This window comes from Bubalus kerabau, chromosome 8 (assembly GCF_029407905.1).
Source record: "Bubalus kerabau isolate K-KA32 ecotype Philippines breed swamp buffalo chromosome 8, PCC_UOA_SB_1v2, whole genome shotgun sequence".
Lineage (NCBI taxonomy): Eukaryota > Metazoa > Chordata > Mammalia > Artiodactyla > Bovidae > Bubalus > Bubalus kerabau.
Genome location: NC_073631.1, coordinates 72744834 through 72858752, shown reverse-complemented (window position 1 = coordinate 72858752; position 113919 = coordinate 72744834). Strand labels below are relative to the sequence as shown.

Sequence of the window (113919 nt, the reverse complement as noted above, 5' to 3'; positions counted from 1 at the left end):
ATACAGCAAATCTATATTTCTCTGGCTAATTCTGAAAGGGTATGCTATTCACCTATTAAGCTAATTTATGTGTTCTGTTTCAGAACTGATTTTATGTATAATCCGAAAGTTTCAACAATGAAAATCAACAACCTGTTACTTAGGGCTTCTTTTAAAGTCTCACTTGGAAGATAGTGATTAAAGAAATTGAGTTAAAATTTCAAGTTTTAAAAATTACTAAGGAAAAACAGAAATGCTACTCTTGAGTTATGTACCTTAAGATATTAAATATCTTGCAGGAGCTTTTTAACTCTAGTTCACATTTTACTAAATAATTAAATACAAACAAGTGATATGCAATAACCTTACTATAGTAAGATTAAAAAAAATTCTTTTATGGCTCTTAAGAATTTAAACAAATTCATTTCTCTTAGCCACAATTACCATTATATCCCAACATTAAATTGAATGCTGTTTTGAATTCAAAACGTTTTTTGGTGCCTTGAGGATTCATCATTATTGAGCAGCTGTGGTACAGATAAGGTTTTCAATATTTCAGCCATAAAGGAAGACCCTTTTCCATGAAAGGCTTCTAAAATTTTAAGACAAAAATAGCAAAAGCTTATTCTATTTCTACGTAAGTTTTCTTCTTAATAATTTAAGTCACTTTGTGAATACAATGCAGCATCTTTTCAACAGAGGGACAATTTATTTCAATACTATTTTCTGCTTTTGTTTGGAATATAGACCTTTATTATATATATAACATATGTATATACACATTTTCAAATACAAAAAGCTGTCTGAAATTAGTTATTGTAATTAGACATTCAAAGCATAGGTACAATTTTCCTTTGCACATAAAGGTCATATGAAATTAATACATTTTAGTAGAATGGAATTCAAAAATTTTAGGATGTACATAAGCAACAATTTCTTTAAATTTGAAATATTTACAAAGGATTCTGGCTTTCTTCTTGCCATATGCAGCTCACAAACGAGTCACCATTGTTCCTTTAAGTCAAACACAATTGCTCTTCACTCTTGATGGAAACTTTTCTAGATCATTGTTAGGAACAGTGCACTGGACGCTAATTTATTTTAGCTGTGCAAACTGGTAGTTGACCCCTTTTCTCCAAAATTCCAAAGATTTCCTTTCAAAATACTAGGAAACGAGAAAAAAAAATTAAGCTACAATTTTTCTGCGGAATTTAAAGACACTACGCAGATGATTTATGCTAAACAGGAAAATACCCTTTCTCCCCCGACGAGAAGTGTAGATGCATCCAAAACCCCACACCGCTTGTCTTTGCTGCTAGAGGCACAGCACGGGCATAACTTGTGGTTGTGTTTTTGCTTGTTTCTTACCTCCGGGCCTTCTTTATAGCTCTGCCCCCCACCCCACCGGCGGCGGCGCTCCCGCTGCGGCACCCAGGCCGCCTGTTGGCTGCGGCGCCCGGCCGGCTCGCGCACACTCCCCGCGCCGCTGCCCGCACACGCGCGCTCCCGCTGCCTCCCACCCGGGCCGCTCCGCCGGCTGCGGCGACTGGGTGGCAGGTAGCGAGCCAGCCGGCCTCAGTCCGGTAACCCATGGCAACCGTCCTGGTAACCCATAGCAACTGCTAGGCGGAAAGAAAGAAAAAAAAAAACCAACCCGGGTGGAGGGGGGCGGCGGGTGGTGAGTGGGAACAACAACCGCAAAGAGACAGGATTTACAGCTCCGACCTGCAGTGCCCCCTCCCCTGCCCACCTGCCTCGAACGTGGGCACCGCGAGGCCCCCTTCCTAACTTTAGAATGACAGCTTGGCGGCTGGAAAAAAATAATATAAATAATAATGCAGAAGGGCTTGAGGTGACGGGTTTGGTGCGGGAGGGAGGTTTGAATATCGATGACCCCCGGGGACCAGTTTCAGTCGTTTCCGGGGCCCTGCTGGTTTGGGAGCGGGCGTGGAGCCGGCTGCCGCCAGTCGCTCGGGTGGGTTTCGGGCTTAGCCGGGTCAGGGCGGCCGGGCCGGAGCTGGGGAGGCGGCGGCGGCAGTTCTCACTCTAGGGCTGGACCCGTCTTTGTTCTGCGGAAGCTCGCGTGGCGCTGCGCCCTCGACCCCGCTGCCGGGCCCAAGAGAGGGCGAAGACGCGCCGCCGGCTAGGGTGTGGTTGCGGCCTTGTAGGGGCCCGGGAGCGCTCCGGGGTCGCGATGGAGCTGGGGCGAAGCCCACGCGTTCCAAATGTTTTATCTGCGCCCGCACCGCACACGTTGGTTGTCCCCTCTCCCCTGTAGTCTCCCCAGAGCCCTAAATAAACCCTGCGGTGGAGGCGCCTTCGCGTTAATGTGCCCCCTCCCTTGTGGGTAGGGAAGGGACGGGTGCGCTTGGTTGCGGGACTGGGTCTCCGAGGAAGCGCGTGCTTCGGGGTCCTGAAACAGCCCTGGGTCAACGTTTGATGTGTGCGTGTGTGTGGAGGGAGTGTGGAAGGAATGTATAGGGAAAGACAAGTACCTCACTCCACTAGGGCTGGGAGCCCAGAGGCCGAGCTTCCTTTACCCGAGAAAAAAGGGCGCGGCCGCTGGCAGACCCGGTGCAAGGCTGCAGGAGGACAGAGGGGGGCGCTGCCAGGCCAGCGTGGTGGCCCGGCGATCCGTGGGAGAACGCGCCGCCTGGGGTCTGGCTAGCCTCTGCGTGGTGGTGTGGTGGTGGGGCTTCCAAGTGGAAAGAACCCACGCCCTACCCAGGCTTCCCTCGGTACTTCGGAGCGTCATCTGTTCGTTTACTTATTCTCAGAACAGCCAGTTGTCAAAAGGATGACGCAGGAAATACAACCGGCACTGGTTCCATTGGATACAGAGTAACTTGGTGCATAAAGAGTCCACTCCACCAGAAGTGTAGTGCAGTGAAGAGAGATGGCACTCGGAATTTGGAACTTGGACCCCTTATAGTTCTAGGTCTAAATCTAACCAGTTGTAATTCCAGGTGCATTTTGATGTTTTAATAAGGATTAAAGTCTGGATAATTTTTTAAGTCTTTTGAGATCTTAATCCTCAATTATTCGCCCTCTGTAGGTGTGTGCCAGTTACAAATAGCAAAACCATCAGCAACATTCAACACAAAGACCTGAATAAGTATAACTCACATCTGTACAATATATAGTCCTGAAAAGGTGATTAGATCAAGTGTTTTATATATCTAATACTTGCACTGGTAAACAAAAGGGAAACTGGCTAAAGAATCCTATTTTAATCTTTTCATAAAAGAATCTTCTGAATATATGTTTCTGTTGCCATCGATCTTAGGGAAATTTGGTATATTTTTCATAAACGTGCATGTTCTGGGCTCTGCTGCCTACTGGGCACCAGGTAAAAAGGAGACTGTAAACTATCACACCTGTGTAAACCGTAAAAGATCACTTGCCTGCCCTGGGATCCATTCAGTACAACCCCAGCCCTCTGCGTAGTGGTGCACTGGGAGCCCTGTGCTGTAATTTAATTTTTTTTTTTTTAACAAAAGCAATTACAGAAAAGTGCAAATTTAACGGGTGACATTTAACATTTTGCCGTGGCAGGCAGCCTCCACTTAAATGGGGCCTTTCTGCAGAACAACAGGAGCCAAAAGGCCTGTGTCATGGAGTAATGTAAGACACAATCTGGGCTGCAAACGCACAATGAATCGGGAAGGATTTATGTAATTAATTGACCAGTCTTAACCTGTTATCGTGATGTAAGGAATTTGGAACTCATTAATTTGGGCTCTGACAGATTTCATATTAGAGCTGGCAAATATGGATTGAGCCTCTTATTCTTGTAGCAGCTGGAATTTCCATGACAGTGAGGATTAGTGAAGAAGACCTATTGCTGGAGTCAAACTGCCTCTTTGTAATCAGTAGCCCTGCTCTGCATTAAAAGGAAAATGAAAAAAAGAAAAAAAAAAAAAGGAAAAAGCATATTACCTGGCTGAAGGAACGAAAGGGGCTGATTCTCACCCTGCTGGTATGGGTGTTGAGCTCAAGCATCTGCAGTTGAATAAAAACATTAATTTTAGTCATAAAGTTAGGTGGTTTCTCAAGCACCTTGAGAGAATAAGAAGATAGAATGGTCTCAGGGTCAGGTTTACTATTGTCAAAGGTAAAAGGGATTAAAAGATGGAGCCTTTGAATTTCCTCTACGTGCACACAAATGTATGAAGAAGGACATAGACGTCTTAGAGGCAAATGGCAAGTTTTGAGTAACATATCCACAAATAAGAGATTTGGAGCCTTGAAAGAGAAACTGGCTTTCTTAGGAGCCATTGACTCTCTCCTAGTCAGAGCCTCTTTGTGGATCTCAGGAAACCCAGAATTCATATAATGAGCCATTCGTCGATAGTCTAATTTGTGTCCTTTTCACAGTATATGATGGTTAATGAGTCACCCATTTGGAAATGTCTAGTTTCTTCTTTGAGATTTTAAGAAAACCCAGTAAAAATCTAACTTTCATTTTCACCCTCCTTGACAATCAGAAAAATGCTCGATTAGAAAAAAAAGGTTCCAAGATTAAACTAAATGCTTTTTCTTTTTCTTCTTTTCACAATCGGTTTCCCCTATTGCTGTGCAATGTGATAAGGTTAATGTAACAACTGCCATAAGGATCATTAATACAGGAAGATAAGCAAAGTTGCACGTTTAAAACATTTTCAGGGTATCGTTTGGCTCCTTCTGCTGATAAAGAGGACTTTGGTAACAAATGCAGAATACAGGCACTGAATATTTAACTTTTTAGACAGAAAGCCCAATTGACCTTTTCTAGTATGTTATTATTCATAAATACTCTTCGAAGTTGAGTACTGACTGCTCTAGAAATATGTTTTTAAATTTGTACATTACTTTAAAGAATTTCCAGTCAAACAACTTTAATTTTAATATAAGAAATAGTGCTATAATGTGAATCTTTGCAAAACAAAAGGATTTCCAATCTCCTCTCCCACTTTTTTTTTTTTTTTTGCTGTCTTGATTCCAACCAGATTCCAAAGTATTTTTTTTTTTTTTTAGTTAGTGATAATGGAATTTGATCTAGTAATGAAGTACTTGGTACAAAGATTTGTTTTGTGATTATCTTGTTAAGAAGTGATTTCTTCAGCTTTGGTTCCATTTAAGTGCATGCATGAAGATAAACACTGGAAATTTGCATCAATATATTACTGTTATCCTTCACATTGAGAGCAAAAAAAGAGCTAGTAGTTGTTATTAGTATTATTATTTCAGTGGGAAGTCTGTGAAGATAAACAATTGATATCAGCAAGACTTGGATAACTAGTGTAAACCATGACAAGGGCGATTAATAGTGTGTATAAACACACTTCAAATTTGTATACACTATCTCAGCTCTCACCTAGGGATTTCTTTGTATTTTTTTTAAAAGAGTAATTTGTAAGTTGACAATTACAAGGTTATCAGCTCTTGTGCTGTGTGTATTGTTTATATATTGGAGGTATGGAATGGACACTTTGAAGTGTGATTTACCCAAGAGAGTGTTGACAGGAGGGAAGTCTGTTGAATTGGGTTCTGACTCTGCCATTAACACATACCCAAAGGCAGCTCCCACCCTCTGTAGACTGCAGTATTCTCATCAGTACAATAAAAAGACTAAATACAGAATGTCTTTAAAGGTGTTAATAAATGTTATTTTTAAAAAAGAAAGAAAGAAAGAAAGGGAAAAAAGGAGGTAGGGTGGAAGTTTTCATGGCCTATTATTTTCGCAGGACTTCCCAGTGCCTTTCATATGTTGATATACTCTGTGTGTGTGTGTGTAGGGGGATACTGTTTTACAAAACTGTATCCAAAAAAAATAATAAAAATTTCATGAACTTTTGAGTCTATAATACTTTGGATATTTTTCCCAGAATGATTAAGGGACACTTGTGTTCATCCTTGGGTTTCCTAGGTAGCTCAGTGGTAAGAATCTGCCTGCCAATGTAGAGAGATGCAGGAGATGAGGGTTCCATCCTTGGGTTGGGAAGATCCCCTGGAGGAGGAAATGGCAACTCATTTCAATATTCTTGCCTGAAGAATCCCATGGATAGAGGAGCCTGGGCAGCTATAGTCCATAAGGTTGCAAAGAGTCAGGCATGACTGAGCAACTGAGCACGCACATGATCATCCTAAGTGTTCTTGAGGATATGGTGTGAGAGATGGGTGCATGCATGCTCAGTCACTAAGTCATGTCTGACTCTTTGTGACGCTATGGACTGTAGCTCCCTAGGCTCCTCAGTCCATGGGATTTCCAGGCAATAATACTTGGATGGGTTGCCATTTCCTTCTCCAGGATATCTTCCCGCCCCAGGGCTTGAATCCATGTCCCCTTTACCACTGAGCCACCAGGGAAGTCAATGTGGATATCACTAAATGAGAAGGATTCCCTTTCAGTGACTAGGTTCTGTAAAGAGGTAGGGAGTATAGTGCTAAGTTTAAATCTTAGGTTCACTGCCTAAAGATGAGTGGCTTGGGGTAGGTCCCTCAACCTTTTGGAATTTGTTTCTTTATATACAACATGACGATAATAATACACCCTGAGGGCGAGTTGTGAGGTGCTGGTGAAATCAGAGCGAGTTTCCTCTTCTTGGAAGGCTCTTTGACTTTCCTTATTCATGCCTTCGGAGCAGTCTCTCAGAGTTATCTGAGATGTTGCCTCTCTGGCCGCAGTCCTCATTTTGCCCCAAATAAAACTTAACTCACAACTCTCAAGTTGTGCATCTTTTTTTAGTTGACAGTTATGGCGACCACGAAGGGATCCAGAATGCACTTCCTTTCTTCAACTGGACTCCACCAGAAACCAGAGCTTTGGTACCAGCAGCAGCCCCTTGCCCCCATCTGCTTCCTTGGGGAGTGCAGACGAATTTGGGGGTGGTGGCTGCATGGGCGCAGGAGGGCCTAGAGGAGCTATTCCACGTTCAAGGCCGGAGGGGTGGCAGTGAGGAGATACCCCTCGTCCAAGGTAAGGAGCAGCGGCTGCGCTTTGCTGGAGCAGCCGTGAAGAGATACCCGACGTCCAAGGTAAGAGAAACCCAAGTAAGACGGTAGGTGTTGCAAGAGGGCATCAGAGGGCAGACACACTGAAACCATACTCATAGAAAACTAGTCAATCTAATTACACTAGGACCACAGCCTTGTCTAACTCAATGAAACTAAGCCATCCCGTGGGGCCACCTAAGATGGGCGGGTCATGGTGGAGAGGTCTGATAGAATGTGGTCCACTGGAGAAGGGAATGGCAAACCACTTCAGTATTTTTGCCTTGAGAACCCCATGAACAGTATGCAAAATGATAGGATACTGAAAGAGGAACTCCTCAGGTCAGTAGGTGCCCAATATGCTACTGGAGATCAGTGGAGAAATAACTCCAGAAAGAATGAAGGGATGGAGCCAAAGTAAAAACAATACCCAGATGTAAATGTGACTGGTGATAGAAGCAAGGTCTGATGCTGTAAAGAGCAATATTTCATAGGAACCTGGAATGTCAGGTCCATGAATCAAGACAAATTGGGAGTAGTCAAACAAGAGATGGCAAGAGTGAATGTTGACATTCTAGGAATCAGTGAACTAAAATGGACTGGAATGGGTGAATTTAACTCAGGTGACCATTATATCTACTACTGCGGGCAGGAATCCCTTAGAAGAAATGGAGTAGCCATCATGGTCAACAAAAAGAGTCCGAAATGCAGTACTTGGATGCAATCTCAGAAACGACAGAATGATCTCTGTTCGTTTCTAAGGCAAACCATTCAATATCACAGTAATCCAAGTCTATGCCCTAACTAGTAACGCTGAAGAAGCTGAAGTTGAACGGTTCTATGAAGACCTACAAGACCTTTTAGAACTAACACCCCAAAAAGATGTCCTTTTCATTACAGGGGACTGGAATGCAAAAGTAAGAAGTCAAGAAACACCTGGAGTAACAGGCAAATTTGGCCTTGGAATATGGAATGAAGCAGGGCAAAGACTAATAGAGTTTTGCCAAGAAAATGCACTGGTCATAGCAAACACCCTCTTCCAGCAACACAAGAGAAGACTTTACACATGGACATCACCAGATGGTCAACACCGAAATCAGATTGATCATATTCTTTGCAGCCAAAGATGGAGAAGCTCTATACAGTCAGCAAAAACAAGACCAAGAGCTGACTGTGGCTCAGATCATGAACTCCTTATTGCCAAATTCAGACTTAAATTGAAGAAAGTAGGGAAAACCACTAGACCATTCAGGAATGACCTAAATCAAATCCCTTATGATTATACAGTGGAAGTGAGAAATAGATTTAAGGGCCTAGATCTGATAGATAGAGTGCCTGATGAACTATGGTCGGAGGTTCATGACATTGTACAGGAGACAGGGATCAAGACCATTCCCATGGAAAAGAAATGCAAAAAAGCAAAATGGCTGTCTGGGGAGGCCTTACAAATAGCTGTGAAGAGAAGAGAAGCGAAAAACAAGGAGAAAAGGAGAGATATAAGCATCTGAATGCAGAGTTCCAAAGAATAGCAAAAAGAGATAAGAAAGCCTTCCTCAGTGATCAATGCAAAGAAATAGAGGAAAACAACAGAATGGGAAAGACTAGAGATTTTCTAGTTTTCTCTTCAAGAGAGAGAGGTTTTCTCTTCAAGAAAATTAGAGATACCAAGGGAACATTTCATGCAAAGATGGGCTCCATAAAGGACAGAAATGGTATGGACCTAACAGAAGCAGAAGATATTAAGAAGAGGTGGCAAGAATACACAGAAGAACTGTACAAAAAAGATCTTCATGACCCAGATAATCACGATGGTGTGATCACTCACTTAGAGCCAGACATCCTGGAATGTGAAGTCAAGTGGGCCTTAGAAAGCATCACTACGAACAAAGCTAGTGGAGGTGATGGAATTCCAGTGGAGCTATTTCAAATCCTGAAAGATGATGCTGTGAAAGTGCTGTCCTCAATATGCCAGCAAATTTGGAAAACTCAGCAGTGGCCACGGGACTGGAAAAGGTCAGTTTTCATTCCAATCCCAAAGAAAGGCAATGCTAAAGAATGCTCAAACTACCGCACAATTGCACTCATCTCACACGCTAGTAAAGTAACGCTCAAAATTCTCCAAGGAAGGCTTCAGCAATATGTGAACCGTGAACTTCCAGATGTTCAAGCTGCTTTTAGAAAAGGCAGAGGAACCAGAGATCAAATTGCCAACATTCGCTGGATCATGGAAAAAGGAAGAGAGTTCCAGAAAAACATCTATTTCTGCTTTATTGACTATGGCAAAGCCTTTGACTGTGTGGATCACAATAAACTGTGGAAAATTGTGAAAGAGATGGGAATACCAGACCACCTGACCTGCCTTTTGAGAAACCTATATGCAGGTCAGGAAGCAACAGTTAGAACTGGACATGGAACAACAGACTGGTTCCAAATAGGAAAAGGAGTACGTCAAGGCTGTATATTGTCAACCCTGCTTATTTAACTTCTATGCAGAATACATCATGAGAAACACTGGACTGGAAGAGGTACAAGCTGGAATCAAGATTGCCGGGAGAAATATCAATAACCTCAGATATGCAGAAGACACCACCCTTATGGCAGAAAGTGAAGAGGAACTCAAAAGCCTCTTGATGAAAGTGAAAGTGGAGAGTGAAAAAGTTGGCTTAAAGCTCTACATTCAGAAAACGAAGATCATGGCATCTGGTCCTATCACTTCATGGGAAATAGATGGGGAAACAGTGGAAACAGTGTCAGACTTTATTTTTGGGGGCTCCAAAATCACTGCAGATGATGACTGCAGCCATGAAATTGAAAGACGCTTACTCCTTGGAAGGAAAGTTATGACCAACCTAGATAGCATAATTAAAAACAAAGACATTACTTTGCCAACAAAGGTTCATCTAGTCAAGGCTATGGTTTTTCCAGTGGTCATGTAAGGATGTGAGAGTTGGACTGTGAAGAAAGCTGAGTGCTGAAGAATTGATGCTTTTGAACTGTGGTGTTGGAGAAGATTCTTGAGAGTCCTTTGGACTGCAAGGAGATCCAACCAGTCCATTCTGAAGGAGATTAGCCCTGGGATTTCTTTGGAAGGAATGATGTTTAAGCTGAAACTCCAGTACTTTGGCCACCTCATGCAAAGAGTTGACTCACTGGAAAAGACTCTGATGCTGGGAGGGATTGGGGGCAAGAGGAGAAGGGGACGACAGAGGATGAGATGGCTGGATGGCATCACTGACTAGATGGACGTGAGTCTGGGTGAACTCCAGGAGTTGGTGATGGACAGGGAGGCCTGGTGTGCTGCGATTCATGGGGTTGCAAAGAGTCGGACACGACTGAGCGACTGAACTGAACTGAACTCACTCATGCCTTCTTGCCTGGTTCATGTCACCTAGTTGTTCAGGACTCTAATGAAATGTCTCCTGGTGCAGATGCCCACTCTGGCCACACCCCCTGCAGGGCAGGGACTCTTTTGCTGTTTCCACTCAGGACCTACTTCACATTGGCACCGCCTTCCTGGCAGCACCCACGCCCCTGTGCTGCATGGTTGGTCACCCATCTTCTCTTCAGGCAGAAGCCCCTGAAGGATGAAGAATGCATTTTATCTCTGGCCCGCCGCAGCCTCCCAGCACCAGCCATAGTTTAATACAGAGAGAGTTCCAGAGTCAGAGATGAGTTACACTCCTATGTAGGCAAAAGGTATACAGACCCTTCTTAAAGCCCCTTTCCTGTGGTAGAACTAGCAAAAGTAGCAGTAGATCAACTTCAGGAATGGTGGCAGGTGATTCAGAGAGATCTGCCTCCTGGAACTGGAAAGCATTGGTTGTCCAGAGGGTGTAGAAGAACCTGCTGTTACAGTGCCTCATGTTCCATTTTTCTGTGGCAGAAGTGTAATGTAGTTGTGCTTGACATGGTAATGTAGTTGTCCATTCATGAAATCTACATGGCAGTCAATCAAAGCTTTGCTTCAGATTCCTCTTTTCGGTTATCAAAGAAACCATTCAATGAAATATTTTGGTGAAATATTTCTTTTGGTTAATTTGTTTCTGAGACACTGTGCCTAGCTCAGTTTGTACATAATAGAGTAATTGATATTCAATAAATAGTGGATGATTAAGTTGGAATATTTGACTTGATGGACAGACTAATATTTTTTGCAAATGTAGTCTGCTATGTCATATAATCCCATTTAAAGCTGAAGCCCAGTCTGACTTTTAAAAAGCAATTGAAAAATAATTTAAAGCCTTACTGAATTCTCTTTTAAAAATACCAAAGGATTCTGATACTCACCTCCAAAACTTTCTTAAAAGCTTCAGTCCTCTTCTCTGTCTGTCTCTAGATAGATACACATAGATAGATACAGATATTCACATCTCACAAATCTTGTCACCTTTTTGTGAACTTGTGATAACTTTAGTCTCTTTCCAAACTTCCTGATCCCAGCCCACACTGGCTCTTGTCTTTTCCTTGTTCTCTAACCTTATTTACTCTTCTTAATATAAACCCAATTCTCTCGATTCCTGCCCACACTTAGTTCAACCTGGGAGCCGTAGCTCAGGAACTAGTCTGGCAAAGACAGCATTCTCCTGAAGGATGTGGACAGGAGGACTGGGAGAGGAGTGTGGAGTGTGAACAGTCCTGGGGGGCCGAGGGTGGAAACAGTCGGCTATACTTAGAGCTGATTATCTTTTCCCTGTGAGCAAAAGTGAGTAGAGTGAAACCTGCAGTCTAACCCTGAAAAGAGAACTTCCCCACACTCCTCCTTTTGTTTAGTTTCAACGAATAACAAACATTAGCTTGCATCCTGCTTTTGCTTTTCTCTTTGTTGGTTTACCTAAGTTCATCCTCTGACCTTCGTGGGACCTCCTCTAAAAAGTCATTCTGTGAAAATCTGCTTTATTTCTAAGGAGCTTTGGAGAAAGAGTCTGTGACCTTCTTTGGCAGTTCATCACAAGAATTAACAACTCCTTTTAGAAAATTGTTTTAACCCACGCACCTCATGCTATACATGTTAAGCCCAGTCTATGGCCAGGGTCTGTGTGGAAAAGGCTGGTGTGAGGCCACAGGGAAGGACAGAAACTTCTGGACTGAGGAGCATTTGCCTTGTACACACACTGAAATTCAAAAGTCCTGAAAGCACTGTGTTGGATTGTGCTGGACTGGGGAGGTGAGAGACAAACACTGGTAGGTCAGATGCAGCTACACAGTGGTTTAGAATGTGTGTGTGTGTGCACGCATGTTTAGTGTGTCCGATTCTTTGTGACCCCATGGACTGTAGCCTGCCAGGCTCTTCTGTCCATGGGATTTTCCAGGCAAGAATACTGGTTTAGAATACAAACATATTTTGTGTAAAGAAAATTAAATTTTTTTATTAACCTTTTATTATCTGATTGAGATGTTCTCAACATTACTACTTCATCCTAAGTTTTGCTGTAGTAATATATCAGATCAGATCAGATCAGTCGCTCAGTCGTGTCCGACTCTTTGCGACCCCATGAATTGCAGCACGCCAGGCCTCCCTGTCCAACACCAACTCCCAGAGTTCACTGAGACTCACGTCCAACGAGTCGGTGATGCCATCCAGCCATCTCATCCTCTGTCGTCCCCTTCTCCTCTTGCCCCCAATCCCTCCCAGCATCAGAGTCTTTTCCAATGAGTCAACTCTTCGCATGAGGTGGCCAAAGTACTGGAGTTTCAGCTTAAACATCATTCCTTCCAATGAACACCCAGGACTGGTCTCCTTTAGGATGGACTGGTTAGATCTCCTTGCAGTCCAAGGGACTCTCAAGAGTCTTCTCCAACATCACAGTTCAAAAGCATCAATTCTTCGGCACTCAGCTTTCTTCACAGTCCAACTCTCACATCCATACATGACCACTGGAAAAACAATAGCCTTGACTAGACGGACCTTTGTTGGCAAAGTGATGTCTCTGCTTTTCAATATGCTATCTAGGTTGGTCATAACTTTCCTTCCAAGGAGTAAGCGTCTTTTAATTTCATGGCTGCAGTCACCATCTGCAGTAATTTTGGAGCCCCCCAAAATAAAGTCTGACACTGTTTCCACTGTTTCCCCATCTATTTCCCATGAAGTGATGGGACCAGATGCCATGATCTTCGTTTTCTGAATGTAGAGCTTTAAGCCAACTTTTTCACTCTCCACTTTCACTTTCATCAAGAGGCTTTTGAGTTCCTCTTCACTTTCTGCCATAAGGGTGGTGTCTTCTGCATATCTGAGGTTATTGATATTTCTCCCGGCAATCTTGATTCCAGCTTGTGTTTCTTCCAATCCACCATTTCTCATGATGTACTCTGAATATAAGTTAAATAAACAGGGTGACAATATACAGCCTTGACATACTCCTTTTCCTATTTGGAACCAGTCTGTTGTTCCATGTCCAGTTCTAACTGTTGCTTCCTGACCTGCATACAAATTTCTCAAGAGGCAGATCAGGTGGTCTGGTATTCCCATCTCTTTCACAATTTTCCACAGTTTATTGTGATCCACACAGTCAAAGGCTTTGGCATAGTCAATAAAGCAGAAATAGATGTTTTTCTGGAACTCTCTTGCTTTTCCCATGATCCAGTGGATGTTGGCAATTTGATCTCTGGTTTCTCTGCCTTTTCTAAAACCAGCTTGAACATCTGGAAGTTCATGGTTCACATATTGCTGAAGCCTGGCTTGGAGAATTTTGAGCATTACTTTACTAGCGTGTGAAATGAGTGCAATTGTGTAGTAGCTTGAGCATTCTTTGGCATTGCCTTTCTTTGGGATTGGAATGAAAACTGACCTTTTCCAGTCCCATGGCCACTGCTGAGTTTTCCAAATTTGCTGGCATATTGAGTGCAGCACTTTCACAGCATCATCTTCCCGGATTTGAAATAGCTCAACTGGAATTCCATCACCTCCACTAGCTTTGTTCGTAGTGATGCTTTCTAAGGCCCACTTGACTTCACATTCCAGGATGTCTGGCTCTAAGTGAGTGATCACACCATCGTGATTATCTGGGTCATGAAGATCTTTTTTGTACAGTTCTTCTGTGTATTCTTGCCACCTCTTCTTAATATCTTCTGCTTCTGTTAGGTCCATACCATTTCTGTCCTTTATGGAGCCCATCTTTGCATGAAATGTTCCCTTGGTATCTCTAATTTTCTTGAAGAGGTCTAGTCTTTCCCATTCTGTTGTTTTCCTCTATTTCTTTGCATTGATCACTGAGGAAGGCTTTCTTGCTATTCTCCTTGCTATTCTTTGGAACTCTGCATTCAGGTGCTTATATCTCTCCTTTTCTCCTTTGCTTTTCGCTTCTCTTCTCTTCACAGCTATTTGTAAGGCCTCCCCAGACAGCCATTTTGCTTTTTTGCATTTCTTTTCCATGGGGATGGTCTTGATCCCTGTCTCCTGTACAGTGTCACGAACCTCATTCCATAGTTCATCAGGCACTCTATCTATCAGATCTAGTCCCTTAAATCTATTTCTCACTTCCACTGTATAATCATAAGGAATTTGATTTAGGTCATACCTGAATGGTCTAGTGGTTTTCCCTACTTTATTCAGTTTAAGTCTGAATTTGGCAATAAGGAGTTCATGGTCTGAGCCACAGTCAGCTCCTGGTCTTGTTTTTGCTGACTGTATAGAGCTTCTCCATCTAATATAATCAGTCTGATTTCAGTGTTGACCATCTGGTGATGTCCATGTGTAGAGTCTTTTCTTGTGACAGTGTTAGAAGGTATTTAACAGTGTTTGAGATTTTATGTATATCCATGAAATAAAAGGAACAAGACACCACAGAACTTAAAAAACCTGAAATGGTCTTTTAGTTTAAAAGACCAGTTTGGAAAATCGAATAGACGGAGGAGTATGGTAGGCCACAGTCCATGGGATCACAAAGAGTCGGATACGGCTGAGCGACTTTATTTTCACTTTCTTTAAACTAGTTTAATGAAATAGTAATGTCAAAAATACATTTATTGAGCATATCCTATATTCTAAGGATTGTCCTGAGTCCTTCAGGAGATACAATGATAACAGATACATAGTTCTCAGGGGCTGTCCATCCGAGAGCAGATACACATGAAAACATCTAATCATAATACCAGACAGAATGAATCAGGGGCCGTAGCTGAAGGACAGCTATTAGACATAGTAAACATCTATTGTTTCACCTACAAAACTGTCCCTTCTCTTCTCACAAGTCTCTTGATTTTCTTCAGGCCCACCCCTTTAGCTCTCTGTTCACAGTGGAACTGGTTCAACCTCCATGTCCTGGTTTCTTTACTTGTAAATTGGGTATAATGCTGACCTTACCTTGAAACATAATTTTGAGGATGAATGGAATCACTATATGTGAAAGGGATTTGCAGTGAGTAGAGTATACATATAAGAATGAAGTCATGAAATTTTCTATTACCAACAGTTTGAGAATAATTGATTTCAAGGCGAAACAAAATACATGATGATTTTTGCTGTCATTTTCAAACACCATGTGTATTCATTTGACAGCAAACACTTTGTATTTATGAATTTGGGGGCATTTTCTTCATCGTGTCTCTTTTTGGTTTCCCATACCCCTTCTTGCCCAGGAAGCTTATGCACACACACAACATTAAGCCTGGAGGCAAACCTTCAGTCCTCTGACAATTGGGCTAGACAGTCACTTGCATCGGATCCCTTCTCCCGCCCCCTCCCTGGGCATCTTTGTTTTTCTGCTCTCTGTGGCCAGGAGGTTGCATATCTCATGTCTTTCTAGAAAATCATTGATTATATTTATGCATTAGCCTTTTATGTAATAGTTTTTGAGTTAGATTTAGTCTCAGTGGCTGAAAGTTCAATGTTTCCTGAATTTTCCCCTCAAATCCACGACCATGTTTGGCAGTGAAGAGACTGAGGAATGAATAGGCTTCCATGTTGCTTGGTTATAGATAGGGAGATGCTGGCAGAAATTTGCAAGCATTTGCATATATACAATTGTCTGTCTGCTGTTTGCTTTCATGCTTGCTCTCCTCCTCTGCCCCCTGTTCTCTCTGTGCAGTGAATTACTAATACAAATACAGATAATGAAATTTCTGATCCCAGCCTGCAAAAGCGGACGCACAGTTTGGAAGGTATCTGGGGAAAATGGATAGGTTCTCTTGATCTCGTTGCTTTATCCAGACAAGGAAATGAAGGGGAGAAAGTAATTACAGGGACTTGTCTTTGAAGGTAGAATGAGTGGCACTGACAGCATTTCTTTTCAGAGAATCTTGTAGAGATGCTATTTTCTTGTTAATACCAATAGGTATTTCCCTTGAAATAGAGTTCACTTATTAAAATGTGTGTTCAGCAGATGGGACGCTGTCCACAGGAAGCAGAAGTTCTGTCCTTGTGGCTTCAGAACAGAGCAGGTCTAGGGGTAGATGAAATGTGCCCCCAGGATGGAGGCATTTGCCAGGAAAGCCACGATAGTGCAAATCCTAAAGGCAAGAGGAAAGCAAATCTGATCTTTTGGTAAACCACTGCTCCTGCATACTCAGGAATCACTAGTTCCTTAAAGCAAGAGCCTGACTGTCCTGGGCAGTTGGAGTTGGTAGCTCAGTGACCCGATTAGGTGGCAGTAATATCAAGAAATGTCCAGAGTATTACCAATTAGAAAGTTCTGTGGAGAAAAAGCTGAAAAGCAATTTTAATTGGAAACTTTTCAGGTAACAGTTTTCTTTCTTACACCTATCTATGCAGTGAACCAAAAGTTAATACTCTGATAAGTAAGCAACTAAAATTAAGCCTCACATTTTCTTAAACAAACAATGAATAAACAATGAAATTTTAATTGTCAATGTACTGTATGAGTTACGGCATAATGTGATCAACTTTGGTTCCACAAATGCATTTCAACACTTTATTTCTTTTTTGATAATCTTTGATTTTATGTATTGTTGACCTTTTACCATATGTTATGTGGTAAATGCCAATTCTGTTTGTCTAAACAGGTTTCTAAACAATGCAAGTTTGTGTTGACAGCTTGTATGAAAAGAACAAATATTTGCTTTATATTTCATGTAAATACGTGCATGCTGTCAAACAAGACGGGCTTAAAGAGGCTTAGATTTTGTCTTTCATGGTTTACGAAGGGACTACTAATCTATATCAGAAATAATTTTAGATGTTGAACTGCAGCATGGAAAATATAGATCTCCCACTGGTTGAAATGACATTAGTAGAAAAAAAATTCAGCTGAAAAGGGTTATGAAATGTTTATTTTGTCATATAACTTAAAATATGTTGGGATAGAATAAAAAAAGAGAGAAATGGTTTAGAAGAGTGTTCTCAAAGCTATTACTCTATTGGAAATAGTTTAGCGGTATTATACTATTTTAGACATACAGGAAATTATTTAACTTTACATTAGAACAGGGTTAAGTAAAAAAGTGATAGCATTATTTCAGATAAAGTAGATTGATTCCTTGAAATTACTTGTATTAAAGAAGTCATGGGGCAATAGTTAGGCTCTTGGCTTTCTTTCAGTTCTTGTGTGGCATAGCCTTTATAGTTTAATGAGGTTGGAAGAGTTACACTGTTTTAGCTGCAGTTTTCTAGTGGAGAATGAATGAAAGGAAATTTCTCTAAAAACAAAAACACTGTTTATCCTAGTGGTGCTATGGAGGTTTAACTGGTATATGAAATTTGTTTGCAGATATAATGGGTATCAATCTGAATATGAAATATTCATTATGTACCATATTGCTTTTGTTTAGATTCATGCTTTCTGCCATCTTAGGTGGGATTGCGGACTGATTTTCCCCTTTGATTCATCTCCTCTCTGACGATGGCCACCGTGCAATATTACTGGGATATGTCAGCCACATGCTACCTTCTTGGTATGACTGTTGTCCTCACTTTCCTTTATACAATGAAGAATGAACTGTTCGGGCACTGCCATCTGCCTTAAACAACACACTTCATAACACGGAAGGAGAATTTTAATAAGACCTCCAAGGGGTCTGCTGCCATTTTTAAAGGGAAGGTTTCCTACAAAGGAAGTGCATGGAAACTCCCAAGAGAAAGCTGTTGAAAACACCCCTGGTGAGAGGACCCAGTGTCAGCCCATTCTATTGTCTACCTGTCACCGCAGTCCTCGTGTGATTCTGACAGGCTGCTCTTTTCTCTTGTGGCCAGTGCTGCTTAATGTCATTTTCTTGGTTGAACATCTTTATTTCTGACTTGTTACAAACCATTAACTAGTTTCTAGGTTTCAGTGTCCTGGCTACTTTTGACTAGTAAATCAGTTAGCATAACAAGATTTCCCTTTATCTTCTTGCTACGGAAAATCTCTACATGAAATGATCAATGTTCCAATTTTTATATATGAGTCCTAGCAGATAGGAAGTGTCTGTCATCGGATGCAAGCTTCTTCTCTGAAAACATATTCTAGTTCACATAATAGAACCTGACACACTAGGTAACCATCACGCTGTTTGTAGAAGGCTTCAAACAGTTTAGGTGAAAAGCAGGAAATTTTATAAGTTTATGGTTTCAAATAAATATAACCTTGCTTTTAATTAGATTTCCTAGATGAAATGTTTTCACACATACAATTTTTTGAATATATTTTGAGAAGCATTCAGTGGTTTAACAGTTGTCAATCTCCATAAACATCCTTAGTTATGGGTAGCATTGCTTAAATGAAGACTGGCTGCTTTGGACATTGATGTTAAAAATAATATATACAGACATGTGACTTGATGACATATTGCTAAAACATTGGAAACAATATTGACTTTAGTCTGCTTTTGCAGAAAGCTACTCACATATGAAATTAATGTAGCTAAAACATAATCTTTTCCCAAAATTACTCCATACTCTTAAAGTTGTAAAAGTATGTTTTTAAAAAAATACACTTACATATTATAAGCGAATCTATTAATGAAATGTTATAGTATTTAAATCCTAAATAGTAATACTTATTGATTCTTACCTAATTGATGGGTTAAGGAGATTTAAAAGATTAGTTACTGACCTAACCATTTCACTTCTGGAACTCTGTCTTAGCGAAATAGTTAAGCAAGTACATAGTATATATGTTCAGTGTATGTGGCATTGTTTTTCAATTGTGAAAAATCTGAAGCTTAACAATCTATTAATAAGGGGATGGATAAATAAGCCATGGTATTCTATAAAATGGAACACTATGTTGTTGTTTAAAAAATGAACTACAGCTGGTGAGATGTTGCTATATAACACAGGGAGCCCAGGCTGGTGCTCTGTAATGACCAAGAGGAGTGGGATCCCGGGAGGGCAGGGAGGCTCAAGAGGGAGGGGATATATGTATAATTATAGCTGATTTGCATTATTGTTCAGCAGAAACCAATACAACATTGTAAAGCAATTTTCCTCCAATTAAAAAATAAATGAGAAAAAAAGTGGAAAAAAAAAAAAGAACTACAAACATATGTGCTGATCTGGGAAATGTATTCGATATGTTGTGTGAAAAAAACAAATCGCAGCACAGTGTGTAGAGTGTGATACCATTTTTGAGGGTAGGGGGGACTCTCTCTCCCCACCCCCACTATCTTTGTGTGAGCATAGAACACAGTCTGGAAGGATCCACTCAGAGAACCTCTGGATGTGAAGGAATGTGGGAAATAAGAAGACCTGAGCTTCTGCTTACTATACCTCCATATTTCTTGAGTGGAGACTCTCTATTGTTTATAGACACCATGAGTTCACTTGGCAAGCTGATTAAATAATTTAATAAGAAAATTTCATGGCATGGAAAGGATAGGATGAAAAGACATAAATATAGCTACTAGAGATTTGTAACAAAGAAGCGTGGCTTCTTTCCATTCAGTTAGCTCTGGCACTTAGAACGTTTGTGTGTCTCTACATATTTTAACAACAGGACCTCAAAATCTGGGTGCACATGCTGTCAACCCCAAGTATATGTCATTCCAGGCAGTGGCAGTGGTCCTCAGTTGGTTTCTTGATGCTGTATTTCAAGTCAGCTCATAAATTATTAATAGTACATGTGTAGGTCAGAGACACACTAACCCTGACAATCATTCCATAATATTCTCTCTTTAGCTTTAGAAGAGAAGAGAAGAGAGTAATCAATATGCAACATCAGAGGTACGTTTCACATAGATATGGTATATGCACTTAGAAAAAAAGAGTTAGATCTTTACAAAAACCTGTCAGCCTGGCATTAATCTTCTATTATGAATAATGTGGCTATCCATGAATCTTTAACATTTTTTAAATGATGAAATTGTATGGTATGCTCTACCAAAGCAAATTTGATAATATGTGAGAAAAGATTGATCAATGAAGATGTTGATATACACGAATTAAAAATTTTAAACCTAGCTCATTAAAAGCAGAAAAAGTAACAGCTACACATTTTAATCTCAGGGTAAAATTTCAGCCCCAATAAATGTAGTTCTTACCATTATCCACAATGCCTAGAAATTATTTTTTAAACAAGTTATGTAATTATTGTTTGGTTAAACCCATCAACTCATAAGACAAGCAGCTCTGTTAATATGCTACTAAGAACCAAGATGGTGCTGGTTCCTAGTTCATAATAAAAACTATATTTGAAAATTCCCAACAAACACAAAGACTAATGTTCCACATATAAGATGCAACAGTGCTTGAGAAAGATTATGAATACAATGACTTGTTAGAAATACTGCTATATTTATTTTTTTCCATGAAGTAATTCTGGAATAATTTGGCCCAGGTTTAATTTTTAGAGAAGGTAAGAAATGTAGACCAAGAACTTTGCTTATGAAATCTGCCTAATGAAGACATTTTAATCAGTGCTTGTTGAACTGAAGATAAAAATATAGTTTGTTTCTACAGATTTGAGGAGAATTAATATGTATCTGATTGTTAATATTTGATTCTTATTTAATTATTTATGATATCAAGGAATGAATCTGTCAAGTAAATAATGAAATGCATACATGCAGCATATGTAATTAGGTTAGGTGCATAAATCCTAAGTGTTCACTTTATAGTTGTCAGTGTAAAATTTATTAATAATGAGAAATGTTAAGTGAAGAAAATTCTTAGCACAGTCTACCTCATTAGTGTGGATTATAGCAGTTGTTGGTCAAAGAGGAAGAAGAGGAGGAAGAGAAGGTGGAGGAAGAGGGGAATGAAGAGGCTTCATTTTCTTAGTTGTGCTTTAGTTGTTAAAAAAATATTAGAGAGTTAGAGTACATTTTCCTTCCTCCTGTTTATAAGTGTATGAATTGAACAGATGAGTTGTGGATTTAAATAAATGAAGCAAATGGAATAATTTCATATTGAAAAAAATATAGACCCTGGGATTTCTAAATCCAGATAATTATTTAAGGGGGAAAATTCAACTAGCATTTGAGAACAAAAAAACCTACTTATATGATTGAGCTGTCAGATTCTAATCTTAAAATTTGGCTTTAAATTCACTGTAATGGCGAGGAGATGGCAAGAAATACACTATCAATTGCATTCTTCCTTTCCCCCTTCTCCTCACTAACTAAAAAACAAGCATGGAAGAGAGAAGCACCTTATCAAGCACGTTCCTCGTACCCTGGTTTTTCCTGGGCTGCTAGGACATGTAACAAAACAGGAGTCTGAGGAGATCTTAGGTATCTGTGAGTGGGGCTTGACGGTATACATAGTGCTAGGTGGGCTCTCTGGGTATGATGGGCTGGAGGTTAGAGGATAAGCTCTCGGCCCCTGAGGATAGAACGGAAACCCTGCCCCCTGCAGGAACATGACTGAGTGGGCGCCACCAACTCCACATTAAAGAATCTGATTTGATAACCTGGTTAAACTTAGCTTTGTCCTTAATGTTAAGGGGGCTTCCCTTGTAGCTGTTGGTAAAGAATCTGCCTGCAGTGCAGGAGACCCAGGTTCTATCCCTGGGTTGGGAAGATCCCCTGGAGAAGGAAATGGCAACCCACTCCAGTATCCTTGGACAGAGGAGCCTGATGGACTGCAGTCCATGGGGTCGCAAAGAGTTGGGCACGACTGATCGACTAACTAACTAATGTTAATCATTAAAAGTATTATGCAGTGTAAAGAGCAGTCAACCAGAAAACAAGATAATGAGATCTCACACTACCACTAATTAGCCTGGAAACTTCCAGAAAATTCTTTAAGTTCTTTCTTCACTTATCAAATGAGAGAGCTGATTCTGGGGCTGATTTCGGCTTTAATGGTCTATGATTCACAAAGATGATGTTGAAATACATTCAATTTTGTTCCAGTGCTGCCATGAGTTTCTTGGGCAAAAAAAAAGGGAGAGAGGTAGCATTAATATATGAACATTCATCATCTGACTGGGTATTGTTATAGCGGCAGTTATACATTTATAAGAAGATGGAAGATATAGTCACAAAAGGAATACCATGTATTATTTTAGTAAATGATATGAATCTAACTATAGTAACCACTTAAGAACTTTTTTTTTTGCCTCAGGTATATAAAGTTACAAGAGAACTAGAAGGCACATTTAGGATAACATGACATTACAAAACAAAGACTATGTTGCAATTTTCCTACCGGCCCTGTAAAAGAGGGGAATGATTACTTAATTATTATGTCTTCAAAAGCTTCTGTGATTTACTGATTTTCAAAAGGGTAATATTCCCATGGTCAGTAATTGCATTAACAAATTATTTGCTAAATCAAAATAATTACTTGCTATCCTCCTGATCTTAATTCTTAGATATCTGCAAGCTAAAGATTTTGGGCAAAAATTACTTCATTCATTTAAGCATTATTATTGAAAGGAAAACTTAAGATGTGGAGTCCATTATGTAGCTAGTTTTTAGGAAAAAACAAAGGAAAAGAGTAAAAATGGTTTTACCACCCTCTAAGAAAATTGCCGGTTGAGTTTAGCCAACTTACTATTGACTAAATCAATATACACAATTTTTGTGTGTATATTTTCAAAATATACAAAATGTATACCATATTTTGTGGAAAAGACCAATATAAGAATAATTTGGGGGCTTCCCAGATGGCTCAGTGGTAAAGAATCCGCAGGAAGATGCAGGAGATGTGAGTTAAATCCCTGGGTAGGGAAGATCCCTGGAGAAGGAAATGGCAACCCACTCCAGTACTCTTGCCTGGGAAATCTCGTGGACAGAGGAGCCTGGTGCACTACAGTTCATGGGGTTGCAAAGAGTCAGGCACAACTCAGCATAGACACACATACATACTCACAAGAATAATTTAAATATGAGGATATTTGATTTTCAAATCATATACCATAATAAATTGCAGAGAAATACTTTTAGATACCTACCAAATAATCTTCCCTTCTTCCCTGGGAATCACTCCTTTCTCCCCAGCCCAGATTCTTCAGGAAAACAGATTTTTTTTTAAAGCCAGTAAGCTTTGTGATAGTTTGTGTACTTTGTGTACTTTGATACTTTGTGATAGTTTGTATGCAGGAATAGATGACTGAGATACTGACTAAAGTTCAGCTTTTGTTTTGATATTGCCTGTCTTAATACTTGCCTTTCCTGCACTCCCTCCTCACCAATATAACTCAAAGGTAAATCCTGATTTGTTATTAGTGATGATTATCTCATCTCCTTTGCTAGTGAAATTGTGCAGAGAGGCATGTGGTCCTGTTCTGGCCAAATAAATAGGAAGAAAGATCTTCTGAGGGGTCTGCTGGTATAACTGACTCATTCCTAAGAAGAAATTTAAAGGAAGACTACTGCAAGGAGATCCAACCAGTCCATTCTGAAGGAGATTAGCCCTGGGTGTTCTTTGGAAGGAATAATGCTAAAGCTGAAACTCCAGTACTTTGGCCACCTCATGCGAAGAGTTGACTCATTGGAAAAGACTCTGATGCTGGGAGAGATTGGGGGCAGGAGGAGAAAGGGACGACAGAAGATGAGATGGCTGGATGGCATCACCAACTCGATGGACGTGAGTCTGAGTGAACTCCGGGAGTTGGTGATGGACAGGGAGGCCTGGCGTGCTGCGGTTCATGGGGTCGCAAAGAGTCGGACATGACTGAGCGACTGAACTGAACTGAAATGAGTCTCATTTTTGGGGCTGGACTTTACATATCTTCAAGTGATGCCTGGAACTATGGCAGCCATTTTGGGACCCTGAGGAGAACTACCTAATGACAATGTCAGAAAGCTGAAGATGGAGTGGTGGAAAGATGAGAACAATCTGGGTCCTTGACAATATTAAACATGAATTAATTAACCTCAGCACCTGCTATCTTGAGCCTTCCTACAGGAAATACTACATTTTGTTTGCTGTTTAAGCTAGTAGAGACAGGTTTTTTATTACCTGCATCAAAGTTTTTCTAACACAAACAAGGTGAAAGAAGCTTTAATGCCTTTATGAGAACAGCTCATCCTTAAATTGGGAATGAGCTTTATTATACAGTCTGCTATAATATTTATAACCCACTTTTTATTTTTTTTTATTAACATGGCAATATCAAAACAAAAGCTGAATTTCATCAGGCTCGCCTGTCCCTGGGATTCTCCAGGCAAGAACACTGGAGTGGGTTGCCATTTCCTTCTCCAATGCATGAAAGTGAAAAGTGAGAGTGAAGTTGCTCAGTCGTGTCCGACTCTTTGTGACCCCATGGACTGCAGCCTTTCAGGTTCCTGGGTCCATGGGATTTTCCAGGCAAGAGTACTGGAGTGGGGCGCCATCGCCTTCTCCAATTTGAAGGCTAGTAAACAACATTTTAAAGGCAGTCAAGCTCAGACACCTGGATGTGCGCTTGCAGCACAGTTAGATGGAGGGTCTGATGCCCTGGGAGGGAAGGGATGACTTGCCTGTGTAGGCAAAGAGAAGTCCTGATAGAAAAGGGAGCAGGGGAAAAGCTGTTGAGAGCCTTGAGACTGAATGAGGTTGGATGTGCGTGCCCAGGAGGAGAAGTTGGGATTGTGAGGTTCCATTTGAAGCACCCAGGAGCAGAAGTTCTTGCATCATTTTACAGATGAAGAAACAGAAACAGAGTGGGAAATAGACACAGCCAAATTTCTCGAGTTTTCATTTGTTAACTTCTTTATATTATCTCTTGTTCCAAAAAGGAATTAACTTTAAATAAAATCCTGAATAAACATGAAGCAGGAGAAGGCAATGGCAGCCCACTCCAGTACTCTTGCCTGGAAAATCCCAAGGGCAGAGGAGCCTGGTAGGCTGCAGTCCACGGGGTCTCGAAGAGTCGGACACGAATGAGCAACTTCACTCTCACTTTTCACTTTCACGCATTGGAGAAGTAAATGGCAACCCACTCCAGTGTTCTTGCCTGGAGAATCCCAGGGACAGGGGAGCCTGGTGGGCTGCCGTCTATGGGGTCGCACAGAGTCGGAGAAGACTGAAGCGATTTAGCAGCAGCAGCAGCAGCAGCATGATTTCACTGTTGATAGAGAAAGGACTAGGACGCCACTTTCCTAAACTTCAGCCCTGGCATTAATTGCGCTAAATCTTGCAAATCTGTCTCTGTTGAGAGTAGCTCTGTTGCTGGTTACCAGGTGGTGCGTGCGTGCTAAATCTCTTCAGTCGTGTCCGACTCTGTGCGACCCTATGGGCGCCCCCCCCCCCCCCCCCCCCCCCCCGCCCCAGGCTCCTCTGTCCATAGGATTTTCCAGGCAAGAATAGTGGAGTGGGTTGCCATGTCCTCCTTCAGGGGATCTTCCCAACCCAGGGATCCAACCCGCATCTCTTCTGTCGCTTACATTGGCAGGCTGGTTCTTTGCCACTAGCGCCACCAGGTGGTAGGCACCCTGAAACTATACACAGCGCTCAGATATCCCGCAGGGAAGCATTTCTCAGACCCGCCCCCACCCCGCAGACGTTCCCCTAACTTCCGCGTAGGCCAGGACGGGTCATGTGCTTTTTTCTGAGCCAAGCCCTGGACAAAAGAAGGGACTGATATGATTGATTTATACTGTTTAGGGTTTACCCTTGAGCCACAAGGGAGGAATGGCCTCGGGGGCTGGGGGAGATAGGGGAGAAGGAAGGGGGTATGGTACAGCAAAGTGAGCTGAAAGAGAGGCCCAGAAAACTGCAGAATGGTTGAGAGCACAGGCTCTGGAGGGAGGGAGACTTTCTTTCTCACCCGTGATCCACCGCTTCCTAGCTGGCTTACCCTGGGCTCCTTGCAAGGCTTGGCTAAGCCCTGGTTTCCAGCAGAGCAATAAGGTTGTTGTGGCAAAAATAAAATAATCTCGGTAAAGCAGTCGGCATAATGTTTTGTGCATAATAAGCCTCCAGTAGATGTTTACTATTATTGTTATTGCTGTTACTGGTGTTATTAATAAAAACGACCTCAGGAAGTTCACAAGGAGTCCACACGCAATAACCGCAGCTGTCCAAGGCAGGAGGTGACTTCTTGCCAGGGAGTGAGCCCTCCCCTCCTTCTCTATGCAAAGGAAGGAGAGAGGCTCTGGAAACACTGCTTTCCCTTCTGCGCAAGACTTGCCTCCATTCCCATATGGACTGCTCAGCTGGGCCAGGAATTTGGGAGGGGGATCTGCACGGTGACTGAGCAACGCCCTGGTGGCAGGAGGACCCGAAAGGTTGGGAATAGGGCGTCGCAAACCCTCTCTCCTGCTTGCTAAGTGGGCAAAGATGGGCGCTGGGGATGCTTTCGTCCAACTTATTCACCTCGGGCGTGGTGGTTGGAAACCAATGAGGTCCAGCCTCCTCTTACCAGGGTTCAAGCTTAGGAATCCCATGCACAGGGTAGTCTTTTTTTCTGGCATTTTCACACGTTAATTCAACGACAGTTAAGAAGCAGGGCGTTTTCTTAACATTCACGAGCAAATCAAAGTATATTAGCAATTCCCGGCCCCCGCCACCGCGTTCCTTTCCTAGACCCACGGGCCGGCGGGGCTCCAGCGGAGCTGCGCGGGGCCCGGGGTAGAGGAGGGAGGTGGCTCCGGCGCGGGGCGCGGGGAGGGGGCGGCGCCTCGCGGGGCCTGGGGCAGGGGGGGAGGTGGGTCGGGCGCGGGGCGCTGGGCCCCGCCCGCAGCCGGCGGCCAAGCGGAGGCAGGCAGCGAGACGGGCGCGCCATTTGCATTCGCCCGCAGTCATTTTTATCCGCGGAGGTAATGAAGTTGTCAGCGGCGCCCAGAGAGTGGCAGAGCCTGATATTCAAATAGGCCTGCCGGGCGCCGGCCGCCCCCCGCCTCCCACGTCCCGCGAGTCCCCGGATGAACGCGGCGCCCGCTGTCCCCCTGACAGCCGCCGGCTTTGTCTGCCGCCCGCACCCGTACCAGCGCCCTGGCTCTTCTCCTCTCTTCCCTACCCCGCATCTTTGTCTCTGTCTCCCTCTCCTCGCATCTTTGCCCTTTGTGTCCGACTCAGCCTCAGACCCCAGCCACGCCGCTGGGGCCGACTCCCCGTGACCCACAAGCCCTGCTGATCCGCAAGTGTTGGGGGCGGTGTAGTACAGCAGGGAGGCTGCCATCCTCGCATTGGGCGCTGTCCCCGCTCCCTTTCCGCGCACCCAGCAGCCGCTCGCTCTCTTCATCTCCACCTCTAAGAAAGAGGACCGGACCCTGACAGTATCACTGTGGCCTAAAGTCGTTCTGTCCCGTTTCTGAAAGCTTATTTGTAGTCCTTTGTAGGATTTCAAAGCCTCAGACAGATTCACCAGCAGAAGCGGCTGAGAAAAGGCGGCTCGGCAGGTTCAGCGCTGCCAGGAGAGGAGGCGCAGGCTAGACAGACCCGTGCTTTGAGACAGGTAGTCGACGGGGCGCAGTGAACATTTAAGCTCCTGGGATGGGTGCTTTTTCCTAGGCCTGTGTAGCTGTGCGGTCCCTGGGGCAGCCGCTGGACACGTGGGGCTGTTGAGCACTTGAAGTTTGGCTGGTCCAAATGAAGATGTGCTGTAAGTGTGAAATACAGACTAGATTGTGAAGCCAAAAAAAATAAAAGAAAATAAACTGTCTCAATCATTTAAAATATTGATGGGACATTGAAATGATAATGTTTTGGATATATTGGGTGAAATAAGATATATTGTTAAAATCTATTAAGGCTGTTTCTTTTTACCTTTTAAAAATGTGACCACAAAGAGCATTTAAAATGACACATGTGGATCACATTATATTTCTATTGGGCAGGTACTAGTCTAGAGGCTTAAGACCCAAGGCGCTTTCCTCTAACCCTCTCACCTTACACTGCAGGTGCTTTGGAACAAGACAAGGGAGAGAGAGAATGTTCTTAGTTCTTAGGCATCAAATACCCAGGCAGATAATTAGGAAGTAGTCAGTGTTATACTGAAAACCTTGACAGCACTGAGTAGAAGCAGTGGCTTCGATTGCATAAACTGGCTGTTCCTATCCCTTTGTTCACTGTAAGGAGAGACCCATGCTCCCACCACAGTCATGCCACAGTCCCCTGGACTAACCGTCTGTGTGTGAAGTTGGGCCTCTAGGAGTGTTTTGTGCCTTTTAGGAGTTATTTGTTGCACACTAAACTTGCTGACATGCCGTTTAGAGGAGTGAATACTGTGTATGTCCTGTAACAACTATTTCAGAAGTATTTTTGGTGTACATGGTTCCTTAGCATGCACAGGGCTCCTGAAGTATGCATTGACACGATGTGCTGCCAATGATGCGGACCTGGGGGAGTCCCTGAGTGTGCATGGACTGCACGCACGGCCACAGCTCTTACAGGGTTTTTATGGCGCAGCTTGCCAATGATCCGTGCATTAAAGACTCCCAGAATACACGTTGACACGATAGAATGGAGCTGTTTGGGTCTACCGAGTCGATGATCCGGAGATAATTGTGGTGTCTTATGCACTTTCATTGAGATTGGAGTGCTCATGGTTCTAATGGCAGAACCAGAACTGCCCCAGTTAAGCCCTGCTGTGACTCCCTGAGTCCATGGATCTTTGACCTCCTGCATCATGACACTGTGGTGTTGCTAACGCTGATGTTTTAACTGACGCAATTGAGTTAGCATCCCCCCCCTCCCTCCGCAAAGTACCTTTTGTAATTCAAAACCTAAATTGGAGGTCTATGTACTGATGGCTTCATCTGGTTAATCATAAGCTAAAAACCTTGGGAAGGTCATATTTACAACAGAAAAAGTGGTTTGGAGAGAATAAGTTTGGGAAATGCGTATGAGTTTGAGAGAGTTAGTACAGAATCTATAACCTTAGTCTTGAGAAAACCAAGTCGGTTAAACTGAAATAGATGAAACAAGGAGATGATAAGAAGGTGGAAGACACTTTTAGACATCATAGAATATATTCAATAGGAAAATAATTCAAACACTACAGAAGTGTATGAAATAAGTAACTCTCCTGTTCCTTTCTTTTATACCATCAACCATTACAATGTTAATATTTTTTGTATATTTTAGTAATTTTTATACGCATAAAAATACGTGTATCAATTCTTTGTTTACACAAGTGGGATAACACCAAACCTTACTCTCCAATGCCCTGTATTTTAAACTAATAATATATTGAACATCTCTCCTCAGGGCATTTAGATCTGTTGCATCCTTTGTAATGATTACATGGATATGGATCTAGGATATGGATTTAATTTTTAAATTTATGCTATTTCAACCATCCTACTACAGTGAATATATATTTGCAGATTTGTGCAAATCTGTTCACAGGGTAAATTTTCAACAGTGGAAATGCTGGGACTAAGAGGTGTACATTTAAAATGTTGATGCATATCACCAAGTTGATAACCAGATTGATTGTCCTGCTTTATACTCCAACTAGCAATATGTGTGTGCCTATTTCCCCACTCCAGGCCAATGTATAGCTTTTTCATGGGGACACTTGTGTGTGAGTGAATTTTTCCACTATGTTCTCTGCACAGCTTTATGGTAAGAGTCCAGCACTGGAGGCTGTGATAAATGCAATGAAATGAAGGAAGTTAGACTACAAAGCAGGAAGTCTCGTTAATCAAGATAAAAAACGATGGCTCCACAAAACACCCTGAGATCGGTTGAATTTTGGTAATAGCTTGTCAACACGGGAGAATTGGAATTAGATCACATTAATTCATCATTCAGCAGATATTTGTTAAGTTATAAATGAATTCTCCACTGGATTGTAAGCCCTTTGAGAGGAAAACCTTTGTCTTTTTCATCTCTGTGGCTTGAACGGAATTATGGAATGGGGCTTGACCTAATGTTTTTTCTTTTAATTGTCATTGTTGATTTGATTGTTTTAATATGGCCAGTTATTTTTCACCATATACTTGGCTCTGCCTGAAGCTGGATTTTCAAGATGGCTGACAGTCATTGTTCCTCAGCTCACAGTGGGAGAGACAGGGGGATGGAAACCAGTCTGAAAATTCCATAATATGGGCAAAGTGAACATAAGCAACTAACTGTGATGGAGTAAATAGTTTCCCTGAAGTCTGATATTTGAGCTGGAAGATGGTTCGGGAATGGTTTCCAGCCTGACAAAGAAGGACTTCTAGACAGAGGAAGTCACAATAAAGGGATGGAATTTTGGAGGAATGCTGGTGTGACGGGCTCACGGGGAATGTGTTGGAAGGATGGGGACTTGAAGGGGAGGCACCACCTTCTTAAAAGGAGGCGTTGAGTTCCCATGCTGGAACATTAAGGGAGTGACATATAAGGAAGGAGTGGGCTTCTCTTTCAGGCTCTCTCTCTGATTGTTGTGGGGTATTTGAAAGTCCTGAGAATCCTGGAGCTTTTAAGTGCCTCATTTGTAAGATGGAACATACAGCCTAGATAATTTCTAATATTTTTATCACCTCTGAAATTCAATGGCCTTTGAGCTATAGGACTTGAACTTGCCTGCAAGGACTTTTATTTTCTGTTTTGTGTGTCAAGGAGCACTGCGTGATATCTTGGGGTATTCCTTTAAGACGGTAGTAAATGCTGGCTATAATTTGCTGGAACTAACTACCATGGACACTTACCATAATTCCAAAGTCTGCATACATGTTTTGCCCCCATTCCAACAAAGCGATGCTGATGAGAATGAAGAAAAAAACCAAAACAATGCCAGGCAACAATGCCAGGCAACAAAAAAAAGATTTACAAAAGTGTAAATCTTTTGATAATTTACTCTTCATAAGCAACTAAACCCTATCTTCACTGAAAGTTGAATAGACACGACTTGAGTGGATTTCCTGAGAAATATTGCAGAGTTGGATGTCAAGTGTCCTGTTTCTTGGGATACATATGCTGAATGAATTTCACTGGGCTTGATAAGCATGCCATCCATGTCCTTGTCTGGGGCAAAGGGAAGCATTTTGATTGAGACAATGTCTAAGGACAGAGAGAAACCTGTGGCCTATTGATTAGAGACCTTCCTTCAAGCTGACAACTTGAGAATTATTACCCAGCCCATCTTGTCCCAAAGCATGAGAGACTTGCTTAAAGTCTGTGCTGACTTCCTGATGAACTTTATGTAATTCCCCCAATTTTTAGACTCAGGGTTTTCCAAGTTGTATTGGAGGCTATCTAGAAGCAAAATAAACACAAGCAGACTGCTTGGGACCAAACAAAACACATGTCATGATAACAACTCTTATGACTAATGAGTCATCTAAGATATGGGAAGTTGGTGAAATTATTGAATTATTGAAGAAGGATGCTTTGCCGTTCCTATTGGTCACAGCTCAGAGTCTTGAATTACACTAATGCAAACGGGAGATCTGAGGGGATTTGCTGAAACCTCACAGAATGAAGCCATCTACCCCACACGTTGATACTGGGGATTTCCAAAATAGCTTCCTATGAGATCATCTTGTATGTGAAATCCATGGTAATGACTTCCAAAGAAGACCCCTGACAGATCCCAGCTTGATATTATTTTGGGAGGGGGCCTGGAGCAAAGTCTGGACACTGAGAGAAAATTTTTAATTTTCTCAGAAATCAAGCAGCAGCACAAGGTTGTTGAGAGATGAAGAGAGATTTTATTACTGCCTGGGTGAGCAGGTGCCAATCCCAAATCATTATCCGGACTTTCAGTTCAGTTCAGTTCAGTCACTCAGTCATGTCCAACTCTTTGTGACCTCATGGACTGCAGCATGCCCGGTCTCCCTGTCCATCACCAACTCCTGGAGTTTACTGAAACTCATGTCCATTGATAGAGATCGGTGATGCCATCCAACCATCTCATCCTTTGTCATCCCCTTCTTCTCCTGCCTTCAATTTTTCCCAGCATCAGGGTCTTTTCAAATGAGTCAGCTCTTCAAATCAGGTGGCCAAAGTATTGGAGTTTCAGCTTCAACATTAGTCCTTCCAATTAATATTCAGGACTGATCTCCTTTAGGATGGACTGGTTGGATCTCCTTGCAGTCCAAGGGACTCTCAAGAGTCGTTTCCAACACCACAGTTCAAAAGCATCAATTCTTTGGCACTAGAGCTTTCTTTATAGTCCAACTCTCACATCCATACATGACCACTGGAAAAACCATAGCTTTGACTAGATGGGCCTTTGTTGGTAAAGTAATGTCTCTGCTTTTTAATATGCTGTCTAGGTTGGTCATAACTTTCCTTCCAAGGAGGAAGCATCTTTTAATTTCATGGCTGCAGTCACCATCTGTAGTGATTTTGGAGCCCCCCCAAAAATAAAGTCAGCCACTGTTTCCACTGTTTCCCCATCTATTTCCCATGAAGTGATGGGACCAGATGCCATGATCTTAGTTTTCTGAATGTTGAACTTTAAGCCAACTTTTTCACTCTCCTCTTTCACTTTCATCAAGAGGCTTTTTAGTTCCTCTTCGCTTTCTGCCATAAGAGTGGTGTCATCTGCATATCTGAGGTTATTGATATTCCTCCCAGCAATCTTGATTCCAGCTTGTGCTTCCTCCAGCCCAGTGTTTCTCATGATGTACTCTGCATAGAAGTTAAATAAGCAGGGTGACAATATACAGGCTTGACATACTCCTTTCCCGATTTAGAACCAGTCTGTTGTTCCATGTCCAGTTCTAACTGTTGCTTCTTGACCTGCATACAGGTTTCTCAAGAGGCAGGTGAGGTGGTCTGGTATTCCCATCTCTTTAAGAATTTTCCGCAGTTTTTGTTGTGATCCACACAGTCAAAGGGTTTGGCGTATCAGGACTTTGGAGACAAGCATTTCTTGTTCAGACAGCATTCTTTTATCAGTCCACTCTCAGGGACTTCTCTGGCGGTCCAGTGGTTAAGAATCTGCCTTGTTATGTAGGGGACGTGGCTTCAATCCCTGGTAGGGGAACTAAGATCCCACATTCCATGGAATTACCATGTTGGCACATCACAACTAGAGAGTCCATGTGATGCAGCTAGAGTTCCTGCATGACACAGTGAAGAGCCTTCGAGCTGCAACTAGGACCCAAACACAGGCAAACAAGCTAATTAATTAAAAAGTCTTCAAGTGATCCACTCCCAGATTGAAGGAGAGTAAATTTTATTTTGGAAGAATGGTCATTGTGAGTGTGTCCCTCAACCAGTATGATGTAGAGCAGCTGGTAGAGCAGTGTCATATATATCAGCGGGTGGCAGGACGCCTGAGTATTTCTACACCAGTGAAGACTAGGAGATTGGAAAGCACCCATCTAGGGGCCATGAGCACCAGAGGAAAATAATGCTAGTTGTTAGTGCCCCACTGGTAGACATTACTCCAAAATTTTTCATGGCCATTTACCAAGATTATTGAGACTTCCTTCATAGTAGTTGTAGAGTTGATTTTCCTGGAGCTATGTTGTCATTATGGAGTTTGGCTCCTTTTGGGGGAAGCATGGGGATGAAAAAAATTATATAACTCAGAATTAGTTTCCAAAATTCCTATATGCTTGTGATCTAGCAAAGTAATCAAATTTTATCTTAGTACTCAGTAAGAATCAATCAAATAATGATTGAAGAACAGAGGAATGAACTGTTGGATAAACAATAAAGAGTTAACAACAGTTTTTATCTAGTACCATAATACCTATGTATGAGGAGAGAAATGACTGCAAGCTTAATTTAAACATGTGGGTTATAGGACCTAACTACTGTCACTAAAAGTTGAAAGAAGAGAAAAGACAATTAGGAAAAAACGATCAATTTCTAAGGCCTTCAAGTCCTTTGAAAAACCCAATTATAGGAAGAGCTCACAGAGTAGATTTCATTTAAGTCTAGACATGCCATCAATTGACTTAAAATGTTAAGTTTCTAATCTAACAAGGTGCATGACTTTCGGTCGTGTCTGACTCTTTGCAACCTCATGACTGTAGCCCGCCAGGCTCCTCTGTCCATGGGATTTTCCAGGCAAGAATACAGAATTGGGGTGCCCTTTTCTCCACCAGGGGATTTTCTCAACCCAGGGATCCAGCCTGCATCTCTTCTGTCTCTTACATTGGCAGGCGAGTTCCTTACCACTAGCACAGCCTGGGAAGCCTCAATCAAACAAGATAGCTTTGAATAAATCACACATACCTAGTGAACTGTACTAGTGTCTCAATACTTAAAGCCTGTGAAGATCCTAATATTGAAGTGAAAACTGGAGAGGAAAAGAGGAGCCAATAGAAACTTAGAAAGTTCATTTCCAAGTTTATGAAAAAATCAGATCATCAGGATGAAGCAGGAAAGTTCCGATAAAGAAGCAGAAGTGTTTATTTGTTTGTTTGTTTTTAGAAAACATATGTGACATCTCCAGCAAATGAAATTCAGATTGCATGCAGAAGATTGAATTCCTGTAGGAGTCACTTAACTGGGGAAGACAGACCTCCCATTACTTCACATCACAGAGCTGCAGAGAATTTTTTCCTGGCCTAAAATGTAAGCCATCTTGAGGATAAACCTAGATAGTAAATTTCTTCTGGCACCAAGATTCTAATGTCAGGTCTTAAGAGGCCACCAAAGCTACAAGACAGAAAGCAGTTCTTCAGTGGGCAATGTAGCTGCTTGAAGAAGCACTAGATATTTCTGCACCTCCTGGTAATGTGGAGATAGTCTCAGTGTACTTTTTTGCAGGATAAAATGTTCTGTGATTGTATATGCTGCTATAGTTTTCATAGTGAGGTTAGCAGATGTGATACATCAAAATGCTTGTTAAACTTTAAAAGCAAAGTCCTCTAACCCTGATATCAGTAATAAAACTATCCCGAGTGATTCTTCAGGGCATTCAGCTTTGAGACCCTCTGTGGTTAGGGTTGCAATGGTATGATCTAAAGTTCACTGGTTACTCAAGTTTTTGGTTCCTTTAAATATTGGAAGCTATATGCTGGAGGAAATAGGCATGGTTAAGCAAATACTTCTTTTAAAAATAAAAATAGCTTTATTAGTTTCTTCGATGCACGATACTGGATGCTTGGGGCTGGTGCACTGGGACGACCCAGAGGGATGGTATAGGGAGGGAGGAGGGAAGAGGGTTCAGGATGGGGAACACATGTATACCTGTGGCAGATTCATTTTGATATATGGCAAAACCAATACAATATTGTAAAGTTAAATAAAATAAAAGTAAAAGTAAAAAAAAAGAAAGAAAAATGGTGTTTGCTAATTGTAAAAATATCAAGCAATGTGGAAAATATAAGGAAATGAGTATTTATTTTTAAATTAAAGACATTTTTTATTGCTGCACAGCTCAGTATGTGGGATTTTAATTCCCCAACCAGGGATCAAACCTGCATTGAAAGCACAGTGTCTTAACCACTGGACCACAGGGAAGTTCCAGAAAAGAGTATTTTATATACTTTTTAGATAAGTGATATTAACTCTAAAAACTGTATTTGTTGCAAATAGTTTTGTTATTTGCCTTTTTGTAAATTATAGAGATTTTACTTTTTTTTTTTTTTACAAAATAAAATTTATCAGGTTTTCTCCTTTTCATTTCTGACCTCTGACTCATGATAAGAAAGACTGCCATTTTCCCCAGATAATAAGAATCTTCTTTTTCCCTCTATTGCTTTATAGTATTAATTTTTACATTTAAATTGTTGATCCCTCTGGAATTTAACTTAGTATAAAGAAAGAGGCTAGGATCTAGCTCTGTTTTTTTTTTTTTTCCCCCAAATGGCTAGCTAGTTTTTTGAGATTATTTCTTGAATAATTTATTTTATTACCACTGATATAAAATGTCACTTTTATTATGTACTAAATGCCCATATACTTTCTGGGCTCTATCATGGTCATTTCATTTGATCACTCTGCATCTTTGTGCCAGGACCATACTTTTTAATGTCTCAATATTCATTTTTAGAATTTCCCTGGCTATTCTTGAATGTTTATTCTTCCAGATGAACTTTACAATTATTTTTCAAAGTTTCAAGAAAGATCCTGTTGGGATTTTCATTAAAATCACATTTAATTTATAGATTAATTGGGGGTGGGGGGAGAATTGGCTTCTTCACAATTCTGAGTCTTACAAGAGAATGAATGAGACATGATTTCCCAATTGTTCAAGCCTTTGTTTGAATGTCCCTCTGTGTGTATGTGTGTGTGTGTATCTCAAACAGATTTTGCCTGTTTCCTGTAAAGTTTATTTCTGGATACTTTACAGGGTTTTGTTGGTTTTATGATTAACCATATGGTTCTTAGATATGTGCTTGAACAAGCTACCCTCTGGCATAGGATATAAGCTTGGAGCTAGATTGCTGTTTTAGGGGGTCAGTGTGCAATAGAAGCCTATGTTTTGGAGACTGACCTGTATGGATCTTTGTTTTATCTTCTAGATTGCCATGACACTTTGGAAAGTCTCTTCTCTAAGCTTCTTTTCCTCATCTATAAAACAGAAACCTTGCAGGAATTGGTAAGCATCAGTGATAATACTTGAAACACCTAATGTAGGGCTTAGCACCTACTGAGTCCTCAGATATGGGAGCTGTTTGAGGGTCAGGCTAAGGAGTTCATTTCAAAATTCCTCACAAGGTTGAGATTCCTTGAATCTTTCAAAAACATTTGTACTCCCCCCCCTCCCCAGGATGTTTAAAAAGTGCTCTGAATAAAAGCACTGTTTTAATAGCCTTCCTCCCCAGCCTCCTTCTTCCCATGATAGAAATATTTGCTGTGAATAAGAGATCTCATCCAGTGGCTGGTTCTGAACACCATCACTGCTGAAAGGTTTAGTTCCAGCTACATCACAATGGGAGGCCTGGCTCTTTCGTCTTACACTGTTAATTAATGGTTGCTTGGGGAGTTTGGGGATGGGCTTCAATGTGTTAATGGCTTAGAAAAATACATCTGAGGTACAAAGACCATTTGGAGTACCCAGTTAAGAATGATTTGCCACATATAGGAGAGCCTAAAGAAAGCTTTCACGAACATGGGCATTCAGCTCAACCGATAGTTAGCCCCACATTCTTAATGGCATAATCACCAACACAGCCAATTCAGCATAATGGCCTTTTAATACTTAAACAATTACTTTGGATAATAAAATAACACTTTTAATTTGCTTGACACCAGATTCGACCTATGTGGATATCATCTGGTGGTGAGGTGAGGGAAAAGAGAGTCTGTTGGGTTCTAAATCCATTATAAAGTGATAACACACGATGTGCATAATTGTGCTTCAGGCCTGAGATGCTCTCCATGGTTTAGTGGGAAAATAAACAGTGAACAGAATATGCTGTTTGCTTGAAATTTAACAAATACTCTTAATTTATATATCGATTTCGACATGTTTCCTTAGGAAGAAATAGCTAAGCCTTGAAGTTGATGTGCTTTGATTAAATCTGTTCATTGCGAACACCTGCTGGGGAAGGTGCTATGGGAGACACAATCAGCAAATTTTTGTTGAGTAAAAAAATAATGCTGTGTCCTGGGAGGAAAATGTAAATGAATTTGTTGCTCCACTCTACTAATATCTTTCTATCTGTCTTTTGGATATCGTAAACTGTTTGTAATCTGTTTTTAAATTTCATCAGTGTTTCCAGATTCTTTTTGGAAGTAGGTGAGTTTTAAATCCTAAATAATTCAAAAGCCTCCACATATGTGCCTCCTGAGTGAGTGAACCAGGCAGCCAACTGTATTTTTGGCCTCATGGTTTGTTGGTGTCAGCCAGCACTCTTATTCTTTTCATTTGGAAGAAGAGCTGGGACAAGCTTGTGAGGCACGGGCCATGTAATATCAGGGGTTCCAGCCAACCTCATCTGTTACCTGATTGCAACTTACCTACTGCATTAATTCCTTTCAGCTAACTATCAGATCAGATCAGTTGCTCAGTCGTGTCTGACTCTTTGTGAATCGATCTCCCATTAAAAGACAAATGCTCCCTGGGAAATATTAGGAGTTATCATTCATTTATACCTTAGTTGAGTATGAATTTGTAACAGCTTTCTGTTTTGTTTTCTTGGCCCTGCCTTGTTGCTGTGCGATCTCAGTTCCCCGACCAGTTCCCTGGGCTACGGCAGTGAAAGCCCAGAATTTTAACCACTAGGTGACCAGGGAACTCCCCTGTAACAACTTTCTTAAAATTAGGAGATATGAATATGTATGCTAAGGAAAAAAGTGATACTAGTCAGTAGCTAAAATATCTACCTAATTACAATTAATGACAGGATATTTTACGCACTCCTTTCTTGATAGCAGATTTGGATGTGTTGGAGATGGGATCACATTAGGTAGGTAATTTTGAATGTTAATCTTGTTTTCTATTTAATATTAGATCTACCCCTCCAATGACTGTGTGCTTTTACAATGAATGGCTTTATCAGAATTATTTTTCTGTTCTACTGTTCAGCAAATACATCTTGCTGCTGCTGCTGCTGCTGCTGAGTCGCTTCAGTCGTGTCCGACTCTGTGCGACCCCATAGACAGGAGCCCACCAGACTCCCCTGTCCCTGGAATTCTCCAGGCAAGAACACTGGAGTGGGTTGCCATTTCCTTCTCCAATGCATGAAAGGGAAAAGTGAAAGTGAAGTCGCTCAGTCGTGTCCGACTCTTAGCGACCCTGTGGACTGCAGCCCACCAGGCTCCTCCATCCATGGGATTTTCCAGGCAAGAGTACTGGAGTGGGGTGCCATCGCCTTCTCCGAAATACGTCTTAGCAGTTTATAATAATGAAGGATGCTTTTAGGTCTGTGAACTACCTTTTTATAAATGTCTTTGCTTCCCCCCCCCCCCTTTTCATTTGGATCTTTAAATGTTGGACTTTCCTTCTCTAAGATGTTCCTGTACATATAAACACTCATCGTTGTCAACTGACCTCTTGCCTTTTCAGGATTAGGGGCTGCCTGTTAAGTGTCCTGGGTCAGTGCTGTGCAAAGCATGGTCTGTGGACCAGTGCCTGTCTTGAACTATTTGCTGCTGGTCCACAATGAGACAGTATGGAGACTGACAGGAAATGTTCAGAATGAAAACCTTCATAGTGATTTGACATTGCCACACCATCCAAGTAGTCAGAGGATAGTCTTATAGGATATAGAGCAGGTTGGGTTATAAGTCATATGTGGTGGAACTGTTCTATATAGATATGGTAGAACTCTCTATCAGCCCATGGCAGATTGGACAAAACAAAGCAATCAAGCAACATAGTCTTTCACTTTGGGTAAGCTATCCTAAGTCAGAGTGGAGGATGTAAGCACACAGGGCCTTGAAGTTCTATAAATCCTCAACACAGGGAGTATGGACCAGTAGTTAAAAGACAGACTGGGTTCACATCTCATCTCTGCCCCCTATTTTCTGAGACGTTTGACAAATGATGAAAATGCTTTGTGCCCTGGTTTCCTCATCTGTAAAAACAAAATTATTGGTAGAATTAACTTCATAATATGATCCTACAGAGAAAGGACTTAGCACACTGCCTGGCATGTATCAGATGCTCAATAAATGAAAGCCTCCATCATTTTGTCATTAGATAGCATCCCAGACAGAAATTTATGGAAGGATTCCTTTATGCATAATTCTAGCAAAACAGGCAGCTCTCAAGTGAAACAGCACCCATCCTCTGACTGCCCTCTTTTTGTCAGCTTATCTGTGATCACCGAGCTCTTTGTGTTTATCATCTACAGAGGGTGGTGCCACATCACTTGCAGGGCAGTCTGGATCAGAGCTGACAGGCCAGGAAATCACAGACCCTTCAGAGAGCTCGTCTCTATTCCTTCCTGCACTGTCACCAACTCATCAAAAACTCTGAATGTTTATCTCACAGTTGCCAGACATCCATGTTTGGGATTGTTCTGAATTTTACTGCCTTGTCCTGTTTACAGTCCTTACGGGGCACACAATAGCCCTGTGTTGGTACCAGGTAGAGATATGTCTCCATGATGTGTCCATCTGTTTGGACACCAGGATCTGGTTGATCTCTAGTTCTTGACCCACTGGACATCCTTCAGCCTTGATGTAGCAGGAGGGCTGAAAAAGTGTCAGAGTTGGTGTTGAAGATCTGGATTCTTATCCTGGCTCTTCCACATATGATCTCTGAGCCCCAACACCTTCTTCTGTAAAATGGGGCCATAGCACCAAGCTTACCATGCAGCCATAGTGACTGAATGAAATAGCCTTTGATTAAGTGTCCTGATGCACAATAAATGCAACTTTCCTCTCATCCTTCCAGGATTGGATACCTTTTCTCTTCTCACTTTGGGCTGTGATGAGCATATAAGGCATTGCACAAAGTGAATTCCTCATTAGAATGTATGTTCATAAGGGCAGGGATTTATCTGTTTTATTTATTGCTCATGCCCAAGTTCTAGAACAATGCCTAGGGATAGTGAATGCTCAATTAATATGTGTTGAACAAATTAATTAAAGTGAATTATACAGTCACATTTCCTGCTCTCTCTTTTAGGATGCTTTCAGCTCTGGGCAACACAAAGTGTTCACTTGCTAAACTGGTGAGGATATCTGTTATTTCCTACAACTAGAGCTTTATAAGGAGAGAAGTTCTGTGGCTGGTTAATTTAATTGCTCACTAACATGTGCCTGGCCCAGGTCCTTCTCATTTTTCTGCTCTATCATTTTCACCCTAGCTGATCTCATGGTTATAAATGGCTGCCATGGTGCCAGACATCACATCTAGACAAAGTAACATCCAATAGAAATGGGGAGAGCCTCTCTGATCCTTGAATAAGTTTGCATTCGGAAACTCAGAAACCCTCCAGCTGACTTTTGCTGAAAACCCTCCAGCTGACATTTGCTCACTGGCACACACTAGCACACAGGGCTCAGTTAGGATTTGTCCTGAGTTATCTTGGGGCTTCCCTGGTGGCTCAGTGAAAGAACCCACCTGCCAATGCAGGAGTTTGCTGCCTGGTCAGGGAAGATCCCCTGGAGAAGGAAGCAGCAACCCACTCAGTATTCATGCGTGGAACACCGCATGGACAGAGGAGCCTGGCAGGCTACCGTCCATGGGGTCGCAAAGAGTCGGACACGACTGAAGCCACTGAACAACGACAACAACAACAACAACAACAACAACAGAATATGTGGGAGGGGTAGGTAACTGAACAGAGTCTTGCCTTTCCCAAAAAAGGAATAACAGCGGGCAGTCAGCTGTGTTGGATTTACCTCCTCCTTGGAGTCTTAGGAAAAAAAGAATGATTAAGCAAAAATTAATCAAACAAGTGCATGAGCAACTAAGTGTTTAATGTCATATGCAAATTAAGGGTTGGCACTAAGAATTGAAGAGAGAATTGCATGTTGAGAGTTGGAGGCGTGTAGCCCACCCAGCTGCCTGATTCAAATACAGATATATTCAGGATTGCCAAGTGGCTGTGACAAAGGGGCTGCTCAATGTAAGATGAAGTAGAGCGAGATACATTTCACAGTGTTGCAGCGTCTCACAGACTAGGTTAGACATGCAGATCCGCTGTTACTGTGGCGGTATGTCCTCACCAATGCATCCTCCATTAATTCAAAGTGTGCACTAGCTCAGGCTAGTATCTACTCTGGCATTTTCATGGGAGAAATGGTTCACAAAGAAATCAAATAGTCCAAGGAATATACTCCTTGGAATGTGTTAACGAATTATTTTTAGGGGACTTCCTTGGGAGTCTAATGGTTAAGACTTTGCCTTCCAATACAAAGTTTTGATACCTAGTTGGAAAGCTAAGATCCCACATGTCTCACAGCCAAAAAACCAGAACATAAGCAATAAAAGCAATATTGTAACAAATTCAATAAAGACTTTAAAAATGGTCCACATCAAAAGAAAAAAAATCTTAAAAAATTATTTTTAGTACTTTGGCATATAAAACCTCATATACAAATAGTATTTATTTGCTTATTTAAGCAGGTCCTTGGAACATTCCAATCCCAAAGAATGGAAATGCTAAAGGATGCTCAAACTACCACACAATTGTACTCATCTCACACGCTAGCAAAGTAATGCTCAAAATTCTCTAAGCCAGGCTTCAGCAATATGTGAACCGTGAACTTCCAGATGTTCAAGCTGGTTTTAGAAAAGGCACAGGAACCAGAGATCAAATTGCCAACATTCGCTGGATCATGGAAAAAGCAAGAGTGTTCCAGAAAAACATCTATTTCTGCTTTATTGGCTATGCCAAAGCCTTTGACTGTGTGGATCACAATAAACTGTGGAAAATTGTGAAAGAGATGGGAATACCAGACCACCTGACCTGCCTCTTGAGAAACCTGTATGCAAGTCAGGAAGCAACAGTTAGAACTGGACATGGAACAACAGACTGGTTCCAGATGGGGAAAGGAGTACGTCAAGGCTGTATATTGTCAACCCTGCTTATTTAACTAATATGCAGAGTACACCATGAGAAACACTGGGCTGGAGGAAGCACAAGCTGGAATCAAGATTGCTGGGAGGAATATCAGTAACCTCAGATATGCAGAAGACACCACCCTTATGGCAGAAAGTGAAGAACTGAAGAGCCTCTTGATGAAAGTGAAAGAGGAGAGTGAAAAAGTTGGCTTAAAACTGAACATTCAGAAAATGAAGATAATGGCATCTGGTCCCATCACTTCATGGGAAATAGATGGGGAAGCAGTGGAAACAGTGGCTGACTTTATTTTTTGGGGGGCTCCAAAATCCCTGCAGATGGTGACCGCAGCCATGAAATTAAAAGATGCTTCCTCCTTGGAAAGAAAGTTATGACCAACCTAGACAGCATATTAAAAAGCAGAGATATTACTTTGCCAATGAAGGTCCATCTAGTCAAGGCTATGGTTTTTCCAGTGGTCATGTATGGATGTGAGAGTTGGGCTGTGAAGAAAGCTCTAGAGCCGAAGAATTGATGCTTTTGAACTGTGATGTTGGAGAAGCCTCTTGAGAGTCCCTTGGACTGCAAGGAGATCCAACCAGTCCATCCTAAAGGAGACCAGTTCTGAGTGTTCATTGGTAGGACTGATGCTAAAGCTGAAACTCCAATACTTTGGCTACCTGATTTGAAGAGCTGACTCATTTGAAGAGACCCTGATGCTGGGAAAGATTGAAGGCAGAAGGAGAAGGGGACGACAGAGGATGAGATGGTTGGATGGCATCACCAACTCAATGGATGTGAGTTTGGGTAAACTTCAGGAGTTGGTGATGGACAGTGAGGCCTGGCGTGCTGCAGTCCTTGGGGTTGTGAAGAGTCAGACACAACTGAGCAACTGAACTGGAACCTAGACGTGAATCATTTAATGGCTTGTGGTTAAGAGCACTATATGCATTTGGAATTAATCAAACCAGTACATTCTAAAATATTCTGTAATGCAAATTCCCTTAATTCGGCTATTGCCCTCCCTGCAGTTAGGTTGGATTATTGGGATTTTCTTGGGTCCTCCACCCTGAAGTATTTACTGGTAATCAGATCACAAGAAGTCAGCTCTTGCTTCTGGTGCTGCTACTGTGGAGTTGCTGAGGATCAGTTGTGGACCCACATTCGGTGGAAGCTGGAGAGGGCCTACAAGTCAAGTGTAAAAAGCCTGGGCAGCCACATTGCCTGTGTTCAAATCCTAGTTTGGTGACTTGTTATCTGTGGGATTTTGGATGATTATACTGTCTCTCCATGCCTCAGTTTCCCCTGTTGTAAAGAGGAAAAAATGATAGTCCTTATCCTATAATGTTGTTGTAATGTAGATTTGAGTTAGCATATATAAAGCTTTATAATGGTGCCTGGCTTTCAGTAGGAAGGAAAATGTTTGGATTTTATTGTATGTGTGCTCAGTTGCTCAGTCGTGTCTGACTCTTTGAGATCCAGTGAATTGTAACCCAACAGGCTCCTCTGTCTGTGGGGTTTTTTTCAGGCATGAATTCTGGAGTGGGTTGCCGTTTCCTTCTGCAGGCTAGCTTCCCAACCCAGGGATTGAATCCACGTCTCCTGAGTCTCCTGCGTTGGCAGACAGATTCTTTACCACTGAGCTACCTGGGAAGCCCTTGCTATTTATTTTCACATATGAAATATATTAATTCAATAAGCATGGGGTGAATAATATTATTACGATGTAAAGGACAATGTTGGATGAATTACAAGACATTTTCTTTCACTGACCTTGAGATGCAACTTCTCCTCAGTGCATGGGCAAATGTTGTCCAGCATATTATGGCTTGGTAAATGTTTCTGTGAGTTGAAACAAATTTTGATAAAATTACTCAATTCCCTTCCCACCACCTACAAGCAATCTGCAATGATTTTATGCCAGTGTATACTGATGGGCATTCACACTTGCCTCCCACTGAGGCAAGTCTACTGAGTTAAACACAGTAGACATTGAATATACACTTACAGCACTGAACTAATGAAAATTTTGTTTAGGTTTGAACCTAGCTGACTTACTTTTATTATCTGTTTAGAAGTCATAATTTCTTTGTTATGAGAGCAAGTAAAAAATGCATTGAATAGAAACCTGTTTGAACATTTTAAGGTAAAATTCCTCTGCTTAAATTGTCCTTTAACCTTTAAAGGGGTTAGGATGTGTCTGAATTTGCTAATGAATCAAGTCATCCTCTCAATTTGAGTTCTTGGATCTGGTATTTCAACACCCCGTTAAGGCTGTTGATCTAATGTGGGTTTGTGAGTCACAGGTTGAATGATCTCCATATAGTTCTGATTGGCTTGACACTTATAGGTAGTGGAAAGATGCTTTATCTTGTGTATTCAAGCTGGTAAAGGGAAAGAATTTGACTTCTGGTCAGTTCCTGGAATTCTTTCTACCCATCCATGCAGCAGGGAATTGTCTCATCTTAAGTTCTGGCTTAGTCTGCAATAGGAAGTTAGTCACATACAACACTATTTGTGTATTCCTACACTGAAATATCTGGGAAAAGCCAGGAGCGCAGAGTCTTAGGAAGACATTGAGCTAGAAGCTCATTTCCAGCTCAACACGGACCTCGCCCTCTGGCTATCTATGAATCAACCCTTTTATTGGTCCTTTCCAGGGTGAATTTGAAACCAGGATGGCCTCAGAATCCTGCCTCCCAAGTTATAGCTGCCTCCAGGTTCTGATCTTATCTTGCTGTCTGCTGTAGGCCTTCTGTTGTAGATGCTTTCCTATGGCGCTTATCACAAAGTTAGTTGTCCTTTGTGTTTCTTTTCCTGAATGTTTGCAGGAATGAGTCACATATCTCTTGTAATATATGAGCAGCTTGGAGGAAAATGCTGTTATTTTAAGAGCCAGCCAGGAATTCCTTTTAGGGAGGAGACTGTCTGCCACCTTAATAGAAGTATTTGGCTATGAAGATAAGGTCCCCAGGAGATAGTCTGAACAGTCTGGAGCTAGGCTAAGAGATAGCAAATTGCTCTGTGGAATAAGTTTACAGGAATTTGGGAATGGGGGCAAGCAAAGGAGAAAGAAGAGAAGAGAGGGATGAAGTAAGGCAGAACGCGAGGTGGCGGCAAATGATGGGACCTGATGAGACACTTTTAAGGAAACAAAGTCTCCTCCACATAGATACTTTACTGGAGTGGTGTTTTGGCACAAATTAAGTAAAAGGGACTACCTTCAAATTCTTGGTTGGTATGGGCAGCTATAAAAGATGAGAGACAGTGAGATCAAGAACTCATCCCAAAGAAGTCACTGGGGAGAGAGAAGTGACTATGAGAACACAAACCCTTGGGAATTCTCAGAAATCTAGGGAAGAATATTGAACTTGCCACAAGATTAGGGTTGGAGACTTGAGTAAGTTTTTATTTCAATCTCAAAGGAGATTAATAGTAGGCTTCCCTGGTGGCTCAGATGGTGAAGACTCTCCTGCAATGCAGGATCCCTGGGTCGGGAAGATCCCCTGGAGAAGGAAATGGCAACCCACTCCAGTAATCTTGCCTGGAGAATTCCATAAACAGAGGAGCCTGGCAGGCTATAGTCCATGGGGTTGCAAAGAGTCAGGCATGACTGAGCAACTATCACTCACACTCAAAGGAGGGAAGGACCTCAGCTGACAGTCTTGTTACATCCATCTGTACCAGGGATAAAAAGTGTTTTAGAGGTAAAGAATATTTTGGAATACTGCTACAGAGATGAATAAACCTTAAAGTAAATGATATGACTTATGTGTCTCATAAAAAGAAAAGCTTATCAGTAGCATTTTTAAAAGTTATTTTAAAGGGTTTGTTTATTCTAATGGATAGAGATTGTCTTTGGATAATATAAATATTCCAATGATTTAATGGAGTTATCTGAAGCCATGTAGACATTAATTAGAGTTCTATAATTAGAATTATAGTTATAGAAGCTTCCTACTGCAAAATAGAAGGCAATATGTTAATATTTCAGGTTTACAGTACCTGATGCATTTTCATATACTATGGCTCTAATAATTCTTTCTAAATAACCACTGTGATAGATATTTAATAGTTCTTTAATTAATGTTGGAGTAAAACCCATTTATATCTGTGCTTATCCCAGGCCTCCTTCTCTCACAAGTGAACAGTCTGTCTGCTTCCTGTGTGCAGAGCCACCCAAACTGAGGATGACACAGAATCCAATCAGAAAAGCAGCATAAAGATGAAAGGTCTTACCAATGAGAAGTGAACTTGCTAAAGTACACCTTTCAATGAATTTGGACAAAACTGAAAAATGTTGTTGATATCAGATCCTTAGGCTGATTACTGAAGCGTTCGATTTTTCAGTATGTCAATTCATCACTGTCCACCTGGTTATATTTAACACTTTCTCCTGTTTTCCAGCATGTCTGCTGAGATAGGCAATCGCTGTCACATGATATCTGCCTCTCAGGAAGGTCAGTAGACCATTTGGGAGGCCGCGGTTTCTGTCCCCCTTCTGCCTCGGTTCTTTCTCACGTAGTGCTGACAGCAGATGGAGCCTCACTGTCTTGCAGGATCTAAAATATTAATAAGATCAGGGCTTTTATCCTTCACACAGTTGAGCCTTTCCGTTTAGAGGCTCTGCAAAATGTCGAATCTGCTAATTTATAACACTGGCCCTCCAGGAAGACCTGCTACCACTTACAGGTACCCAAACATCATTTCGAACCAGTGTCCTTCCTTTTCACTTCTTGGAAATGCTGGTTCACATTTGAAATCGCTCACATCTTTCAGAGACACTTGGATGAGTTTAATTCCATTTTGAGATGAGAGGTCTTGGGGTGTGTTTTAATAAATATTTGATGGGAATACTAGCCATGGGGTTGTGTTCATTTACAAAATTAGAGATGGCATCTCTGAGGCAAGCTTGACTTTGTGGAAGAAGCGATGTTTATAAATGCACTCGGTGTTTTCATGCCTGGCGTTCCCTCTACTTTTTAGAATACTGTAGTTATCTATGGTTTCATTTTTAGAAGCAGTGATTAAATTGCAGAGCACTGCTGTGTGATACAAGTTTAACCATTGTCTATTCAATAGACTTTTCTTTTTTTCACTGAAAGTAAAATTTACTTTTCTGCAAAAAATATGCATATCATATGGTGTGCAATTTAGATCGTTTTAAAGGACAGTAAAGACATTAGTTTAGATATCCCATCCCAGTTGGACAATGAGCATCAATTTGGTTAATTAAGAATCTCAGGCTCTGCAAATTTATGGTACAATTACAATTTACTTCGTATGGAAGAGGGTCTTTACCCCATGCCACCATTAGCAAAATGTCCACTTTTATTATTTGCTGACTATTTCAAAAGCAGATGAATTTTAGAGGAAGAGTTAACATTTCTTTTTTTTTTTTGCATTGAAATTTCTCACTGAATGTCAGTTGTTTGTCAGCAGAACGCAACTATGAAGGCTTTTGACTTAAATCTTTTTCCTCTTTTTTCTTTCTTTTTTTTTTTCTTAAAGAAAAAGCCAATTCATCAGGTAGGAAAGGACTGCCTTTTGCAGTCTCAGGTCCTGCCAGAGACAAATGACCGTAAAAATTTAAAATCAATCATTAACAGATTAGCTGTTGGTCCAAAGTAAATAGCAATCAGCTTATTAGGCATCAGGCAGAGTGAGATAAAGGGGAAGAGTTATTGAAAATGAGGATGTTGTCTGGGGCTCTGCTGTAGGGTCGCACGCAAGGAAGCTGTCTCTTTGTGACTATAATTACAAATGAAAAACAAGGTAGCCAGCTGAACAAGTTGAGCCCCTGGTTGTGTTGAACATAGTACTGCAGTTTTCTCGTCTATGTCATGGCTTTGTTCCCCTTGGTTAGCACGGGACTTGGGTGCAGTCCCAGTTGTTCTCTTTGCCTTCTAAGCAAGATCTGTCAGCTGCTGTTTAGTTGACTCTGCAAAGCAGCCCAGAAATTATGCCGGAGGCACCTTCGTTTCAGGAACTGGACCTTTTTTACCCCTTTGCACACTTAGTTCAAATCTCATTACTGGTTAAGTAGAGATTTGAAAGTGAAGGGGTGGTTCATTAGCTGCTTCCCTCTAATTCCAGGTGTGATCTGCTGTTCAGCACGTGCCATAGCAGTGGTTGCAACAAGATCTACCAATGGACGCTGAAATCAGCACTGAAGGTTTGAAGAGAAACAGATATTTGTACAACTTCAAAGTAGCTTTCTCAATATATTTATTAACTGTAAAGGAGAAATAGTAACTTTACAGTGGTGAAACCCATCAGATACCCTCTTAACCAAGTGATCAAGGTTAAGGTTACTATCACTAGTAATAAGACAGTTTCTCCCCTGCCCGGCCCCCCGTGCTACACTGAGAAGGACACACCATCACCATATTCTTACTAAAAATGCATAACCTCACTCCAGTGATGCAAAAACATCAGACAGACAAACCCATTCTGAAAAATAACTGCCCAGTAATCTTTAAGAGTGTCAAGGACATGAATGCCAAGGAAGACTAAAGAACTATCATGAATTTGAAGGGACTAAGGAGACAAAGGATTGTGGGAGTCTGTGTTGGATTCTGGAACAGAGAAAGGACATTAGGAGAAAAACTGGTGAAATCCAAATAAATGATAGCATTAGAGGAAGCTGTGAGAAGAGATTATAGGAATCATTTATACTACTTTTGCAGCTTTTTGTAAGTCTAAAGTTATTCCAAAGTAACAAATTATATTTAAAGAAAAGGAAGGATGCACTGAAAGGAAAAATAATTGCTTGAGTTCCAGAAACTTCCACTGCAGAGCACAACTTGTAGTCTGGGCCAGTTTTAGCTTTTGCTCATAGTTGTGCTTTATTTTGGCCAAAGCTGGAGTAAATCATTGCTTTCAATGACAGAAAAGTAAAACAACATTCTTCAGGTAGGGCCCTTCTTTACAGTTCTTCTCGTGAATAATACAGTAAGGTTATGGTGTTATCAACAGGTTCAGTTACCAAGGGAGGCAGGGACAATCCCAGTGTGTGGAATGTTGGATTCTGCAATTTGTGTGCCTTGGGTTACCAGTTTGTGTGAATTATATTATGTCACTTATTCTCCTGGATCTGCAGGCTGACTGGATTGGCTCTGCTTCGTCCTGTGAATCTGGGTCTGGCCTGACTTGGACCAAGGGGCTCACTGGGACAGTGTTTTCTCCAGATGATGGCAGGAGTACAAGAAGGCAAGCCCCACCGCACAAGCACATTTTAAGCTTCAGCCTATGTCTCCTTTTGGTTAAAGATGTTTACTTGGCCTGCCCAAAGTTGAGGGGTAGGGAAGCACACTCTTCCCATGGAGGTTGGGGGGATAAAGTGCATATTTCTGATGAAAAATCTAATCAATCATAAGGACCTTAAGTAACTAGTCAGATTGTAATATCTTTGAGGTCTGAGCCCATGCCCGGTACTGCATCTATATCCTCCCTGACAAGAAATATGAATTTAAGCACACAGTAGGAAATAAAAAAATTCATGATAAGTTTCAAAATTTAAATCAGAAAATAAGTCCTTTGTGCTTTTCCTAAATTAAACAACAAAAGCTTAGAGAGAAAATAAAAAAGAGCAGGAAGAACTCACATCAATGTGGATTATAAAAAATTTTTTTTTGAAGAATGAGTAGCTTTAAATTAGAAAGAAAATTAGTATTTTGTTGAGGAAGAAGGCATTATTCACAAAGAAAAAGTTATTCTAGATTTATTTTTGGCAGATGATGAAATAACAGTAACAATTCCAAACTCTTATCTAAATGTAGTAATAGCTGCTATTTCCCCAGTATTTTATAGATGAGTGAAGGCATACATGATTTGTCTTCTTCCGTTTTATAGAAGGATAAGAAATTGAGGGTTAGAGCATGTGTATGCTTTGCCCAGCGTCACCAGCTGCTAAATGACATAGCAGGCATAAGTTGTCTTCTGGCTTCAAGTCCAGGGTTCTTCTTACCACCTGCATTACAAATTTCTACCTGGTGAGAACGAATCCTTTCCTTCACTTCCTGGGGCTTTTGTAGAAGATCTATCACTCTGAAGATGAATTGAACTATCAGGTAAACATTTAAGGAAAGGAGAAGAACCAAGTTGGAATGTAAGTGAATTCTGGTGTTGGTGGCTGCCTGGCATTATAACTGATGACATAATTATTTCCTGGGACATGGAGCACCAATCACAGAGTAGATGTAATAGACAGAGGTTCTTAGGTATTTACAAGTATGGATAAAGTGACTGCCCTTCATTAATAAAGGCAGGTGCTGGAGTCTGCATTCCACTGTTAGTTGGGATGGTATTCGGGTAGTAAGTTTCTAGACAAGTCAACATTTAGGTTCCCCGTTAACCCCTGCGACCTGCCTTTTCAGCCTGTGCGCCTCCAGCTCTAAGATCCAGTTCAAAAGGCACCTTTTTCAGGAAGTGACCCTGTTCTCCTGGTGGGAAGCGGGCACCCCTGTTTCTAAACCCCCAAGCACTCTTTCTTTGCCTACACTTCCCTTTAGCAACCATCGTGTAGTCATGTACCACCTTTATAAGATTAATTGTTTGTTTCTCCTTTATGACTGCGAAATCTTACAAGAAAGTTGATCAGATCCTAACATAGAGCCCAGCACATGGCGATTCTCCCTGTAAACAGGACTTGGGAAGATGACCAGATGAATAGGTCTAGTCTTTCCTAGCCTGCTAGTTGGAGAGGTTTTTGATGCATCTTTGAATCCACCACAGCTCTGTACTTAGTGCCTTACATACAGCAGATGCTTGGTATGTTTTTGTTGAAAGGAAAACATTTGTGTAAATGAACAAAGGAAAAAATAATAGATGAATAAAAAAGTGATCCAAGTAAATCTCTGGATACTGAGGTGGAAGATCAGGAGGAACACACATCAAGTCAAATATCAGAGTTCCTTAAAAAAGATGAATAATATTTGAAACAAATGTGTGATGCTCTAGATGTCAGAAGAAATCTCTTGAAATTTCTGATCTTATTCAAAGTATAGGAACAAGAAATGTGAATGCCACTCTCCCCCCAGTGATGGTAATGCTAAGTGCAGTACACCAATATTCCACAGTCTGGGCTGTTTTTAGAGTAAAACATACTGAAATCTTCTAGCACCATAATATTTGTGTTATTTAAATATGGCATTTAAAAATGAGTTTTGCACATGGTGTTAAGACTTCATCCAGGCTCACGCCCCTTCCCTGCTGGATGCTTTTCTAGGGCAGCCTATTGTTGTACTTCCCATTCCCTGGGTTGATAGTGCATCTGCTGTCTGGGTCATTTTTACCCTCCAGAGCCAGTCACAGTGCCTGATTCCTGATTGAAGCTGGGAGACAAAGCACCTGAGGGTTGACCCTGGTTCTCTCTGAGGTAGAACAGAGGGGTTGCGGGCTGTTGTGCAGTTGTTGAGTTGTGTCCAGCTCTTTGTGACTCCAAATGCTAATATCTTGGAATTTATTCCACCTGATGTATTTTGTAATATTTTAATGCAAAAATTCATATTATCATTGCAGTCACTACTCTTCTCTTAGAATATGGAAAATAATTTCACCCAGATTATGCTTTTTCCTCTGTCCAAAAACTTCCCTATGCTAGTAATTAAGAACATCCAATGGAAGAGGAAAATTAACCAAATTGAGGGTTACACTTATTAAGTACTTGAAAAGGTCCTGTAATTATATCTTAAGACTCACTAATGTAGAAATAGGATTTTAAAGACACTGGGTGTTGTGCAGTTTCCCGTGGATACTTACTGATTTCAGTAGTTGCACCAAATGTGGAAATGATGTCACCCTGGGAATCCTGTTCCTTCTCTTGTGAAAGACTTCCCCCCGGTGGTCAGCACACCTGCATTTCTTCTACAGTGTGCCGGTATTAAAGCAGCTTTGTCCAGTACAACTCTAAGATGATAGAAGTGTTCTGTGTCTGCTCTGACCACTAGGGCGGCCACTGGCCATGTGTGGCCGCTGTGTTCTTGAGATGAGGAACTGAATTTTAAATCTTATTTAAAATTAATTAATGTGTGCATAGCCATATGTGCCTAGTACCTACAGCATAGGACAAGTCAGATTGAGAGCCGCGTGGCCTCTGTCACCCTTGGCCTGAGAAACAGCCAGAGAGAAGGGGTCAGCTTCTACTCCCGTCGTATCAGGCAGCCTGGGGAATCCTCGAGCTTTGAAGGCTACTTCCCTCCACTGCTTGAGGCTTCCCCACCAGCTCAGAGGACTGGGTAAGAGCAAGAAGGAAGAGCCAGGGTTTGGTCTACCTGTTTATGCATTTAGTCTCTTTAGTCCAACTTTTTATTTAAAGACTATTGGGCTTACCAGGTGGTGCTAGTGGTAAATAACCTGCCTGCCTATGCAGGAGACTTGAGAGATGGGAGCTAGATCCCTGGGTCGGGAGGATCCCCCGAAGGAGGGCATGTCAGCTCACTCCAGTATTCTTGCCTGGGAAACCCCGTGGAAAAGGAACCTGGTAAGCTATAGTCCTTAGAGTCGCAAAAGAGTCGGACACGATTGAGGCAACTTTGCATGCGTGCACGCTGAGTGTCAGTAACAAGCTGAGATCATAACAGCCCCATCTATGCTGTTTTTAAAGTTATTGTTTACAGCTTCTTTAATTCTCTGTGAAGGAGATGAGTCTGCAGAGCGTCTTTTTTGAAGGAACTATTATTAAGCAGAGAGTCCCTGTAAATGACTGTTATCCAAATGACATCCTTTCCACCACGCAGCCCTTACCCGCTACTGCTCACACACACAGTTTTCTTGGGAGACCCCCTCCCTCCCTTTTTGGTGAGTTGCCACCACTTTGTTCTACGGGGTCGAGACATGCTCACTCTCTTATTGTAACTAGTGCCATTGCTGCCTGAACTTTACTGATATTCTGAAGCAGAACAACTGCTTACTCCTCTCCTAAAGGTTCCTGCTAATGAGGCCCACACAGGTGGCAAGGTGTGGGCATGAAGAAATAAGCCCACTAAATAAAAATTCTGTGAAGCGGTGAAGCTGGGAGAAAAGGCATACTTTTTCTTGATGAGGGTAGGGGTGCCTTGGAGCCTCTCATAGAAGCTTTATTCTGATGCATGAAGCTAGAAATTAGGGTGAAAAGCAAGGAGAATTTGCTTTAGAGCAGCTGGTTTACATTGTGCTGCTTCCAGGCCCCTTAGCAGAATGCCAGCCGTTTCCCCGGAAGCACAGCGGCATCATTTCATTGTCCTTCTGCTCAGGGAGAACAACCAACAGCCCTCCTGCCCTCAACTTCAGGTGCCACACACATCCCAGCTTTAACTTGCTAGCAGCCCGGGCACCATAACATCCAGAAAGACCACATTGCAGTCATCACTCGTTTAGGGGCAGGGGGTGGTGGTAATTACCAGCACATGATTATTTTATTCTGTCTGAATTATTTACAATGGAAGGAAGCAGTTGAGGGGAGGGAAAGTTAGGGAGTGTGTTCAACCCCACTTGCATTGATTCCACCCAGAGCAAGAAGAGCAAACCTATTAAGAAGAAAAATTGCTTCCTTTCCTTCCTTTCTTTCCTCTCCCATCCCCGAGTCTTAGAAACAAATACGTGATGCCAAGAGGAGCCCTGGGTGGCTGCGGGGAGGGGCCCTCGGTGGGGGTTGGTGGCGCTTGTCCGTGACTTTGTGCCCTTACTGCAGGTGGACCACTGGCTCCAGCTTCCAGTGTTCCCTCCTCTCTCCCCAGCTCTGAGCTTGCATGTGGTGCCTAACGAACACTGCAGATGGATTTCAATCCCACTTAGAAGACGTTCAGTTATGGAACTTGTAATCAGGAGAGTTGGGCTTTAATCCCAAAGGTGCCGTTCTCCTCATTGTTTTTTAAATATAAGATTTATAACTCTCCTACCTCCAAAAGAACTTGCAGATGGTTTATAGAGGTAGTGTCTGAAGGCACCTTTGGGGATCAACAGAACAGAAGCCCCCTGAAGGAAGCAGAGTGACTGGCACAGTTAGGTGGTAGGAGTGTGGTGGTTTGTGCCTCCATTTCCTCTTTACCAAACAGGGAAAGCAAACTCACCTCCTGCCTGTGAGGCGATGGGCAGAGCAATGTTTGTAAGATGAGGTGTCCATGTCATTTTGGGATAATATTGCATTCTTCTATTAAGAAAATAAAAATGTCAATAGAGGCAGAGTACCTTCCTAACCAGACCCTACTGCACATCCCTACCCTGGTTCTCTGAAAGACTGGGGGCAAGAAGAGAAGGGGGTGATGGAGGATAAGATGGTTGGATGGCATCACTGACTCAATGGACATGAGCTTGAGCAAACTCAGGGAGATAGTCAAGGACAGGAAAGCCTGGCGTGCTACAGTTCTTGGGGTTGCACAAGGAATTGGACTTGACTTAGAGATTGAACAACAACAGAAAAATACCTGCAGCAGAGTTCCCCAGTGCACTGAAGAGGAGAAACTGGGGCTGGCTTAAATTTGTGCTGCCATGAGTTTGTGGGGCTTCCCAGGTGGCACTAGTGGTAAAGGACCTGCCTGCCAATGCAAGAGATGTAAGAGACTCTGGTTCGATCCCTGGATTGGGAAGATCTCCTGGAGAAGGAAATGGCAATGCATTCCAGTATTCTTGCCTAGAAAATCCCATCGACAGAGAAGCCTGGGGGTTGCAGTCCATAGGGTCACAAAGAGTCAGACACGACTGGAGCAACTTAGCACATGCACACAAGTGTGTGTGGAGCCCCACAGGAGAGAAACAGGGCGGGACACTAGCAAGGTGGTGGTTTTATTTTTTCTTCGTGGAAGAGCTTTTGAATACAATGTTAAAATACTTACAAATTTTATAATCTATGTGAGTTATAAAACTTTGCAGTAAAATGTCTACATACCTCTCACCCAAATTAAAATACATTATTACTACCATGGAGACTCCAAGAACACCCCTCTTACTACCAAAGGTAAACCACTATCATGATTTCATGCGTATCATTCTCCTGCTGTTTAAAGACAAATTTTCCAATGTTTGAACCCTATGTAAATGGAATCATACAGATATATTCTTCTATGACTAACTTTTTTCACTCAATATTATATTTGTGAGATTTGTCCAAGTTGATACATGTAGCATAATTTACTCATACTCACAACTGTTTGTTATTCTGTTATAGTAATACTCTAGGCTTATGTATCCATCCTCTTGTTGATGGCCATCTGAATGTCTCCTTTTTTTTGTTATTACAACCATGTGGCTGTGAATATTCTAATCCAATCTAGTCTCTTGGTGCACAGATCTAAGAATTTCCTCATTGTATATGCCTGAGAGTAGCTTTGCTGGCTTATAGAGAATGAGCATCTTTAGCTGTATTAGATCATGTCAAGATCTTGGTGGTTGTCCAAGCTATACTCCCAACAACAAAGTTTAAGAAGGAACCCAAGAATTCCAATCAGCTATGAGCTGATTTAGCTACTCTCAAGTATCTGGAGTTAAGAGAAAGGGAGACTGCATGGCTAAAAGGAATCCACAGATGATGGTGATGATGATGACGTGACGAGGACAACAAACCCAAATATAGCGCTTGCTATATGCCAGGCACTGTTCTGAACACTTCAAACACATGGACTCGTTCCATCTTTATGATTACTCTGAGAGGTATATATGGTTATCCTCACCTGTAGGTAAAGAATCTGAGGCAGAGAGAGGTGAGTAACTTGCCCACATCATTATGGTTGGTAAATGTGGGATCTGGAATTTGAGATGTTGCTCTAAACCCCATGCCTCATTTCAACTGTTAACCTGTGAGTTCATGCTAAATGAGACAATAAGAAGGGCAAGCTCATGATTGGTTGGCTACCCTGCCATTGGTAAAGGGTGGGACTTAGCTTTCCAACCATACTATCATACACCCCCTTTCACAGTTAAGAAGCAAGAGAAAAGCATTTTCCCCCACTTGGGTAGCATGGAATTTGTATGATTTCTGGCCAAATATGTAATTAAAAATGTGAGAAGGAGTTCTTAAGCTAAAACACCCCAAATCTTGACCTAACACAGCCTCCTTGAAGTTGATTCTGTGGTTATTGGCATTTGACTAGACAAGAAGAGAAATAACTGTTCCTCCCGGCCCATCCTCAGGGACCTTAATGCTGGGTACCATAATTTGTGTGGCAAAGCAAAGTGGGGGATATTGACTATTTCAAAGACTGATCAAAATGGCTAAAATATGACATAATCATACTGTCACGAGGCATTGCTAATTTTTGTCATGAAAACATCAGCAGAAATGAAGAACCATACATAAATTCATAGCTCAAAATCAATAAAGCTATTTTTTTTTGGTCCAAATTATTCAGGTTAGTCTTTTACATGGTATCTTCAGTCCTCAAATTTCTACTGCCCTTTGTCTGTACACAGACATTTGTACAGGGTAGAAAAGTGGTGTTACTAAAATGTAATCCATGGTATCTTTCTTTATGATGTCTTTAATAGTAAACACATTTTTCAAAGATGATTAATTGCAATGTTCTCAAGACAGTAATTTCTTCTTTTGTTTATTTGTTTAAAACAGGGATGTTCACGTGAAAACCCAATGCAAGGTCCAAATCATTAAGCTCTTCCTAAGTTAAAGTAGGTATATTTCACATTGAAATATGTCATTTTAATGGCAAAAGGAAATTTTGAAATATGTCATTTTAATGTCAAAAGGAAAAAAAAAAGAATGTCTTCAAAGATTTGGCCTATAGAGTAAATTTCAAAACGGGAAACAACACTAGTCCTGTAATGAGATGTAAATCACAACACTGACATTTATCTTCTCTTGGTGAGTTCAATTCCCTGTAGCAGCATAGAGAGGAAAAGAAAATATTGGAACTGAGAGTAATAAAATGAATACAGCAGGCTCCTCGTGTATGAATGACACTTTCTTCACATAATGAGAGTAACTGGCAGGCATCTCTAGGACACATTCCCCTTCTCTGAAAATATTCCAGGCTTTCTGACTCTTCTCAGTTTACTATCTTGAATCTCACTGGTGGGAGGATCACTAGGCTATGGGGCAAACCCCTTAATAAAGCAGATGTCTTGAGTGTGAAGAAGCGGTGGGCTGTTCGTATGTGAATGCAAATTGAATTGATCAGATGGTCTTCCTTTTGGCAGCCAGCTGAGAGGTTCTACATGCAGGTGTTCCAAGTTCTAAATCTGGGGACCAACATGATTGGGAGGAGGGAAACGAGGCATGAGTGAGGCACAGAGGTGAGGGGTTTAGGCAACCATGAAGATGCAGAGCATGTACATTGTCGAAAGTGGGTGAAGAAAGTGAGCTGGAAAGACACACTCAGTTTACTTAAAAACTGTGCCTGCATCTTGTACATACTTGATTCTAGCTACTGTTGTTATTCCTCTTGGCATTAAATCAGTTTTGGTGAGCCAAGATGTTAGGCTACAACTAAAGTTTTGTTTTTATGGGAAAATGTGTTCAGAATATAGTGGATTGAATGACTGGCTCTGGTGCTTCACCCTCTTGTTTTAGCCTCTTGTAGGCAAAGTGCACTTTCCTACTCCTTAACTTTAGGCTTACCTATAAAACTTGTTTTCTCCAGCCATGTAGGCAAAAGTATGCCAGATCTAACCCTAGGGCTTAAGAGGCTTTGTCTTTTCCTGCTTACCTCCTTGTGCCTTTCTGCACTTCTGGTCTCTGTGAGATGAACTTTCTGTAGATAACTGCTTACCCCTTTAGCTGACCTGCAACTTGAAGCATAACCAATGTAATTTAGCTGACCTCCAGCTGGCCTGTAGATATGTGAGAATAAATGATAATTTTTTTAGGTCAGTGAGTTCTGAGATGGTTTGTTACACAGCATCTTTTTGACAGTAGCTCACTTATACAGACAGAGAAGGCAATGGCACCCCACTCCAGTACTCTTGCCTGGAAAACCCCATGGATGGAGGAGCCTGGTAGGCTGCAGTCCATGGGGTCGCTAAGTCGGACACGACTGAGCAACTTCACTTTCACTTTTCACTTTCATGCATTGGAGAAGGAAATGGCAACCCATTCCAGTGTTCTTGCCTGGAGAATCCCAGGGATGGGGGAGCCTGGTGGGCTGCAGTCCATGGGGTTGCACAGAGTCGGACACAACTGAAGCGACTTAGCAGCAGCAGCAGCAGCAACTTATACAGAGGTTTTTTTTTTTTTTAAGAGCCATCTTACAAGTGAATTCTTGAAATATAACTCATTAGGAAAATTGGGGTTTTTCTGCATTGCAGTAAGATCATTGTTCTCCTTTAAATGATAATTTTATCTGTTTTTATTTAGTTGTAGCCCAGTGACAGAACAAGAGCACAATTTCTTACCTGATGAGACAAAGATTAACCGAGAGCATGCCTTACTTCTAACAGATAACCAATAACAGCCACTGGATATAGCAGTGGTTTTCAAACAACTCTGATATTCTAGGGCCTCCGAGAGTTTTCATAAAGGCTGCCTGGGTGAGGGAGTTCCCCCTCGCCCTCCTTTACCTAGCTTCAGCTGTGGTAGAGCTCATTTTCTTTGATTTGCATAGTGGGCTTCTTTGTAAGATTTTATCTAATTAAAAGGCTCAGATAAGTTTGAACATCTCCAGTGAATGCTTTACTTTTCTGGGAACTCACGGTTTTTCACACCTGTCCATGCTGTTTCCTCCGCCTAGACTGCTCTAGATTCTCTTTCTTTCTCTCTTTTTTCTAAGCTTCTCTGTAGAGAGCTCCTATTCATTCGTCAGTACTCATGGTGATTGAAAAATATATCCATGAGTTCTTTGATAGTTTTCTGTTCCAAAGATGGGGTCTGGTCGCTATCCCTTTAGGTGTGAACTGTACTTGATAATGTTTAAGGAAGAGAATATGTAGAAAGTGATGATGCCCAAGATTAGGACCTGTCTTTCTGTCTCCATCTTTTCTCAGCTCACTCATTCTTGGGAAATTCACCTGACATTTCATGAGCACACTCAAGCAGCCCCACATGGAGAAGCCCACTGAGAGGAACTAAGGCTGCCTCCCAATAGCCACGTGAGTGATCCTGATTGCAACCGCATGAGAAACCGTGAGCTAACTCAAATTCTCGATGCACAGAAACTGAGTGAAAAGAAATCTGTTTTAAGCTGCTATGTTTTGGGGTCTTTGTTATGCAGCAATCTATAACTAATAACAATATGCGACTGAAAAGATTCTTTTTTTTGGTACTCTCCTGAAATGCCGAAGTGTTAACAATTTTCTTCTTTTTCATAGCCTTTAATATATATCTTGTTTGCAGAATTTATTCCATTGCACTGTTTATTTACATATCTGTCTCCTGCATTAGGCTGTGAGATATTTGTATTCTCAGATGCCCAGCACAATTCTTGGCATCTTATATATTGAATAAAGAACTGAAAAATAGCCACAGCCCAAATTTGAAAAAAAAAAAAAGCACTCAAAGAATAGGACAAAAGATAAAAGAAGTCATCTTTATGTCTAATACAGAAATCCTCAATTTTGACCAGAGATGGTAAATAAGCAGAAAAATCCTCAGATGGAGTCAATACTGTATTTTCATAACTTATGAGCGTATAAAGCAGTTCTCTGTGCTCTTGTTTAGCGAATGATAGGTGTTCCTGCTCAGATGGTGTGTCTAGAATCATGGGGTCTGTAAAAAGCCAGGATCAGTGTTTTGACTAGGTTTACAGGTGAATAAGTTAGAAATCTATCACCGCCCAAAACAAGCCTTGAATTTATGGCTTTGACCAAGTGTAACTTGAAGATGTAATTTACCAAACTACAGAGGGTGTTTATTTTCAATAGCTAGAGTTACATAGCCACATTGAAAATGGCAAAGGTGGTATCTGGTTAATTCCATGTGGGACCAGTGATTTCGAATTCTAGCCTTCTGGGTATGTCAGACTGCGCAGGCCCTGCATAGAACAATTAGATATTTAAAGTTGAAATTTAGTGATGATGATGATTTGTGTTTTTATTTTAGTGATTATCTAAACATTGGTAAAAGAATATTCTGGATCATTGGAGGGTCAGTCTAATAACTTAGGCATGCCATATATTAATTTCAGGTCCTGCTTTTATGACTGTGGCTCAAGGGGCTTGTTAGGTGACAGGGTTTAACTGCAAGTGGACTATTTCTCAGACTGAGGTCTGTGGGCTTACAGTTTCAAGGATCCACAAGTTCTTACATTTGGAAAACAGTGATAGAGACAATAAATGCTTCCTCTGAGGCGAGATTATTGATTTTTCATCTGTGTAGTCAAGGGAAGGTTTTATGAGGCATTGGCATCTGAGTTGGCCCTCAAGGACAGGCTCTGTATGCTTTGTCTTAACAAATGACATCAAGTATCCATTTAAACTATCTGCTTGAGCAAATACCCTACTTCCAGGGGCCATTCATTACTTCCTGGTTATTCTTTGAGAGCTACTGTGCGTTAGTTATATTTAATTATAGTGTGGTCCAGGGTGAATATGGACTGGAAACACTGGAAGGAGACACAGAGAAGGTGGAGAAGGTGGAGCTTGAACAGGGAGCGGAACGGTTCATGTTGACTGAAGTGCAGGGCAAATGCAGGCCACGCCCTAGGGCACAGTGCTGGCTCAAGCCTGTTGTAAAGGTCAAGGCTTAAGAGTGTGTACTTTTTCTGTGGCTAGGCAAGGTTGTTTTTTATACATTGATGGGGATGACTCTGATAATATTGAAACTAATACAAGTTCATGGTTGTATTGTTCAATAACCATCTCAGCATCCTTTTTAAGATTTATTTTATTATTATTATTATTATTATTATTTTTTTTTTTTATTAATTTTATTTTATTTTTAAACTTTACATAACTGTATTAGATTTGCCAAATATCAAAATGAATCCGCCACAGGTTTACATGTGTTCCCCATCCTGAACCCTCCTCCCTCCTCCCTCCCCATTCCATCCCTCTGGGTCGTCCCAGTGCACCAGCCCCAAGCATCCAGTATCGTGCATCGAACCTGGACTGGCAACTCATTTCATACATGATATTTACATGTTTCAATGCCATTCTCCCAAATCTTCCCACCCTCTCCCTCTCCCACAGAGTCCATAAGACTGTTCTATACATCAGTGTCTCTTTTGCTGTCTCGTACACAGGGTTATTGTTACCATCTTTCTAAATTCCATATATATGCGTTAGTATACTGTGTTGGTGTTTTTCTTTCTGGCTTACTTCACTCTGTATAATAGGCTCCAGTTTCATCCACCTCATTAGAACTGATTCAAATGTATTCTTTTTAATGGCTGAATAATACTCCATTGTGTATATGTACCACAGCTTTCTTATCCATTCATCTGCTGATGGACATCTAGGTTGCTTCCATGTCCTGGCTATTATAAACAGTGCTGCGATGAACATTGGGGTACTCGTGTCTCTTTCCCTTCTGGTTTTCTCAGTGTGTATGCCCAGCAGTGGGATTGCTGGATCATAAGGCATGTCTATTTCCAGTTTTTTAAGGAATCTCCACACTGTTCTCCATAGTGGCTGCACTAGTTTGCATTCCCACCAACAGTGTAAGAGGGTTCCCTTTTCTCCACACCCTCTCCAGCATTTATTACTTGTAGACTTTTGGATTGCAGCCATTCTGACTGGTGTGAAATGGTACCTCATAGTGGTTTTGATTTGCATTTCTCTGATAATGAGTGATGTTGAGCATCTTTTCATGTGTTTGTTAGCCATCTGTATGTCTTCTTTGGAGAAATGTCTATTTAGTTCTTTGGCCCATTTTTTGATTGGGTCATTTATTTTTCTGGAGTTGAGCTGTAGGAGTTGCTTGTATATTCTCGAGATTAGTTGTTTGTCAGTTGCTTCATTTGCTATTATCTTCTCCCATTCTGAAGGCTGTCTTTTCACCTTGCTAATAGTTTCCTTTGATGTGCAGAAGCTTTTAAGGTTAATTAGGTCCCATTTGTTTATTTTTGCTTTTATTTCCAATATTCTGGGAGGTGGGTCATAGAGGATCCTGCTGTGATGTATGTCAGAGATATTATTATTTTTTAGAAGCCTTGCTCACTGGTGAAATTTTTGGGCATGTGGAGGATTTTCAATTTATGTGTCATCTCTGATCATTGTAGAAGACACAGAAGACATGTTTTGAGTGTGTTGCCTTACTGAAGTGGTGGACTTGATCTGTCATATTTAAATTGCATAACCATGCCTGCTCTTATGCCCACTCTGGCTGGTTAAATCCACCTGGGCACCTGACTGTGGGAGAGCCAATCTATTGTCTGGGCTGAGCTCATCAGGCTCTGTCTTAGATTTGAAATTCAGACATTGAGAAACTGAATTAATAAGATGAGGATGGTGCCAGACTGAAAGGTTGTGCCAGGTTAAGTGACGTTGAAAGCAGGGGAAGCTTGCCGAAAGAGAGAGACAAAGAAGAAAAACATGGTAGAGATGAAATGTATGTAGAGAGAATAAACCTGGATTCTGGTTTTCCAATTCCAGTTTTTATTTTACTTGGCTTGCACGTAGTGTGTTTCCTGTTTATGCTGTTAACCCTTTTCAAGATTGTTGTGTCTTTACAATAAAATCCTCTGTGCTTAAGCTAATTGGAGTGGGTTACACTTTCATCCACACAGAACCTTTCTAAAATAATGCTGGATTTTCAAATGAAGTCTTTGGTTTTGAAGAGACCGTGAGGCTGAAGGGAATATTGTCAGCTCGCCAGTTTAGGTGCTAAGCCAGCTTCCACCCATGAAGGTGGTGAAAGACATGGATGGCTTCGGTTTATTAGTGGAAACTCTGGGTAGCAAATTGACAAGTGCAACTTGACCACTGCTTGGTGGGATTCCACCTCTTGATGTGGCCAAGGATGGACCAAAGACCTCAGCAGTCACTGTGGTCTACACCGACCAGAGACAAGAACGTTTTGACAAAAATCTGAGACAAGTTACCACAGTGACATATGTTTATTTTTTTACACTTAATTTTCCATTCTTGTAACAAAATCTCACACCTGAAGAAGAGTCATTGTCATTCTTTCAAGTGTCTGATGAAATCTAAAGATCTCTTCATACTAACTGCAGGATTTAATCAGGAGTGGGTAATATGACTGCATGTATTGTAATGAATTTCAAATACTGCAACCTGCAGGGGTTGTCAGTAACTGAATTCCTGGGGTATGCAACTTGTAATTGAAAATCTTTACAGTTTAGTTCTACTGTCATTTTTCTAATTCTATTCAAAGAATGTCTATCAAAAGTTATGCTTTAGTAGAAATGTATATTATGGGAAATTATTACAGCATGTAGGTAATTTGGAAAGCTTGATATTTTTCAGGGTTGTTGAAACTGTAGGAAGAATTTTTATCCTGATAACTTTATGAGGTTGCAATGAGAAGTATTAACATTATTTTATGCAATTTCCTTTAAGATGCTGAGACTCTTTTTTAGGCACACACGCAGCTGGAAAAATTAGGGACTAAACTGACAGGGGATGGAGACCCTGGGAATCTTCTTTGCACTTTTTCCTGGAAGAACCTTTGCTCTTCTGCTCTTCATCTCTCCATTTGTGGGAATTCTGTTCTTCAAGTACAGAGATTAATGGCAGCATGATGAAGTTTTGCTTATCCTTTCTCATACTAGATTTGTTTGATCATGGAAATTTTACAAGAAACAGCCAAACTGCACCACAAAATGATATTGATATTATGGGATTGCATCAATAGCATTGGCTGTTTCATTTCCATTCACTTATCAGCCATATTTACTTCTCAGATATTTCCTTAACCGGAATTGACTGTACTATAATTGCCTATTTCTTTGGTCCATTGGCTGTTAACCTTGAAGTGACTGGGGTAGAGCTGGCGAGGCCTTTCCTGTCAGGCCTGACCTCTCACTATGCTGGAGAGAGCGCTGCCATGACAACGGCGACAGATGTCAGCTAAGCAATGTGCACCCTAGAAAGACTCCTGTATTGAGAAAATCGATCTTGTAATGGTGCCATGGAGCACATTCGCTGAACTGCCAAGTGTTCTAGGCTTAATCATTTATTTCATCTAGCAGAGAGAAGAAAACATAAAAGAAATGAAATGAATTTGACCTCTGTCTTTTGAGTGACTTTAGTGCTACACTGAATTCTAGCAAGTGCCTCTTATGAATTTTAAAAAATTACATTAGGAATAACATTTTGAAGTGAAATGAGTCTTGTAATGCCAACCCTCCAGAAACATGTTATTTCAAATGTCAGATACATAATAGTCATTTGCTATTTTCTGTGTATGTCCAGGGGTTAGCTCTGTCTTGGCTATGTTTCAGGCAAATTATTATAAGGGAACCAGGAATGAAACAGACCAGAGCATGCTGCTTTGATTTTCTCCATTTTTCTCAGCATAAAGCGACTTCCTTTGTGCTGATTATCACAGGGTTTCGTGAGTAGATAAACAGTGTCTTATATTGACAGCTTCGAACCCCTCTCAATTTTAGAGTCTTCCAATAGCTTGTTCCTGGTTCTGTCTCCAGAGTGGAGTTTGTCTCCCTGACAGTTAATTCTGGGACAGCCTTCCATTGCCTTGACAGGCTTGTCATTCACGGCTTGACACCTCTCATTCATCTGAGTTTGGCCTGCTGGATATGCAAATGATCGGAGGACTGAAAACCATAATCCCTCAGCCATGATAGCCAGTACGTCACTGTCACTGTTCTTGGAACAACCCCCTGTTAGTAGCCAGGGAGTGGTGCAGAACTAAACCAGGGGAGGTGGAATGCACTCATGACCTTTTTTTTGGCCCAAGTCTGAACTAGATTTTTAAAAAAGCCAGCATCCAAACCAAGACAAACTCCCCAAAGCCTAAAGATTGTAGACAAATCTCTCTGATAACCTTGCCCATATAAATAAATATCACTGAAAGTGATTATAGTGAAAAGGATCTCTTAAGATTTTCAATGTGATATGTCTGTCTCTTGTGCTGAGGGATATTTTATTGCATTTTTGCCCTCAAGTGGAGCTGACGGGAGCCAAGCTTGTAATTTAAATCAATAAGAACCCTTTACCATGGCCATAAAATACTTGGCTAAACCTTTGAAGTGGCCACAGTTGAATGCACAGTGAACACAGTATAAATGTTCCTTAAGATGTATTGTATGAGACCACTACTAAAACAGCATTCAAAGGAACCGGCCTTAAGCATCCTCTGTGACTGATGGGAGAGGGTCCTGCCTGCTTTTGATCGTTTATATGCACTGTTCTCATTGCCACACCAAGTCACTCCAAACACGTCCTCTTAATTGGCACATCACCCCAGCCACAACCTTCTGCTTTCTCTTCAGACCTTTGCACTATCTTGTTGAGGAGGGTGGTTCTGGGATCTGAGTCCCCTTCTAAACCAATAATCCACTTCTGATATGCTGTTGTGTTGATTGCTTCTGTTCCTTTCCACTAAAGCTGGGAAAATAGAACAAAGGCCAGTTGTTTATACCCATCCAGAGAGTGCTGCAGGGGTGGTTCAACAAAGCTGCCTGAGCTCTGTGCTTTGTAGAAAACTGAAGGCCCAGGATGCAGCCTGCCTGTTAGTTTCTCTTGGAGTGGATTGATTTTGGAGTAGAGTTCTTCAGGATGGACTTGAAAAGCTGGTGTTCACCTCTGTGCTTCCCTGTCTGCCTCACACCTGCTCTCAGCCTGGCCCTTCTGCTGGCTCCTTCTTGCTACCTTTGTCTCACTATTGTGTGGATGGAATAGATGGATGGATAGATGCTTCCTCACTCGTGTCCTCTTCTGTGTCTCTGTCTATGTCTGTCTTCATACTTTGTCCCTCTCTGTCACTCAGATTCTAAAATCCTCTCTGACTCTATAGTAGCGGTAAACATAATTCTAAGTTTGGAACTTGGCCATGAGGCCATAGAGTCACTCATCCGGTTGGATGGTAGTGATGTGGTTATGCCAAAGTCACAGGCTCAAACCCAGGAGGCAGTCATTCACTTCCAGAGCCAGCGATTGAATATCTTTCTGGGTCATTGCCTCATCAGTTCAGTTCAGTTCAGTCGCTTAGTCATGTCTGACTCTTTTCGACCCCATGAATTGCAGCACGCCAGGCCTCCCTGTCCATCACCAACTCCCAGAGTTCACTCAAACTCACGTCCATCGAGTCGGTGATGCCATCCAGCCATCTCATCCTCTGTCGTCCCCTTCTCCTCCTGCCCTCAATCCCTCCCAGCATTAGGGTCTTTTCCAATGAGTCAACTCTTCGCATGAGGTGGCCAAAGTGTTGGAGTTTCAGCTTTAGCATCAGTCCTTCCAAAGAACACCCAGGGCTGATCTCCTTCAGAATGGACTGGTTGGATCTCCTTGCAGTCCAAGGGACTCTCAAGAGTTTTCTCCAACACCACAGTTCAAAAGCATCAATTCTTCGGCGCTCAGCTTTCTTCACAGTCCAACTCTCACATCCATACATGACCACTGAAAAAACCATAGCCTTGCCTCATAGAAGCCACTTATTCTTGGTGATAAGCCAAAAATAGGGTCCAGAGTCAGGGGCCACTTGCCATGTTACCTGATAGAATACAGCCTTCTTGACAGTTCCCTGAATCTCAGGACCATGTGTCCCAGCAGTTAAAGGACAGATACACCTTTTGTGTGGTCTTTCTTCTTCTGGTAGGTGCTTTGTGAAGGGCCCATCTGGGTCTCTGGCTCTGTCCCCCTCCGCGGCCATGTGTTATGTATGTTTGCTGCCAGTAATTTGGCCAGACATTTTGCTGTGTAAGCTCAGCAAACACAACATGGTTAGGTGGCTCTTGACATTTTAGCTGATGTTTATAAGATTTCTTTTGCTCTTATGTGACAGCAGAGTAAGTAGGGCCTCTAAAATTAAAAAAAAAAAAATCACAAAAGGGAAAGACACATATGGAGTAGAGAAAATCTTACTGGCAAAGGACAATAACCTTCAAGTTGGGTGCTAAGTGGAATGAGGGCTCATTACACTATTCTATTTTCCTTCATGCTTTAAAACATTCCATATTATAGTTAGAAGAAGTTAGCATGCCACCTCAGGATGGCATGGCCACCATACTTAATGAAATTTGATCTCTTAGATCCTTGACCTAAGTCTGTTAGTCTGTCCTTTTACCCACATGTAATAATCACCTTTCTCTTATGAAGCTATTTGAATCTGTATCCATTTACCAGCTTTGTGGCCTCAACTTCAACATTTGATATGGGAATATTTGCCTATCTGTTCTTTCAATTTAGACTGTAAGTTCCTTAATATCAGGATTATTTCTTACCTTTCTGTGTTTCCTACCTAGATTCTCACAGTGTGAGGCCCGGAGAAGACTGTTCCACCCTGTGGTAACACAGAAACGTCAGAATATCAGCGATTGAACACAAGGGTCATTTCTTTGTTCATGTAAAGTCTGTTGCTTGCTGGGCAGCCCTTTTTCATCTTGTAGCTATGCTCTCAGGAGCAGGTGGCCTTCAGGGAGACTCTAGGAGGGGAAGGAGATAGAAGTGGCCAACTGGCTCTTGACTGCCTCAGCCTGGAACTGACCCACAGAACTTCCCCCACAGCCCATAGGCTGGAACTGGTCACATGGCCTCCTAACAGCAAGGGAGGCTGGGAAATGGAAGAGAGCTCATATTTGGGGAGCATGCATTGTCCCTGTCACAGAAGCTAAACAGTGTTTGTTGAATCTGCTTCTTACCCCATAAGCATATTGCTTCCTGATTATCAACATGAGAGAATGTCCAGGGAAGAATACTTTAGTTATTTGTAAAGAATTAAAAATGGCAATCAGATTATTTTCTTTCCATTTTTTTTGCTCTACTACTGAATTAGTTCCTACATGGCTGATCCCTCTCTTCAGTTAATGGCAAGGCCCCAGTTGGCTGACTGACTGCTCTTCAAGGAGTTTGGCTCCACAGCCGTGGCAGCTGGAATCCAAGGCACAGGGAATCATCTCTTGTCTGTGTCTGAGGATATTAGAGCTCTGTCCTGTCAAGGGACCCATTCTGGGTGCTGCAAGCTGAGGGTGCTCACAGAGTAGAGTGGGACCCATGCAGTTGACGTAGTAATAACAGAAAGGATAGCAGTGGTACATCTGGCCATTGCAAGAAAAGAAGGGCACAACTCTACATTATAGTGGGAAGTTTCTGCCTCACACAAGGTTATCTAAGGAAAGGAAACCATTAACTAAACAGAGAAAATGTAGACTTCAGCCAGGCACAGATTCCTCTGTGTATGCTATGCCACTGTCTCCACTCAAGTTTAGTGATTGAGGAGGTGCTTATAGGTACTTGCTTGTAGGTAAATGTCTGTACAAGTGGGTGTTACAGACCTCTGTACCTGCCCTGTTCTGCCTCCTTCCCACCTGCTTCCTCTCTGACTTTTTGCTCTAGGCTCACTATGGGGACCACTGTGAAAATGGCATTTCTTAGAGTGCAGAATGTGCCAATTGAAACTGATATGAATGAGAAAAACAAGCTCCGTATGCCTCACTAGCCATTGTTTTTTGGGTGTAAATCTAATTCGCTCATTTTTCCCCCAATAGCTTGTGTAAGCCCTGTGTGCAAGGGAGATGGGAAAGAGCAAAAGGTAGTGACCCAATTAAGTAGCTGTCTGCTTTGGTCCTAGGGATGTGAAGAGCAGAAGTCCCTCAGCCTAGTTCAGGCAAGGAGGAATTTTATGGAGGAGGTTCACCTAGGGTGACAAAGGAAAAAGTTCTCAGGGCCAGCTTGGGCAAGCATGAATCTGGGGCAGGAGCAAGTTGCTGTACCAGCTCAGAGAATCCCCATCTTTCTCTAGAACCACAGTGTCTTTCTTTCTTTATTTAAAAATTTGAATTTTTAATTGAAGCATAGTTGAGTTACAATGTTGTGTTAGTTTCTGGTGTTCACAGTGTCTTTCATTGCATCTCTGCTTCTCTCTGTGCCTTTGCTCCATTTTCTCTGCGTCTACTGATGGGCTTTTCCTGTTACCTCTTGGAATTTTTCTCTCATGGTGTCAGATTACATGTGGCTTTGGCTCAACATGGCCCTGGCTGGGCCTCAGTCTCCCTTTTAACTTCTGGCCACTCTCATGGAATTCCTTAATTTAACTCCCAAGAGAGATATTCTGATTGGTCTAGTTCTTTTTCCTCCACTACATCTTAGGTTCTTTGCCATGGGTCATTGGGAAGCATTTAGGTTGGCATCTGGTCCAGCCTGCCAGGTGGGTTGAGGGTGAGGGGTGCCTATCTTCTTGTATAAAACATTATCTCCTGAGTGACCAGAGCTGTGTTTGGGGCAGGTTCCTTGGAGAAAAGGCTGCAGCCTTACTGAAGCTGAGATGAAGGAACTTGACTATGCAGCATCACCTTAGACATACTGATCTGAGAGTCTCCTAGAAACAACAGACAGCCATTGGCGGGCATTAAATGGAGGGCGATCTGACTCTCTTTGCCTCTTTAACAGGTCTCTGTGGCTCTGTCCTGGACAGAGCTGGAGGGGCACGTGGATACAAAAGGGGAAACCAGTTAGGAGGGTTGGTGAGAGACAATAGGGTGGCTGTTGAGACAGCAAGAGCTGGGTGGGTTACTCTATTTGACAGTGAATGGTAGCCATCGCCTGTCCCTCTCCCCTGGACACCTAGGTCCAGTCACAGTGACCCCTTTTTAGTTTCTCAGACTCACCCAGCTCATTTTCTCCTTACAGCCTGTGCAGCTGTTGTGCCCTTTGCTGTAACATTCTCCCCTCCCTCCTGCTTAGCCTACTTTTTCTTCAGTCTCAATTCCAAGGTCACTCCCTTCAAAAGCCTTCTCAGATGCCCCTCCACTCACAAAACAGATGAGATTCCTGGTTTGCAATTATAGTCATCCCTCAGTATCCATGGGGGTTGGTTCCAGGACAGCCTTGGGTACCAAAATCTTAGGATGCACCTTATCTCAGATGGTAAAGCGTCTGCTTGAAATGCGGGAGACTCAAGTTGGATCCCTGGGTAGGGAAGATCCCCTGGAGAAGGAAATGGCAACCCACTCCAGTACTCTTGCCTGTCCCATGGACGGAGGAGGCTGGTAGGCTACAGTTTGTGGGGTTGCAAAGAGTTGGTCATGACTGAGCGACTGCACTGCACTATATAAAATGATGACGTACTTGCATATAACCTATGCACATCCTCCTGTATACTTTATGTCATCTCTAGATTACTTGTAATACCCAGTACAGTGTAAATGCTATGTAAGTAGTAGCTGGCATGTGCTGAATTCCCGTTTTGCTTTTTGAAATGTTCTGGAATTTTTCCTTTTTTTTTTTCAATCCAAAGTTGGTTTAATCTGTGGATGCAGATCCCTCAGATAGAGAGGGCAGACTGTAGTGATTTAATGTCTCTTTCTCCCATTATAATGAAAGTCTCCTATGTTCAAAGATCGTGCTTATCTTAACCACATTTTAAAAAGTCCCCTGCACCAATATCCTGCCTGTTACATAGTGGGGCCTTTGTAGATATTTTTTGAATGAAGTATGCTGGCAGTTTCTCACACCATATTGTTCAATCCTTCCTACAGTTTTGCAACCCCATTTTACAGCTGAGTAAACTGAGTCTCAGAGATCACAAAGCAGGCAAGTGGCAGACCCAGGATTTGAAGTTAAGTCTGTTTTAACACCAGAGCCCTCACTCATCCTATCACAGCAGGAATGAGGTGAGATTATTTGATTCAAACAACCTGATTCAGGATAGGCCAGAGTCAGAACACTATGAATTCGTTTTGTTTCACTTGTTCCAGCCTACTGAGATCAATTTAATTCACTTAGTATTTATTGGGTGCCACAAACTCAATTCACTATGCTAAATAGGGCAAGAAGGGACAAGCTGGGCTTCAGGGAAATGCCTGTAGCAAGCTGAACATGGCAGGCCTCAGGAGGAGAAGAAGCTGGGTGCCTCCCAGAGGAGCAGCCTGGCCAAAGGCCCTGGTCATTGAGTTATTAGGAGGGGTTTGGGGGTCACAAGGACCTGCTTTCCCTGACCCTTGCTGAGATGGGTAGAACAGTTAGCTGGCTGCTTCATGGAAAGGACTTGGCTTTGGGGTCACCCTCTGCTTCTTTTCAACTGACATTGGGCAACTATTCGCACTCTCCAAAACCACGTGTTTGCATCTGTAAAATGAAGATAATGATTGCAGGGCTCTGGTGGAGATTTTATGAGAAAATGCATGGAAAGCACTGAGTTTATTGCCTGGCATATGGTATTCACTAATATTTGTGACCTTCCTTTACCAGTGACCACTGGGCAAGCATCCTGTCTGCTTCTACCAATAGATCAACCCTGGAAGCAGGTCACAAAGAAACATTTCTCTGTGGGGAAGTCAGAAAGTTAGTGACCAAGAATATTGGAAACAGTGACACAAAGAGATTCCCACTTTCAATTTTTTCCTTTTTTTACTGTTGAAGTGAAATTTATATAGCATACCACTTTACAGTATAAAGTTCAGTGGGATTTAGTACATTCGTCATGTTATGCAGCTACCACTTCTATGAAGCTCTGAAGTATTTTCATCAGTTCTAAAGGAAACCCTGTACCTGGTAAGCAGTTACTTCCCCATTCCCTCCCTCCTTCAGCCCCTGGAAACCATCAGTTTGTATCTATCTCTGTGAATTAGCCTGTTTTGGATATTTCATGTAAATATATGACATATGACCTTTTGTGTCTGGCTTCTTTCACTCAGCGTGTTTTTGGGGTTCGTCCATGTTGTAGCATGCATCAAAATTTCATTTTTTTAATGACTAACCAATGTCCCATTGTATATAACTTATCACATTTTTTTTCTTTACTCATCCATTGGGTTTCTGCCTTTTGGCTCTTGTGAGTAATGCTGCTGTGAATGTTCCTGAATGAGTATTTGTTTGAGTACCAATTTTCAATTCTTTTTTGGTATATATATACACCTAGGAGTGGAATTGCTGAATCATGTGGTAATTTTATATTTAATTTTTTGGAGAAACCATATCAAACTGTTTTCCAAAGCAGTTACAGCATTTTACATTCCCACCAGCAATGGACAAGAGTTTCAATTTCTCCAGAGCCCCTCCAATACTTGTTTTCAGTTTTTGGAATACGGATACCCTAGTGGATGTGAAGTGGTGTCTCCCTGTGATTTCCATTGGCATTTCCCCCCACCCCATCCCACATCTTTATTTTCTAAACGCAGAGGAGCCATTTGGTCTTCCTGGCTTCTTTGACTCCTCAGATCTTCCCTGATGGCTAAGAAGTTAGAGGCTTCCATCGGGAGAGAGGTCTGCTGGTACACTTCTAGTTGGATTTTAAATCAGTGCAAACTCTGTGGAAGGCCATTTGGCAACATTCCTCATTGAAATTACAGATGCACACCCCCTGTGACCCAGCAGTTCCAAGACTAGGAATCTGTCTTATGGATATACTCCCATGTGACCAAAATGATGTATGTATAGTGTTATTCACTGCAACATTATTTATAATATTTTAATAGCAACAGATGGGAAACAAACTGAATGCCCCCCCCACCCCGACCCCAGGGAACCAGTTAAGCAAATTTTGACACAGCCAGACAATGGGATACTGTACAGCTGTAAAAAAAGAGGGAGGCCCTTCTTCGTGTGCTGATACAGAAGGAATTCCAAGACATTGTCAAGGTAAAACAAATCAAGATGTAGAACAGTATATACATAGGCTGCCTGTCCATGTAAAAATGAGAAAAAAGAATATGTATGTGTGTGTGTATTAGTGTATTTTCTTGAATATTGAAGTAACACTTTGGGGGAGAGGAAATTGGTGTCAGGACAAAGGTGGGAGGGACCACGTTTGCTGTCTACTTTCTTGCGTCAGACCCAATACAGTACATGTATTTCCTGTTCAAAAAATTAAATCAAAATGAAGACCATTCATAAGTATTTGAAGGTATCATTAATTTGGCCCTGATTTTCTGGTCATTTAGGTAGGATAGGGACTCTAATGTGGATTTTCCACGGAGAGTAATGCCAGGGATGGAGTTGCAGGAGAAACTATTTAAGTTCTCATCCTTCCCTTTCCCAGTGCAGTCCTGGCTGGAGCCTCAGCTTTGCTGACTTGACCACAATTTGAACTTGAGTCAGCCTGCTGGAGGCCAACCCCAGTCACCTCCCACAGGCCCTCCTCCCTCTGGGTTCCAGGAGGCTTACCCTCAGGGGGGCTCAGACTGAAACTGATGGGACCAAGTGAGCAGAGGAGCGGACGTGGCCCTGGGCTCAGGATGGATCCTGGGTTCAAGGCAAATCTCTAAACCTGAGCTCAGTGCCACTTCCCTATAGTGCAGCAGACAGACCATCCAGGAACAAGCTCTGCCGCTTTCTTGCTAAGTGACTTTGGGCAGATCACCACATGTTTCTGAGCCTCTGTTTTCTCCTCTCTAAATGGGGCTAATAATTGCAAGACTGTTGTGTGTAAAAGATGAAGACTGTCAAAAGGGCTTTCCTAATGTAAGCCTGATAAATGCTGCAAGTGTGGGTGCGTGCTCATGCGCATGCGCACGCACACGGGCATGCTCAGTCATGTCCAACTCGTTGCAACCCTGTGGAATATAGCCTACCAGGCTCCTCTGTCCTTGGGATTTTCCAGGCAAGAATACTGGAGTGGGTTTCTATTTCCTACTCCAGGGGATCTTCCCAACTCAGAAATTGAAGCTGAGTTGTATCTCCTGCGTTGGCATGTGGATTCTTTACCACTGTGCCACCTGCGAAGCCCAAGGAGCCCGAGAATGTGTAGGGTCATTTTTTTTAAGAAAACTTTATTTATTTATCTACTTATGGCTGTGCTGGGTCTTCGTGGCTGCGCAGGCTTTCTCTAGTCGTGGCAAGCAGGGGCTACTCTCTAGTTGCAGTGTGGCAGGCTTCTCATTGCATGGCTCCTCCTGTTGAGAGCGTGGGCTCTAGGGCACACCAGCTTCAATACTTGCTGTACATGGGCTCAGTAGTTATGGCTCCCGGGCTCTAGAGCACAGGCTCAGTAGCTGTGGCACATGGGCTGCGAAGGGTCATTTTGAAGGTCACCATGAAAAGTCCACATCGACTAAACATCTCTTATGTGCCCAGATGCTTGAGAGCAGAAGAGATGACAAAGGGGAGTGACACCTTCTCTAGCCTTTAAAGGTGTTCAGGGCTTACAGGGTGGTGAAAGAGCTGGACGTGAAGACAGTTTATTACAACAGTACTGAACGTGTAGACCAGAAGAGAATGCACTGTGTGAGGGGCAGAGAGGAGGAGGGCATTAACTCTAGCTGGGACCTCAGCAAAGGTTTCAGAGACCAGACTACAGCAGGGTTGATTCTGGAAAGGAAAGTAGGAGGTTGCTAGGCCCACAGGGAAGATTCAAGGTGGAGGAAACCTTCAGTGGAAAGGCGAGAGGGGAGAAAGAATAGAGTGTCTTTGGGCAACTCCAAGCAACTGTCTGCTTCAGACTTAGGGAAAGGGTATGGAAGCTGAAGCTGAAAAGGGCTGGGCAGGACACGTATTGGAGGCCTTTTTATGGTCACAGTCAGATAATACAGTAAGAAATAAAAGAGAAACAGAGAAACATGGAGCAGCAGGAGATTGTTTTAAAGGTCCCTTCACCCAGACGTAAGACATAGAAGAACCTAAACCTTTTCGCTCCAGGCACCAGATGAATCGAGCTCCCAGTCACAAAGTCCGCCAGTCAGGCTTTGTGTCTTCCTGGTTGAGATCCAAGACATCATGGAGATCCAGAGACAAGCCATCCTCACCACGCAGTCCCCTGCCCCACAGCATCTGTGAGCAAAGAAGTTGTTATAGCCCACGATGAAGTCACTCAGCATTTGGCAATCCCTCTCTCAGAGCTCTTTCCAGATTTTTTGTTTCTGTGCCCATTTCTTAGCAAGTATGTGGTTCCTTGAGAATGGAGGCCATGTGTGACTCATCTTTATAGAATGGATCTAGCTCTGTGTCCAGCTCATAGGATGAGCTCAGTCAGTGCTTGTTGATGGATGAATCGAAGCCTGGGAGGCAGGAGTGGGGCATGTTCTCTGTCAAAGATGGGAGAGAAGGTTTTCTGAAAAGAGTGATAAGAGATGTGAGTGGTACCCTCTGCTTCCTTTCCTCCTGTATTTTATTCATTCTCTCCCTCTCACGTTGCTCCTGTTAAACTCATTGTTTTGGGTGCCTCCTTAGTTTTCTGGAAATACCTACCATGCTGGATTTTGTGCATTTGGGGCATGGCTACCCAAATAATACCCCTGTACCAGAACAGTTACTTGGGCTACTGTGGTTGATATTAATAAATCAAAGATCTCTAATGCAGGTTTCTATTTTACATTTCTTTGTTGCATATATTAGGAAATATTATATAATTCAGTGTTCCAACACAAGGTTGTTTTCTATGGTCCACAGACTATTTTTTTTTTTTTTTCTGTTTGGAATTAGAAACTGATGATACTGTCACTTTTTCCCTCAGGAAAATATTTATGGATTTAGCAATCTTACTTTGAGGGTAATTCTCCAGTGGTTCTGCCTAAATGTTTCTCCTTTAAATTCATCCTGAGGCCAAACTTTAATGTTTGAAATGATTAGTTCACACTGCAAGTAATTTAGAATTTGAGTAAACAGAGACAGTTTGTGTGTATATCCTCATAAGAAAGATTTGAAATAACCCTTTATCTCAAAAGCTTCAGAATTTTACTTACAAATGTGTAGAATTTCATCAAAGTTGTCACCATTTTACAAAACAAGGGCTTAAGAAATCAAAGCTTTCTTGAAGCATCAGGGCCTACCAACTATTTTGGAGGCTTCGCTGGTGGCTTAGATAGTAAAGAATCTGCCTGCAGTGTGGGAGACATGGGTTTGATCTCTGGGTCTGGAAGATCCCCTGGAGAAGAGCATGGCAATCCATTCCAGTATTCTTGCTTGGAAAATTCCACGGACAGAGGATCCTCATGAACTCTATAGTCCATCAAGTCACGAAGAGTTGAACATGACTGAACAGCTAATACTTTCACTGTACCAACTGTTTTTGAAGATTTGATGCTTATGATGCATGAATTCAGTTCAGTTCAGTTCAGTTGCTCAGTCGTGTCCGACTCTTTGAGACTCCATGAACCGCAGCACGCCAGGCCTCCCTGTCCATCATCAACTCCTGGAGTCCACCCAAACCCATGTCCATCGAGTCAGTGATGCCATCCAACTATCTCATCTTCTGTTGTCCCCTTCTCCTCCTGCCCTAAATCTTTCCCAGCATCAGGGTTTTTTCCAATGAGTCAGCTCTTCCCATCAGGTGGCCAAAGTATTGGAGTTTCAGTTTTAGCATCAGTCCTTCCAATGAACACCCAGGACTGATCTCCTTTAGGATGGACTGGTTGGATCTCCTTGCAGTCCAAGGGACTCTCAAGAGTCTTCTCCAACACCACAGTTCAAAAGCATCAATTCTTCAGCACTCAGCTTTCTTTATAGTCAAACGCTCATATCCATGCATGACCACTGGAAAAACCATAGCCTTGACTAAACGGACCTTTGTTGGCAAAGTAATGTCTCTGCTTTTTAATATGCTGTCTTGGTTGGCCATAACTTTCCTTCCAAGGAGTAAGGGTCTTTTAATTTCATGGCTGCAATCACCATCTGCAGTGATTTTGGAGCCCAGAAAAATAAAGTCAGCCACTGTTTCCACTGTTTTCCCATCTCTTTCCCATGAAGTGATATGACCAGATGCCATGATCTTAGTTTTTGTATGTTGAGCTTTAAGCCAACTTTTTCACTCTCCACTTTCACTTTCATCAAGAGGCTTTTTAGTTCCTCTTCACTTTCTGCCATAAGCGTGGTGTCATCTGCATATCTGAGGTTATTGATATTTCTCCCGGCAATCTTGATTCCAGCTTGTGCTTCCTCCAGCCCAGCATTTCTCATGATGTACTCTGCATATAAGTTAAATAAGCAGGGTGACAATATACAGCCTTGGCGTACTCCTTTTCCTATTTGGAACCAGTCTGTTGTTCTATGTCCAGTTCTAACTGTTGCTTCCTGACCTGCATGCATACAGGTTTCTCAAGAGGCAGGTCAGGTGGTCTGGTATTCCCATCTCTTTCAGATGCATGAATAGGTATTAATAATAATATGTTGTTGTTGTATAGTTGTTAAGTTGTGGTTTGACTCTTTTGTGGTCTGTAGCTCACCTGGCTCCTCTGTCCATGGGATTTCCCAGGCAAGAATACTGGAGTGGGTTGCCTTTTCCTCCTCCAGGGGATCTTCCCAACCCAGGGATCAAACCCACGTATCCTGTATTGGCAGTCGGGTTCTTTACCACTGAGCTGCCAGGAAAGCCCAAATAGGTAACATGCTGCTAAGTCGCTTCAGTCGTGTCCGACTCTGTGCGACCCCATAGACAGCAGCCCACCAGGCTCCTCTGTCCCTGGGATTCTCCAGGCAAGAATACTGGAGTGCGTTGCCATTTCCTTCTCCAACGCATGAAAGTGAAAAGTGAAAGTGAAGTTGCTCAGTCGTGTCCAACTCCTAGCGACCTCATGGACTGCAGCCTACCAGGCTCCTCTGTCCATGGGATTTTCCAGGCAAGAGTACTGGAGTGGGGTGCCATTGCCTTCTCCACAATAGGTAATATAGATCCATTAAAATTTCAGTTTTTAGTCCATTGATCTCATTTGCTTGTTAAAATCCATTTATAGGAAATCCAGTTCAACCAAGTATCTGCATAAGGTAACATGGACAAAGACTTTGTAACCTGGTGAAAACTATGCCACTTTTAGGTATTATTAATGTCTGCATATAGTTGTAAATATAAGACTGTATTTTTTAAAGGTGTAGACAATTACCTACCATTTCTGGTATTTGCCTGCTGTTTCTGTTACAAATAAATCTTTATTATTTTCTATATTAAGATAAACAAAACCAGAGAAGGTATTTTTACTTTTCACACCTTTTTATGTCCTCTGGAGAATCTAGTCTTGCTTCCCAGCTGTCTGCATTTTCAAGTCAAGTAACAACCTTGCAATTCAAGTGTGAAGAATCCCCCCACTGAAGGTAAGAAGTAACTTAGACATAAAACCCAGCACTTATCCACGTCTCCCCATAATGTGCTTCCCAGTCATCTGCCTTCCAGCAAAGTTAGTTTGAAGGCTCTGGATTTTTTTTAAAAAATGAAGTATAGTTGATTTCCAATATTATGTTAATTTCAAGTGTACAGCAAAGTGATTTTGAAATATATTTGTGTGTATCTATATTCTTTTTAAAAAATTATTTTCCATTATAGCTTGTTACAAGATGTTGAATATAGTTTCCTATGCTACACAGTAAGTAATCCTTGTTGTTTATTTTATATGTGGTAGCATGCATTGGTTAATCCCATACTCCTAATTTATCCCTCTTTCCCTTTCCTTTTTGGTAATGGTAAGCTTGTTTTCTGTGTCTGTTGAGTTTGTTGCTGGTTTGTAAATAAGTTTATATTGCTTTTTAGATTCCATATATGAGTGATATCACATGATATTTGTCTTTTTATTTCTGATTTACTTAATTTGATGATCTCCAGCTCCATCCACGTTGCTGCAAACAGCATTATTTCATTGTTTTTTATGACAGAGTAATACTCCATTTTTACATATGTCTCATCTTCTTTATCCCTTCATCTGTTGCTGGACACTTAGGTTGTTGCCATGTCTTGACTATTGTGAATAGTGCTGCTGTGAACACTGGGATGCGTGTATATTTTCCAGCTGAAGGCCTTGGATTTTTGAGCATTCTTCAGACTGCTGTTCTGTGTGCCTGGTTTCAGTAGGCCCTCTGAAAATCTAAAGATGCATCAGCTATCAGGGGATTAATTTCTCATCTTAAAATTACTCTTCAGACACAAGATTTAAACATTCACCCTAATGACCCTAGAATTCCCGTCCCAGAGTACTTGGCGGTTTACACAGAGGGCTGTATTCTCCCTGTGGCAGCCACTAGGGAATCTTTGAAAATCTCAGTCATATCCAGTAAACTGCCTTCTCACTGTACTTCCCCATGAGAATGCCTCACCATGGCTGCCAGTCCTTCAGGCCTGCCCGGTTTCCTCCGAATCCCCAGTCCATGTCCCTGCCTTTCACTCTCTGTTCTAGCTCTACTCTCTGGATGGGCATCAGGCACACCCACCCACTGTCCCTCCAGGGACCTTGAGGTTTGGGTTTCTCTGTCTAGTAGACTTCATTCTTGTTCTTATCATATCATCTTCATGCTCTTCATGAACTTTTATGTTTGGTGATGATTTCTCTTGATTCCGGTTTTCATTCTCACCAGCATGTAAGCTCCTTGGCAGCACGCATTACAGTCCTCTCACTGCCATCCATCTAGGCCTGGCAGGATGCTGTGCTCAGAGATTGCCAGTCATCCACCAAAGTTTGTCCTCCTCCCTAAAGTAACAGGATTTAAGCCGCACATTGCCAGGCACCAGCTATACCACATTACCTGCTTCTTTTGTGACTAGGAGGCCCGATGCCCAAGTTGTCACCTGTGGAGTGAGATAAGAAGTGATGTATTTAACTTCTGCCTCATTTGTCTGGAAGCCAAGCCCTAGACTGGTGCTCACCTACCTGAGGGCAGGCACATGGCACTGCCATGACCAGTTTGACTGTGTAGACAGGGCAATGCTCTGGATGGCGGCAGTGCCAGTGAATGGAAAGACATGGACTTTAAGTCCATGATCACATATGGCAGAGTTTCTCTCAACCTGGACCATCTGCCTTCTAGTGTCACATGAATAACAGAGTAAGCTTGTGCTTCTTTAGGCTTCTATATTTGGTGATCTCTTTGCTATTTGACTTAACTTTCAACCTGAGCACACGGTGTTAAATAAGTGGTTGTTGGATGAGACTCATTAGGGGCTCACTATTTTATTCTGTTCCGTCATCCCAGCACCAGGAGTCATTCACTGCACACCTGTCAGGTCTGGAGAAACACACACAGGAACTGTCTCAGGCTGATAAGGAATCCCCTTCTTTCCCATCTCCAAGCTCTCTTGTGGCTTTCAGCGTCTCACTACACCATTGCCAGTTTTTGCTGTTGCATCCAAAAGAAACCAAACTTGAAAGAACATCACAAAGCATGGAAGTAATGCTTCTTGTGTGAAGATTCTAGGTCACTATGTTATAAAGGTTTTGTGTGAGATAGAAATGTCATCTCACAGCTTATGGGAACCTGTGACCCACATCATAGCAGAGGGTTCCACCCCTTTGATAGTGTTCTACTCATTTCCATGGTTAAGGTCTGTGACACTTCCTGCTTGAAATTTTACTGTTAGACAAGTTTTCATGAAACTCTTGTTCAGATGACAGTAGGTGGTTTTGTTTGGTTATTGATCTTCTGGGGAGCAATGTTAGTTGGGAGTCATGATTTCCTTGAAGTATTATCAGGTATGGCTTTAGTTATGGAGAAAAATAGTTTTCCCTTTCTCAATAAACTTCTATACTTAGGTCCAGTGTATTTTTAAGCTCTACTATATTTGAAGAAAGACATTTCGTAGTCATGCAGTTAATCTCTTGCCTTGTCCCAGAGTTAGCATTGAAAAAGCTATGAGGACTTAGGCTGGTTTTAGGGCTGTGCCTACAGCAAACAGACTCTGAGATGGGGATTTATTGGAGAAATTGATTGGAGAATGTTCTGGAAATGATACCTGGGAGGAGTGAGGGAAGAAGAATGGGGCAGAAAGAGGAGTTAAGTTGCCACAAAGCTGGGATCTAGAGCTAGGAGGGCCCCCCTATATTGAGGCCAGGGGGCTGGGCCTTTGTACCTTCCCCTCCCACCATTCCACCAGTCAAGAGATGCAGCTGGAAGGGAATGTAACTTCTGGTGAGGTAGCTCCAAGAGCACACCTATGGAGGGCCTTGGATGTGAATTATCAAGAAAGCCAAAACTTCTGGCTGTTAGGGGAATGAGTGTCAGGGTCCTGAAGCGGGGTCTAGGCGGCACTGCCTGGCATTCACTGCAGGGCTTCAACATCCAATTAGTACCCAGACAATCTCATGAGGGCACTCACGGCCTTGCCTATCTTATCCTCTGCTACATCTCCTACCCTTAGAACAATGCCTAGTGCCGAGCATATAGCAGCCACTTCATAGATATTTACTGAATAAATAAATGAAAGAAGTAACAAACAGAATTATGCAAAGGATATACAAATTAGGATACTTTCAGTAAGCTTTGTCAAAATTGAGAAACCTTACTTGGCTTTAAACTTCCTAAGCAGAGACTGAAATCTTTACAGATATATTCGAACTATATGAACATCATCAGCCCTACCTGCATTAGGTAGGGCGCTATAAGGTAGACACACAAGTCATTAACAAAATATTAGGAAATTGAATCTAACAAGAAATGAGATTGATCCCAAGAATGTAAGATTCTTTAAATGTTTGAAAATTATCATTGTGATTTAATAAATTACAGAACATGAGAAAAAATCATGAGATGGTCACAATGAATAGAGAAAACACTCTCAGTAAACTAGTGCTAGAAGTCAATGAAATCAATGAAAAATGAAATCAATGAAATCAATTAGCCCTTCCTGCATTAGGACAGATTATGGGAAAGTGTTCTGCGTCTACTTGAGTAGTCAGCAAAGTGGCAGGTGAGTTTCTTTCTAGGCAAGAATAAGTCAATGCATTCAGGGAAAACTACTCTTAAAATCAGGATATATGATGTAATGAGGTTTGACAATAAGAGAATATTTAAAATTGGGGCCTCCCTGGAGAATCCAGTAGACATCTTTTCCAGACTCACAAGCTGAGGGTTCTGAGTTATTGGCTAGGACTAAATCTGTGATAGTATGAGAATGAGTCATCGAGGCTGGTTCCTGACCAGCCTGGGGTCCGTTGCCATGACGAGGGCCATCATTATACCATGCTTGGTCATCATCATTAGCAGATGCAGCAGCCTGGCCTCCATGTAGATAGCCCTTTACAATCTAAAACACCCTTTTGAATTCACAATCTCATTTGATTGTCAAATACAGGAAGGGAGCAAAAATAGTTTTCTTACAGCATTACATTAATAATGTAGACACACAAGTCATTAACAAAATATTAGCAAATTAAATCCAACAAGAAATGAGACTGATCCCAAGAATGTAAGATTCTTTAAATGTTTGAAAATTATCATTGTGATTTAATAAATTACAGAATATGAGAGAAAATCACAAGATGGTTACAATGAATACAGAAAACATTCTCAGTAAACTAGTGCTAGAAGTCAATGATATCAATGAAAAATCTGCAGATAACTTCATATTTAGTGGTGAAACATTAAACCCTTTTCCCATAAGAATGGGAGTAAGAGAAACAGGTGATTGAGAGCGAGAGGTACAAACTTCCAGTTACAAAATAAATGAGTCACAGGTATGAAATACAAGGTAAGGATTGATGAAAATATTTTTTCATAGTGGCTAGGGCGACCACACCATTTATCATCATAACTGTGACTGTATGAGTGAAAAGAGGTGCTATTAACAATTACCCTGAGTCAAGAGGCATCAACCAGACCTGTCCTGGGCAAATTGGGACATTTGGTCCCTCAACCTGTAATAGATATGGAAGAAACAGGCATGTGAGGGGACTGCATGGATAACAGAAGCTCTGTGGGATCTGCTCAAGCCAGGCAACCCAGAGGCAAGTGTTCTAGGATCTCCTATAAGAACGATCAGGGCTTCCCTGGTGGCTCATCAGTAAAGAACCTGCCTGCCAATACAGGAGACGTAGGTTCAATCCCTGGGTTGGGAAGACTCCCTGGAGAAGGAAATGGTAGCCCACTCTAGTATTCTTGCCTGGGAAATCAGATGGACAGAGGAGCCTGGTGGGCTACAGTCCATGGGGTTGCAAAAGAGTCAGACATGACTTTGCAAATAAAAACAAACAACAACAACAACATTAGGAGGGTCAGCTCTTTGTTGATGCTTAGGGTTTTCCCTGCTTTTGCTGCTAATTGTAATAAAGAATAATACAATTAGAATAAAGAATAATAGCTACTGTGTCATGAGCACTTACAAGAGGCCAGGCACTCTGAGAAGTGGTTTATATGACCAATTTCATTCAATAACTCTAGGAGAAGGGCACTATTGTTACCTGTATTCTTTAGAGAGGTTAAGTAACTTTCCCAAAGTCACTCAGCTGGGAAGGCTTGGGTCTGGGATTTGAACCTAGACTCCTAACCGTGATGTTAACCAGTCCTTGTTTTTTCCATTTTGGGGTGCAGCCCTTTTCAAGGATGCAGGAGTCTGGCACAGGTCGAGGGGACAGTTAGACAAGCACCAGAGTGGAAATAGGGGGGGCTCTGGCAACATCCTAGCCTCTCAGTTCTGGTCTTATCCTTATTCCACACTGGAGGCACAGAAGTACAGAGTGGGTATGGGCTGCTGCCCAGCACAGGCGTGATCCAGGCTTTTGACCTGGGCCAGCAGCAGGCTCTTTGTGTTCATGATTGCACTATGATTCTGTGTGGACTAATGCCTGCGGCAGACGGGAATCTTGCCCCTCCAGATATCTGCATATCATTCCTAGAACCGCCAGGTCATCACTGGGCCACACAGTCCACACTGAATTCTTTTCATCTCTTTCCATCAGTCAATCTGAGGGCCTCCTTAATTATCTTTATTGCTTTTCTCTGAACTCTTCAATTTGCTGGCATATCGCTTTTCGGGTAGAGAGATACCAGAAGTGTTCAGAGAAATTATAATCTCTTGTGCATGATGTAATGCTTTGGCCTGGGAAGTTGAAAATCATAGCAGTAGTTTTAAGTGCCATTGGTATCATAACCTGCAATCAATTTGGTCATCTTCAATTAAGTTGACTTTTTTTTTTTTTCATTTAAGGTGCGTATATGGCTCAAAGTCAATATAATTTATATCTGGAGTATTTCAAGCTGTGTGTGTGTGTGTGTGTGTGTGTGTGTATTAAAAGCAAAAACAATAAAGCCAATTCAGAAAGCAAAAAGAAGACATTTCTAAGTCTTTTCTCATTTTCCACTATGTCAGCTACTATGTGCTGGACCCCAGGTGCTGTGTTCAGAAGTATTTGATCCTGGAATACTTTGAATATTTTAAATACTTTGTTCATTAAAAATTACTCTTGTTTTCTCTGACACTCTTTTAATGATCATATTTTGACTCATGTTCCTATTTGTAGATTGATAGCTTTTAGTTTCTGGGGACAGTAGCCCATTTGTGTGTCTGTGTGTGTGTTTTGTAACATTTATTTATTTGGCTTCACCAGGTCTTTGTTGCAGCATGTGGGATCTTTAGCTGAAACATGGGAGTTCTTAGTTGCAGGATGTGGATACAGCTCCCTGATCAGGGATCAAACCTGGGCCCCCGTTTTGGGAGTGTAGAGTCTTAGCCATTGGGGAGGTTTGACAGTGGCCCATTTATGACTCAGGTTATGTTTAACAATCTTTGGCTTGATTATTTTGAAGTTACAGGTACTTTGGCATGGGCTTCCATGGTAGCTCAGATGGTAAAGATTCTGCCTGCAATGTAGGAGACCCAGGTTTGATCCCTGGTCAGGAAGATCCCCTGGAGAAGGGAATGGCAACCCACTCCAGTATTCTTCCCTGGAGAATCCTGTGAACAAGGAGCCTGGCAGGCTACAGTCCATCGATTGCAAAGAGCTGGACACAGCTTGGCAACTAACACACACACATACACACACACACACTTTGGTATGAATAACTACATTGACCAGAATATCAAAATGCTAACCATGTAATACTCTTTTTCCATAAATAAAAACAGAAGACCAAATTAACTTGAATTAAAAAAAATTGAAATTCAATTTCAGAACTTGCTTGCCACCATAGTTAAGCTACTTTGATTACTTTTTTTCCGAAGTCTGTCTTTCCTTAGAGTAGCTTTATTTTTTTTACTTTGTATTATTTGCCCAAAGATGGTTATATGAGTATTACTTCCCAAATGATGAGGTTGTCTCCCAAAAGCAGATTCAATTTTAAATTTCCAATATTTTAAAACTTGTTAGAACATGATAGAAACATGAGCAGCACACAGCTACTCACTGAAGGAAGGTACAGCTTACAGAGTCAAATCACACATGACCTGATCTGACAACCCATCTCCTCTTGTCCAGGTAATGATTTTGAAACAGCCTCTCAGGAGGTCAGTGCTGACCCTAGCTCTGTCCACAGGCCCGGCAGCTGAAGCCCCATAGTCTCAGGATGAGATGCAGATCTAGTTGAACTTTTTAGCCTCCACAGATCACTTCCTTTTGGAATTTAGGGCCACCAGTGCCTTCTTAAATAATTTTTGTTCACAGTGTAAGAATTTGTTTTGGTTCAGGAGTCTGTTTACCTGGGTATTAGAGTTGCTCTCATTTCTAGCCTCCCCTATGGGCAGGAGAGAGTTAATACAGAAAATGGAGTTCATTTTGTTTGAAAGTGAATGCAGATCACAACCTTACATGTATGACTTTGGTTGAAAACAACCACACAATGCCACCACCAAACACTACCCCACAAACTTCTCTTCAGAGTCTCAACAATATCCTTTCTTGAACCTCCTCTGACTTTGTGTCTTTCTATAATATACAGTATAATTTATAAAAGTGTGAGCAACTGTGGAATTGTTCTCCTAATAGATTCTGAAGATTCCAATTTCCATTCTGCCACAGAAGACTGAAAATCCACTTGTGCTCACTTATCTGTATCTGTACCTCATCCCCATGCTGCGTCAAAAATCAGGTTCAGGTGCAGGTTAAGAGCACACATTTACCTCAGGAATATGGGGCTTATTAAATATCTCTCCACAATTAACATCACCATATCAATAAGAATTATCATTAAGTCCTGTCAATCAGGTGCGGAATTTTGCTTCAGGGAAACAAAACAATTTAAATTATAGCAAGTGCTCCCCTTCTTTTTTTTTTTTTAAACGTGCTTCTCTTTAAATTGGATAATTATGTGGCTTTTCATTAGATTCCTCTAAGCATAATAGATCACGATATTCACCCTTTGACCTTGGTGATGAATGTCTCTGGTGAAAACATGTGACAAGCAGTGTTCTAATGAGAACAAAATACTGAATAACTGGAAATCTTGTATAATAAAAGGAGCGAGCTGGAGGGAAACACAACCACCTTTAAGGTTGCTGCACAAAATGTATTTGTAATGGGGCAATGATATGGGTTGGGAAGAAAAGAGGCTATTTTTGGTTCTAATCATATGGATGGAAATGCTGATTTTTCTTCTTTGATGTGTAAAAAAAGAGAAAAAAGGAGAAAGAGACATTTCAGGAAAGCCGCACATCAGAAAATACTGGTCTCGACTGAATTGCCAGCGCAGATGGAGTGAATCCACTGGCCTAAGGGGGATTCAGATGACTCGCTGCATCTTGGAACACCGGCAAGTGGTAGTCTGAGGGTAGCTCTCTTTTCATTGCTGTCTTTATGGGAGTTCCAAATATGAGGACAGCTTAAGAAGGAAGTGATTTGGTCTTGGGGAAGCTATAGTCTCATAGGGGCTGTCAGGGAAGGGCAGGAGGGGCAGGGAGACCTCTGATTTCTCCTCACCTCCCCTGTTCACTCAACGTTTGGGCAGCCCGCCCCACTGGAGTGGTCGCCCTGCACATTTCTGGAGTCCTCATTCTCTGATGGCTAGAGGGACCTGGGTGTCCTAAAGTTGGCCCTGAGATGTAGCCGTAAGGCAAGAACAAGCTGATTGCTGTCAGCCTCTCCTTCTTGCTTCCTTCCCCATGCCCCTGCTCACCCAGGGTCCCTAGATGACTAGTTTGGGCACTGACCCAACCACAGCTTTTCTCCCAGTGAAAAGGGATGGGAGACTTCCTGCCACAGGAGCCCATGACACTTTATGTGCCCTGGGGTCATGAAAATGGGCAAAGTTTGCTTCTTTTAGATTTCCTAGATCCTTGTCTGTCCATTTGATCTTGGGATATACAGCACAAGAGCAGCCTATTAGAAAGCTATTTATCAAAGGTATGGATTTGCTGTAACTTCTAAAGCCATGGAGTTTGAAGCAGGAATTACTTGTCAAACACACAAGCTAGGTTGTGCTTGTTTAGGGGATGAAGAAAGGAAGACAGGAACCACCACTTATTAAATACCTACTATGGGCCAAGGGCTCTAACAGGCTCTTGATACCTGCTCTCCGGTTTAATTCTCATCAAAGCTTATTATCCCATTTTATGATTTAGGAATTGGCCCAATCATGTCCTAGAATGATATGATAGAAGGGCTGGGATTTGACCATCGGTTGGTCTAACTCCCAAGTCTGTGTTTTCTGCTTTAAAGGTAGCACATAACGTAATGCTACTATATCTTTCAGAAACTGTGCTTTTATCATAAACTTCTCCCCAACTTACCGTTCCAGATTTCACACTTGGAATTGATGTGGGTTATTATGGACTTAATATTATTACTATCAGTCTAGCTAGTTGTGCAATTTATTTTGTTCCAGAGAAGACATGCAAGAGAAGAAACATCTGCCTCCATAAATTGACTTCTTCAGGTGAGTTCCAGTTTGGGAAAAGGATTTGCAATGAGTGATGTGTGTGCTTATAGAAGATTAAGAAACTGACCAGGCTCGAAACCATGGTTGCCTTTGTTTATCTGTAGATCTGGTGTGCTTATGGTAAAAAACTCACCCTGGGACCTCATCCCTGACCTCCACCAGGTGGATTTGAGAGGAGGAAACCTCAGGGCCAGCAATCCCTCACCTCTTTCCACAAGAATCTGCCAGGAAGAGAAATATCCAAAGTTCATTTTGAGCCCTCAGCCTGGGATTTATGTGTGATTTGTCATGGACATCAGGCAATTTTTGGCACACAGACTGGAAGGAGAACAGAGTGAGGGAAGGCTCTGCCTGCCCATCGAGATTGTCCTCTCTGCAGCAGTCACTGTTGGAAACATCTCTGGTTTGCACTCCCAGATCAGTTGCACAGAAAAGGGATCTAGTAGCTTCTCCCTAGTCACCCCTATTCTGAGAAAACGGGAAAAAATGGGTAATAGTTATAAGTACTTGGGGACTCGAGGGTATGTCCCCAATAAATCTATAAAGAGGGGCTGTCATTCTCTGAGATTTAACCCTAGAAATCATCGAAAGGAGATGAAATAGTTCGCAGGACCACACAACTAACATACAACCTGTTTGACATTTTATTTGAAAATTTTAAGGAATGATTTGATGACAAAGGGAGAAGGTTATTTGGCCATAGAAGCACGATAAATAGAAGGTCTCAGAGGCAAACATTAGCAGGGCCCACCCAGAACTTGTCCAAGGGAGAGGGAGCTGAAATCCATTGACTTAGGTAATTTCTGATGCTCTTGAAGAGGCATCTCTGGTGGAAAGCATAGACATTACCTGTGGGTTATTGACAGATTGCAAGGAGTCAGTTTCCTTTGGCAGGAACGTCCCATCCTATCATAGTGCTACTTAAATATTTGGTTTGCCCTGTCTTGATTCAGCATTCACCAAACAGCCTTCAGTTTGTGTCTCACGATTGCCTTCAGATCGTTCCTTCCTGTGAGTACTTGCAAACAGAAAGCAGATGGAATGATGACACGGGGTCATCATTAGAATATTCCGGGTAGTAATTTCTCACTAAAAGTGTGGTTGGCACATTTTGATCTTATATACACATGTTGTTTGAGTAAACTCTGGGAATTTGGTGGTGGACAGGGAGGCCTGGCGTGTTGCAGTCCATGGGGTCTCAAAGAGTCAGATACAACTGAGTGACTGAACTGAACTGACACATGTCGTGCTCTGGATGTGTGCCCATGAAGAGTTGGTTTAGTTCTGTCTGTGCTGACAAAGGTGGGGTCATGAACCTTCAAGCTGAAGACCAGACCCTGGACAGTGGGTAAACACCAAGCTGATGCGTGCTAAGGAAACTCCTCCAGGGAAAACTGCTGGTGCTTCACCTTGACACAGCTGTACGCCTGAGTTTTTTTTTTAATGAACCTTTAAAAAAATTTTTTTTGTTTTTTACCATTTTTCAGTGTATAGTTCAGTGGCATTAAGAATATTCACATTATTTGAGAAAAGACAGTTTTCAGCAAATGGTGCTGGGAAAACTGGATAGCCACATGTAAATCAACGAAGTTAGAACACTTTTTCATACCATACACAAAAATAAACTCAAAATGCCTTAAAGATTAGACATTACATCATAAAACTCCTAGAAGAGAACATAGGCAAAACATTCTCTGATGCAAATCATAACAATGTTTTCTTAGGTCAATCTGCTGAAGGAATAGAAATAAAGGCAAAAATAGATGAGGGACTTCCCCGGTGGCTCAATGATAAAGAATCTGTTTGCCAATGAAGGAGACACCAGTTCAGTTCCTGATCCAGGAAGATCTCACATGCCATAGAGCAACTAAGCCCATGCGCCACTATTGAGCCTGCGCTCTAGATCTCGGGAGCCGCAGCCACTCAGCCCAACATGCCCTAGAGCCCATGCTCTGCAACAAGAGAAACCACTGCAATGAGAACCCTGCGCACCGCAACTAGAGGAAAACCTGTGCAGCAACAAAGGCCCAGCATAGCCAAGAATAAATAAATAAAATTATTTTAAAAAAATTAAAAAATGAACAAATGGGACCTCTTCAAGCTGTTGCACAGCAAAGGAAACCATAAACAAAATGAAAAGACAGCCTACAGACTGGGAGAAAATTTTTGCAAATGACGCCTTAATTTCTAAAATACAGCTAATACAGCTCAATAACAAAAACAACAACAACAAAAACAAACAACCCAAACAAAAAATGGGCAGAAACAGACTTACAGACATAGAAAACAAACAAGTTTACCAAAAGAGAAAGAGGGGGAGGGATAAATTAGGAGCTTGGAATTAACATATGCACAGTACTGTATATAAAATATTAACATATAAATATTAATGGCCTACTATATAGCACAAGGGACTATATTCAATATCTTATAATAACCTATAATAGAAAGAACCTGAAAAATAATACATATATATATATATGTAACTGAATCACTATTTTACACCAGAAACTAACACAATATTGTAAATCAACTATACTTCAATAAAATTAAAAAAAATTTATATTCACATCGTGTGTGGCAGTCACCACCATCCATATTCGGAACTTTTCCATCATCCCAAACTGAAACTCTATACCCATTAGATAATATTCCCCATTCCTCTTCCTCACAGCACCTGGTAACCACTATTCTACTTTCTGTCTCTGTAAATTTGACTATTCTAGTTACTTCATTTAAATGGAATAATACAATATTTGTCTTTCTGTGTCTGATGTATTTTGCTTAGTCTAATGTCTTCAAAGTTTATCCATGTTGTGGCATGTGGCATATATCAGAATTTCATTCCCCTTTTAAGGATGACAATATTCCATCATATGTGTATATCACATTTCATTTATCCATTCATCTATTGGTGGATATTTGGGTTGTTTTTGCCTTTGGTTCTTGTAAATAATGCTGCTGTGAATATGTATGCAAAAATACCTGTTGAAGTCCCTGCTTTTAATTCTTTTGAGAGTGAGAGAAAGCATTTTAAATTTCTGTAGCGTAGCAGTCACATCTGATCTTTCCATAGTGTAAACTTTCGAGTTTACAGAGCGTGTCAACATGTTTATTTGATCCTTTGAGGTTGCTGAGTAAGGAGGTAGATGGGGCTGTCACTTTCACTTGCTGAAGGTAAAATGAGGCTCAGAGAGGTAAGAGGGGAAGGCTGGACTCAAATGCTTGCCTTCTAATCACAAGCCTAGGGCTCTTTTTACCACAGAGCAATCTCTCTGAGGACAGCATAGTGTCTACCTTATTAACTATTGCACCCCAGGTCCTAAGGCAGGGCTGGTCATTTCAGCAAACATTTGTTGAATGAGTGCTCCTCCTCCTTGCCCCATCAGTCAAGAGCATGAGCGCTGAATGGATACTCAAGGGAACACATTTGTTAATGGCCCTTGGTTGAGGACGTGAAAGGGTCTTGAAAACCACTGTAAAGTCCTGTAGTTTTCTGACTGACTGAAGGAGACTCACTTCTGAGGTGGGTGACGACTGCACCCACTCCTTTGATTTCAGCAGGCTCCATACTCCCTATTTCTGTAGCAAGTGCCATATGTGATTACTCCAGGGAGAGCACTGCTCCTTGACCTACTGATTTGCACCAGGAGATAACCTGAACTCACTGAGGAATGAGTGTTTGAACAAGCTTTCTCTTGCCCTGTAGTTCCCCAGAGAGAACTGCAGCTTCATCTTCCTTTGGTCGTCTGGCTAGTCATGACTCATAGGAAAAATGCAAGCTCAGGAGTTTAGTTAGTATTGCTTGCATCTGGCTTGGAAGACCATGCAATGAATATTTGTTATGACAGAGGACAAAGGAAAGGACCATTGAAAGTGGGAGAGATGCTATGTCTTCAGAGGTATCTGGAGGCTTCTCCCTCATTCCCAGACTCATTTACCATCAGAATTACATACTCATTCAATTTGATAAGTTTGTTGTTGAAAATCAACAAGGGGAATTCCCTGGTGGTCCAGTGGTTAGGACTCTGTGCTATCACTGCCAAGGGTGCAGGTTCAATCCCTGGTCAGGGAACTAAGATCACACCAGCCACACAACACAGCCAAAAAAGGAAATTAAGTAAAACAAAGTGAAAATTAACGTCAGAAAAACTACTTCCTCAACAAAAGACATACTCAACTCTGCCAAATGGTGGACTCGTTAACAGTCGGTTTGCAAGAGCCTGGGGACACCCACAGTCAGATATATCTTTGCGAGAATTTTACCTGTCAGCCCAGTTGAGGGCAGAGCCTGTTATTACTTGACTCTTGAAGAGGTCCATGACCTATGTCAAAGTGCTGGTTTCAGAGCCATAATCATAGAACTTTAGTTAAGCTTGTATACAAATAGTGATTTATCCAAAGTAATACACATAGCCAGTTAGGGGTTCCTTAGTTTTTCCTTTCCTTTTTTTCTCTTTTTCTTTAGAGGCATAAGGGAATGGTGGCAAATTAAAACCAAAAGTCATATGAATACATACATTTATAAAAATTGGGGTTAGGAGATGTGGATGAATAAGCACTAGGGCAGTGGGAACTGGACAAAGCCCTCCCACTGGACACCCCATTTCCCCAACCCACTCCCCAAAAGTATCCTGAAAAGTTCACAGGTATGTTGCTGAATTCACATATCCATGTTTCTTGAATTCCAGGAAATACTGGTATAGACAGTTTGTAATTCATTGCATAATTACTGGAATTCATTGGATAATTACCAACAGTCCATGCTGCTCTCCTCAACTGAGACTTGGCCTGAGTATTCTCCAAGTCTGAACTTTTAGAGATGAACCCAAATCAATAAAGAACTGAGTAATGGAGAGTTACTGTCAGGGAGCATTCCAGTTAAAGGATTAATGCTAACATCCACATGTATCGATATTGGAGCATCACATGTATATTTAAAGTGCTCTACCAGAGTGTAACACGTGCATTCTGCATTCGCAATATCTTATGCCTAATATTTAAAGTTATTCCCAAAGTAAGTCATTTGGCTTTCTAACAAGGACATTCTTTTATTTTACAACATGCAATATATTTGTAACGACCTGTCATTTTTCTGAATTCAGTTCACCACCCTTGCAGGACGGAGAAGTACTGCCATAAATGTGAGAGGGGTGCCAAGGGCAGCCTGTCCCTCTGTGGGTGCGTGTGAAGGAGGAGGGGGAGGGGAGTGGGGAATGGCCTAAACAGTGTCAGACAGCCATTGCTGATCTGCATCAGGCATCTCCATCTGGAGGGCAATGGTCAAGTGTTGGGTTAGAAATTGCGATCTGGGGGAATTCCATAGTGGTCCAGTGGTTGTTAGGACTCTGTGCTCTCATTGCTAAGGGCCCAGGTTCCGTCCCTGGTTGGGAAAAAAAGATCCTGCAAGCTGTGCAAAAACAAAAAAGAAAGAAAAAGAACAGAAACTGTGATTTCAGAGTGGTTCTAGGATCACCTTCTGATTATTAATGAAAGTGAGGTCCAGTTGCTTGCCATTCAAAAGCCAATACTCAACAGGCAAGGTTGGAGTAAAGGAAATTTGCTTTATTTGAGGAGAGGGCAGATTTATGTCCAAAGGCTGACTCTCTCCTGACAACTAGCAGGCAAGAGCTTTCAAAGAAGAGTTTCAGGGGTGTAGAGGCAGAAGGAGGGGGGCTATGTGCAGAAAAAGCACAATGAGCTCTGAAAGTCATCTTAATTGGTCATGTGGTGGTCTGATCAGTATCATTTTGATTAAGTACAGTTAATCTTCAGTTCTAGGGGTTTGTTTGTTCCCATTTCTTTGAGGCAGTTCTCAGAATTGTGGCAGTTATGTCATGGGTACAGTCTGGTCATCATGTAGTTAACTTCTTCCACCTGGCAGGGCTTTCAGAATCTATAAGACAGCTCAGAAGATGTGGCTCAGAATATTATCTATAGCTCTTGAGGAGGAGGAACTAAAGGTCTTTGGCTTTGTCTAATGGCTAAACTATTACTATTTGGTCTTGTCTGTTTTCCTTTGCTTCTGCATTTTCTCACTTCTCTATTCAATTTGTTCTTTGAAGTTTTCCTGCAGACAAAAGGCAGGTGGAGGACAGCGGGGAGAACCATGGAGTTCTGCTTCATTTCATGATGGGGAGAGACAGACAACCAACATTTAGTGGGCAAGTGCTATGGGCTGAATATTTTCGATTCTCCATTTCATTTAATCCTACAATAACTCCAGAATTTAGCTTTACTTTTCCCACCCTATTTTTAAGAAAACTGAGATCCAGGAGATTAAAAAACGTGGCCAAAATCACACAGTAAGTAGATGGAAGGACTAAAACTTGACATCCCAGCCACTGCTTCCTCAGCTTAATGGAAGGAAGCTGTTGGTTATGGTCAGTTACTTTTGTTTTGCCAAGCAGCAGCTGGCATCAGAAAACTCATTTCCCAGACAAGAGAACAGAGGGTGGATATAAACTCACCTTGGTGATCCTGAAAGGTGTGGGCATGGAGGAAAGGGGATGGCAGCAACACCCTATGTTCAAGGTAGGTTTTTTGACATCCGTGGGAGTTATATCAAGCCATGGATGTTGAACCGCCAGCAAAGGATAGCTAGAGCAGAGAAAAAAATTTTCCTTGTCCATGGCAAGTGCTCAGAAGAGAGGGTTCAAATAAATATTGTTCACTCACCAAGTGTTTTTTTTTTTTAATTGGAGGATAATTGTTTTACAATGTTGTATTGTTTTCTGCCATGTGAACCTGTTAGTTGCTCAATCGTGTCCAGTTCTTTGCAACCCCATGGAATGTAGCCCACCAGGCTCTTCTGTCCATGGAATTCTCCAAGCAAGAATACTGGAGTGGGTAGCCACTTCCTTCTCCAGGGGATCTTCCCTACCCAGGGATCGAACCCAGGTCTCCTGCATTACAGGCAAATGCTTTACCGCCTGAGGCGCCAGGGAAGCCTGTACAACAAGGTGAATCAGCTTAAGTATACATATATCCACTGCCCAACTGAACCTCCTTCCCAGCCCCCTCCCATCCCATTCCTTCACTGAGTATTTCTTGAATGCCTGCTACATATTAGACACTGACATACATCCTGCCCCAAATTCTAAGGGAGAGATGCTGAATGAGTGGCAAGTAAAATGTGCTTTAACAGATGGTGATAGGCTGAATGGAGAGAAGTTAAACAGAATGGGCTTATATGGGTTGGCCAAGGAAGGCTTTACTGATCAAGTGACACTGAGCCAGATCTGGGGGAACTGAAGGAGTAGGCCTTGTGACTGTTTGAGAGAATTCTATTTCAGCCAGAAGGAACTTGGTTTGAGAAACAGCAAGGGGTTGGCATGCTGAGTAGAGCGAGAGAGGGAAGGCAGAGTCAGAGAAGGAACTGGAGCCAGAGAGTATAAGAATCTTCAGGCCATTATAAGATTGTTGGATTTTATTCTGGGTGATCTGCAAAGTCATTTGAAGGCTTTGAGCAGAGAAATGACATGATTTGCATCTATTTGAAAAGCATCACTGTGGCTGATGTGTTGAACTGATATGGGAGAGGCGGGAAAAGCAGCCAAAAGGCTGCTGCAGGTGGTGGTTTGGAGCAGGGAGGTGGTAGTGGAGATGGTAAGTGGTCGGAGTCTGGATAGAGTGTGAAAGCAGAGTCAACTGGATTTGCTGATGGATTCGAAAGTGACGTCAAGGAGGACCAAGGTTTTGGTCCTGACCAAAGGACATGCACGGAGGAGGATGTGGGAGGAGGAGGTGATGAGTGTGTGTGTCATGCTGGAGTGGGAGGTGGATCATGAACCAGGAATTTGTTTCTGAAAATTCTGAATTTGAGATGCCTGTTAGACATCCAAATAGAGATCTCTGGAATCTGGAATGGGTCCACACTGAAGACATAAATTTGCGGCTTGTTAGCAAATAGATGGTGTTTACAACTATGAGATTGGATGAGACAAAAGTGATATAGTTTAGAGAGAGAACAGGTCCAAAGACTGAGCACTGAGGCACTGTAATTTTTAGAGGTTGAAAAAAATGGGAAGAAACCAGCCAGAGACTAAGGAGGAGAAGTGTTCTGGAAACTAAGTGAAGAAAGTTGCTGAGAGCTCAAATAAGATGAGAATGACCCTTGTATTTAACAGCATAGAGGTCAGGGATGAGGAGAGCGGTATGGTGACAGGGTGGGGCCAAGCCTGATTGAAGCGGGTTCATGAGAGGATGACTGCTATAGGCCATGCAGGGTGCAGATGCAGACAGCTTAGCTCTTTAGAGGAATCATCTTGCAAAGGGGAGCAGAGAAATGGGACAGGACCTGAAACGTGAGGGCAAGAAACAGTTTTTGTTTGTTTTTTCTTTAAGAAGAGAGAAATTGTTGCAGTGTGTATGCTGATGGGAGTTGGGGAGAAGAGGAGGAGTGACCTTGAGTAAGGGAGGGGGCTGGTTTGGCACACAGGAGGAGGGACGCCCTCCATTGGAGCAGGAAGGTCCATTCAAAGAAATGAGAGCGACCAGAGCATGGCGGGGGGCAGGCAGGCATGCTAGTGGGTTAGAGGTGGGAGGAGTAAGAGCAGGATTCAGGGTCAGCAGCTGAGAGCAGGGTGCTGGCAGAAGTGCTGAATGTTTGAGAAGAGACAACGAAGTGCACAGTTGTCACTCAAAAACTAAGGGAGTAAAGGGGCCAGGGCGATGGAGTTGGATTGTAGGAAACACCAAAGGTCCATTTGAAGTTGGTGGCTGTGAATATGAAGTGAGTGAAATTCATCAAATTTAAGGTAAATCAAAATTTAACAACACAAAGCGAATTTAACATAGAGTGATTTAAAGTCTTGAATCCCATGATTCCTCTTTTCTGAAACCTACAAGGGTTCCCTGTAAATCCAGCATTAGATCCAGACTCCACACTTGGTTTTCCCTGTGCAGCTCTCTCTGCCCACCCAAGCTTACTCTCTGCTAGTTCCCAACTCAGAGCTGGCCTTCTGCCTGGTCAGACTCTTGTTTACTCTGAGTGCCTTGAGTCTGTAAGTTTTGTTCATGCAGTTCCCACTGCCTTTCCTATACCTAAGCTGCACATCCTCTGGGAGCTCTGACAGCCCTGGCTCTCCTTTCTTTGCATTTTCATTAGGTTCTGGGCTTCAGCATTCACTGATTGCTTTCTGATTATTTTACCCTGGAGAGCTTTGTTTTCTGCATAGATTAAATGTGCTCGAGGTCAAGGGCAACTCTTCTCCTAGCACTGGGTATCTAGAAATATTTGATAACATGATCAAGGTTTAAGAAAGAAGACAAGGCTGGTTGCCGAGCCGCAGGCAGGGCCCCTGAGTTCCATCAGGTGGACACAGTAACATTCAGCTCCAGAACCCTATAGTACACCTTCGTAAATGCTGATTGGCAATTGTTTATAAAGGCACCCACAACACAATGGCGTATCATTCTCTTTGGCTTCCCTCTTTCACAGCTCTTCAAGTACCTGCCTGTGGATTTAAGTGGAATTAGAGGAGCTGTGGGAGATCTCCTACAGAAGAGAATGGCAACCTACACCAGTATTCTTGCCCGGAGAATTTCGTGGACAGAGGAGCCCGGCGGGCCACTGTCCAGAGGGTCTCAAAGAGTCAGACACTACTGAAGCCACTTAGCATGCATGTAGAGGAGCTACAGGGGAGGCAGGGGGTGTTTGTGTTTCCTCCCTGACAGGCATCAGTGAACCAGATTGCAGCTTCTGAAGCTTGCAGAGAGGTGACCTGTATGAAGGCCTCTCCATCTCCTGGGGCAGAGAGCATCCAGTGGAGCACTGTGCAGTTATTAGAGGGATAATGGGATTCATTGCAGCAAGGACTGCTTGGCTGGGGCAGAGCTTATTTTAATTCTCAATGTTAATAAACTTGTGGCTATTGCTTTTTTCACACCAATGTGCCTCACACCTCATTTCGTCTGCCCATTAGGCAATTACCAATAGCGCCCCTATTCCCAGCATCTCTTAAACATGGAGCAATTATGCTTACTTGGTGAATGATGATGAAACTTGGAGGAGGCAAGTGCACTGGCATAGAACTTTCCTCCCAACTTCATCAGGTGTGCAGCGGGCATATCCCTTCAGTGAAAAACAGGGCTGTGGTTACAACCTTCATAAGCACAGAGAGGTGGGGACCATCCCCTCCTGGAGCCCCAATGTGGCGCCACTGGTGCACCAGCCCCTGCTGACCTCAGACCCCCGCGCTGGGCAGTGAAAACCGCCCACCCAGCTTGGGAAATGAGCATCTAATGCTCTTCATTCATCTTGAAATAGGAAGTTTTTGAGAGGTCTTAAGGGTGTATTAATGCATCAAGAGTAATGATCCCTTTATTTACAAAGTTGCTTAATTCCTCCCTTTTGGGTCTGAGTGGATTTTCACTTTACCAGGTTACTCAATGGCACCCCACTCCGGTACTCTTGCCTGGAAAATCCCATGGACGGAGGGGCCTGGTAGGCTGCAGTCCATGGGGTCGCTAGGAGTCGGACACGACTGAGCGACTTCACTTTCACTTTTCACTTTCATGAACTGGAGAAGGAAATGGCAACCCACTCCAGTGTTCTTGCCTGGAGAATCCCAGGGACGGGGAGCCTGGTGGGCTGCCGTCTATGGGGTCGCACAGAGTCGGATACGACTGAAGCGACTTAGCAGCAGCAGCTGTGATTTTCACAGCAGCTTAAACAACCCTTTTTTACCCCCTGCCTGGTCCTTCCAGTGATACCTAGATGAAGCCAGCCTGACTTCTGACTCCATTTGCAAAATCTTCTTGGGTGTGAAGAGGGTTTCATAAGAGGGGACAGTGACAGCGCGTGGACTGGGATGGGGAGACATGACACAGGTCTGTCTCACCCGGAGAGAAGTGCCCTTGCCCTCCGCCAGCTTTGTGGCATCCCCGCGCCCGCTCCCCACCAGTCTTCCTTTGAACCGGTTACGTCCCCGTGTGGTCCCACTTGCCTCCAATGTCCCCAAGCCCCGGATTCCCTCAGGACAAATTTCAGGGGTCTTCAATGAAGACAAGGCCGTGCATAGAAGTCCCATCAGCACAGGGCTCTGTCTGTGATGGCAGCAGTGACATCACTTTAGTGAGTTGCAGCTCATTACCTTTTTAAAGAGATGAAAAAGAATAAAATAGAACAGAAAATATCAGACTGGTAAGTATTGTTTCACTAAGGTTTGGGTTTGCTTTGTTCATTCAAGAAATAGTTATTAAATGGCTATTCCTCAGCAGGCAGAGTTCAGTTCAGTTCAGTCACTCAGTCGTGTCCGACTCTTTGCGCCCCCATGAATTGCAGCACGCCAGGCCTCCCTGTCCATCACCAACTCGCAGGCAGAGTTGGTGGGTCTGAAATCTAGGAGCTGGTTTTAGTTCTGTGTTTTTATCTGTGTCTACTTGCAGCTCTCTGTGTGTACTGAATCGCAATATAAAATGTATCTCTTACCATATATTGGTGTAGAAAATCTTGGTGAATCCCTGATGAAGTTCCCAGCATCCATGCATCCCTGAACTACTTCTGGCTCCAAGATTCTCCCCTAGCCAATCCGAGCCTTGGATCCAGAATGCAGTGCTCTTGGTTGCCAAGTGCTTGCCTGGCAGGATTCAATGTGTGCTTTTAAACTCTTTTCCTGCCCTACTCCCTGGAAGGAGGAGCTGGTATTTTGAAGTACGTGGCTCAGAGAGACGGTGTCAGTGACTTAGGTGGCAGAGATTCAGGCACCACTCAGACAGAGACTTAGGCACCAGCAAACGATGCTGGGCTTAAACACTTTCAATCAGAAAAGTCTCTGGGTAAAACACTTTCACAGAAGACTCACAAGAGCCCAGAGTCAGTGAGGTCCCTGTGGGGTAAGCTGGCCAGCATTTCTAAAAGCAACACTTTGTGAAGACTGTTTTCACCCTTGGATAGTTTCAGAGTGTCTATATGGAATTTGCTACAACCACAGATAGAAAAGCTATTAATTTAAAGAAACTTTTATTTTTCTGATTGCAAAAATTCTGAATCGGTAGTTGATTGTGTGTGTGTTGGTGGGGGCTTTGCAAGAGAGCATCTCCATGCTACTAAGCTGCATTTTCAGCAACATGTCCCATATTATCTTAGGAATTTCTGCCATTCCAAGTGGGCTTGCCATCAGGACTGAGTCTGTCATGATAGTTGGAGCTTGCATCTGAGATAACACTGGGGCAAGATGGGGTGTGAGGATAGGATGTGAGACCTGGCTTTACATTCAATGAGGGCATCAACCTAGACTTTTGATGAGGCTATGGGTAGAATCACAGATGGTTTTTACAAAAGTTTCTTTCCTATTATAGGACAAAGCTACTGATATAGCTTTATAAATTAATATCTTAACACAAATCATGTCAATGTATTATGGACAGCACTGTGACATTACATTGTATTTTTTGATGTTGCCAACTTGAACTCTTTGAATATCTACAGATTTTTTGCGACTTTGGTTTTGTAATAGTTTGGAACCTCTGAGGTGTTGGTTTAGTCAGTTTGAGAAGATTGATCGAGGGCATGCCTGAATGTCGATCTCATGGGGATGCTAAGTGGAGGCTGTTCTGGAAAAGTCATTTCATGCCACCCTCTTCATTAGCTAAGGAGAGGTAACTGCTACTGCTAAGTCACTTTAGTCGTGTCCGACTCTGCGCGACCCCATAGACGGCAGCCCACCAGGCTCCACCGTCCCTGGGATTCTCCAGGCAAGAACACTGGAGTGGGTAAGGAGAGGTAAAAGTAGACTCTAATCCTGTTTAAGAGCACTTTGGACACTTCCAGGGCAATGCTGTTACGGATGTTGGGCATTGTGTCCCCGAATGGCATTTCCACATAATATATGACAATGACCCAGGAAGAATGAAGCAGGGAGGGGGTCTCAGATCAAATGCCTACTCAGCATTGCAGCTCTGCAAAGTTCAGGAATTCTCTTCCCTTTTAGTTTTTTTTTTTTTTTTAAGGGGTCTTCTCTTGCTTTCCCTGCCCCAGTAGCAAAAGTCTTGTATTCAGAAAACTTGGAAGACCAAAAATACAAAGAGCCAAAGGAAAATAATCACCTATAATCCTTCCTGTTTCTCAGGCAATGTGGCTGTTATGGCAGCGCAGTCCGCGTCCTTCCAGGTGGTTTTCTTTACCATTATAGAGACGTGTAGAGTGTAAGGGGACGCTTACACTGGGACTTCAATCCCTAGAGAAACATTAGGCAGAGTACTTCCGCCTTTCCCTCTGCTGCCTCGCTTACTCTCCTATACTCACAGGGAGATGAATTATTGGGATGGGGAAGAGATTAGGGAAATTATTTAAGCATTCCCCTTCCACTCTGAGATTCAAGGATTTCATATCAACTTATCCTCAGCATCTCTAATGGCTTTTAGCCGGGCAGCTCCATTGGTTGGTGAGCATTGAGAAATATGTGGGGAAGGTTCTTGGTTGTCACCCTGTTTGGGGAATAGTATGGTGTCTAATGGGCAGGGCTTGGATGCTCACCACCTGTGGCCTGGGATTGAGAAGCTCTTCCCAGGGATAAGCTTACAGGGCTGCCCCTTCCTTGCAGGAAGGACTTAGTTCTGAGTGGGTCAGGAGAGTTCCCAGAGGGAAAGAGGAGAAAGCCCACTTTGCCTTAGCTCTAAGCTACATTTTCCCAATCAGAACTCTTTGTAACAAAACTGGTATTTTGTTCTTTGACTCTTTAGTCCATTTCTCAATTGGTTTCTAACTCTGAGAGAAAGAGAGAAGTGTGATTGATTGTCAAACTCCAACATAGACTTTTACAAAATATAGCACCATTGACACTATACATGTTGTTTTGTGCTTTGCTTTTTCCCCATAGAAATAGATTATAAACATTTTTTCATGACAATAAATATTTTGTCTGGGCATGATTTTTAATGGCTGTATCACATTCCAACACAGAGATATGCCATACTTTACCTAATCAATTATCTTCTTTTAGACATTTAGGCTGTTTCCATGTATGTATATGAATAGTGCTACAGTGAATGCCTGGAGACTTTATATCTTAGCACACACTTCTGATTCTTTTGATAAAAATCTTAGAATTGGAATTAAGATATAGGCATAACATTTTTTAGATGTTTTGTTTTTAAAAACAGCTTTATTAAGATGCAACTGGCACAAGTAAACTGTATATACTTAAAGTGTTCGTTTTGAAAAATTTGACATATATGTACACACCCATGGAACCATCATCACAATTCATGGTAGTGACTGTATCCATCACCTCGGAAGCTTCTGTACCCTTTGTAAGCCCTCCCTCATGCCCTCCTCACCTCTTCCCCAGCAAACCACTGATCTGATCTTTATCACTATGGCTTGGATTTTCTATAAATAAAATTATACTGTATGTATACTTTGTGTTCAGCAGACTTACTTTGAGATTCATCTATGCCATTGAGTGTATCAGCAGTTCATTCTTTCTTATTGCTGAGTAGTATCCCATCCTATGGATAGAGCATGATTTATTTACCCATTCACCTGTGGTTGGATATTTGGGTTGTTTCCAGTTTGCAGCCACAGGCATACCCTGGAGATACTGCAGTTTGGTTCCAGATCACTGCAATAAAGTGAATATCGGGATAAAGCAAGTCAAAGAAATTTTGTTTGTTTCTCAGTGCATATAAAAATTATGTTTGCACTTTTCCAGAGTCTACTAAATGTGCAATAATATTATTGTCTTAAAATATAGCACTTAAAATACTGTCTTAAGAAAACAATGTGCATATCTTAATTAAAAAATACCTTATCATTGGGTCTTCCCTGATGGTTTTGTGGTCAGTACTGCACTCCCAATGCAGGGAGCACAGTCCCTGGTCAGGGAACTAAGATCCTGCATGACAAAAAAAAAAAAAAAAACAAAAAACAAAACTCCCAAACTTTATTGCTAAAAAGTGCTATCATCTGAGACTTCAGCAAATCATGAATCTTTTTATAATAGTAACATCAGAGATCATTATGCATGCTAAGTTGCTTCAGTTGTGTCTAACTCTTTGTGACTCTATGGACTGTAGCCTGCCAAGCTCCTCTGTCCATGGGATTCTCCAAGCAAGAATCCTGGAGTGGGTTGCTATGCCCTCCTCCAAGTGATCTTCCCAGCCCAGGGACTGAACCCGTTTTTCTTACATCTCCTGCCTTGGCTGGTGGGTTCTTTACCACTAGCACCACCTGGAAGTCACAGATCACTATAACAAATATAATAACAAAGAAAAAGTTTGAAATATTGTAAGAATTACCAAAATGTGAGACAGGGAGACACGGTCAGCAAATGCTGCTGGGAAAGTGGCACCGATAGACTTGTTTGATGCAGCGTTTTCACAAGCCTTCAGTTTGTAAAAGATGTAAATCTGCATAGTGCAATAAAGCAAAGCACAATAAAATGGGCTTTGCCTATATTACAAATAAAAATATGGGGAGCATTTGTGCCCAAGACTATGCAGACCTCAGGTCTCGTTTCTCTTAGGTAAATACCTAAAAGTGCATTGGCTGGGTCATACGGTGGGAGTATGTTTAATTTTTTTAAAAGACTGCTGAATTGTTTGATAAAGTAGTAGTACCCTATTAAGCCTTTTTTGATATTTAGTTTAAAATAATGCAAATGAATTTGAATTAGCTTTTTTTTTTAATCATTTTTCAGCAAGATTTTCAAGTACATATTTCATTTGTTGATCTATCATGGATACAAAGTCATTTTCCCATTACTCTGTTTCTTGCCTTTCCTATTCTAACATCTTTCTCAGTTACATCATAGGCATGTGGGCCATTTTGAGGCCTCCAAGAAACAGAATCTAAAATGCATATGATATTTTTTCAGTATTTTGAAAACAAAACTCAGTAAACAGTGATATTAATCAGATTCTGTTAAAATACTACTGAGTTGATGAGCACCAAAATTATTATTTTTTTATGATATTATACATGTTTTAATGCCATTCTCCCAAATCATCCCCCCGCCCCACAGAGTCCAAAAGACTGTTCTATATGTCTGTGTCTCTTTTGCTGTCTTGCATACAGGGTTGTCATTACCCTCTTTCTAAATTCCATATATATGCATTAGTATACTGTATTGGTGTTTTTCTTTCTGGCTTACTTCACTCTGTATAATAGGCTCCAGTTTCATCCATCTCATTAGAACTGATTCAAATGTGTTCTTTTTAATGGCTGAGTAATACTCCATTGTGTATATGCACCACAGCTTTCTTATCCAATCATCTGCTAATGGACATCTAGGTTGCTTCCATGTCCTGGCTATTATAAACAGTGCTGCGATGAACATTGGGGTACACGTGTCTCTTTCAATTCTGGTTTCTTCGGTGTGTATGCCCAGCAGTGGGATTGCTGGGTCGTATGGCAGTTCTATTTAAGAGGGTTCCTTTTTCTCCACATCCTCTCCAGCATTTATTGCTTGTAGACTTTTGGATCGCAGCCATTCTGACTGGTGTAAAATGGTACCTCATTGTGGTTTTGATTTGCATTTCTCTGATAATGAGTGATGTTGAGCATCTTTTCATGTGTTTGTTAGCCATCTGTAAGTCTTCTTTGGAGAAATGTCTATTTAGTTTGTTGGCGCATTTCTTGATTGGGTCTTTTATTTTTCTGGAATTGAGCTGCAGGAGTTGCTTGTATATTTTTGAGATTAGTTGTTTGTCAGTTGCTTCATTTGCTATTATTTTCTCCCATTCTGAAGGCTGTCTTTTCACCTTGCTTATAGTTTCAATCGCCCTGAGAATAGGAACATAAGATCATGGGACAGTGAAGCTAGAAAGAAATTGGTTTTGTGATTTTTTTTTTTTTTTGCTTTACTGAAGAGGAAACAGTGATCCAGAAAGAGTAAGTAACTTTTCCAAGGTCTTCAGTTCACAGGCTAGTTTCTTCACTCTTTTATAAAACCCTGCCATTTGGGAGGAATGCCACTGGTCATGGTGCAACTTCTCAGCATGGCCTTGAGTTGTGACCGCCAAGGGCACAGTATTCAAAATAGGCCTCAATGTGCATGTGATATGTAGCTTTGGCATGAAACATCTTTTGAAATTGGGGGGATTTTGCAGGAGATGGAGTAAAGAGTATCCAAAGGGAAATAAGAGTGTAATCTACAGGAGGTCATCTCTGACTACACATAGTATCAACAGCAGTTCAACAGCAGGTAAAATAAAAATGTGCACTCATCAGTGATGCATGGAGGAGATCCACCTGGTTTCTAAACTAACTGATGCACCCAAAGATTAAGGCTACAGAGCAGTTCATTAAAAATGAAGAAAGCAGCATGCCAATTACCCAGCCCCTTCAGCTTACCATTCCAACACCCACCTCTTATTATCATATTCATAAGCATTGTCCCTCATCAGTCTTCCTGAGTAAAGTTAACAAGTATATGCATTCACTCTCTTGAAATTATTTTGCTTAGCCTAAGAAGCTGTCACGGTGTTGAGAAGGCTGCCGCTTTAACCAGATTTCATCTTTGTGTGTCACCGCTCATGTCAAAGTAAAAATGCACTCAGACATAAGAGTTGTCCTGCTTTCATCAAGAGCGCCAGCCTGCCTGAGCCTCGTTCCACTTGGTTAAGCTTGTTATTTAAATTGTTAAAATTGAGACATCGGCAGTAAATTTCAGAGAAGATATAACAATTATTAGATACAAGCTGGGCTCTTGTACTTGAGAACATACCATGCCCTCCATCCACCAGCAGAATTAGCCACAAATAATTTACAATGGTTGCTTTAAGAAGTGTGCCCTATAGTACTTGGATGGCTTTAAATCACAGCCCGCCCCCACCTGGATCATATTTCCAACTTTAAGATAGATTTGGTACCAGTCAGCAGAGTGGCGGAGCACTCCCGGGGACTGCCTTTTAATGCCTATAACTCTTGAAGGGCTGAGTGAGGATTCCCGAAGCTGCCTTCTGGCTATGAGTTTTGTGTTTAGCTGACTTTATATACCAGGCAGGGGAGCCACAATCCAGAACAACTGCCCTTTGAGGGTGAGGAGAAGGAAACGCTGGGAGGCTCTCTGAATGACCTTGTACTATTCAGTCATCCCACTGAAATCCTCGAGGAGCACTTGACCTTGTGCTGACTGTTCCCGTGCCACCCTCTGCTTGTACTGAGACAAAGGCTAAAGGGAAGAGACAAGTATGAATGAAGCATGGAAACTTTGAACAGATCATCAGAGTCCCTCTGATCCATATTAGCCAACCTCTCTTTCAGTAAAGGGAGCCCAATAAGTACCTGCTTATTTAGCAGTTGACTCATTAGACTTTGGGGTCTGTACAAATCCCAGGGTTGGCTATTATTGTTGTCTAATGCAAATGACTTTCAAGCCAAATCTCCCCTAATCCACACCTGTGAAAAAGATCCCTTGGACCCAAATGTTGGACTTGACATTTAGTTACATTGTTTCATAATATTGGTTTTGAGCCTTTATTTCTATTAATGGAATATTTTAAAATTCTGCTTCTGACATTTAATGCATCATATTTGTGTAATTTTTAAAGTTGTATATCTTTCTTCAAAATCATAGAGGAAAAGAGAAATTTTAGAGCTGAAAGAAGGCTTGGACATCATCAATCTAATCTCTCATTTTAAAAACCAATAAAACAAGAACTAAAGAGGTTAAACAACGGTCTCAAAGTCATACATCTGAGTGGCATTAAACCATGGTACTCTTTGAGTAATCTTCCCAGGTGGTGCAGTTCTACAGAAGCTGCCTGCCAATGCAGGAGATGCAAGAGATGTGGGTTCCATCCTTGGGTCAAGAAGATCCCCTGGAGTAGGAAATGTCAACCCACTCCAGTATTCTTGCCTGGAGAATCCCATGGACAGAGGAGCCTGGCAGGCTACAGTCCACGATGTCACAAAGAGTCTGACGTGACTGAGTGACTGAGCATACACGCACGTACTCTTTAAGTATATGTTGTCTTGTTATTTGAAAATTTACCCTACTGTAAAACGAGTACACATTTCCTCACCTTATCCATAAGACCACTCTAGGAAGGTTTGTAAACATACCTTTTAAGAGTCAGATTCTGGTCTTGATATTTCCACATTATTTCACTATTCTTAGGCATCACCTCACATACTTTTGCCTGAAATATCGCCCAGCCCTTGGCCACTTGTTTTCCCCAGGTTGCCACAGTGACCGTCTCTTTTTTTAAAAAAAGATTGAAGAATTTCTCTTTTGGCTGTGCTGGGTCTTCATTGCTGCGTGGCAGCTTTCTCTAGCGACAGCGAGCGGGGGCTACTCTTTTGTTGTGGAGCACGGACTCTTAGGAGCAGGGGCTTCAGTAGTTGGGCCATATGGCTCAGTAGTTGCGGTGCACGGGCGTATTTGTTCTGTGGTATGTTGGGTCTTCCTGGACCAGGGATCCAACCCATGTCTGCTGCATTGCCAGGCAGACTCTCAATCACTAGACCACCAGGCAAGCCCCACAGTGACCATCTTTTATGGATATAGCCAGCAGTGCCTGCCTCATGCCTGTCCATGAGCTGTCTTGTTGACACTGAAACCTGATACTATTTGGAATCCCATTCTGCATCTTTGCAGCTTGGTAATACAGGGGTGTTCATCAGGGCATTCAAGAGAAACAACCAAAGGTATATGGGTATGTGTGTGTGATAAACAAATTGGCTCATCTGATAATGGAGGCTGGCAAGTCCAAAATCTCTAGCTTGGGCTGACCCAAGACAGGCTCAAGACCCAGGAGAACTGACAGCGCTGTTCCAGCCTGAAGGCCAGCAGGCTGTTACTGATTTAGATGTTAGTTGCAGTCAAGAACACCCTCCAAGTTGGGGATTCTCTGGAGGTCCAGTGGTTAGGAGTCAGTGCTCTCACTGCCAAGGGCTGGGGTTCAATCTCTTGTCGGGCAACTAAGATCCCACAAACTACATGCCCGCCCCTTCAAAAAGAGAAACAAAAATGCCCTCCAAGTTGATACATAAAATTACTCTTCACAAGGGGTTAATACTCTGTGAAACAAATCTCTGATGATTGAGGTATGGGAGTCAGTGGATATTCTTCCTGCCCTTCCCTGCCCCAGCATGCAGTCATTCACATGGCCTCCCTGGAAAGCATCTGCTCCACTGAGCAGTCGTGCATGTACTTCAGTGTGGAGCCTGGTTTGATGTCTCATCCCCTTCCTCTCACTTTTGCCTTCCCAGGATTGCACCTCCTAGCAAAGTCTCACCACATAAGTTTTGCCTCAGACTTCATTTTCCAGAAGCCTATATCTTCTTATCAACTAGCAAACCCCTCTCTAAACTGATTACAGCCACATGCCTGTTGTATGAAACACACTCTCTAACTTTGTATCTCGCGCAAATTTTAAGAAACTCTTACTGCAATGCTTCAGTTGATTCTTTTTGACCAGTTAGAGACCTGTTGTAGATTACATACAAGTGTTGATGTCAAGAACTATTATTACTTATCCCTTATACATAGAATCTGAACTGTAACTTCATCAGCTTAACTCACACAGCCCAAATCAATCCTCTCTGTCTAAACAAAGCAATTTAAGTTCTTGGTAATTTACCAGTTACAGAGCACTTATTTATAGGAGAATTCATAAGTGTGGAACATGGTGAAAGGTATGAAGAATAAAAGATATGATTTATGCTCTCAAATTACAGTCTACCAAGCATTTTTGCTTTTTGTTCTCTCCACACTCATATTATACTTACCTGATAGACATGTGAAATATTTTTATAAATGTTTTTTGACCAAGATGTTTCAAAATTCAAATGATTCAGTTGGAGCCATTGAAAATCCTGGTGATTATGAGCCAGGAGGCACAAAACAGGCTCAGATACTGGAGAGAAAAAGATGTAGTAGTTGGTGCCAGTGAAAGCTTACTGGTGGGTTGAAGCAGCCTTTCCCTCTTGTTGCTTACTGACATTTTGAGGAGTCTTGAAGGGAGTAGATCTGCAGATGATATAAAACCAGCAAGCAGTCCATAAACAATGCTGGCTCTGAAATATATTGAATAACTATTTTTTAATAGTAGATTTATAATCTGAATTAAAACTTGTTTAAGCCAATGTTACGATTCAATTGCATTCTCCAAAGCACAGGTAGGTGAAGGAGAGGGTGGAACAAATTGAGACAGTAGCATTAACATATATATACTACCATGTGTAAAATAGATAGCTAGTGGGAAGCTACTGTCTAGCCACAGGGAGCTTAGCTTGGTGCTCTGTGATGACCTAGATGGGTGGGATTGGGGGTAGGTGGGCGGTAGGGATGAGAGGGATGGGATATATGTATATTTATAGCAGATTCACATCCTTGTACAGCAGAAAGTCACACAACATTGTAAAGCAATTATCCTAAACATTTTTAAAGAGGGGGAAAAAGATGGAGGAGACATCTGATGGTTAAAATTAGACTTTGGAGCTTTCTCGTATCTGGCTTCGATCTGGCTACTGGAGAGAAGCAGATACTACAAGTTAATAGTATAATTGGTAGTTGATAAGAAGTCTTTGTCTTATTACCCTACTTCAGTTTTAGATACATAAATTAGCCATTTTGTACTTTTTTACCCTATTCCTATGTCTGTCCTAAAAATAATAATTAAAAGATGCAGACAGACTATCTTGAAATAAAGGACTAGAAAACCTTTATGAACAATGTATTTCCTGTATGATAGAGGTACTACTATGAAAAATTATTATAAGATCTAAAATCTTCAAAAACATCCCCTAGTTCTATTATGCCTTTCTGTAATTGGTCTTGACTTTTATTCAGGCAAAACCCTCACTGATTTTCAGTTGATTGAGCTGATTTGAGTTGAATCAGGTCAGCTACAAATGGCCCTCTCTACTCTACATTCTGATCGTGTGATGCAGTGTGTCATAATGTGGCAATGATATGTATTGGCAATCTCATACCACTGATTAATTGCTGAGAAAGTAATTTCTTTATAATTGTACTAGAATGCTTTTTGTGTCTGACATCATAGGGACTCAGGCATACTGGCTCAGAACGGCACCCAAAAACTGTCTCAAGACTTCCATCCCACCTGAAAATGACCCCAAGTCTTTGAAAATAATAGTAGCCGTTCACATCTCGAGTGCTGACTCATGCCAGGCACATGTGAAAATTCGCATGCACTGCCTCCTCTGCTGTCACCTTCCCCAGAACCCCATTAGGTGGGTGCCCTAAGCAGGTATTACTGTCCCATGTGAGATGGGACACCCTTGCATTTTGCGTTTCCTTGCTCTTCTGCGAGGAGAGCAGCTTTGTCTGAATTAGTTGTTACTCTAGCTCTAGCATCCAGGAGAGTGACCATCACTCCACAGATGCTCAGCCACTATTTGTTGAGTGATCACAGAGCCAGGTTAGCTGAGCAACCCTGCAGATTTGATACCCAGTGTGTATGAAGGCTGGGCAGGGTCTCCCCGCAGAAGAGGGCAGATTGCTTAGGAGGTCATGCATGGGGCTCACTACAGGATGGAGATGCATGGAGCATGCTTACTTTCTCTGTATCTGCTTCCTGTCTTACTCTCTTATTTTTCCTCCAGGCTTAGTCCCAATTCACCCCACACCCTGCAAGCACTTTCTTGCCTTAGAGCAGAGATATTCTACTTTCCCTTGAGCCATGGGATATGTTGAAACCGACTTTGGGTATCTCATGACTGATGGGCACCAGTATTGGTTTGTAGAATAACCACGAACACTGGACAGTCCAGGAAATCCAAGGAGAAAGCTAACCAAAGGGACGTCAGCACCTTGAAGGCTGCATGGAAGTCCACTGACCGCATACCTTGCAAAGGTGACATGGCTCATTACCTGGCAGCTTTCTTGGTGAGAAGTGACTGGACCCTAGTGCCTCAGTGTGATGTGAGCACACTGGCTTGGGACAATTGGTTGGTCCTAACCAAATATGAACGGAGAAGGCAATGGCACCCCACTCCAGTACTCTTGCCTGGAAAACCCCATGGACAGAGGAACCTGGTAGGCTGCAGTCCATGAGGTCGCTAAGAGTCGGACACGACTGAGCGACTTCACTTTAACTTTTCACTTTCATGCATTGGAGAAGGAAATGGCAACCCACTCCAGTGTTCTTGCCTGGAGAATCCCAGGGACGGGGGAGCCTGGTGGCCTGCCGTCTATGGGGTTGCACAGAGTCGGACATGACTGAAGCAACTTAGCAGCAGCAACCAAATATGAAAGCAGATACAAGACCAAATGCCTTTGTACCCCAATATGGGGGAGGGAGATTGAAAAGAACATTTGCTCCTCCTTCAGGGTCTGCCTGCTCTGTGTTCCTGCAGGCGTATGGCAGAGCTCTGGCATCTAAGGAGCGCCCAGTAAGCACATCACAATCATCCGCCAAGTTCAAAACGCATCCTCACAGCCTTTCAGAGTGCTTGACATCCTTTCAAGTTAGCTGCTACAAAGGCAAATGCAAACAGAGTGTGTTTCGATGGCATTCTGTCAGTCAGCCCTCAATCTGTATGTTCTTCAAGGCACTCCTTTTCCTGCCTGATTTATTTCATATTAAAAGGGCTGTCAATCTGTATCACAAGAACAGGTTGAGAAAAAGTGAGTGATGTTTGCGGAGTGGGTTTTCTGTTGTTTGTTATTGTTAAAAAATAATGGTCTCCCTCTCTCCGGCCACACTCCTGACACACCGACTCACCCTCCACAGCTCCCTCAGTCCTGACTTGCAGGTATCTGCACATCCGAGGTATGAACTGCATGCACTAGACGCATTTACATTAGAAATGTATTTTGTGAGGCTGTGGCAGACCCTTTTTTATTATCCATCAAATATATCTCTTCTTACCATCTGATGGCTTGGCAACAGGCCCATTCTTTCAAAAAAATAAATGTGCCTGCAATGTGGCAGAATAGTCAGCACTGAAGAGGCTTTGCCTGGTTAATGCAAGTTGCATTCTTTGGGCTTCATTAGGACAGAACACTAAGGATGTAATAGGTAGTTCCGGGTGGGAGTGCTTTATGGGACCAGCTGCATTATTGTTGTATGTTAGGATATCGATTATTGCCTTCTCCTGTCACTTAGGCCAGCATTTCTTACTTTAATCTGCTGTTTCGGTCTATAAATAGAATTGCTCCATCATCCTGTACTATTAATTTCTCACCAATCTTGAAGATGCCTGAACCAATCAAAGCCATCTTCACCGGCCATGTGAAAAACTACTCCCAAATTACAAAGTAACCAGAAGTCAGATTATCTCCAGGCACAGGGTCTGTTTTGAGCATGTGTGGGAATGACTGGGGAAACTTGTCCAAAAGCAAAGTCCTGGGTCCCAACCACATAAATGTGGAAAATGTGAGACAGGACCCAGGAATCTACATTTTCAATAATCACTCAGATGATGCCTGGAAAAGGCTGAGGGGCAGAGTGTGCTCGGGGCGGGGCGGGGTGGGGTGATGCAGGGTTGGCAAGGAGCTGGCAGGAGGCCCTGGACTCTGTCCCAGACATCTGTTTGTGATGCAGCTGACCTTGACTCTACTCCTTCCCTGTGGCCCTCCCCCAGGCTTCACCCCCTCTTTGCAGGCTGCCCCTGAGCTCCACCTCCCCCCAAAGGTTTTCTGAGGGCTCCACCTCTTCTGGGTCTACCTTTAGTATTTTAGAGAAGTATTTTAGAGTAGAACATGGAGAAGGAAATGGCAATCTACTCCAGTATTCTTGCCTGGGAAATCCCATGGATGAAGGAGCCTGGTGGGCTACAGTTCATGGGGTTGCGAGTGTCGGATATGACTGAGTGACTAAACAATGACAAAGAGAAGAACATGACCACTTAGAAGAAAGACCCAAATAAAAAGTGATGTTAATGCTGCTCTCTCTTTTCAAAACAGTTAGGCACATAATACAATTTTGTAGTGAAAAGGTGAGAAGGAGAGGAGAGGAAGAAGAAAAACATTCTAGAATAAAATACAGGCCAAACTGCTGCTCAGGAACAAAGCCCTCCAGAGGCCCTAGGAAAATGCTGCCTTCAAGGAAGCAGCAGACCCTCTTCCTTGAGGATGGGTCACTGGGAGACATCCTGGGGCATCAAGGGAGGGCCAGGTGTGAGCAGATGCTGCTGGGAAAGGGACACAGCACCATAAATCTGCTTTTGCTCTCAGCTAATGCTTGCTGAAAGGTGGTGCCGGGAGGACGGTGCAGATCCAGGAGGATCCACTGGGACTTGGGAAGAAAATTCATGGAATACCAATAGTAAAATAAATATATTAAAACCCAAAATAGTAAATGCTCAAATTCTTCAATTCCTAATTATTTTAGTACTTTACTATTATCTGTGCTCTTGAGTTTTTTTTACACCCGTTGGATCTCTTTGGCAGAAAGCTATACTGTGGTGGGTTATGCTGTGTGTTATCCCAGTTCCGCATTCAGTGACATCATCTTGGCAGCTTGGAAATGGCCAGGGGAGGTGTATTTACACCATGGGAATCAGCAAATGCTGTGAAATCGCACTTGGTTTATTGTTTCGTGGACTACCCGGACTTAAGAGAGTGTTGGGGAAAATGTTAATAATTAAATGTACAAGTGTGTTGTGCCTATCGCTGTTATACTGTGATAGCACAAAACTTTGTATTTGAAAATCATTATCTGATTCAGCAAAGAAGTCACTCATACCACTGACGAACAAATATAGTTCTGACATATGTCTTCATTTTCCACTTCTGTCCTACTCATTAATGTAAATGAAAATATCTACCTCTATTCATGTCGGAACTACACTTCATTCATCACTCGCAATGTAGGATGGTGATGGACACAAGAGTCCATGAAATATTGGCAAAGCCTCTGAGTATGTAGATTATAATAGTTTTACTCATTTTATCTTTATTTGTATATTACTTGCTATGGATCCTTCAAATCAGTAGAATTTCTAATAAACCCAGGCACACATATCCAGGCAGCCTCCTCTCACACCCCTTCCCCCTATGCTGACGTTAAACAATTACTAGCACATCACTGTCTTAATCACATTTACAAATATAAACGTGGCTTCTTCCTTAG

The 113919-nt window shown here is 42.1% G+C and overlaps 4 long non-coding RNA genes across 5 annotated transcripts; 3 read left to right on the top strand and 1 right to left on the bottom strand.

The window, feature by feature from the left end:
• Nucleotides 1–26261: 26261 nt before the first annotated feature.
• LOC129658578 (uncharacterized) lies at nt 26262–39069 on the top strand. Its single transcript, XR_008717422.1, has 3 exons — nt 26262–26478; nt 36556–36632; nt 38565–39069. It is a non-coding gene; the product is annotated as an uncharacterized LOC129658578 (long non-coding RNA).
• Nucleotides 39070–43440: 4371 nt separating this feature from the next.
• Nucleotides 43441–49978, top strand: LOC129658577 (uncharacterized). Its single transcript, XR_008717421.1, has 5 exons — nt 43441–43693; nt 46622–46727; nt 46903–46955; nt 48592–48670; nt 49598–49978. It is a non-coding gene; the product is annotated as an uncharacterized LOC129658577 (long non-coding RNA).
• A 7611-nt stretch (nt 49979–57589) lies between these two features.
• On the top strand, nt 57590–97820 carry LOC129659319 (uncharacterized). 2 transcript variants are annotated; one of them, XR_008717967.1, is made up of 3 exons: nt 57590–57717; nt 59404–59508; nt 97370–97820. It is a non-coding gene; the product is annotated as an uncharacterized LOC129659319 (long non-coding RNA). The 2 variants fall into 2 exon arrangements; XR_008717966.1 differs by lacking the exon at nt 57590–57717 and adding an exon at nt 57729–57886.
• Nucleotides 93804–97984, bottom strand: LOC129659320 (uncharacterized). Its single transcript, XR_008717968.1, has 3 exons — nt 97914–97984; nt 94398–94527; nt 93804–94044 (listed from the first exon to the last, which is right to left on the bottom strand). It is a non-coding gene; the product is annotated as an uncharacterized LOC129659320 (long non-coding RNA).
• Between the last annotated feature and the right edge of the window lie 15935 nt (nt 97985–113919).